This window comes from Oryctolagus cuniculus, chromosome 11 (genome assembly GCF_051225735.1).
Source record: "Oryctolagus cuniculus isolate XC-2025 breed Fujian yellow rabbit chromosome 11, ASM5122573v1, whole genome shotgun sequence".
In the NCBI taxonomy this organism is placed as follows: Eukaryota; Metazoa; Chordata; class Mammalia; order Lagomorpha; family Leporidae; genus Oryctolagus; species Oryctolagus cuniculus.
In genome coordinates, this window is record NC_142877.1 from 118,500,299 (window position 1) to 118,608,185 (window position 107,887).

Sequence of the window (107,887 nt, forward strand, 5' to 3'; positions counted from 1 at the left end):
GCATCCCGACATGAGCCAGGGCCCGTATGGGATGCCGGTGCCACAGGCGGAGGCTCAGCCCACGTCACAGCAGCGCTGGCCTCAACACTTTTTTTCCTTTTAGATTTATTTTGAGGCAGAGTTAGAGAGGAAGAGGGAGACACACACACACACACACAATCCGTGGTTTACTCCTCAAAAGCTACAATGGCCACGGCTGGGCCAGGCCAAAGCCGAGAGCCTGGAACTCCTCCCACTTGGTGCAGAGGCCCGAGACCTCGTGCCGTCTTCTGCTGCTTCTCCAGGCACATCAGCAGGAAGCTGGATCAGAAGTGAAGCAGGCCGGCGCCGCGGCTCACTAGGCTAATCCTCCGCCTAGCGGCGCCGGCACACCGGGTTCTAGTCCCGGTCGGGGCGCCGGATTCTGTCCCGGTTGCCCCTCTTCCAGGCCAGCCCTCTGCTGTGGCCAGGGAGTGCAGTGGAGGATGGCCCAGGTGCTTGGGCCCTGCACCCCATGGGAGACCAGGAAAAGCACCTGGCTCCTGGCTCCTGCCATCGGATCAGCGCGGTGCGCCGGCCGCAGCGCGCCGGCCGCGGCGGCCATTGGAGGGTGAACCAACGGCAAAGGAAGACCTTTCTCTCTGTCTCTCTCTCTCACTGTCCACTCTGCCTGTCAAAAAAAAAAAAAAAAAAAAAGAAGTGAAGCAGCTGAGACCCCAATGGTACCCGTATGGGATGCCAGCTTAGCCCCGTGTGCCAGCACCAGCCTCCCAGTCCACTTTCAATACCGTAATGAAATCAACCACAACCAACCAGTTTCTTCTTTCCTGAAGTGCACCACACCCGTGAATGCAACTTCCAGCGAGGCGCTGGGCACGGTGCGCCCAGGAGCGCCGCGTCACCGCCACACGCCTCGCAGACATCAGCGCTCACATCCCTGAGTGGCCGCGGCCGTGGCGCCGCGAGCCCCGCGAGCCAGTGTGCAAGCCTGGGGCTGACAAGCAGAGACGCCGAGGCAGATGCCCGCTTCCCGGCATCAAACCCCACAAAGGCCACTTCACACGTTTCAAGAAGCACCTGCTCCAAGATAGGAATAACAAACATTTATTCAGAAATGGGTCGTACAGTCATCCCCTTCCCTCCTGCTGGACAAGAGACGGACAGCTCACGAGGGCGGAGGCTGGAGGGCGACGCTCGGCCCTGTTCCCCAAGATGACAACCTGTGAGCAGGGGAGGCAGCAGCCCCTCCTGCCTCAACGTACCGTACGGTCACCCAGGGCCAGCCGTGTCAGCCGAGCTCAGGGGAACTGCGCTAACCAGAGCCGCACGGCCTGGGAGTCTCAGGCAAGGCCCTGGCACGTTTCCACCGGCACCCTCGGCAGAGTCCACGCAGAAATCGGACTGCTGCCAGTGCCAGAGAAACCCAGGCCTGCTGCTTCCGGGTGCTCTCGTGGGCAGGAAGGGTCGGGTGGGAGGAATGTCTTCCAGTGGCTGACAAGAATTAGGTCTGTACCCACTGACGGGGGCAGGGGAAAGAGCAGCCATCTTTGAAGAACCAGGAAGTGGAGCGCGGCCAGGAAGCCTTCCTGGACCTCCCTGGCCTGGGCACCTCAGAGCTGGACTGAGCAGGGGTCAGACGCTGGCTCCGTGCTGCCTGCCGGATTTCTAGCTGTGGGAACCCCGACCTCCCCAGTGCGCCGCGCCGGGCCAGCACCAGGCGAGTCCTGAGAGGCTCTGAGTGCCGTGCCTGCTCCCCGCACTGCTCGCCAGCTCCCCCAGCTCTGCCTGCTGGAGCCCCTCTCTGATCCCCACAAACCAGCAGGGTGCTGCCGAGTGACAGCAGGGGCTTTACACTGTTCTAGAAACAACTGAGGCAAGAGACAGAAGCAAGCTAACAACTCTCATTTAAATAATCCCCCAAAGCCATGACGTTGAAAAGGAGGCGGAGCTCTGGACAGGCCCAGCTTTTGCACCCAAACCGGGGTGTGCGGGGCTACACTGGATGAGGACTGTGAGGCCAACACGTGTTGCAAGGTCCCCAGCAGGCCAAGCGGACACAGGGAGGACACAGGACGGTGCAGGATCTCACTCTGGGCTGCTCCAGATAGCCCTGGCCTCCACTCCCGGAGCCCGGTGCAGTCTTCCTGGCAGGGCCTGGAGCCCCTCGTGCCAGGACAGGGGGCCCGTGCCCGGATCCCCACCCATCAGTAGTGGTGGGCTCATGGCTCCCACCAGGATGGCGGGGTTCCCATGCACAGCTCTGCAATGCTAAGTAATGAAGGGAAGACACTGTCCCTCACTCCTGCCGCAAGCCAGCGGGGCTCGCAGCAGCGGGGTGAGAAATCTGCCTGGGGCTGAAGGGAGGGCAGGAACACCCAGAGAAACTCAAGCCTACCTTAGTGATGGTGTGGAAGGGAGGAAACGCACTACAGGACATGTTAACATACAGGAGGGCGCAGTGAACACAGCGTGGAACGCCGGCCCCGTCCAGTGAGGAAGCTCCACCCCTGGCGGCCTGCCCCGCTCAGGAGGCTGCAGTCCAGCGGCCCCTTGGTCACGAGCTTTGCCTGGGGAGACAGGGCCACCCTCCTCTGCCTCACCCCCCTGCTCAGAGTTTGATTTTGAACTCTGTGGGCTGTGTGGTGGCTGAGGCCCCGGAGGACTTGAAGAGCGCCTTCAGGATGGTGTCAGGGTCCACTTCCGCTGCAGGGCTGGAGGAGGCAGCGTTCACCCTGCGGGGCAGCTCAGGGTCCCTTTTCACTGCGGGGCTGTCACTCAGTCGCCTGTGGGGAGCACAGAGTTAGGGCCTTCGTCAGCTTCTCCTGCGATGGGGAGGGCCCGTCACTGAGCGTCTGGCCGAGCAGGTTCCCGGCACAGATGGCCCCGTCTCCTCCGTCTCACAGCCAGCCTGTCACTTTCCTTATTTACTGCTGAGAAAACTGAGGCGGCTGCCGGGGTCTGCGTGCCCCTCCATGCTGTAACACACTCTAGCCTATCGCACAAGACGCCCGAAGGGAAGAAACCCATTTACTCAGGTTAGCCCAGTGATTCCCAAACTCACTAGGTCACGAAACCCTAAGGCACGTTTTCAGAACGTAACTTTACACTTGGAACACGGTATAGGAAACTTGTCCAAACCACGTAATCCACTGCCTAGGGTTCAGAGTCAAGCCTTTTCTATCTCAAAGTCTGTTTCAGGGCTGCCCACACGATCCCACCCACCCTGGCGGTGCAGCCTGCTCTTTGGAAACGCCGTCCTGCCATGGACAGTACGTGCATCTCAAGCTCCGGAACAGTCCCCGGCGTGGGACAGGCGTGTGTGCTCAGGTGGCCAACAAAGTGACAGACCGCACCGGGCACTGTCCCGTCAGCGCCGTCATCTAGAGGATGCACACGCGTGCAAAGCAGGACGCGAGGGACCTGCTCTCCACTTCCCTCCTAGAGTCTCAGCTACAAGGGTGGGACCAAGGTCAGAATGCCACCCCTGCAGCGCCCACCGGGGAACTGGAGACAAAACCATCCTGACTCAAAGCTGCACCTAGACAGGAGAGGAATGGAACGGAAGATGGAGGCAGGTGTCTGTCCCCCATCAGGAGGCGGCGGCGAGCAGTGTGTGGGCAGAGCAGCTCTGCACCCCAGCCCCCTCTGGGACTTACAGCAGGATGGGCTGGTCCGACGTGATGACGTTCCCGTTCATGTGAAGGTTGCACTTCATTGGCTGCCCTGCAAAACCCAAGAAAGAAAAGGCTGTGCTCTGGGTCTCAGCTCCCCACACCAAGGACAGGGCTGCCAGACACGAAGGAGCTCCCAGGAGACACCCTCAGCAAGGACGGCGCCAGGAAGCAGAGTGGCAACACATCCTGCTTCTCAGCCAGTGGGAGACGGCAGCGGTGCCCTGCTCGCCTGTGAAGCCAGCAGTAAGAGAGCAGGTACAGGCGGAGCTGAGTGAGGACAGGCTGCCACGTTCAGACTTCTCTCCGTGAGGGGGGCCTGCTCAGGGCCTCACCCCCGGGATGAGAGATGTGATACACGTCACAGGAACAGCATAAGAGGGGAGCGGAGGAGCAGAGTCGGGGCCCTGTTGTGGCACAGCGAGCGAAGGCCGCTCCCTCATCGTACCGTCCAGACACCGGTTGTTGTACTTCTTATATGCGGTGATAGCATCGTCCTTCTTCACAAAGACCACCTCTGCGACCCCAGGATGGACCAGCCGAGCCCGCTTGAGGGCTCCACACACACAGAAAAGCTCCTGTAAGCAACAAGAGGGGATGGGGTCGGGAGGTCATTCCTGACGGCCTGTCACTCGCACCCTCAACACAGGACTGGCTGAGGGGCAAGTCGCACTAGCAGGGGAGGGCGGTCCGGGTGTCCGTGTCACCACCTCCTCCAGAGCGTCACAGTCACAGCCTTTCTCCCAGAGCTGTCACGGGAGAGGGCAGGCAGGCTCACACAACAGTCAGTGCGTCACCTGAGTCTGGGGTTCTACCCAGCACGACCACAGTCTTGTGCGGCCAGAGATCTCCCAGGACAAGGAAGCTGACGCAGGGATGAATGAGGCCGACCAGCACTCAGGTCACCTCTTCACCTGCGACTGCCTACTCCAGGCTGTCATCAGGACCAGCGCGGCTCCCGCAGGTCCTTGAACAACTTGTTTTTAACCAAAGGAAACACGTTTATATCAAGACTGAAATGTCAGGTGTGAGCCGTTTTCCTGCTGTTACCTCACCGACGCCTGACTGGGTAGAGCAGGAGGCAGAGCGAGTGCTCCTGGCACGTTCCCGAGTGGGGGTGCTTCCAGGCGCTCAGTTTCTCGCCACGAAGCATTTTCCAAGACCCTGTACGCCACGTGCCTGGCTAGTACTTCTGCAATCGGGAACGTGTTTAATTTTCTATCATTTGTCGAGCATCAGGCAAGCAGGCGAGCTTTCCCTTCCCGCACGGACTGTTCACCGCACCGCCAGAGCAGGGGAGCCCAGGCAGCTCGGCGCCAACTTCACGGTGAAGACCACTGACCACCGTGGTGCGCAGCAGGGCCCGTTCCAGAGCCAGCCAGCCAGCTGCATGGCCAGCTGCAGTCCTTTCGTGATCTCATAGTTCAAAGCGCGCCTGGATGGCTCAACGAGTGGTTTTGGGGGTGTCTGCATGCGAACGAGCTTTCAAAGGAAGCTTTCATTCACCAGGCACCTGCCAGGTTCTGCCGTGACTGCAACAACAGGACAGGCAAGACAGAAGGGCAATTCAAAGGGGTCAATCGGCAGGTCCTACCCAACCCTCTTACTCCTTTTACATGATGGTGTCATCAAGGAAACCCCCGAAGAGGCAGGAAGTTCGAGTCTCAAGAGAGGCATCAAGCACTAGGTGCTGCCCAGCAGAACTGAAGGGCCCACTGAGGACCCACCAGACAGACGTCCCCTGTCCCGGACACCCCGCCAGGAAACCGGCCCGGGCGTGGACACTGCACAGGAGTGACCAGAGCCAGCCTGCCTGCTTCCAAGAACTGGGTCAACAGTCCAGCTTCTGGCGAACACCTGCCTTCCTTCTGGGAGGCGGGACTGTCACAGGCTGGCTGCTGGGGGAGCAGCTACGCCGAGGACTCGGGGGCTTGCGCCTGGTCTCCCCCAGCAACACCCACAGCCTTCCTCGTGCTGAGTGGTAAGTCTCAGCTGTGACACAACTACGTGCCGAGTCCTGGGAGACCCAGCAAACCCTGAAACCTGGGCTGGCCCCGGGACCTCTGTCCTAGAACTGATGGGAGCCTAGACACTGGCAGGCCGTGGTACTTACGACGATGTCCTCCTCGGTGACTCGGGGGTGCAGGTTGTTGACCGTCATCTTGGTGCCTTCCAAAGGGCTAAGCACAGGCTGCCACACAGACGACAGGGTCAGCAGAAGCCAGAGCAGGCGGCCTCTCACACAGCAGCACTCGGACTGCGCCCTGAGACCCCGGCACCCCTCACACGCCCACCACCCTGGGCCCTGGCCTCTGGCAGGAATGCTCCTCTGGCCTCCAGACCCTGCACTCACACTGGCTTCCCCCTCCCCCTCCCCCTGCCCCTCCCCAGGCGCTGCGGCGGGAGGAAGCGCTCTCTCCTGGGAACCCCTGTGCTAACAGAGCCGGCGGCTCCTCCCTGCTGGCCCCGCTAGCCCGCAAGCTCTTTTAGGGCAGGGCCCAGGTCTTGAGAATGCGAGGAGCCTGGGCTCACACGGCACACTGACCCAGCACAGGCTCTCGGGTGGGGTGGCCACCTTCAGCTCACCTCAGCAGGCGGCAGCTCTTTGGGGGGCTCCTCCTTGTTCACCAGCGTGCGGGACACGCTGGTCAAGGCTTTGGTTCGCACAGAGGAGGGGAGAGCGGGGGCGGTATATGCGTCATTCTGCACCACTTTGGTGAGAGGGAGGGCCTTGGACACCGAGAACTTGGAACTGCTCAGCCCAGCCTAGACAAACGGGCAGAAAGGAACGTCAGAAGTAGGAGATCCCAACTCCTGGGAAGCAGCCCAGGGCTACCAACCAGCTGAATGCGTGGCCCTCGCTCGGGGCCTCCCGGCTCCCCATGTCCATCAGAGTCTGTCCACTGCCTGTGACCTCCCACGGGCAGGCGCGCCGGAAGTGCTGAAGCCCTGGCCGCTCCTACACAGCCCCAACAGCGAAACGCGCCAGGAGCCACAGACTCACCCGCGCCACTTAGTTCTAAAAGCCCTGAAGTTCGGGACCGGTCAGAAAGACCACGAACCGGGGGCCCAGTTCACTCTGAAGAGAAGACGCCCGACTGCGGCAGGGCAGAGCTGGAAGGCACTGACGCAGGCAGACGCAACTGGAATCCTGGTCAGCTCACCCAGCTTCTCCCCATGCTGCAGTCCACGCCCCTCGCGCCCTCTGAGCCTCAAGAACCAGGACGGGGGTGGGTGCACACGGGACCCAGCACCAGACTGCTCAGGCTCAACTCCCGTGTCCACCACTTAGAGCCCAGGATTTATCTATTTATTTGAAAGGCAGAGTTACACAGGAGTAGGCAGGAAAAGAGGGAGGGAGGAAGGGAGGGAGGGAGAGGGAGGGAGGGAGAGGGAGAGAGAGAGAGGGAGGGAGAGAGAGGGAGGGAGAGAGGGAGGGAGAGAGAGAGAGGGAGGGAGGGAGAGAGGGAGGGAGGGAGGTCTTCCATCCACCTGTCCACTCCCCAAATGGCTGAAGCAGGGTCAATTCAAAGCCAGGAGCCTGGAGCTTATTCTGGGTCTCCCACACAGGCACAGGGGTCCAAGGACTTGGGCCATTTTCTGCTGCTTTCCCAGGAGCATTAGCAAGGAACTGGACCGGAAGTGGAACAGCTGGGACTTCAACCAGCGCCCATATGGGATGCTGGCGCTACAGGCCAGGGCTTTAACCTGCTGCACCACAGTGCCAGCCCCCTACCCACAACCCTTTAAGAGCCAAATCAGGCTGGCGCCGTGGCTCACTAGGCTAATCCTCCGCCTAGCGGCGCCGGCACACCGGGTTCTAGTCCTGGTCGGGGCGCCGGATTCTGTCCCGGTTGCCCCTCTTCCAGGCCAGCTCTCTGCTGTGGCCCGGGAGTGCAGTGGAGGATGGCCCAAGTCCTTGGGCCCTGCACCTGCGTGGGAGACCAGAAGGAGGCGCCTGGCTCCTGCCATCGGATCAGCGCGGTGCACCGGCTACAGCGCACCGGCCGCGGCGGCCATTGGAGGGTGAACCAACGGCAAAAGGAAGACCTTTCTCTCTGTCTCTCTCTCTCACTGTCCACGCTGCCTGTCAAAAAAAAAAAAAAAAAGAGCCAAATCAGTAACCAGGAGACTGGTCGCCACACACAGGGCGGTCTACTCCTGAAGGCAAACAGTGGAGACACCCATCTCGAGAAGCTGGCCGGGCAGCCTGGTGGTCTCCCGGAGCCCCCATGCTGTGCTTCTTCACTGCGGAATGGACGACCAGCACCCAGCCTGGCCAGCTGGCCCTGCATGCAGGTGCCCCTGCTCAAGCCACAGGTCAGGGGACACTGATTCTCGCTAACAAAAGCCAAGGGGATCCAAGGAAGGTCAGGGAGCAGGCAGCACACCCGCCACAGAGAAAGGAACGGAGGTTGCTTCTCGTGGGAAGACTCCCTGCTCCGGCTTGAGTGTGCCCTCCCAAACTCCCGCTGCAATTCAACTGCTGCCGGGACAGGATTAAGTGGGACCTTGGGGCTGGCGCTGTGGTGTAGTAAGCTAAGCCTCTGTCCGCGGTGCCGGCATCCAATATGGGTGCCAGATTGAGTCCTGGCTGCTCCATTTCCGATCCAGCTCTCTGTTATGGCCTGGGAAAGTGGCAGAAGAGGCCCAAGTGCTTGGGCCCTTGCACCCACGTGGGAGACCAGGAAGTGGCCCTGCTCCGGCTGTTGTGGCTGTTCGGGGAGTAAGCCAGCAGACAGAAGACCTTTCTGTCTCTCTATAACTCTGCCTCTGAAGCAAATACCAACACACACACACACACACGACCTGTCAGAGGTGACTGCCCGCACGAATGGACTCGGGTGTCACCGTGGAGTGGGCCTGTTATCTGGGGGTGAGTTCATAACGAGTGTGAGTTTGACACTACTTCCCTGCTGCACGTGTGCCTGCCTGCCGCCCACCGTGGGGATTCGCCAAGAAGGTCCCCGCCACACACCACCCTCAACCTTGCACTTCCTTGTCTCCAGAAGCCCAGGCCCGGGCCGCTCCTTGTGTATCACTCACTGCCTCTGGTGTTCCGGTACGGCAGCAGGAAACAGACTAAGACGCTCATTTTCTTTGAGGCGTAACACAGCAACTGGGAGCTGCAGCCCCAGGGCCCTGAGCAAACCACCCACATCAGCCTTGGCACTTCCTGCCTCTGAGATCTACGGCCCCAGTGAAGAGATGTTTCTTCACCCAAGGTCCTTCTCTCGGCTGTTTCAAATTAATAAAAATAAAATGGAAAAGAGGGAGAAGGCCACTTGGCAGAGCAGCTAAGGCTGCACCCCATCCATGGCAGAGTGTCTGTGTTCCACTCCAGTTTCCCACTGATGTGCACCCTGGGAGGCTGCAGGTGACGGGGTCCCATAGCTGGGTCCCTGCCACCCACGTGGAGACCCAGGAGTGAATTTCGGGCTCCCAGCACTGGCCTGGTCTAGCCTGGGCTGTTGCAGGCATTTGGGGACTAATCCAGTGAATGGGAGATCTCAGTCTCTCAAATAATAAAAGTGAATACATTTTTAAAAAGAAAGGCCCTACTCCCCACAACCTCTCCTACCCACTGACCAGAGGCACACAAGGGGAAGAAAAGGTGAAAGCCGTACCGCGTGGTGCAGAAAGCCGCCCGAGGCTGCAAACTTCATCTGCTTGGCAGGAAGTGGAGCCAGAGCATCCTCATCTTCGTCCAGGTCATACAAGTTCTACGAACAAAGACACAGACGCTAGTGCGGCGCGCAAGCCCTCCAGAGACCTCCGGAGCAAGCACAGCAGGGAGGTGACTGCTGGAGTGAGCAAGGGCTCAAGGGAGAAGCAGACACAGGGACAGAGGTGCCTGGAGAGCCAGGTTCTGAGGCTCGGGCGCAGGTCCTGACCCCCCAAGCCCAAGGGCCAGCGAACAGCACCAACGCCCAGGTCCATCAGAAGCACAGGGAGCAGCACCCACCAGATTCCTGACGTCTGCTTGCCGTCACACGTCCCTTCACAGTGAGGAAAACATTTCAAGAAAAGTGTAGTTAAGTAATTCTGTCACTGGGTGAGCACCACAAACCGAGCCCGCTCTACAGCAAGGCTGTAGGCAAAGCTATCGTCAGTGCGGGCTGTCTCTGACCGGAATGCTATTATGCACCACGTGCCTGTCTGTGCTCTGGCGTGCGGAGCTCATCTCAGGTAATCTGGTCTACAGAAGTAAATCCAAACTCTATAAAGAACTTAATCCACAGACATTCACAGCAGGACTTCTAATAGTGAAACAGCAGCAGTGTGTCTTAAATGAACTGAATGTCAACTCAATAACTCAGTTATTAAAAATGTTTAACAATAGATGTGGAAACGTCACAGAAACATGGCTGAGTTACAGAGTGAAAACAAAGACATAAAAGTGGCTAAGAATGTAACTACAACTTAAAAAACGACGCGATACAGCAGCCTGAAGTGCCAATTGTGATGCCAGCATCCAGGACTCAAGCCAGCTCCATCGCTTCCAGTCTTGTTTCCTGCTGTTGCCCCCAGGAGAGTGATGGTGGCCCAAGCTCTTTGGATCTTGCCACCATGTGGGAGACTTGGATGGGGCTCCTGGCTCCTGGCTCTGGCCTGGCCCCATCTTGGCTGCTGCAGCCATTTGGGGAGTGAACCAGCAGATGGAAGACTGCTTGATTGATTGATCTCTGCCCCCCCCCCCTTTATTTAAGATTTATTTATTTTGCCAGTGCCGTGGCTCACTAGGCTAATCCTCTGCCTTGTGGCGCCCGCACACCGGGTTCTAGTCCCGGTTGCCCCTCTTCTAGGCCAGCTCTCTGCTGTGGCCCCAGAAGGCAGTGGAGGATGGCCCAAAGTCCTTGGGCCCTGCACCAAGGAGACCAGGATAAGCACCTGGCTCCTGCATTCGGATCAGCGCAGTGCGCCAGCCGCGGCGGCCATTGGAGGGTGAACCAACGGCAAAGGAAGACCTTTCTCTCTGTCTCTCTCTCTCACTGTCCACTCTGCCTGTCAAAAAAAAAAAAAAAAATTATTTATTTTACTTGAAAGTCAGTTACAGAGAGGGAAGGAGAGACAGAGAGAGGTCTTCCATCTGCTGGTTCACTCCCCATTTGGTGGCCATGGCTGGAGCTCTGGCGATCCAAAGCCAGGAGCCAGGAGCTTCTTCTGGGTCTCCCATGCAGGTGCAGGGGCCCAAGCACTTAGGCCATCTTCTACTGCTTTCCCAGGCCATAGCAGAGAGCTGGATTGGAAGTGGAGCAGTCAGGACTTGAACCGGTGCCCATACGAGATGCTGCACCGCAGGCGGCAGTGTAACCTGCTACGACACAGCACAGGCCCCTCTGTAACTCTTTCAAACTAAATAAATCTTTATATTAAAAAAAGTCTTCTTGGGGCCAGTGTTGTGGCACAGCATGCTTAGCCTCACCTACAGTGCTGACGTCCCACATGAACGCCAGCTCTAGCTCCAGCTGCCCCACCTCCACTCCAGCTACCCACCATGGGCCCAGGAGAGTGGACAGCGGCGTAAGTCCTCGGGGCCCTCCCAGGAGAGTGGACAGCGGCTTAAGTCCTCGGGGCCCTCCCAGGAGAGTGGACAGCGGCTTAAGTCCTCGGGGCCCTCCCAGCCACCTGGAGACCCGGATGCAGTTCCAGGCTCCCGGCTTCCGCCTGGCCCAGCCCCAGCCACTGCGGCCAGTTAGAGGAGTGAAGCACCAGACAGAAAATTTCTGTTAAGCCCTCTCTTTCTGTAACTCTACCTTTCAAATAAATAAAAATAAACTTTAATTTAAAGAGTTTCTTCTTAAAACTCACAGAGTACGAAGTCAAATGTGCTCTCCTCTGGCTTGGACAGAATGTCCCCCAAAGTCTTATGGCAATGGAACAGAGGGTGGAGACGTAATCCAATCGCGGTGCCTGCAGTGGGGCTCCGGGCAGGGCCTGGATTGGATCATTTGCAGAAGGACAGACAGGCAGGCTCCCTCTTGCTAGGTGACGCTGTGAGCTGCCCCAGTATTCTGGCAGCAGGAAAGCCCACCAGAGGCCAAACAGAAGGCTCTCGCCTGATCCTGGACTGTGACCCTCCACAGCCAGAAGCCAGAGAGCTCCTCCCTTCACATGTAACTTGCTTCAGGTACCAGTTCCAGTGACAAAGAGCTGTCTACACATGCCTTCTCCAACACTTGCAACTGGAAACCACAGGCCAGGCCTCATCAAAACACACACACACATATACATACACACTCTAAGTACACATCCACGCGTGCAGGCACATGCACGCACTCCGCACTCTCTCTCATCCAAGTAGGTATCCACGCGTGCAGGCACGTGCACACACGCACACACACAGACACTCACTCACTCTACCTGTTTGGCCTGGTGGTTATTGACAACGTTGATTCTCATTCCAGCAGGATGAGCGTGAAGTGGCACCATGGCCTTCTGCTGTGGAACCTAGAAACACCCAGTGGTCACAATTCATCCCTTGCGGTCCACATGTGTTCTCTGAGGAGGGATCCTGGACGTCCACGCGGCAGGCCTCAGGTGACCCGCACTGGAGTGCCCCAGCCCTCAGAGCAGGACACCGTCCCAGACCACACGGCGATGCACGTCGGGCTTAGGGAACCTGGCTCAGTCAATGCCTGCTGCCACTGCTGCTGTCCCCACGATCAAAGCAACCGTGCACATTAAACTACAGTTTCTCCTCTGTGCGGGGTGATGGCTGGAGGGCAGCAGATGCAGCTGGATCCCTACCCTGGTCCTCCCACGGACCAGCTGGGCAGCGCTGGATACGAATTTCCCGTCTCCGAGACTCAGATTCTTTATAAAACCGCGGTGAGGACTAAGATGGATGTTAAGTGCCTGCCACGTGGCACATTCACCAGAGGTGCCCCCGCTCGCTTAGGAAAACCACTGCGTTTCCCCGGCGCGCCCCTTTCTCTACACAGACTGAGAGGACGCCTCGTGCTCCTCAGTGACCCCGCGAGAACGCACAGAGCGCCTTCGAGAGCAGCAACAGCTGCAGCACCTGGAGAAGGGCACGTCGCCCGAGCACGCCTGCCCCAATCCACCTCCGCTGCTGGCCTCGGGAACTGTGCATGACCACAGCCTACCTGGATGGTTTTGGTGAGCTTCAGGGCAGGGGTCACCGTCCCGACGGGCGGGCTCATGAAGGCTGCAGGGGAACCCCTCTTCAGGCTGATCTTCTCCCGGGCGTCGGCCACCGGCCGGGGCTTCTGGGCCACGGAGCTCTGCTGCTTGCGGGAGTTGAGCATCTCTCTGGCGTCCTGCACCTTCCCTTTGATGCGAAACCTGGCATCTTTCTGCAGGAGCTTCTCCCGGGCGTCCTTGACTCCCAGCTTGAGCCGAGCGTCCGCGAGCCCGATCTTCTGCCGGGCATCAAACCTCTGCTGGAAGCTGGCTGTGCGCGTCGCCGGGCTGACGAGGCTCTGCTGGACCCCGACTCGCGACCGCACACCTCCAGCTCCCGGCCTGGCGCTGAGCCTGCAAACAGATTGCCATTCTGAGTGGGTCTGGACAGCGACAGTAGCCCGTGCGAGGAGGACGGTGGCGACACTGGGAAAAGAAGGTCCTGGAGAAACCAGAAAGCAACCCCGCGCCTGTGTCCCACGGAACGATTAAGCCTACATAAAGGCCTCTTTCCTGGTCTCGTGGCTGTTACCTTTGCATCCGGCTTCCTGCCAATGCACCCCGGAGTCAGCACAGAATGGCTCAAGGGCTTGAAGACGGGGATGGAGTTACAGGGTCCTGCCCTCAGCCTGGCTACCAGCAGCAGTGATTCTCCCTGGACTGGGCCACCTTAATCTTTGTGGTCCTCGGCCAGCAAAACCATTGGTGGTAGTGGGGTTATGCTTTGTGGTGACTCCAGAAACCTGACGTTACATTTAGGGACCCTGGATGGGAACAGAGGGAACACGACCTCCTTAATAAAGGACCCCTCCTGCCCCAGGACCAACTGGCAGGTAAAGTGTCCCCGGTGGCTTTTTAAGAATGCTAGAAATTCTCTTCTATTTGCCAATGAAGCCCATCAGAGAAAAGAAACAGGCTACTGGTTGGTTCAGACCAGGAGCTGCCAGGGAGCGCCCAGATGCAACTGCTCACTCAGCACGACTCACACCACAGATCTGGGGCCGGGCAGTCAAGTGACCACCAGGAACACAGTAGGCTATAGGACTCCAGGCACCCCAAATTCAGGGGTACAGATAGCCAAGTCACCCCACACCCCTCCTCCAGGAGAGAGAGGCATAGCCCCTGCAATCCGTGAGCAAGTGGACTCCCAGAGGGCCACGGGAAGGCTTCCAGTGGCCCCGAGTGTCCACCAGCGCTCCAGGAGGACCGAGTGCAGGTAAGCCCAGCACAGCCCAGAGAGGGCAGTTTGTCTGTTCACGCAGCTGGAGGCAGCTGAGGCAGCACCAGCTTCCCCAGAGCTGCCCTCGGACACGTCCCTTTACTGCTCCCCTCGGCCGGCCGGCCGGCCTCCCGCTGCCTGGTTCCTGGTCGCGGGCCCCTCCCCAGATGGAGCAGCCGAAGCACTCGCCGGGCTGCACCACACCCATCTGCTGTAGGCCGACGTCTCCCACAGGACACGAGATTCTTGGGGGTGCGCCCTGCCCCCCTCGCCTGTGTCACACCTCCATCACAGGATGGTAAGGGTTCCACAAGCTTCTGCAGCCCTGAGCTCCCTCAGGCTCCCATCTCGGAGGCCAGCTGCCAGCCATCTCCACCTCCCCCGGAAACAGGCCCAGCACTGAGCCCGGGGGAGGGGAAGGACCGAGAAACACAGGGCCACCCAGCAGTCAGTCCTCCCTGACTGATCCGTGCCCTGCCAGGGGCCTGGCCTCCACGCACCCCTCTGCCGAGAGGGAGCCGGCCTGGCTGTGGCACTCGAAGGATTCACAAGGTCTCACCGGCTCCCAGCCTCCGCCTCCTGCAGGAGCTTCCAGGAAGGCCCCCAGGAGGGGAGCGGTTCTCTGACGGACAGAGCCTCACAAGTGGAGCCCAGCTATATCTACAACAAAACTGGAAGACGCCCACCACACACAAGAGTCAGACGCATCCCAATCCAAGCCCAGTCTCTTCCCAAAGATTTCCTATCTTCTTTTATCTTCTTCAACTGTTACCTTCTCCCATCAATCGCCAGGGCACCTCTCACTACCAGATGGCTCCTGATAATTATAACCAAAGGCACAGGGACCATGTTATCATCATAGCACCATAAACTGGGAAAATCAAGGCCCCGTAGCATCAATTTTACTTTGAAGAAGTTATCCAACTTTTTTTATTTATTTATTTTTATTTTTTGACAGTCAGAGTGGACAGTGAGAGAGAGACAGAGAGAAAGGTCTTCCTTTGCTGTTGGTTCACCCTCCAATGGCCGCGGCACTGCGGTCGGCACACCACACTGATCTGAAGCCAGGAGCCAGGTGCTTATCCTGGTCTCCCATGGGGTGCAGGGCCCAAGCACTTGGGCCATCCTCCACTGCACTCCCTGGCCACAGCAGAGAGCTGGCCTGGAAGAGGGGCAACCGGGACAGAATCCGGCGCCCCGACCGGAACTAGAACCCGGTGTGCTGGTGCCACAAGGCGGAGGATTAGCCTAGTGAGCCACGGCGCCGGCCTATCCAACTTTTTTAAAAAAGATTTATTTAGGGGCCAGCGCTGTGGCATAATGAGTAAAGCCGGCACCTGAAGCATCAGCATCCCATATGGATGCCGGTGAGATTCCCAGCTGCTCCACTTCCAATCCAGCTCCCTGCTGGTGTGCCTGGCAAGACAATGGAAGAAGGCGCAAGTGCTTGGCCCCTGCACCCAGGTAGAAGACCCAGAAGAAGCTCCTGGCACCTGACCTCGGATTGGACCAGCTCTGGCCATTGCAGCCATTTGGGAAGTGAACCAGTGGACAGAACATCTCTAGATCTCTCTTTGTAACTCTCTTTCAGATGGATAAATAAGAGAGTGAGAGGCAGAGAGAGATATCTTCCATCCACTAGTTCACTCTCCAAATGGCCACAATAGCCAGGGCTGGGCCAGGCTGAGCTAGGAGCCAGGAACTTCATCCTGGTCTCCCACATCACTGGCAGGGCCCAAGCACTTGAGCCATCGGCTGCTGCTTTCCGGGAGCATTAGCAGGGAGCTGGATCAAAAGTGGAGCACCCTGGGGCTGGCGCTGTGGCGTAGTGGGTAAAGCTGCCTCCTGCAGTGCCAGCATCCCATATGGGCACTGGTCCGAATCCTGGCTGCTCTACTTCTGATCCAGCTCTCTGCTATGGCCTGGGAAAGCAGTATGAGATGGCCCCAGTCCTTGGGCCCCTGCACCTGCGTGGGAGACCCAGGAGAAGCTCTTGGCTTCTGGCTTCAGATTGGTGCAGCTCCAGCCGTTGCGGCCAATTGGGGAGTGAACCAGCCGATGGAAGACCTCTTTCTCTGCCTCTCCTTCTATCTCTGTGTAACTCTGCCAGATACATAAATAAATCTTTAAAAAAAAAATGTGGCGCACCCGAGACACAAACTGGCACCCATATGGGATGCCAGCACTGCAGGCATGCCACAACACCGGCCTGAAGTTACCCAATATCACCAATCACGCAAGCAACAAAACATTACTGGCAAGAAAGAAAAGCAGAAAAAAGGGAAAATTAATGGAAAACAATTATTTCAAACAAGGAAATCAACACTGAGATTCTCGAAAACAAACGCCATAATCCTGAGCAGGGAATGAGTGGAGAAGAGGACAGATGAAGCTCCGTGGTGCTCTCTTTCTGCAGGGAAACGCCCTTCATGCGGGAGTGGGCGCTCAGCGCGGTGGTACGATGCCTGCAGCCCGTATCAAGTCCTGGGTGCACTTCCTGGCCCTGATCTCACGCTGGCTTCCAGCTAATGCCGACTCTGGGAAGCAGAGTGCAGGGGGAGGGGACCAGGCGGCGGCAGCCTCACTCACTCAGTACTCCTCAACAGCTTTCCCTCTGCGACAGCCAGCACGTGCTGTGTTCTGAGACTCCCCAGGAACAACACCCCAGGGCCCCGTAACAGACAGAGGCCGTGCGGGTGATGAAAGGCTCTGTGGTGAGTGTGGATCCAGGGAAACCTCACCACAGCACGGCAGACTTTGACACACGCCCCTAAATCTCACAACCCTGAGAACAAGGTCACTTTCCACATTTTATAAATGAGGAGAGACTTAAGGAGATTAACTATCTCAAGATCACAGAGTTAATAATGGTGAAAACGGGGTTTAAAGTTCACTGTATCTGGTGAAGGTACCAACAAATTAAGCATGAGTCAAAAGACCAGGGGCAGGTGGCACGGCACAGCAGGTTGAGCTAACGCTTGCCACACAGGAGTCCCATATGGGAGTGCTATCCCACCAAGATCGCTTCCTGCTCACGCAGTCAAAACGGCCCAAGTGCCCGGGACCCTGCCACTCCTGTGGGAGATCAGGACGGAGTTCCTGTGTCCTGGCTCAGCCTGGCCCAGACCCAGCTGCTGCGGCCCTCTGGGCTGTGAACCACAGGATGGAGATCCTCCAGCTCTTCCTCCACTCCTCTGTTGATCTGCCTCTCGAATCATCTTTACGAGGCAGTAAAGACCAGAGTGGGTGTTGCGCTGCAACGGGCTGAGCGCCTGCCTGAGTGCCTGGATCCCACGAAGGTCTGGGATCAAGTCCCCCTCAGCCCCCATCCAGTGCCCTGCGAAGTGCTTGGGAGGCAGTGGATGACGCCACCCAAGGGAGACCCAGATGGCATTGCTGGCTCCTGGCTTTGGCCCTGCACAGTCCTGGCCATGCAGGCATCTGGGGAGTGAAGCAGCAGACAGACGGTCCATCTCCCCCGCCCCTTCCTCCCTCTGCTGCTCTGCTTCAAAGAAAGTAGTGACTTGAAGGGGAAAGGGAAGACTGAGAAGCAAAAAAGGAACACTTGAACATGACAAACGTCAGTGCTCTCTCACGATGAAGACCAGGACGAGCAGTGAGTCCAGAGCTACGACACCGCACACCAGAGCGCCCGGTGTCAGCCCAGCCCCCGACTTAGCTTCCTGCGAACGCAGACGCTGGGAGGCAGCAGTGACCCTCCAAGGGAGAGGATCTCGCCACCCACGTGAGAGATCCGCTTTGTTTCCTGCAGGCACAGAAGTCAACAGCAAACTGGAGCATTCACTGTCTAATGACTGGAACTCGGAAGAATTAAGGAAGGGAAAACAAAAACAAAAGAAATCATCTCTATTACGAAGGTCTGGTATTTTGGTTCCAGTACATGACTAAACCCTTCAAAAAACAAAAACAAAAAAAAGCCCACTGTGACTGTGGGTGAGCCCTGTCCTCACAAGACTGCAGCCACCCAGGATGCACTCACGACAGAGGGCAAGCACACGTGAGGACAGCAGGCGCGTCACACGGGGCCACCGTCACGGCCCTGAGTGGTGGGAACGTCACGCACTGCTCAACGAGAGATCCGCTGAGACTTGCGAGCTATGCTGTCAGCGGACTGCAGCCTTGCGCAAGTATCACAGCCTGTATGGCCGCAGAAAGAAGCCGGGCCTCGTCAGGCCGTGTGGCACTAAGGGACCACTGTGCACTGTGGCACACGCAGTCGACTGTTGACGGGAATGTCCTCCGTCAGCAAACAGCAGCATTGAAAGCAGGCGGGGAGAGGGACCAGCCTCGCGGCAGCAGGAGCCAGCAGGAGTGGCTCGGGTGGGAGCGGCCCTTTAATGGGATGCATCCCATCTCCCTGCCCACACCAGCTCTCTCAATTCCTTTCCAGAACAGCTTAGGGGCCTTCAGTGTTGAGACTTTTATTTATTTATTTTTATTTTTCTGACAGGCAGAGTTGGACAGAGAAAGAGAGACAGAGACAGAGAGAAAGGTCTTCCTTTCTGTTGGTTCATCCACCAAATGGCTGCTACAGCCGGCGCGCTGCGCTGATCTGAAGTCAGGAGCCAGGTGCTTTCCCCTGGTCTCCCATGCAGGTGCAGGGCCCAAGCACCCGGGCCATCCTCCACTGCCTTCCTGGGCCACAGCAGAGAGCTGGCCTGGAAGAGGGGCAACCGGGACAGAATCCGGCGCCCCGACCGGGACTAGAACCCGGTGTGCCGGCGCCGCAGGCGGAGGATGAGCCTAGTGGGCCCGGCGAGGCTTTTTTATAATCAGGGCTCCCTCCCGCTTTTCCTCCCAGCAGGCAGCAGTGCAGCTTACAGGCACTTTTCCAAACACACACTCCTGCTGGGGTGGGTCTCTAAACAGAGTCAGCCCCAAGAACTGCTGAGGGCGCCCCAGTTCAACCCGGGGGAGCCTGTGACCCAACCCCAACTTCTGCCTGCAGCCTCGCCGCCCACCAACGTTCCAGATCACATCCTGTGCCTTTGTCTTCCGTATGTGTTTGGGAGGGGGCTGGATTGTGAGTAAGTCTCTGTTTTTAAAAATGTATTTAGGGGCTGGCGTTGGGGCGCAGTGAATGAAGCCACTGCCTGTGGCTCCGGCATCCCGTACAAGCACCAGTTTGAGTCCCGGCTGCTCCACTTCCCAGCCATTAGCTCCCTGCTAATGTGCCTGGGACAGCAGTGGAAGATGCCCAAGCGCTTGAACTCTGCATCTACATGGGAGACTCAGATGAGGCTCCTGGCTCCTGGCTTTGGGCTGGCCCAGCCCTGGCCGCTGTGGCCATTTAAGGAGTCAGTCAATGAATGGAAACTCATTCTCTAACTCTGCTTTTCAAACAAATAAAGCTTTTTTAAAAAGTATCTATGGGAGTGCCGGTTCAAGTACCAGCTGCTCCACTTCTGATCCAGCTCTCTGCTAAGGCCTAGGAAAGCAGCAGAAGATGGCCCAAGTCCTTGGGCCCCTGCACCCACATGGGAGACCCAGAAGAAGCTCCTGACTCCGGATCAGCGCAGTTCCAAACACTGCAGCCAATTGGGGAATGAACTAATGGATGGAAGACCTGTCTCTCTCTGCCTTGCCTTCTCTCTGTGTATAACTCTTTCAAATAAATAAATAAACCTTAAAAAAAAAAAGTATCTATGGGACCAGCACTGTACTGTAGCAGGTAAGGCTACTGCCTGGGCGCCGGCTCCAGTCACAGCTGCCCCACTTCCAATCCGGTTCTCTGCTGTGGCCTGGGAAAGCAGAAGATGGACCAAGTCTTTGGGCCCCTGCACCCACATGGGAGACCTGGAGGAAGCTCCTGGCTCCTGGCTTTGGATCAGCACAGCTCTGGCCATTGTGGCCATCTGGGGAGTGAACCAGCAGATGGAAGACCTCACTCTGTCTCTCAAAAAAAATTTTTTTTAAGTATCTGAAAAGTAGAGAGACACAAACAAAAATGAATCTTCAACTCACTGGTTCACTCCCCAAATGCCCATCACAGCTGGGGCTGAGCCAGGCCAAAGGCAGAGCTCCGTGCAGGTCTCCAGGGGGTGACGGGAACACAACCACGCGTGCAGCGCACTAGTGGGAAGCTGGATCAGGGGAGGCACAGGAAGCAGGCAACCCCGAGCGGCAGGAATGCTGTGGGACAAGCCCGCCCCCGCTCAGCCCACGATGTCACAGTGCAACTCTGCTTCCAGCTGCTCTCAGGCAGACCCCGAGTCCCCGCACCCTGGCTGGAACCTGGCTGTCCGCGTGACCAGGGGTCAGGGAGGGCGTGTAAGATCTAAGATCTGGCTCGGTGGACGGCAAGGTCGCCCGGCTCAGGGCAGATGCCTGTCCAAAGGACTCAGACCCAGGAAGGGGGCCTGGGCCACTCTGAAGCAGACCGTAACCCACGCGGTTCTGCGGGTCAGCGTGCGCCTGTTACGGTCACTTTACGGGGAGACCACGTGCCTCAGACTGCGACGGGGGTCTCTGAACTAGGTGCTCTGGACACGACCCCTGACCCGAGTTTCACTTCAAAACCCAATTCTTCTCCAAGTTACATAACAGCTCATTTCCTCCTTTCGGTATGTAGGCCTGCATCTCCGCAGAGGAAAACAAGCACTGCACACTGGAGCCGAGCCCCAGCCTGGCCCACCCCCGTGGCTGCGGGCACTCCCGGACGGGCGCCTGGCCCGGAGCCGCTCACAGCAGCACCCTCCTCCCTGCGTGGCAGCAGCCAGCCGGCCACACTGGGGGTCACCTCATCACACCACGGAGGGTCCGCCTGGCTGAGGTGATCGCAACACTTGAACTCTGAAGGCAGAAACCAACAGGGGCGGCCGGTGCTCAGAGCTGGGCTGCCTCGGGTCTCCTGCCAGGCGGGGGCAGACAAACCACCCGCCCGTTCGCTTGCCACTCGTCACCGAATCCTGACAAGGGAGGGCCAGGCCTTTCCCGCCTGGTGAGGTGTGAGGAACAGAAACACTTGGCGCACTGCCGCGTGCAGCCTCGGGCCCCAGGCAGAGGGACCAGACAGGGCGAGAGGCTACTCGCTGCACCGCCCGCCGTTCCAGCGCTCGCCCAGATACCACGTTAAAACCAAAGTTCCGGGGCCGGTGCTGTGCTCAGCGGGTTAACGCCCCAGCATCCCATCTGGGCGCCGGTTCAAGTCCTGGCTGCTCCCCTTGGATCCAGCTCCCGGCTTAATGGGCCTGGGAAAGCAGAGACGGCCCAGTGCCTGAGCCCCTGCACCCATGATGAGACCCCGAGGAAGCTCCTGGCTTCAGATCAGCCCCGCTCTGCGGCTGCGGCCATCTGGGAGTGAACCAGCGGATGGAAGACCTCTCTGCCTACCTCTCTCTGTAACTCTTTCAAATAAATAAATCTAAAAAAAGTGACATTCTCATTAAAAAAAAAAAAAAAAAAAAAAAAAGTTCCCAGTGAGTTCCTCAATGTAAGACATGCTAGACACAAGGATTTCCTCCTACGCTGAAGTCTCATCAGCCTCCCCCTTCTGGCTGGAAATACTCTATTTATTTGAGATGCAGTCATCTGAAAGGCAGAGTGACAGGCAGATACAGACAGACTGACTGACGGGGCGTGAAGAGAGATCCCCCATCTGTGGTTCACTCCCGACGGCCGCAGGCCAGAGCCTCCTCCAGGTCTCCCATGGGGTGCAGGGCCCAAGCACCTGGGCCATCCTCACTGCTTCCCAGGCCACGGCAGGGAGCGGGATCGGAAGAGGCGCAGCCGGGACTTAGCCGCCGCCCCCCTTACCCGGATACAAGGCCTGGAGCTAGCTTCTGGCTGTGCCGACTGTGCAGTCAAACAGCAGTGGTGCCCGGAGGGCTTGTCTTCGCTGGGTGTCCTCCCTCCACACCTGCCCCAACCCAGTGCTCGCGGAAGCTGACCGCTGCAGGCCCCTCAGCCGCCAGGGGGTCTCTGGTCGTCCCACCCCACAGGGCTCAAACGGCGGCCTGCCACGCACCCCCACCCCACCCCGCACCAGAGCGGGGTCGCAGGGCGGCTCCCATCCTGGGCCAGCTCCTTGCTGGTGACCTGGGAAAGCAGCATGCTGGCCGGCGCTGCGGCGCAGTGGGTTAGCGCCCGTCCTGAAGCGCGGCAGCCCACGTGGGCGCCGGTTCGAGTCCCGGCTGCTCCTCTTCCCATCCAGCTCTGCTGGGGCCTGGGTAAAACAGCGGAAGACGACCCAAGCGCTTGGGCCCCCGGAGGAGGCTCCAGGCTCCGGCCCGGCGCAGCTGCGGCCGCTGCGGCCATCTGGGGAGAGAACCAGCGGATGGAAGACCTCGCTCTCTCTCTCTCTCTGTAACTCTGTCTTTCAGATAGAGGAAATAAATCTTTAAAAATAAAACATTAGGAAAAGCTAAGTCCGCCGAGCACCAGCTATCTGTGCGGCTCCTCTCCAATCAGCTCGCCCAGAAAGCCGAGGCCTAAGCAGGCCAAGGGCCGGGGGCGGCTGGTCAGCGCCGGCCGACACGCGAGCCCGCGCCCCGCCGGTGGGGCCCCAGGAGCCGCGGCACGCGACAGGCGACCCTGCGAACAGACAGCAGCGACGGCAGACACACCCCTCCGCTTCCGATGCCCCAGCCTGCCCGGGGCGCCCGGCGCTGGGCACAGACCCGACCCGGGCCCGGCGGGGCTCGCTCCGGAGAGGCCACGGCCGGGAACCGCGAGCCCGGTCCAGCTGCGCCGCCGCCCGCCCGGCCTCGCCCTCCTCCCCCACGATGGGGGCCGCAGCGTGGCCGGGGGGCGCCCGGCGAAGTTCCCACGCTCGCGGCGCGCTTCCCCGCGCAACTTCACTCGGCTCGACGCTGGGCGCAGCCTCGGCTGCCCGGAGCCCCCGACCCGCGCCGGCGCCCCCGGGCCCCCGACCCCGCCGCGGCCCGCCCGAGCGCGGCGCCCCCAGCAGTGGGCGGGCGGGCCCGGACCGCGGCGGCGACGCCGGCCTGGCCAATGAGGAGCGCGGCAGCCGCAGGGGGCGGGCACGGGCCCTCGGCGTCGCGCCCGGCCGCTCCCTCCGTCGCCCCAAGTGCCGCCAGGCCGCGGCCCCGAGCCCCGAAGGGAGGAAAGGCCGCTCACCGCCCCTTGGTCGCCGTTCCGCGCTTCCGGATGAGCTCGTCCAGCGAAATGTCCGCCATCTTGCGCCGTCAAGAAAGCCGACAGCAGCCCGGACTCGCTCAGCCCCGGAGCCCGCCCCTCCGGCCGCGACGGACTCCAGCGCCGCTTCCGGCGTCCGGCCGACCAAGTCTCGCGACAGCTCAAGCCAGGCAGGGGCCGGAAGGGGCGTGGCGCCCCCGTGAGCCTTCGCGACGCCCGCTGCTCATCTGCATACGGGGGCGTCGGGGCACTAATGATCTATTTTTTCGCCCTGGCGAGCAAATATCAAGGAAGCCGGCATGGAGAATTAACTAATAAGTAGGACTAACTCCGGGGGAACGGAGCTGGCCGTTTAGCGATCAATGTAGGAACTCACCGTAGCGTTAATGAGAATAGACTTTATTACCTAGGAAGTAATGACTGCGTATCTTTATGCCTTAAACTTATGAGTAAGGAAAATAACGATTCGGGGTGACGCCCGAATCCTCACTGCTAATGTGAGACGAATTTTTGAGCGGGTAAAGGTCGCCCCTAAGGTGACCCGCCTACTTTGCGGGATGCCTGGGTGCCGCGATCTGCCCGTCCCCCTTAGCGCCCCAAAAGCAGACGAGGTGGGGGGTTGGAGTGGGGTTTCACGGCGTGGGTTTTCCGCGGCGGCGGCGGCCGGGGTCACGCCCACTGCGTCCCGTCTCCCGCCCGCGGACGTGCGCTGCGCGCGTGCTCGGTGCAGGGTCCGCGGCCGCTCGCCCTGCTGCCGGGAGCCGGGACGAGGTCCGCTTCGGGGGTTTCTAGGTTGTTGACTTGCAGAGGGGCCGGCGATGCGCCCGGGAAAGCGGCAGCAGCCGCCCGGCGCGTGGGCCCCGCGCACGCAGGCGACTCCGAGGAGGCTCCCAGTCCAGCCTGACCCAGCCCCGGCCAGCGATGGAAGGCCTCTCCCCCGCCGTCTCTGCCCTTCAAGTGCGTAAAGGGACAGGAATCCTCGGGCGTGCGCTTTTGCACACCTCCCAGTTATCACGCGGAAAAGGCTCTGAGTGCCGGAGGGAGAGCAGCCCCGGGATGGCGGGCACTCGGGCGGGGACTCAGGGCGCTCCAGCAGCGTCCCAGACATTCCTGGGCGGAGCCCGGGTGGACACAGGACGTTTCTCCCGGGTGTGAGCAGTGGGAACTTCCAGCAGGGCCTCTGCGTCTGCACGTAGCCGCAGTGGCCCAGGAGCTGCGGCCTGGAGGCTCCTGACCCCAGTGGCGCCTGGGGGGCCTGGCCTCGCCTAGACCCATCCCCGCCCCCGCCGCCACGGCCGAGGCCTGCGATCCCAGGCTGAGTGCTGGGCACTGAGGAGCCCTGCGCTGCCCTGGAACGTGGCGACCCCCCCCCTCCCCCGTTGCAGGCACCAGGCCCGCCTTCCTAGGAACTCCCGTGCCCCTGGGGGCCCTGGGCCTCCCCCATAGCCATCTGCACTGGCTTCTTGGAGCTGCTCCTAGCGTATTCCACAAGCCTGTTCCAACCCCAAGGCCTGGGCACTCCCGTTTGCCACCCACCCCAGCAAGGCCAGAGCCTGCCCGCCATGTCCCCACCCTGGGATTTCCTGCTGCCCAGTTCCAGGAGCAGACCTGATGCTCACCCCTCACCCGATTCACCACCTTACAGACGAGGACCCGCTGGAGTCCCGGGGCACGGGTGTGTGTGGGGGGGTGGGGGTGGGGCGATGGCTGCACCTGCTGTGCCCGCAGCCCCCACAGCCCCGCCTCCAGCACGCGGGGCGCTCCCTCCCCGGGGAGCAGCCCAGGGCCTTGGTGTGTCCTGTGTGGAGGAGGGAAGAACCCATCCTTGGGGGCCACAGTCTGTGTGGGAGTGGGGCAGGGGTCGCAGCGGAACACCGGGGCTTTCCGACTCCAGCGCGGATCCTGGGGTGGGGGTGAGGACGGCCACAGCCACTCAAAGCGCGGTCAGAAACAGCCAGGGCCGGGGTCTCCAACAAGCCCGGCCCGCCCCACCCCGGCCCAGCACCCAGAGAGTCTCACGTTTCGTTTCTGCTTGTTTATAAATGACTGGAAAAGGCGACGCGAGAGGCTAACAGCTGTTGTCTAAAGGCGAGGCCGAGGCGTGGGTCCCTGGGCCCAGAGGCACTGCTCGGACTGGCCCAGGCTGGGCGGGCGCCGGAGGCCAGCGACACAGGGGCTGCGGTGCTGCCGCCAAGGTGGCGGGGCCCCCAACCCACGCGGGGCCGCCGCGCGCTCCCCTCCCCCGCCCAGCACCCGCCTGTCACCCCAGCCTCCTCCCTAGTGTAGGGGCAGGTGCTGCGGCGGGCAGGGGCGGCGGGCCAGGGTCCAGGGCAGCCCGGGCCCGCGTGTGCTGCTTCTGCAGGTGTGCGCGGGCCGGCGGGGCTCGGTGCTGCGTGGCGAGGGGTCACGTGCGGGTGTGTCCTCGCTGACAACCAGTGGGGGCCGGGAGGACTCCTTCCTGGAGTGGCCGGCGGCGGCCCAGCCCACACGCGGCGCCCCTCCCGGGGGCTGCCTCGGCTGCTGACCACCGGGACACGGGCAGACCAGGCTGAACCCGAGGCCCAGCGAGAGGCGCGGCCGAGGGGGACGGCAGGGCGGGCGGCGCGTGGTGGGCGCGCGCGGCCTCAGAAGGCGAAGCAGCGCTCCTTGGCGTGGCCCACGCGCTCCAGGTTGGGCAGGCAGGCGAACTGGATCATGGGCGGGGGCCCGCACATCAGCACCAGCGGCTCGTCCTCGGGGGGCGGCAGGTGGTCCCGGATCATCTCCTGGTTCACGAAGCCCTGGCTGTAGTCCCAGGCTGCGGGGAGAGATGGGGTGAGGCACTGCCCACGACCCTGCACGGAGGCCACGCACACGCCCTTCCCCTGCCCAGCCCGCCTCTGTGTGGCCTCTCACGTGGCCCTCGGGCAGTGGTTCCTGAGCCCATTTAACAGATGTGCACACCGAGGCCAAGACTCCACCATCTGGGCCCAGCCCCGGCTGGCCGGGGCGACGTCATGTCCCGCTGCGGGCCCACTGACTCCGCCCACACCCAGTGCGGGGGGGCACTGACTCCGCCCACACCCAGTGCGGGGGGGCACTGACTCCGCCCACACCCAGTGGTGGGGGTTGGGGGGCACTGACTCCGCCCACACCCAGGGCGCGCAGCGTCCGCTGCAGGGTATACGCGAGATGAACAGTGAACTGGAGACGCGTGCCCCAGCACACGGTCCGCGAGCCCGGAAAGGCAGGTCCAGGACCCCCGCCATGGCCCAGCCCCCCGCCGGACCCGCCTGCCTCCCTCCCGCACACACAGTGCCGCTGTCTCCAGGCTGGCCACCTTCTACCTCCTCAGGCTACAGTGCCCCAAGGCTGGAAGGGCTGCGGGTTCACCAGGGACCCTCAGGGACCGGCCGGCTAGGAGACCCCCAGCCAGCGAGCGGTGGGTCAGCAGGACTGGAACGCAGGAGAACGGGGGCCCGGCGGCAGCAGAGCGAGGGAGGGCCGGCGGAGACCCACCCGGCCCCCCTGCACCTCGGTTCCGCGTGTGCACCTGCAGCCCGAGCCCCGCCCACCCTAGGGCAGGGAGGCCCCCGCTGTCAAGGGCGCCTCGCGACCACCGGCTGAGCCGCGGGACGTAGGCTTAGGTTTGCCAGCCCTCCCGGAGGTTCCCCGTGCTCGGGGTCTGACACGTGCTGGTGCCTCCCCAGGGACCCCTGCACCCGGGAACAGGCAGGCCAGCCGCACGCCACCACCTCCATGCCTCCTGGCCAGGGAGCCCCCGGCCGCCTCCTGACCCCACGAGGACCCCAGCCCTGCCAGCGGGAGATGACGGCAGCGCAGACCCTGCGGCACGGCCTCAGCCGGGAGCCGCGCTGGTCAGAGGTAGCAGGGGTTCGGGGGGGGGGGGGGCAGGGAGCAGGGCTACAGAGGGGCGGGGCTGGGGCTCCCTCCAGTCCTGAACGCCAGGCTCTCCGTCTGACCTCTCTCTTCTCTGTTACCTGAAAGAGCCCTCGGCACCGACAGACGCTGCCACGGAGCCCCAGGTGCGGAGGGCTGGCCCAGGCCACGGCACCTTGCCTGACGGATGACACACACACCCCACCACGCCGACCCTACGAGGCCCCAGCTGGCCTCGGGATGATGGAGAGAACTAGGCTGGGCCGGGGGTCCTCTCCATCTCACAGAAACGGTGAGCTAAGTGGCTGACCGCGTTTCCCTTTTCACCCTGGCTGCTAGGAAGCTCAGAGTGGTAGGCAGGGCCTATCCACGGCAAGTGTGCTTCACGGTCCACGTTTTGTAGACACCATTCTTCACTCACACAGGGGGTCTGTAAGCCCCCCAAATCCCTGTGGGAACAAGGGGAGGGATATGGACAGACAGCTACAGCTGGGCAACGGAGCGGAAAGTTCTGTTAAAAACTGCACCGGAGGGCTGGTGCGGTGGTGCAGCAGGCAGCCGCCGCCTGCAGGGCCAGCATCCTGTACAGCGCTGGTTCGAGTCCCGGCTGCTCCACTTCCCATCCAGCTCCCTGCTAAGGCCTGGGAAGCAGCAGGGGGTGGCCTGGGACCCTGAACCCACATGGGAGCCTCTCCTCTGTGACTCTTCCAAGTAATAAAAGCAAGCCCGCGTGGGAGGAGCCGCGCCCGGCCTGCGTGGGAGGAGCCGCGCCGGCCCCGCGTGGGAGGAGCCGCGCCCGGACTTTCAGATCCGGCCCTCTGTCTCAGACGCAGGCTGCGGGGGCTCCCGGCGGCCCCCGTTCCCACACGGACCCCCAAGGGCCGGCTGGCTGGCCTGCTACCGTTTCCTCTTCAGCCTCTACTCCGGCCTCACCTGACGCGGCAGCAGCGCCTCAGCTAGTCCCGAACCGGGTCACGGAGCGGGAAGAAACAGGAAGACGCTAGCAGCCCGCTCGCCCCGCTCTTCTCTCTTGCCGGGGTGGGCTGCGTTACCAAAGGCCACCAGCAGGGGTCACCATCCCCGCCTTGCCGGACAACAGGGAGGGGCTGCTCCCGGGGCAGGGATGGGGCTGGGGGGGACACAGGAGCCGACCCTGGGTGACCTCTCAGAACTCCAGTAGAGACACTGAGCCGATTCCATGCCCCCCTTGAATTTCACGTAGCTGACAGGCAGAGAGCGCTCCCACCTAACCACCGGCTCACCCCTCAAAGGCCTGCAACGGCCCAGGGACCAAAGCCAGGAGCCAGGGCCAGTCTGAGTCCCGCGTGGACGGCAGGCGCCCAGCTCCGTGAGCCATCGCCTGCTGTTTCCCAGGGTGCACCACGGCAGGCAGCTGGGGCTGGGACGGGGCGCGGGTGCTACAACGTGGGTGCAGGCATCCTGATCAGGTCACAGCTGCCAGGCCAACGGCTGCCCCCACCTCCCGCTGCCGCTGAGACGGGGCACAGCACACATCCCTTTCCTGGGGGGCATCTGGCCCGCCATGAGACACTACTGGGGGGTGGCAGCCGGGACGAGTCCAGGGTACCCCCGCGCAGAGCCGGCTCCACGCACGGCCAGGACACGGGGCCCAGGTGTGCCCAGCCTCCAGCGCTTAGAAATTCCCCTGCGGCGCTGCCCCCGGCCACCCCGACAGCCGCTGCCTCGGCTCAGGGGGACACCACGCCCTGTACCTCGATCCCGGGCGCTCCCACGGAAGCCTGCACAGCCGCCGTCTCACGGCACCCACACCACAGGGGCAGGGCCTCAGCTCGGGCGCGAGCCTGTCAGGGCCCGGGGCCGCCCTCCCGCGCTCCTCTACAACTCACTGGCCACGCCGCCATCCCCGAGCACGGGGCACGGGCACCTAGGGTGCAGCCCCGCCTCGGGTCCCACGGCCGCAGGCAAAGCGCCTGGCCGTGCCCCAGCTGGGGCGGAGGGGGGTCCCGGCCCCAGGGCCCCCCAGCTGTGTACCTCAGGGCAGACTTCCCCATTCCCCTGCGGGCGCCCAGGTCACCTGGCGCGAGCCCCCACGGCCGCTCTCACCTTCGGGGGCTTTGTCCACCGTGTACCAGAGCTTGAAGCGCGCGGAGTGCTGGCTCCTCAGCTCCTCCAGCTCGGGCCGCAGCAGGATGTCCTTCTCGGTCTGCAGGGACGGGCGGGGCCGGCGGTCAGGAGGCTCACGTGCCCCCAGCGGGGCTGCCGGGGGAGACGGGCCTGCACCCCGCCACGGGGACGGGAAGAGGTGGGAGAGGGCGGCCAGCACAGGGCTTGGGCCCCTGCCACCCACGCGGGGACCCCGAGGCTGGACTCCCTCTGCCTGAAGGAATGCAGTTTTTTTTATAAAGATTTATCTATGGGAGCCGGCTGTGGCGCAGCGGGTTAGCACCCTGGTCTGAAGCACCGGCATCCCATGTGGGCACCAGTTCGAGTCCCGGCTGCTCCACTTCTGATCCAGCTCTCTGCTGTGGCCTAGGAAAGCAGTAGAAGATGGCCCAGGTTCTTGGGCCCCTGCACCCACGTGGGAGACCAGGAAGAAGCTCCTGGCTCCTGGCTTTGGGTCAGTGCAGCTCGCTCGCTCTCTCTCTCTCTGCCTCTCCTCTGTGTAACTCTTTCAAATAAATAAATAAATCTTTAAAAAAAAGATTTATTTATTTACTTGAAGGTCAGAGTTAGAGAAAAAAGGAACGACAGAGAGAGAGGTCGTCCATCTGCTGGTTCACTCTCCAAATGGTCGCAACAGCCAGGGCGGGGCCAGGAGCCGGGAGCTTCCTCCGGGTCTCCCCACCCCGCAGGAGCAGGTCTCCCGCGGGGCTCCCGAGCCCGCTTTCTCATCCTCTCGTGACCAGGCAGGGCCTGCTGTCTCTGAAGCCCCGTGGTTCGGGCTCCCACTCCTCAGCCCCGTCGAGGCGTCCTTGGCCGTGTGCTCTGTCTCCCGGTTTTGCGTCATGTTCTCCTGTGAACTCCCGCTAGGAATTCCAGCGTCACTTCAGCAAGATCGGACACGCGGACACTCCGGGTCCCCGGGCCGACGACAAGCTGCGACGTGTCACTGCTCTGCAGGCCACTCTCTCGTCCTTCTCAGAGCCCACCCAGCGCCTCGCCTGGCCCGGCCCGGGGGCCCCCGCAGCTCTGGGAGGTGAAGTCCTTCTCTCTGGAGGCCGCAGCTGTGGCGCAGCAGGTTAAGCCACCAGGCCAGCTCCCTGCCAATGCGCCCGGGAAGGCAGTGGAGTGCGTGGGCCCCTGCACCCGTGTGGGAGACCCCGATGGAGCTCAGGCTGCTGGCTTCCGCCTGCCCAGTCCCAGTCGTTTTGGCCTCGCAGCGTGTGAAGCAGCGGTGGACGGCCGGTCCCTCTCCCCGTCGCCCTCTCTGACACGCTGCCTTCCTCTTCAGTCTCCTCCGCCGGGCCACGGTGGGTCTCGGCCTCAGCGCTCATCTCGTGCCGTGAAGTGGCGGCCGCTGGCTCCCCCGTGACGCGGGAGGAAGAGGGGGGGCTGTGACCCCCAGGACGGGGCCCCGTCTGAGAGCCAGTGCAGCGGTCACTGAGGAAGGCTGGGGGCAGTGGCTGGAGGGAGTGGCTCCCAGCGTGACCAGGGGACCCTCCAGGGTGCCCGCGAGGCAGAGCTGCCATCTGCACTTTTCACTCTGGGTCCCCTATAGCTTCGGGCTCTCTCTCCCCACCCCAGGGCCTGGTCAAGGCCAGCCTGGGTGGCCCTGGGGAAGCCCCTGCGGCTGTGCGGGGTCCAAGGCCCCACTGCGCTCAGCTCTACCACAGGTGGTCGGTACAAAGCTTGGGCCAAAACCCGGGACAAGCGGAACTGAACCCCACCGCGGAGGGCATCCCCTGTACCACAGGCACAGCCAACCAGCTCCTTCCAGGAGAGGAGCGGAGCCCAGGGAGGGGCAGCGATTTGCCCAAGGCCACAGAGCAGGCCAGGGCAGGCAGGCGGAGGGCCAGGAGTCATGCAGGGCTCGAAGCCCACCCCAGCGCCCTGCGGCCCAGGGCTCTCAGCACCGCACGTGCAACTCGGGCCCCTCCAGCTCCAGGCCAAGCCCGGGCCTGTGTCTTCCCAGGCTCGGTGGCTTCCAAGCTCTGCCCCGGTGAAGGGAGCCCTCGGGCCTGGAGGAAGCAGCTCCGGGTGGGGGTGCTCGGGCACGCCAAGTTCTGGGTTCCGAGCCCTGGTCCCCGCCTGGCTGCGGGCACACTTACGGCATCTCCAGGGGACCCACTGACCTGGTTGGCAAAGAGCAGGTGGCACACGGTGTGGTCATCGGGGTCCTTCATGATGGCGCGGATCACCTGCAGCATTGGGGTGATGCCTGGAAAACAGCCAGGGACCCCCGTGCGCTGAGCACCTGCCGCGTGTGCGCAGGCGGGCGCCAGGGGCCCGGGGGCGGAGGTGCCGGGCCAGCTGAGCCTAGGCCCTGACCCCGAGCGTCAGCCCTCACGACCTGTGCCTCACCCCACCCAGCCCTGGCCTCAAGCTCCACCTACAACACCCCCGTGAGAGGCTGCGGGCCCACCTACCGGTCCCTCCTGCGATCATGCCGACGGACTTCACCGTCCTGACGACAGGGCTGGACTTCTTGTCGGGACGGATGGCGAACTTGCCTGGGGGAAGAAGAAGGGTGAGGCCTGGGGTCCCACGGGCGGGAGGACGGGCTCCCACTGGACGTAGGGGCAGCCGTTGGACAGACCCCACCAGCCAGGGAGACAGGGTGGAGGGGACGCTGGGGCCCAGAGAGGCCCCGACACGGGCCCCACTGCGGACGGGCACTCCCGCCCGGGCCTTGCTTGTTTGTCCTCAGACTCTGGGCAAGCCAGGGCTGGTCCCAACCGGACACGGAGCCCGCACGGCCAAGCGCCCCTGTGCAGGGGCAGCCGCAGTTCTGGAGAGACAGAGCACACTCACCCCCACCCCCACAACGCAGCTCCCCGGCGATGGGGCCCCCCGTCACCTTTGCCCTGGTAGACCAGCAGCCCGTTGGGGCCCCTGAACTCAATGGTGTCTCCAATCTGCATGTTTTCCAGGTACTGGGACATCTTCCCTCCAGCGGGAAACTTGGGATGTGTGTCCTTGAAGTAAACCTGCAAGACGCAGCCACGCTCAGCCCCCAGTGCCAGGGGCTGCGGCTGCAGGGGAGGTGCCCTCGGGGTGCCCCCACTCCCCGACCAAAACTTCCTGCCCCCCAGGAGTCTGCTCCACCCGGCACAAGGGAGCCCTGAGACCGGGCCGTGGGAGCCTCCACCTGCCACGCCGGCCCCCACGTCAGAGCGCTGGTTCAAGTCCAGGGGCGGCCCCCACGTCAGAGCGCTGGTTCAAGTCCAGGGGCTCTGTCTCCAATCTGACTCCTGCTAAAACGCCTGGGAAGGCAGCAGTGGAGGGCCTGAATATCTGGGGTCCTGTCACCCGCACGGGGGGCCTGGATGGAATTCTGGGCTCCTGGCCTTGGCCTGGCCCGGCCCCGGCTGTCACGGGCATCTGGAGAATGAACCAGGGGAGGCGAGATTTCTCTCCCCGTAACTCTTTCAAATAAATAAATAGATCTTATAAAAGACAAAATAAATTAAAAAAATTTTAACAACAAAACCAGAAACAGCGACCGGGCAGCGGGGGACGCAGGCCCCATCTGAGGCCTCCCTGTGGCGCCCCAGCCCCGCCGAGCCCTGCAGGGCCCACCTTGACAACGAGGTCCACGAAGCCCTTGTCGTCGTCGCTGGAGACGGGCGTGTAGGGCCGGATGACCAGGCTGCCATCGATTCGAGCCGACAGGTAGATGTGCTGGCCTGCGGGGGGGGGGAAGCATCGCTCTGGGCCAGGGGCTACCTTGCAGGGGACAGCTCCGGCAGCCACCCCACAGCCCCGCCCCACGCCCCGCCTCTCCTCCCCCATGGGGATTCCCTTCCCATCCCAGCCAGCAGTGTCCACACCCCTGCCCCTGCACCCCCCCCCCAGGCCCAGGACAGCTATCACCTCCTCCCTGAAGCCTTCCTGCCAGGCCCCCTGCAGGGGTGGGCAGGACTTACCGATGGGGAGGCCCAGGATGTGCTGGGGCGAGGGCAGTGCGAAGCGGAAGCGCCGGGTGTCGTGGTTGATCACCTGCAGGGAGGCCGGAGCTGCTGCATGGCACCCCAGCGGCACCCCCCACACGGAGCCCACCATCTCTGCCCAGCGATGCAGACCCCACACATGGACGTCCACACTGGGTCAAGCCCACGGAAAATCCCAGGCGCTGGAGGGAGCAATCCCCCGACCATCAGCTGGGACAGCAGGAGGAACCCGGGGACTGGCCAGGCAACGGAGAGGCTGCACGTGCCCGGGCCAGGCCAGGATGGATGGGGGGTCCAGGAGCCCCTGTACTTACAAGGCCGAGGCTGGGCTGTGACGGGGCAGCCCCCAGTGCCCGGGAAGTACTGAGCCCAAAGCCAAGCCTTCACCCTGCATGGGGTGGGCACCTGGGCGGGGCCAAGGACAAAGCAGGCCTTCAGCCACAGCCAGGAAGTACCATGCAGCGAGAGCTAGCCAGAGCTGACACCAGACCCCAGTGCCCTGCCTGCCAACCAGGGCTCCAGGAGGCCCCTTGGGGTCGCCCGTGCACTCAGAGTGGCCGGGAGTGAGGCAGGCGGCAGCTGAGCCCGTTGTGCCCACGTGCACTGGTGGCAACAGAAGGCCACGGCCACAGCCACGTTGGCAAGAAACCTCTCAACTCAGCCCAGGAAGAGCTCCCCAACCCCCAGAAGTACCCAGCACAGGGCGGGGGTCCCAGGACAGATCCCGTGGCTGCAGCATGGGGCGCGAGGCTGATGCCCGGCACCACCCAGGAAGCAGGCTGTGTAGCCAGCTGGCCGCTGCGCCCCAGAAGCCTTTGCGCTCAGGGAAGAGGGGGTCCCACAGGTCAAGGGCCACGCCCACAAGCTGGCCCACTTCTGGAGGAGGAACGGAAATGTGGGCGACACAATAAGGACCGCTCGGGGCAGCCTCGGGCAGGGCAGCCTACAGGGCACAGCGGAAAGAACCAAGCCCACGGCCGGGCACGGACGCAGGACGTCTGTCACGCGTCCAGCTGAAGGGCACCTCCCTGTGATGGAATGCTAGGCAGTCGGCAAAAACACGAAGCAGCCCTGCGTTAAACACGCATTGTGTGGCTAAACTGAAAAAACAAATCAACAAAAATAAAAAAGGAAAAAGAAAGAACCAAAGTGCGCACACAGCTGCCCCTCCCCCCAGGGCGCGTGCACGAGACACTCAGACAGACGCTCGGACAGATGCTCGGACAGATGCTCGGACAGGCTGCGCGGGACACTCCCCACCCAGGACCTGCGAGGCGGCACTGGCAAGCCCACTGCACTTCAGGGATTAAAACAAGAGAAACGGGCCGGCGCTGTAACACAGCAGGTTAACGCCCTGGCCTGAAGCACCGGCATCCCACATGGGTGCTGGTTCGAGTCCCGGCTGCTCCACTTTCCATCCAGCTCTCTGCTGTGGCCCGGGAAAGCAGCAGAAGATGGCCCCAGTCCTTGGGCCCTGCACCTGTGTGGGAGGAAGCTCCTGGCTCCTGATCGGGGCAGCTCTGGCCATTGCAGCCATCTGGGGAGTGAACCAGCAGCTGGAAGATCTCTCTTTCTCTCTGCCTCTCCTCTCTCTGTGTAACTCTTTCAAATAAATAAATAAATCTTAAAAAAAAAAAAAAAAAGAAACGAATGTTGAAACAAGGTTTTCAGGCCTCCTGTGCAGCAGGTTAAGCCACCCCCGAGTGGGAGCGCCTGGGGCGGGGGCCCCTGGGACGGGGGGGGGGCGCCTGGGGTGGGGGCGCCTGGGGTGGGGGCGCCTGGGGTGGGGGCGCCTGGGGTGGGGGCGCCTGGGGTGGGGGCCTCGCCCTCCTCTTCAGACCAGCTTCCTGCAAGTGCACCTGGAGGCAGCAAGTGACGGCCTAAACACCTGGGTCCCTGACGCCCCCGCGGGCCACCCGGAGGCAGTTCCTGGGCCCACGTGGGAGACCGGAGGCGGTTCCTGGGCCCACGTGGGCAACCCGGAGGCAGTCCCTGGGCCCACGTGGGAGACCCAGAGGCAGTCCCTGGGCCCACGTGGGCAACCCGGAGGCAGTCCCTGGGCCCACGTGGGAGACCCAGAGGCAGTCCCTGGGCCCACGTGGGCAACCTGGGTGGAGTCCCTGGGCCCACGCGGGCGACCCGGAGGCAGTCCCTGGGCCCACGCGGGAGACCCGGAGACAGTCCCTGGGCCCACGCGGGAGACCCGGAGGCAGTCCCTGGGCCCACGCGGGAGACCCGGAGGCAGTCCCTGGGCCCACGTGGGCGACCCGGAGGCAGTCCCTGGGCCCACGCGGGCGACCCGGAGGCAGTCCCTGGGCCCACGCGGGAGACCCGGAGGCAGTCCCTGGGCCCACGTGGGCAACCTGGGTGGAGTTCCTGGGCCCACGCGGGAGACCCGGAGGCAGTCCCTGGGCCCACGCGGGAGACCCGGAGACAGTCCCTGGGCCCACGCGGGAGACCCGGAGGCAGTCCCTGGGCCCACGTGGGCAACCTGGGTGGAGTTCCTGGGCCCACGCGGGAGACCCGGAGGCAGTCCCTGGGCCCACGCGGGAGACCCGGAGGCAGTCCCTGGGCCCACGCGGGAGACCCGGAGGCAGTCCCTGGGCCCACGTGGGCAACCTGGGTGGAGTTCCTGGGCCCACGCGGGAGACCCGGAGGCAGTTCCTGGGCCCACGCGGGAGACCCGGAGGCAGTCCCTGGGCCCACGTGGGAGACCCGGAGGCAGTCCCTGGGCCCACGTGGGAGACCCGGAGGCAGTCCCTGGGCCCACGCGGGAGACCTGGAGGCAGTCCCTGGGCCCACGTGGGCGACCCGGAGGCAGTCCCTGGGCCCACGTGGGAGACCCAGAGGCAGTTCCTGGGTCTTGGTTTAGCCGTTGGAGGAGTGAACTAGCTGATGGACGGTAGGTATCTTTCTCTTCTCTATTTGTACGTGGGTGACAGGGAAGCAGGAAGCTGGACTAGGGAGCCGGAGCCAGGACTCGACCCAGGCGGCTAGACACGGGACATGGGCATCCTGGTGGTGTCCTCACTGCCCCGGGCGTGTGTCACTTCTCTTGGGTTTCCGGCTCATCCATGAACCCCAGGACAACTCCACACATGTGCCCCATCAGCCATGGGGAGCCACGGGCCCTGCCGCCAAGACCAGAAACGCGCGGGACACGGGCCAGACCTGCCGCCACAGGCCAGGGGTGAGGCCAGGCCCCGGGGCAGCAGACTTTCTCTGCTCCGTGACTCAGTGCTCCCTGCCACACCCCGCTGGAGGAAGCCGGGGTGGCCAGGAATAGAACGGGGGGGGGGGGCGGCTTCGTGGAGGGAGAGCGCCCAAGTGAGGGCGCAGCGAGGGAGCCCGGGGCCAGTTCTGACTCAGGGGCTCTGACTCAGGGCTGGAGCCTGGGAAAGCAAACTGCCAAGTGGGAGGAACCACACCGGGGGAGCAGGGCGCACACACACACACAGGCAGAGGCTGGCCAGCCCGAGCAGAGAAGCCCCTGGCCTCAAGGACCTGGGCCCCCAGCCTCTCCCCACTTCCCGGGGGCCCGTCTACTCTGCCGTCCCTGGGACAGTCAGCGCAGTTCAGAGAATGTTGTGTGGTCAGACAGCCCTGGGTCCGGGTGCCTCGGCCACGGCCCGGTGGGGTGCTGACAGGGCGGGGGCACCCACCTCCTTGTCCACGAGCCGCAGCGGGTACTTGACGTCCGGGCTCTCGAGGGTGATGGCCGGTTTGGAGCGCTGGAAGAGCTTCATGAGCAGGCCGTAGAGGAACCAGACTGGGGACAGCGCCACTTGGCCCAGCTGGAAGGATGGGGTAGGCCCGGCGGTCAGCTCCAGAGCCCCCCCCCCAGGCACCTCCCGGCACAGCCCCCCCCCCACTCCCGGCACAGCCCCCCCCCCCCATCCAAAGAACCTCAGTATCCCTTCTAGCGCTTGCCGGCAGGAGCCACAAAAGCCAAACCCCTGCCACCGTGAGAATAAGTTCTTGGAAAAGCTCCACTTCCCCGAGGCACAGGTGCAAACGCAAGCATGCACCGGGCACGTGGCCCCTGTCGCTCGGCTGCCAGGACGCCCAGGGTAAAACCATCCTGAGGACTCTGCATCCGCGCCCTTTCTCCTCTTCCTCCCGAGAGTCCACTTCCCGGTCCTAAGTGACGTCCAGTTCTAGAAGTTCCATTTAGACAAAGCACGAACAACCCAGCTCAGGATCTGAGAGGCCTGACAAATGGCTCTGCTCTGAACTCAGTCCCTTGGGGCTGCAGGGGGGAGGCTCCGTCCCCCACCCCACCCCATCCCCCTGCATGCCAGGGAACACACCAGTGAGGTGAGGGTGGACCGTGCCAGTTCTCCCGCATGAGGGTCACGGGGGTTCTGCACTTGGGTCTGGGGGCATCCGGCGCTCTGCCCCTCACCGCCTGTGTGACTGGGCAGGTCACTTCCTCTCGGGACGGGAGCACTAGCATTCCACGCTCTGCCCCCCAAGGCCAGTTTTGCCCAGGCACCAGCACCCACGGCATGCCAACCTCAGGGGCTCCACCCGGCGACGGCCCTGTGAGCCCACTTCTCCCACGAGGGCAGCAGCTCACTCCCGGCCGTGTCAACCGCTCACTGCCCACACCCTGTCCCCGCAGCTCAGCCTCACACACACCCCAAGAGGTGGCCTGGGTGGTTTTAGACGTGGAAAACGCAGGTCCCACAGCCAGAGCCCCTGCTCAGGGTTAGCAGACAGGCCCGGGCCGCCCCTGCGGCTCCTCCCCAGGCTGTGTGTGCACGGCAGAGGGGTGGTGAGGACCGGGAAGGAGCCAGGAGAGCTTGCCAAGGGCCGGCCCCGCACCCGCAGCAGCCCCTGGCCAGTCCAGCTTCTCTGGACAACGGGGACCTGGCAGCCAGCGAGAAGGCCTCAAGATGCCCCCATGCCCGGGGGTGACCAGGGGGAGGCAGCAGCCACCGAGCACCTAACGCCCTGTGAGGGCCCACAGCTGTCCCGGTGGTCATGTGACCGTGACCCCTACCCCCCAGGACACACGGAGGGACGTTCTCCAGGAACACTGGCCAGGACTCGCCCGCCAGAGAACTGCCGCGGTGGGGGCTGGCGCTGTGGCTCAGCAGCTTAGCACTGGCTTCCCACCGGGTGCTGGGTCCAGTCCCGCTGCTCCACTTCCGATCCAGCTCCCTGGGAAAGCGCCTGGGAAAGCAGCTGAGGGTGGACCAAGCGCTTGGGCCCCTGCACCCACGCGGGAGTCTCGGAGGAAGCCCCTGGTTTCAGCCTGGCCCAGCCCAGCTGGCCATCGGGGGAGTAAGCTAGCAGACGGAAGCTCTGGGGCTGCCTCAGAAAAAGAAAGAAACACACACAGAGAGAAAGCAACATCTGCCCAGAACCTGTGTGCCTGCCTTATTTGGAAAAAGTATCTTTTTTTTTTTTTTTTTAAGATTTGTTTATTTATTGAAAGGCAGAGATACAGAGAGAAAGAGGCAGAGGCAGAGAGAGGGTCTTCCATCCACTGGTTCACTCCCTAAAACAGCCGCAACAGCCACAGCTGGGCCAGGCTGAAGCCAGGAGCCAGGAGCTTCTTCCGGGTCTCCCACACGGGTGCAGGGGCCCAAGCACCTGGGCCATCTTCCGCTGCTTTCCTAGGCCACAGCAGAGAGCTGGATCGGGAGTGGAGCAGCCGGGACCAGAACCAGTGCCCAGACGGGATGCCGGTGGTGCAGGCGGCAGCCTAACCTACACCACAGCGCCGGCCCCAAGGGAAGAGCGTCTTTGCAGACATCACTTTACGTGGATCCTGAGATCAGCCGCGCGGGCTCTAAACCCCTCAGAGAGGCGGCCACGGGCAGACGGGGCAGAGGGGGCGATGCAGCCAGGGCCCCCCAGCTCCCAGGGAGGACGGCGCTGTGGGCGCCGGTGTCAGCGCGGTGAAGGCACAGGGCTGCTGCGTCCAGCTGCCGGGAAACCAACACGGAGGCCGAGGACCCAGGGCCGAGTGTCCCCTGCGGCTGAGGCCAGATCGCTGTCGGCACAGTGCCGGGCGGCAGCGCAGCCCCGCTCCCCCCACCTGACAGCTCTCCATGGCCTGCGAAAGGACGTCCTTGTTCTCGGGAGCGAGACGGTAGTCGGGGCGGGCAGACACACACACACACACACACACACACGTCTAGAGAGAGAAATACCGCAGACGCTGGCCCCCGGGACGCACGGTGCAGGGCAAGGGCTCTTGCACATCGTCCCGGCCCACCGCACCTCTGCCGTTATCCAGAATTAGAAGGCGGAGCCTGCATTCGGGGTTCAGGGCCGCTGAGCACAGCAGGGCACGCGTGCACTTGCTCTCCAGCCGGCCTGCTCACTGGCCCTCCCAGTGCACCTCCCTGATGTCAGTCCTCCCAGCACAAGACCGTGTGTCCCCCTCCCGTGACCTGCAGGCTCCCCTTTGCACCATGGCTGCCAGGAAGCTCAGAACCTCGCTTAGAGGCCTGGCTACTTCCTCCGTGGGGTCTCCCGTGGGCAGCACGGATCTCTCTCTATTGAGGGCCAGCTGAGACGCCTCTCACCTCACAGGGCCCAACCCCAACACCCCTCCCCTTCCTGGAGGCCCTGCCAGGGCTCCCACCACTTGGGGAGGGTGCCCCAGGTGAGCCTCTAGGCCCAGCCCGCCCCGGCAGGGAGATGAGAAGGAGGGTCTGTAACCTGAGACGTGGAGGCTTCTCCCGCCCCCTTCCTGGGGCCACAGCAACACAGCTGGCATCCCCCAGGGAAGGAGGGGCAGAGGCCCAGGCTCCCAAACCGGCCGGGCGGCTTCAGGTGGCCTGGCTGCAGTGGGGCCCAGGGCGAAATGCAGCTCTCCCAGGCGAGGCCTCGCCAGAGCCTTAGGAGGGTGCAGGTGCCTGGCCCACGCCTGCCCCGCCCGCACTGAGACGTGCCTCCCACGCCAGGGCTCATCGGTCCTGGCGAGCCGCTGTGGACACTGGGGTCAGAGGCTGGGTTTGCGTCCCCGCTCAGGACCTCAGGCAGTCATGTTGGGCCGGCGAGGAGGGCAGCTGAGGCTGTGAAAGTGACCTTGCACGGGCACTGCTCCCAGGCGGTGGGTGCAGGAGACAGGCCCAGAGAGGGTGAGCAACTTGCCCCAGGTCACCAAAGCCAGGCTCCCAGTGTCACCAAGGATCCGGTCAGCCCTGTTCTCGGACAGTTAAGTGGCCTGGCAGCCATACAACCAACGGAGGCGGGGCTGGGGGGGCCGTCCAGTCCCAGGCCCCCTCTTCCCGAGCTGTGTCCCGGGACAGGCCCCCTCTCTGTGCCTAGTCACAGCCCCTGCAGCCTGCCCCTTGCCCCAGCTGCCCACAGGCGGCCCCCCTCCTCAGACACCCACCGTGGCTCCCCACTGCCTGCCTTCAGCCTCATCTCCCAGTCCTTTGCTCCCCCACACTGAGTCCATCTGGCTTCGGGCCCTGCAAACACTCATTTCTACCTGAAATGGCCGTACGCATCCAATCGGCAAACTCCTACTCGCCCTTCAGAGCCCAGCCCTGAGGGCCCCTCACCCCTGGGAACTCCTGGGAGGGGGAGGACGTAAAAGAAGCCATGAGCACGGAACCAGCTCAGGGAGAGGCTGCGTGAAGTCACACTCAGGAAATCCGCACCGCTGGGACCTTGGGAACAAACTCAGGACACCCAGGGGCGGCTGTGCTGGGTGCTCCCTGCAGCTGTGTAAGTGCTGAGCCAAATTTAGTAACGCAGGACCTCCTTCCCCCACTTCCTCCCCGGGAGGGCCCTGCGGGGGGGCGGGTTCTGCACTGTTTCCCACCTGGTGTCGCTCACCAGAACCAGCGCCTGGGAAAGACGCGTGAGCAGTGGTCCCTGGGCCTGGCCCCTGCCCCGTACAGCCCTTGTACCCCTGCCAGGCACTGGCCCCGGGGCTGGGAAGGGTGACGCCAGCTGACCCCGGCGTGGAAGGCCAGGGCCTGTGTGTCTCCTCGCTGCCCTATCCCAAGTACTCAGCACAGGGAGTGGCCAACGAGCGCTTGTGGAATGCATTAGTGAAGGGACAACAAGGAGTCCCACTTCCCAGCCTCTCCCTGGCTCTTTGTCTGGAAGTTTCCAGAACCAGGGCGCGAGCCCAGACTCCACCCAGGCAACGGCAGGCACAGCCCATCCTGTTTGCCTCAGGAGACCACTGCCCGCGGGGCTCGGCCCTGCAGGAGCGCCCCCCAGCACTGCCTCCCCACCTGTTAACCCCGCACAGGACACGCCTGCCTCTGGCCCCAGCCAAGGATCCTGCCACCAGTGTCCGAGGTCTGCCCCGGCCGCAGGGGCCACGTGAGCAAACCCGCACTGCCCGCGGGCCCACGGCCGGGCAGGCGCTGTCACCCTCCCTCGTGAGGTGCACACCTGAGCTGGGAGGAACAGGTGGGCATTTCAGCCGCAGAAACTCCTGCCTGGGGAAGCAGCTGCGGGCAGATCATCACTGTCCATCAGCCGGGCAGTCCGCACACCTCGGTGGGCACTCCGGTGTCCGCTGCAGAGGACACGGGCCAGGAGACCCCCACCCTGCGGAGCGCGAGCCCGTAGGGGAGGCAGACGCAGCAGAGAAGAGGGGGTGCCGGCCAGGGGCAGTGCAGGGCCAGGGCTTTGTCGCCACGGGGGTGGGGGCACGCTCTGTTCCCACGGACGTGAGAAGGGGGCGGTGGGGGTGCGCTCTGTTCCCACTGACGTGAGAAGGGGGCGGGGGCGCGCTCTGTTCCCACCAACGCGAGGTGGACCCGGGTCTGCTTCCCAGCCCCCACTCCGTCCACGGCACCAGCCCCACCCCTACAGCAGCGGGTCAAGTAAACAGGAGGCAGATGGCTGAGGCCAGACCCTGCCCAGCTTCTCCTCGGCTGTGCCGCACACACACACAGCTGCCTCCCAGTCCCCGACCTGACGCCCACAGCCTCGCTTTGCCTCTAACACAGCCGGGGGGAGGCACACAGGTGCCACTGTCCCAAGACGCCCAACTCACCCACCATGGCCGAGAGAGCCTGGCCTTACCGCCCACCCACACCACACCCCGCCCAGCTGCTCAGCCCTGGAACTCCCCCCTGGGAATAGGGCACCCGACGTGCCGGGGCCGGGTCTGGGGTAGGCAGAGAGCCCAGTCCTGCCCGCACGCCAGCTCCCTCACCTCAGGCTCTGCTCACCTGCCGGCCACCCGCCCACTGCTGTCCCTCCAGGATCTGAGCGACCACTTCCCTCCTGCTCCCCACTCCAAGTGGCAGGAAGTGGGAGGGAGTGGAGGAAGTTCTGCAGCGGGGTGGGGGTGGGGGGTCCCAGCTGGTCTAGGAACAATGGGGGGGCCAGGAGGGGGGCAGGTGGGCAGCCCAAGTGCTCTCTCCACTCACCACAGGGAGGCTGGGTCCTGCTTCTCGGGGGCAGGGGTCCCCCCAGGGGACAGTGGGAACACCTCGCGGACGTCACCTGCGGCACTGGTCTGTCAGGGCTGGGAGGCAGGGGAGCCACAGTCCGGAATGGAGGCCAAACCCCAACGCTCTCCCCAGGCGACTGGCAGACTCCGGGCCTGCGCCCCAAAGTGTGGGCAGAGCCTCCTGCAGGGCCTGCACAGCCCAGATAAGATCCCTGGTGCCCAGGTCCCCGGCGAGCCCCCGTGCCGGGAGCCCCGCTCAGGGCGTGTCGCGGGCATGTGGCACCAAGCCCGGATTCCCCGGAGGATTTGGGAGGAAGAGGCAGTTCCTGCCCAGGTCTCTTGACGGGCCTGTCTTTTTAAAGGTTTATTTATTTGAAAGTCAGAGGCACACACACACAGAACACACATACACACACATCTTCCACCTGCTGGTTCACTCCCCAGATGGCCACACAACCAGGGCTGAGCCAGGCCAAAGCCAGGAGCCAGGAGCTTCATCCGGGTCTCCCGCGTGGTGGCAGAAGCCCAAGCACCTGGGCCATCTTCCACCGCCTTCCCAGGAGCATTAGCAAGGAGCCAGATTGGAAGCAGGGCAGCTGGGACTTTAAAAAGCCAGGGCTCAGGGCTGGCGCTGCCGCACAGTGGGCTAACACCCTGGCCTGGAGCACTGGATTCTGTCCTGGTTGCTCCTCTTCCAGGCCAGCTCTCTGCTGTGGCCCGGGAGTGCAGTGGAGGATGGCCCAAGTGCTTGGGCCCTGCACCCGCATGGGAGACCAGGAGAAGCACCTGGCTCCTGGCTTCAGATCAGCGCAGCGCCAGCCATGGCGGCCATTTGCGGAGCGAACCAACGGAAGGAAGACCTTTCTCTCTGTCTCTCTCACTGTCTATAACTCTACCAAATAAATTAAAAAGAAAAAAAAGAAAAACAACCAGGGCTCTACCCCTCACAGGAGACTACGAGCGGGTTCAGCCAGGGGACAGGTGACAATGCAGCCAACACCAGCCACAGGTGGAAGCAGCGCTGGGTGGGGGGACTGTAAACAGTGGAGGAGGAAGGCGGATTCTGGGGAAGCGGCCGCTGGGAAAGGCTGCCCTTTATCTGAACGCTCCCCAGAGTCCCGGGCTCACCACATTTTAGGAACAAACGCCCTTTTGCTTGGCTCCCCAAGGAGAAGGCTCCTGGCGCAGGAGTGGAGGGGGAGGGCACCAGGCCAGTACCGCCCACGCATGGCTCAGGTGGGGGCGGGGCATGCCCTCTGCAGCCACAGCCTCAGGAGTCCATCTGAGGCACAGCCCTTACCCCCCCACCCCCCACCCCGCCCCCTCCGCACAGCCTTTGTTTTTAAGAACTCAGAGGGAGCTGGCGCTGTGGTGTAGTGGGTAGGGCAGCTGCCTGCAGTGCCAGCATCCCTTATGGGCACCGGATCAAGTCCTGGCTGCTCCACTTCCGATCCAGTTTTCTGCTGTGGCCTGGGAAAGCCGTGGAGGATGGGCCAGGTGCTTGGGCACCTGCACCCACATGGGAGACCCAGGGGAGGCTCCTGGCTTTGGATCACCTCTCTCTCTCTCTCTCTCTCTCTCTCTCTGCCTCTCCTCTTTCTGTGTAACTCTGACTTTCAAATAAGTAAATAAATCTTAAAGAAAGTGAGAGAGAAAGAAAGAGAGAGAGAAATCCGAGAGGAAGTGGCCTGGGAAGGGCATGAAGCCCTGGGCCAACCGGGGAGACGGCAGCCGGCGGTGGACTTTGGAGCCCAGGGCCCAGGCTCCCTTGGAGCTGTGGGCCAGCGGCCATGTCTGAGCGGCACTTTTCATCCGACAGCCTGGCCTCCCACCTGCTGAGGTCAACAGCACGGCTTCCCTGGGACAAGGGCATGGCCGGAGCTGGTGCCTGACCCGTTGCGGCCACGAGGGATCACACTGCTGCTCAAAGTCAGACCCTCCGATGGGGCGGGCGGGCGGGCGGCCTGGGGTTAAGACACCTTCGTCCCACCACGGAGCTGAGGGTCCAGGCCCCAGCCCCTGACTAACGCAGACCCTGGGAGGCAGCGGTGCCTGCTCGAATGACTGGGTCCCCTCTGCCCAGGCAGGGCTCTGGACTGAGCTGCCCGCTGCTGGTGTTGGCCACAGCCCAGCCCCAGACCCGGCAAGCGGGCAGGCAGGCATGTGGCGCGGGAACCGGCAGACGAGAGCGAGAGTCTGTCTTCTCTCTGCCTCTCAAATAAACACTTAAAAAGATTATTTATTTATTTGTGTGAGAGGTAGAGCTACAGGCAGAGGCAGAGAGAGAGAAGTCTCCCATCCGCCGGTTCACTCCCCAGATGGCCGCAATGGCCAGAGCACTGCGCCGGTCCGAAGCCAGGAGCCAGGAGCTTCCTCCTGGTCTCCCCTGGGGTGCAGGGCCCAAGCACTTGGGCCATCCTCCACTGCCTTCCCGGGCCACAGCAGAGAGCTGGATCAGAAGTGGAGCAACCAGGACTCGAACCAGCACCTGTATGGGATGCCGGCACTGCAGAGGGGCTTAGCCCACTACACCAGAGCCCTGGCCCCTAAATACGGTGTTTGTAACAAACCTGTGATCCAGTGCCACACACATTCACAGAACGTACACTCTGACACACATGCTCCTAGTCACTCACACGGACACACGTATGTGCACACATGCGTTCACACACACACACACACCCAGGTGACTCTAGAACGCTCCGGAAGTGTGTGGATTCTGAGCCTGAGACCTCTATCACCTCGTCTCTCGGTGCCCTCTGGCAGGACCTTCTGCGCGTGCCCTCCGATGGTCACTGTACACCACACCTGCTCTGTCACGCCCACACGCACACACACGCACCTGCTCCGTCACACCCACCCGCACACACACTGCACACGCACACCTGCTGTCACACCCACCCGCACACACTGCACACACACACCTGCTCCGTCACGCCCACCCGCACACACACTGCACATGCACACCTGCTCCGTCACGCCCACACGCACACACACTGCACACACACACCTGATCCGTCACGCCCACCCGCGCACACACTGCACAGACACACCTGCTCTGTCACGCCCACCCGCACACACACTGCACACGCACACCTGCTGTCACACCCACCCACACACACACTGCACAGACACACCTGCTCTGTCACGCCCACCCGCACGCACACTGCACACGCACACCTGCTGTCACCCACCTGCACACACGCACACACACACTGCACACGCACACCTGCTCCGTCACACCCACCCGCACACACACACGCACACTGCACACGCACACCTGCTCCGTCACGCCCACCCGCACTCACACCCCCGGACACCCGCAGCCACGCGCCACGCTCACCCTCACACCCGGGCGGTGCCAGGGAGGCCCCGCGGGCGCCGGAACCACAACCACAGCCTGGCCGCGCCCCTCGAGGCCGGAGGCCGGTGCCGGCCACAGCCAGCCGGTGAGTCACCGCCCCTCCGTCGCGCCAGGGCGGGTCGGGGCGCGGCCGGGGCAGGGGTCCCGCGCCTGGGCCCCGGCCCGGCGGTCGCGCAAGGCCGAGGGTCAGGGCCGCGCAGCCCCCCGCGCCGCCCCGCACGCCCGGCCCTGCGCCGGCGGCCCCGGCCCGCCTACCGTGCTGAGCTGGGCCCCCATGGTGCCGACGCGTTCGCTCCTCCGCCGCCTCCGCCGCCACTGCCGGCCGCCGCCCCGGGCCACGCCCCACGCCGCGTCACCTCGGAGGAGGGGCGGGGCCGGGGCGGGGCCGGGGCGGGGCGGAGCGACGGGCGCGACCTCCGGCGCACGTGGCGGCGCGCGCGGCGGCGGGGCTGCTTTGCGGCCGCGGCGTGTCCTGGGGCCGCGCGCGGGGCGGAAGCAAGATGGCGCCCTCGCGGCGGTCCCCGGAGCCAGACCCCGAGGTCCCGGCCTCGGAGCGCGGCGGGCCCCAGCTCGCAGCCCCGAGCGCGGTGCCGGCCTCCCGGGCCTCCCGGGCCTGCCTGTGCCCCGCGTGCAGGGCTCCGAACGCGTGGCCCCTGCCGCCTCGGGGCCCGCTCTGGCTCACCGTAGGGGTGCCAGGTCAAGGGGCCCCTCCACTCGGGCCGCCCATTGCCTCGTAGGTGGAGTGGCCCCTGCGTTCCCACTGGGCTCCCTGAGGGCACCCCGCAGACTGGCGGGACCTCTCCCGCGTGCCTGGACCCGAGCACCGAGGACGCAAGCGCTGAGACGTGGACACCCGCTCTGCCCTCCTGGAAGGTCCGAGCTGCCGCCGTGGGCTGCGGGTGCTCCGAGCGCGGACAGAGGAGACACGGGTGCTCTACCGACAGTCTGTGGTACTGTGCACGCGGGCTGCTACTGACAGTCTGTGGTACTGTGCATGCGGGCTCTACCGACAGTCTGTGGTACTGTGCACACGGCCTCTACTGACAGTCTGTGGTACTGTGCACACGGCCTCTACTGACAGTCTGCGGTACTGTGCACACGGCCTCTACTGACAGTCTGTGGTACTGTGCACATGGCCTCTACTGACAGTCTGCGGTACTGTGCACGCGGCCTCTACTGACAGTCTGTGGTACTGTGCACGCGGGCTCTGCCGACAGTCTGCGGTACTGTGCACACGGGCTCTACCGACAGTCTGTGGTACTGTGCACGCGGGCTCTGCTGACAGTCTGCGGTACTGTGCACACGGCCTCTACTGACAGTCTGCGGTACTGTGCACGCGGGCTCTGCCGACAGTCTGTGGTACTGTGCACGCGGGCTCTGCCGACAGTCTGTGGTACTGTGCACGCGGGCTCTGCTGACAGTCTGTGGTACTGTGCACGCGGCCTCTACTGACAGTCTGTGGTACTGTGCACGCGGGCTCTGCTGACTGTCTGCGGTACTGTGCACACGGGCTCTACTGACAGTCTGCGGTACTGTGCACACGGGCTCTACTGACAGTCTGTGGTACTGTGCACGCGGGCTCTGCTGACCGTCTGTGGTACTGTGCACGCGGGCGCTACTGACAGTCTGTGGTACTGTGCACACGGGCTCAGCTGACAGTCTGTGGTACTGTGCGTGCGGGCTCTACCGACAGTCTGTGGTACTGTGCACACAGGGCTCTGCTGACAGTCTGTGGTACTGTGCACACGGGACTCTGCTGACAGTCTGTAGTACTGTGCACATGGGCTCTGCCGACAGTCTGTGGTACTGTGCACGCGGGCTCTGCCGACAGTCTGTGGTACTGTGCACACAGGGCTCTGCTGACAGTCTGTGGTACTGTGCACACGGGACTCTGCTGACAGTCTGTAGTACTGTGCACATGGGCTCTGCCGACAGTCTGCGGTACTGTGCACGCGGGCTCTGCCGACAGTCTGTGGTACTGTGCACGTGGGCTCTGCTGACAGTCTGTGGTACTGTGCACACGGGCTCTGCCGACAGTCTGTGGTACTGTGCACACGGGGCTCTGCCGACAGTCTGTGGTACTGTTGGACTAACAGCCCTCAGCTCCTCACTGCCTCCCTAGCTACATCAAAGGCCCCGATCACAAATACTGGCCATCTCTCTCCCTACTAACCTGGCCGAGCCATTTCCTAATTGTTTCCAGACGTAAAGCTAACACTGTTCACAATCAACGTGCTTTTTTAAAAAAAGATTTATTTATTTACTTCAAATGCAGACTTGAGAGAGAGAGATCTTCCATTCCCTGGTTCATTCCCCAAATGGCTGCAATGGCCTGGGCTGGGCCAGGCTCAAGCCAGGAGCCTGGAGTCCATCCAGGTCTCCCACGTGGGCGCAGGGGCCCAAGGTCTAGGCCATCCTCTGCTGCTTCCCAGGAGCAGGGAGCAGGGTGGGAGGTGAAGCAGCTGGGACTTGAACCAGCGCCCATGCGGGATGCCGGCCTCGTGGGGTGGCCACACCACAACAGGGGCCCCTCGGCTGCGTTACGGAGCACTTGCTTGCTGCTTGCATTTAGCCCCTGCCCACCGAGGCGATTTCCCTGTGAAAAGCAGAAAGGGCCTTGAGGAGCCAGGCCGGGGTGAGCGGGCAGTCTGTGAGCTGGAGTGTCCACCAGCCCTGCACTGGCACTTGATCGCCTTACCTTACCAGTTTAACACGCCCATTTTCCAGCGATGCACCCGTGTCTCACCTGGGAGCGGGAGGAAGAGGGACATGAGGGCCAGGTGGAAGGTAAAACTCCACTGGCCAGCGCCGCGGCTCACTAGGCTAATCCTCCACCTAGCGGCGCCGGCATACCGGGTTCTAGTCCCGGTCGGGGCGCCGGATTCTGTCCCGGTTGCTCCTCTTCCAGGCCAGCTCTCTGCTGTGGCCCGGGAGTGCAGTGGAGGATGGCCCAAGTGCTTGGGCCCTGCACCCCATGGGAGACCAGGAGAAGCACCTGGCTCCTGGCTTCGGATCAGCACTGGGCGCCGGCCGTAGTGGCCATTTGGGGGGTGAACCATCGGAAGGAAGACCTTTCTCTGTCTCTCTCACTGTCTAATTCTGCCTGTCAAAAATAAAAAAATAAAACTCCTCCATGTGGGGTGCCCTGTCAATCCCGGAAAGCCCCTGCACACTAACCCCGAACTCCACCACGTTGGGTGGTTAATCCAGGCACCACCACTTCCTCATCAAGAGGCCGATCACGTGGGAGGGGCCCTTCCTCCGTGTCTCCCCCCAGGCAGCGCTTCGTGTAGGGAGCCCACGCTCGTCCGTGGATGTTTCTGTCACTCTCCTAAATAAATCCTGCTCTCACTGGGGCACGATGTGTGTCCGTCTGTTTTGAGTTCTTGTGGCTGGGGCAGGGAGCTGGAAGAAAGGTTAAGGTGCTGCGGCCGTAATGGTGACAATCTGGACACCGACCGCACACTAGGGCTGGCCTTGCGCTGACCGGCATGGATTCCTGCTTAGCTGAGTGACCCCCAGGCCTGTGGCCACGCGTGGACTTAGGAGGTTGGCTCTAAGCCAGTACTGAGGGCAGATTGGGTCCGCTTGGGCACACCATGTGGTCAGAACAGTGGCCATGGCCTCCAGGCCTGTCCTCCGGCTGTCCACGTGACCTGGTGAGACACTGACCCAGTGGTGTTTGTTTTGCCTGATCGTTGATCTGGGCCTCGGCTCCCAACAGACTCCCTTGCAGTCACCGAGTGAGGCCAGGACTTGGTGCTTTTCAGGGGCTGCGACAGTTCCTGTCCCCTGTCCTCTGAGCCCTCCTCTCCCCTCTGAGCTGTCTCCATCCTGCCTGTGACACAGGCAGAATTCGGCTCAGGCTGCTCAAGGCTGGACAGCCAACGTAACCAGGAAGACTGATGCAAGGAGATAGGTTTATTCCGGAGGGCAGCAACCTTGGGGGAGGGCAGGACGCTGTCCCAGCGCTTTTCTCCCCGTGCTCATTAGCAAGAGCTCGTCCAGGGTGGGCGGGGCTGGGGTGCTGGAGGTGGAGCAGGCCTCCAGGGTCAGGCTGGACACCTGCTGGACAGCCGTCCCTTTGATCCAAGGCCTGACTGTTCACAGCCGGTGACCAAGTCTCGTGGTTCCAAACATTGCCCTGGAACCAGTGCCTGGAATTCTCAAACAAGCGTGATGTGTGTTCAAGCAAATCCTGATTAGTCACAGAATCAGCAGTAGCTTTTGTCCATCTGAATATGGAAAGGTCAAGGAAGATGTCTTTTTTTTTAAAAAAAGATTTATTTATTTGAAAGGCAGAGATCTTTATGCTTTTAGATGCCCACACAGCCAGGGCTGGACCAGGCTGAAGCCAGGATCCAGGAACTCCATCCGGGTTTTCATCATGGGTGGCACGAACCCAAATGTCCGGCCCATCATGTGCTGCCTCCTGGCTGTGAGCAGGAAGCTGGATCAGAGGCAGAGGTGGGCAGGCTGATGCAGGTGCTTCGAGAACGTGCGTTAGCAGGGAGCTGGGTGGGAAATGGAACAGCCAGGACTTGAACCAGCACTCATGGAATGCCTGCCCCACAGGCAACAGCTTAACCTGCTGCTCTGACCGGCCCGCCTTCTCCCCTTCCCCATGTTTGCCTGATTTGGACATGTTTTGGCAGTTTTAGCCTCTGATTGGCAGAACACAGCTGTGATTAGCCAAGACTCAGCTACTTACAAGAATATGGTCTCAGGTAGCAGGTTAATAGTAACTTAGATTACAGTTCACTAAGCATGGAGACAGCTTTTTTTAATTTTGTTTTTTTTTGCTAGTTCTTTTTTAAAAATTTTATTTATTTACTTGAAAGGCAGAGTTACAGAGAGAGAGAGAGAGCAAGCTTCCATCTGCTGGTTCAGGATGGCCAGGGCTGAGCCAAGCCAAAGCCATGAGCCAGGAACTCCATTCAGGTCTCCCACGTGGGTGCAGGGTCCCAAGGGCTTGGGTCATCTTCCGCTGCTCTCCCAGGAGCATTAGCAGGGAGCTGGTTCTGAAGTGGGGCTGGGGTGGCAGGCGGTGGCTTAGCCCACTGCGCTCCAGTGACGGGCCGCTTCTTCTGATACTCCGCTCTGCAGTCTGTTTACCCAGACGTTTTGTTTGGAAAAATAATAGAAGTACAGAGAAGTTGGGAGAGCGACACAGTGGGGGCCAGCATTGCGGTCCAGTGGGTTCGGCTGCCACTTGAGACACCCACGTCCCACCTCCACTTTGGAGCTAGCCTCCTGCCGGTGTGACAGTTAAATGGCTAATAGGCAGTTAGCTGGGGGCCGTGGCTGAATGAGAAAAGGGGGAGTCCCTCTAAGAGTGGACAAGAGGGGCCAGCGCTGTGCACAGTAGGTTAAGCCTACACCTGTGGCGCTGGCATCCTATATCTTAAAAAAAGAAAAAGAGTGGACAAGGTGCATGCTTCTCCCCAGAAGCTGCCTTCAGCAGGCCCAGAGTGCTGACCCCACGCTTCTCAGTTTCTAGTTTATCGTGAGAACAGAAGGAGGGTGCCTGCCCACCGCGATGGCTTTGTGTTGGCGTGAGCAGGCTAGAGATGGCGGTCCCCGCCCTCTGACTCTTCCCTGGATCCTGCTGAGAAGGCTGCTCCACCAGTTTCTGGGGTCTCCCCTTCTTGGAGCCCCCTCCCCCCGGCTGCCGAGGCAGGAGGTTTCTGACTTAAATCTCGCTTTGCTCACAGCCTTGTCTGCGTGGAAAGTCTTCCACGTGAGACAAGAACCAAGGTCACCTCTTTTCTCCGCCATTTTCCCCATAACACTGGGACGGTGCACACCCTGGAGGGCCACAGCCTAAGATGCCTCCGGTAACTGGGTCCTTGTCACCCACGTGGGAGACCTGGGTGGAGCTCCGGGCTCCTGGCTTCAGCCCTGGCTGTTACGGGCAATGAACTGGTGGGCGGAAGATGTCTCTCTCTGACTTCATCTCTCTCTGTCACTCTGCCTTTCGGATGAATATGGTTTTAAAAGTAAAATTGCTTACTTACAAAGAATAGTACAGTGGACAACTAGATTCACCAGTTGTCATCTCACACACACCCCAGTCTCCCTGTTTCCTTATCTGCTGTTGCGGGACCCTTGAGGGTTCGCTGTGGGTAGGTGACCCTTTACAGCCAAACCACAGCCGCAGGGGAGCAGGGCGGCACAGCTCCGCGTCTGAGGAGCAGGCCTGCCTTAGGAGGAGGGGTTTCCCATCCCTGGGTGGACCACAGGGACTCACCCAAGTGCCCCGGGGCAACCCCTCCCACACGCACCCCAGAACCTACTAAGGAAAAGCTACTGTGCTGCCCTGTGCAAGGATCGAGTTCGGAACAAGCACTGTTGTCTGCCCCTCAGCCCATGCTCCGGTTGTCCAGCTGCCCCCGGTGTCCTGGCCAGCGCCTCTCCCGGCCCAGCTCCCACCCCAGGTGCGGTGTTGCACGTCCTGGGGCAGCTCTGGGGCTGCTTTTCGTCGGGACTGCAGAAGGGGTCTGGCGCTGTGTGACGTCAGCTCGCCCCGCGCTTGGCTCGAGCCGGCCAGGAGCTCCCCCGCCGGGGAAGCAGCCTTGGGATGTCCTCGCCCACCACACTTCCCCCACGGCCACCAGCTCTGTGGGTGATTCCGATTGGAATCTGTCACCACTGGAGTGGCTTCAGTGGCTTGGAAACTGCTTTGTAGGCCGAAGTGGGGAAAGCCCCTTGTCCGGGTCCCTCAGGGTGCTGCCGCGAGCCGAGGTGCCCACGGTGCCAGGAACCTGGAGCATCCCTGACTCAGCCCCGATGTTGCATCCCTGCGGGTGGGGGTGGGGGCAGAAAAACTGTCAGTTCCCCGCAGAGGAGGAAGCCGGGGCCCACAGAGCAGACAGCAGGGCCGGTGGAGGGGCCCCCCAGGTCCTGGCCCTGCCATGCCCACACGGGGGCAGGGGTTCGGGCCTGGAGCGGGGCTGTCCTTGCACTCGCAGCCCCCTCACCCCAGTTCCTGTTAGCGGTGCAGGAACCGGGTTGTCAGATGTAGATAAAAACATAAAACCTGAATGTCCGACAAAGAACTATGTTTTAGTACAAGTGGGTCCCAGATGTCGCTGGAAATAACTTCTTGCAGATGTTGTGGCGCAGCAGGTAAGGCTTGGGACACCCGCACCCCACATCGGAGCGCCGGTTCCAGTCCCCGCTGCTCTCCTGCCCCAGCTTCCTGCTGATGCGTCCTGGGAAAGCAGTGCAAGATGGCCCAAGGGCCTGGGCTCCTGTCACTCCTGTGGGAGACCAGGATGGAGGCCTGGGCTCCTGTCACTCCTGTGGGAGACCAGGATGGAGGCCTGGGCTCTGTCACTCCTGTGGGAGACCAGGATGGAGGCCTGGGCTCTGTCACTCCTGTGGGCGACCAGGATGGAGGCCTGGGCTCCTGTCACTCCTGTGGGAGACCAGGATGGAGGCCTGGGCTCCTGTCACTCCTGTGGGAGACCAGGATGGAGGCCTGGGCTCTGTCACTCCTGTGGGAGACCAGGATGGAGTTCTGGGCTCTTGGCTTGACCTGGTTCATCTGCACATTTTAACTAACAAGAGCCGATTGCTGGTCTTGCGACTCACTCACCTGAGGTTAACCTGTGACCCCCTGTCTGGCCTCAGGGCCTCCCCCCGCCCATTACCCTTTTTCCTTTCAGTCTTCCTGCATATTCGGGGCTACAGAGTCCACCTTTCTCCCGGTGGCCACTCCAGTAAACACCAATGTTGCTGAGCCCCCAGACTAGCTGGAGGAGTTGCCTTAGAGCCCCCAAAACCGGGTCCGCTCGCCCGACGCACGGAAAGCCAGGCAGGAAGTGCCTGTTGCGCCACGCAGAGCCAGGAGCCAGGCGGCCATTGCTTGATTCCCGGGCTCCCGAGGAGTTGGGGGTGACGGTTCATACAGATTGAAGCTGGGGCTGAGGGGTGCGTGTTCAGCTCATGTCCGAGTTCCTGGTTGGTCAGTGATGCTGTGCCCTTTAGGGGATGTACAATGGCCGGGTGGGCTCCAGCGGGTCTGGGGGCTACATGTAAGTGGCAGTCCCCTTCTGCCCCAGGCCTGGAGCTTCCCGGCCTGGACTACAACTTGCCTTAAACACCCTCTGGACAGGACCGGCCGACAGCGGGTTATCTACTGGGGAAGCCAATGCCGTCTTGAGTCACGGGATCAGAACCTTGCAGGGCCAGTGGTGCCAGTCCCTCAAGCCAGTGAACTTTCGGTGAAGGACAGGCGAGGACACCATGGGCTGCGGGAGACGGACAAGAGGCCGGGTCTCACATTGCAGGGGCTTGGTCTCACCGACTCTTGCCCCGGTGTCCAGCCTCATCTGGTCCAGTGACGATGACTGTTGTGGGCATTTGGGAAGAAGCCTCGGGATGGAAGCCTCGCGCTCTCTCTCTCTCTCTTTCTGCCCTTCAAGCCAAAGTAAGCTTTTTTAATCTTTTTATAAAATACTATTTTTTAGAGATTTATATATTTATTTGAAAGTCAGAGTTACACAGAGAGAAGGAGAGGCACAGAGAGAGAGAGAGAGGTCTTCCATCCACTGGTTCACTCCCCAGCTGGCCACAACAGCTGAAGCTGCACCAATCCGAAGCCAGGAGCTTCTTCCAGGTCTCTGCAGGGGCCCAAGCACTTGGGCCATCTTATACTGCTTTCCCAGGCCACAGCAGAGAGCTGGATCGGAAGTGGAGCAGCCGGGACTCGAACCGGCACCCATATGGGATGCCCACACTACAGGCAGTGGCTTTACCAGCTATGCCACAGCGCCGGCCCCAAGTAAGCTTTTTTAAAAAAAGTTCTACTCAGACTTCACCATGTCTGGGTTGTTTGGGCTGGGACTGGAGGCACCAGGTAAAATGACACGCAGGTCACTTTGTGAGCAAACAGTGCAGCACTTACCCACCGGAAGTGATGCGTGGAGACTGGTTGTGGTGTGGTCGTCAGGTGTGGGAAGCAGGGCCGGTGTTGCCGAGATGAGGCAGGTGAAGTCTTGAGGCTGAGCTGGGGGAGTGTGAGGAGAGACAGGCGAGCCTGGGAGGCAGCGGGGTCCAGTTCTGGAATCCTGAAGGGCTGGACGGATGCTGACAGAGAGGCAGAGGTGGGCCAGTGTGGGCTGTGCAGTGACCTCTGGAGGGGCCGCGTTTCTGCCTGGATTATCACACGCACACCCCTGCCTGGGCTGGGAGTGCAGGGTCCCCACTTCCCTGGAAGAAGGAGAACCAGCCAGACCACCTGCCTCACCCGAACCCACCCTGGGCTGGGCCTGGGGGCGCCTGTGAGCTGATCTCTGGGGAGCGGGTTTCAAACATGGAGAGGAGCTGGGATGGCTTGTCAGTGCTGGAGGCGGGAGCACCGATGCTGGGAGCACAGGGTCTGCTGAGCCGCTCTGCGCTGGGGAGGGGCCGGGACAGTTCCCCAAGGCCGCCACACAGTCACCGAGCAGGGAGAACTGGGGCCTGTGCACACCTTAGGGGAGAGAAGTCCCCGCCCTCTTTAGCTGCATCTCAGAACCAAGGAACACAAAAGCTGAGCAAGAGAAAGGCACGCAAGTCTGAGGAAGTGTACAGGGGCCTTCACGAGACCATGACAGAGCGTGACGGCCCGCCGCCCTAGATCAGCGCGTCTTGAAGGCTTCACAGGACAGGTGGGCTCTGGCCTGGGCACTCTGCTCTCGGGGGCCACTAAGAGCTGGGGGGGGGGGTAAGAGGCACTTCGCGGAGCTTGTTTATTCGGATTCACGCTGCCCCGTTTCTAGCCCGCCCACAGGAATCCACAGCTGCAGACGGTTCCAGGGACCTCAGCTGGACATAATCAATATGACATAATCAATATGACATAATCAATACGGCTGCTCGAGCTGGCAGGGCCCTAACTCCGTCAGCGCCGTGTGGTGGCCACACTGGTGTTGGCCGCAGCGGGCAAGATGCCACTGGGGACGCCTGCGTGCCACACGAGTGCCTGGACCCAACCCAGCTCCACTTCCCATCCAGCTGCCTGCGGATGCGCTGCCTGAGAGCAGCAGACGGAGTGGAGGTGGCCGGTGAGCCGCACGCACGCGCACGTGCACGCGCACACACACGTGGGTAGTCTGGGTGTGGGTTTGGTTCCCTGCTGTGAAGGTAAACACACCCTGTCTGGCCAGGCTCAGCCCAGGTTCGGAGCCCAGAGCCCAGGCTGACCCGGAGCTGCCGTACGCTCACTGCTGATGACACCCACAGTGCCAGCACGGCCACGGTGGCCACGGCGGCAGGGAAGGGGCAGTGGCTGGAGGACTGGAGCGGGGGGACATCACCTACCTCCCAGAGGATCCACGACTGTTCCTGCCTCTTACCACGGGGCCCTCCTCTCTCTTTAAGGCCCCACATACGGCAGACGGGGGCCTCTCGCCCCCCGGGAGCCTCTCGCCCCCCGGGAGCCCTGCTCTGCAAGTCCACGCCTCTGCTTCCTCAGTAAGACACTCGCCGCTCACCATTTCCTATTCCCCCACCGGCCCCCGAGTTTTCTCATGAAGCAAAGTCAAGGACGTGGGTACTGGGCACCACTTAGGCCCCTGCCGTCCACGCTGCAGACCTGGGTTGAGTTCCTGGCTGAGGCCTGGCCTAGCCCCAGCTGTGGACATTTGGGGAGTGAGTCAGCCGATGGAAGACCACTGTCTGTCTCTTCTTCTTTCAAATAAATAATAACAATAAACTATATTCTAAGGTTTTTTTTGTTTGTTTGTTTTGACAGGCAGAGTGGACAGTGAGAGAGAGAGAGAAAGGTCTTCCTTTTGCCATTGGTTCACCCTCCAATGGCTGCCATGGCCCGCACACTGCGGCCAGTGTACCACGCTGATCCGAAGGCAGGAGCCAGGTGCTTTTCCTGGTCTCCCATGGGGTGCAGAGCCCAAGCACCTGGGCCATCCTCCACTGCACTCCCTGGCCATAGCAGAGAGCTGGCCTGGAAGAGGGGCAACCGGGACAGAATCCGGCGCCCCAACCGGGACTAGAACCTGGTGTGCCGGTACCGCAGGTGGAGGATTAGCCTAGTGAGCCGCAGCGCCGGCCTATTCTAAGGTTTTTAAAATTTATTTTAAAGGCACACACAGAGAGAGATCGCCTATCCAGTGGTTCACCTCTCAAACACCTGCAACAGACAGGGCTGGTCCAGTCTAACTCCAAGAGCCAGGAGCTCCATGCGGGTTCCCGCGTGGGCAGCAGGCCCAGCTTCCACTGCCCTCCCAGGCACATTGGCAGGAAGTGGGGCTCAAACCCGCAGTCTGCTCTGGGAGGCCGGCACCCCAAGCCGTGGCCCACTTGCTGTGCCATGACACCCACTCCCAGCGAACATTCTCTAAAAGGGACACTCTGGGGGCCCGGCACTGTGGCGTAGCAGGTACAGCCACCGCCTGTGACGCCAGCATCCCGTGTGGGCGCTGACTCCAGACCCGGCTGCTCCGCTTCTGATCCAGTTCACTGCTAGTGCGCCTGGGAGAGCTGTGGAGGACGGCCCGAGTGCCTGGACTCCTGCACCCACATCAGAGAAAGCTCTTCGCTCCTGGTTCAGCCCTGCCCTGCCCCGCCATTTTGGACATTTAGGGTGTGAACCAGCGGAGGGTAGATTTCTCTTAAGTGACACTCTGGGGACGGGAGCTGTGGTGCAGCTGCCCCAGGGTAGGGCATGGCTGGGCAGACGGCCGAGTGCGGCCTGGAGTGGGTGTGGAGAAGATGCCCCAGCCAGGGCAGACGCCAAGGAGCAAAGGGCCCAGGGCGGGCAGGTGGGACAGGCTGAGAACTGGCGGTCCTGGAACCAGGGGTGGGCAGCCCCAGCTCCACTAACAGCCTGTGTGCAACTAGAGAAAGGGACACCTGAGGCTGCCCGCTGCGCCCAGGCCTTGACAACCACTCCCCACCTCTGGGGGTTCTTGCCCAGTGGGACAGCCCTGGCCCAACCATCTTTAAAAAGTAACCTTTCAGGGGCTGGCACCATGGCACAGGTTAATCCTCCGCCTGTGGCGCTGGCATCCCATATGGGTGCCGGTTCGAGTCCCGGCTGCTCCTCTTCTGATACAGCTCTCTGCTGTGGCCTGGGAAAGCAGTAGAAGATGGCCCAAGTGCTTGGGTCCCTGCACCCACGTGGGAGACCAGGAAGAAGCTCCTGGCTCCTGGCTTCAGATGGGCGCAGCTCCGGCCATTGCAGCCATTTGGGGAGTGACCCAGCGGAGGGAAGACCGTTCTCTCTCTCTCACTGTCTGTAACTCTACCTGTCAAATAAATAAAATCTTAAAAAAATAAATAAAAAATAATCTTGTGGGGGCCAGTGTTGTGCCGCCACCTGCAATGCTGGAGTCCCAGATGGCTCCTTGCAATGACCTGGGAAGGCAGTGGAGGATGGCCCCAGCGCCTGGGCCCTGCACCCACATGGGAGACCCGGAAGAAGCTCCTCCTGGCTTCGGATTGGCCCAACCCCGGCTGTTGTGGCCATATGGGGAGTGAACCAGAGGATGGAAGACCTCTCTCTCTGTCTCTCTCTAACTCTGCCCTTCAAATAAATAAAATGAATCTTTAAGAAATAATCTGTTTTGATACTTTGAGAGGCAGAGAGTGAGCGAGCGCCCATGATCCCAAACGCAGTGAAATGGGGCTGGAGCAGGCCGATTCCATCAGGTCTCCCCGTGGGTGGCAGGGACCCACGTCCCGGAGCCGTCTGCCGCCTCCTGGGGCAGGCACGGGCAGAAGCCACCTAGGACGCAGAGGGGGGACTCGAACCCAGGCATGCCTGCCCGGACGCAGAGGTCCTAGGCCGAGTCTGCCTGCGACCGCGGTCGCCCGGCAGATGGGAAGTGACCCCTCCCCGAGGCTCTCGTGCACGGTTGCCGGGTGCTCGCTGATGCCGAGGTCTCTTCCTGTGCTGTCGGCCCCGCGTGCGTCTCTGGAGAAACGCCTCCTCCAATCAGCCGCCCGCTGGAACTGGGGTCAGTTACCTGGACTCCTGATCTCCAGTGCCTGCTTTAGCTTTGTACCTGGCGTGCCTCTCACTTCCTCCTGGCCCAAGAACGAAGGCACCGGGGCATCAGGCCCCGTTAGTCCTTGGTGACCACGTGTGGGGTGAGGCCTTGGCACCCAGGGTAGGGGCCCTACGTGCCACGGTGCAGCCTCAGGTGAGCTGCGGGGGCCGCGAGCTGAAAACGCTGGGCGGAGGCAGTCGCTGTAAGTGTCCCCGGGAGCGAGACGCCTGCTGACTTCTGCGCCCACGTGCCCTTTCCAGAAGGTTCGAGCCAAGCCTGGAAGCGTGGAGCTGCCCTGCGGGGGTGGGGTGGGCAAGCAGGACACCCTGGACCGCTCTCAGGAAAGCCGTCCTCGACCGAAGCAACAACTGAGCAACACCCAAGGCTCCGGACTCGGCAGGAGCGGACGGTTCCGAGTCCTGACGTGGGGAGACGGGAGGGAGACAGGCTGCCTCCCCAGAGCTGGGCACGGGGAGACGGGGAGGGAGACAGGCTGCCTCCCCAGAGCTGGGCACGGGGAGACGGGGAGGGAGACAGGCTGCCTCCCCAGAGCTGGGCACGGGGAGACGGGAGGGAGACAGGCTGCCTCCCCAGAGCTGGGCACGGGGAGACGGGAGGGAGACAGGCTGCCTCCCCAGAGCTGGGCACGGGGAGACGGGAGGGAGACAGGCTGCCTCCCCAGAGCTGGGCACGGGGAGACGGGAGGGAGACAGGCTGCCTCCCCAGAGCTGGGCACGGGGAGACGGGAGGGAGACAGGCTGCGGGGAGGAGGGAAGCCGCGGGTGGGCCGGGCCCGAGGCTTCAGCGCTTGGCTGCCGCCAGCTGCCACCCACACAGCAGCCCCGTGCGGGGCGGGTGCAGGGCTGGGGGTCCCAGAGAAGGACAGGAGCAGCCCCCTTGGCGTCCTGGCTGTGGCCCCAAGAGGCAGCCCCCCAGGAATACACAGGCCAGGAGTTCAGGGAGCCAGCCTGGAGGATTCGGGGGGCAAAGGCAAGATGGCAGGTTCTGGTCTCCGACCACGCAGCCCTCTGGCCCCCACATGGCCGCAGCCCTTTTTCCAGGATGACACCCAGGTCGCTGGCCCCGGCCCCATGGAGGGGGCTGGGCAGGGCTGCTGGGTCCGCCCCAGGTGGCACACAACTGTCAAAGCAGCCTTGAGATAAGCCCGATGGGGAGAGGTTAGTGGCACCCAGCCCGGGCCAGCCCTCCCCTGCATGAGACGGGTGAGCAGCCGGTGGCACAGAGGCCGGCTCCTCCCAGACCTGATGGGTGGCTGGGAGGGGACTGGAAGCCCGCCCACCTGGCTGCACCCAGCTCCGGGGGAGAGGGTGCCCAGAAGTCACTCCTGCACAGGTTCCTGGGCGCAGGCCAGCCCACGGGGGTGCCCATCTGAGTAAGTTAGGACGCTGCCACGCCAAGTTCTCGGTCTGTTTCGTGGCATCTGGCAAGCAGAAAGCCCAGCTCATGCGGGGGGACGGGGGGGGGAGCCAGGGGCCGGGGACAGGCCCCGCCCCCCAGGGCCCTGTCTGTCGGCACCCAGTGCCTTTCCGTCCTCCCCTGGGAGCTGCCCAGAGGCAGGCCTCTGCAAAGGGGGATGGGGGCCCAGGGTAGGGGAGGGATGACCCCACACACTGGGCATCAGTCCAGGCAGGATCTTGCTTCCACCCCCAGGCCCTCTTCTTCCCTGTCCAGGGGCTAGCGAGCCAGAGATGGCACCTGGGGGCTGCCCAGCTCCGGGGTGTGGCTGGGGGGGAGGTGGGGGTGGCAGCGAGTCTGGCCCTGGCATCCAGCTGTCATCTGGCCAAGGCCCTGGTGCAGCCTGGTTATCCACGCTGGCCCTGATCTCCTTCTGGGAGAGCAGCCCCAGGCCACCAGCGCCCCCCAGGTGGACAGTTTGAGAATGACAGCACTGAAAAGGCAGTGGGGGGCGCCCCCTGCTGCCCAGGTTGGGAGGAAGTGTGGAGCAACCCCGTTTGAGCTCTGTCCCCACCACTTACTTGCTCTGGGACCTAGGCTGGGCAGCCTGACTTCTCAGCTTTGGCTTAAATACAATGGCATTCAGTCACAGAAGGCACTCAGGTAGCTGGGGACCGTCCCCACCCCCACACTGGAGTGGCCGACAGGTGACAGGATGGCGAAGCCATCAGTGTCCTCAGAGGTCTCCGAAAATCTCAGGAAGGGTAAATACCAACATCACAGGTGCAGCAGGGGGCCCCGTGCTGGTGACAGCCCTGCCTCCAACCCACGTGGCGGCCCTGGGAGGCCACATCCCCGGCTCGGCCTCAGTCTTCTCATCTGTAAATGGGGTTGATGAAGTGCAGTGGAAACACTCCACACTGAGAAGGCGGGCCTTCTTCCAGCTGGGATTACTCTGAAAAAGAGTTTAAAGACTCATATTTGTTTGAAAGACAGTGATGGGGGAGGGGAGGGAGGAAGAGAGAGAGAAAGAGAGAGAGAGGTCTTCTACCTGCTGGTTCACTCCCCAGATGGCTGCAGCGGCCAGGGCTGCGCCAAGCGGAAGCCAGGAGCCCAGCGAGTGGGGCAGCTCGCACTCGAGCCAGCGTCCATATGGCAATCCGGTGTCACAGGCAGCCACAACGCCAGCCCCACATTTTCTTTAGGAAAAAAAAAAGAGGGGAGCAGCTATACAAGAGGTCTTCAGAAAGTTTTTGGAAAATGAGCACATTGCACATGGAGTTTTGTAGCGAAGTGGACTTCTTTTAAACGCATTCATTATTTTATCTGAAAGGTGGGGAGAGACAGAGATGGCCCACCTGCCTCTCACACCCCCACAGGCCTGCAGCAGCGGGGGGAGGTCTCCCCGTGGCCTTTAAATAGCTTCTCCTTGTCCCTGCACCCTCCCCGCCCCAGGCGCCTGGGGCAACCCCCGCCTGGGCTCTCTGCAAACACGTGGTCTTGCTTCGCCCTGCTGACACATCCCCTGCCAGGCCCGTGTGCGGGCAGCGTCACTCCTGGGACAGGACGCTCCGGCCACAGGCGCGGGGCCTGCACCTAAGCCCGAGGGAGCGCCGGGCAAACCCACGGAGGCCGCGGGCACCGGACAGCCACAGAGCAGGTGAGCTGGGCCGTGCCCCAGCAGGACCGCACCCCCCCAGCCCACAGAGGGGGCGGTCCAGACACAACGTCCCAGCAGAGCCGCTGGGTCACTCCCCAGACGCCTACAGCAGCCAGGGCACGGCCAGGAGCCGGACACTCGGTCTGGGTCTCCCACGTGGACGACAGGGGCCCGAGCATTTGCGCCATCATCGCCGGGTGCCGCCCAGGGCGTGTGTCAGCAGGGGTGGCGCAGGACGGGAACCCAGGCGCTCCCGTGGGTGTCCCACGCCGCGTCTCACCCACCGCGCCACGCTGCCGCCTGTCTACCTGGCTTCCTTAGGGACTCGGGAGTTGAGTGGCGTCTCGTTCGGCAGATGGAAAAGGTGCAGCCGAGCCGCGGGCTGGCTCTGCGGGCTGAAGAAGGCGGGGACGGGGGAGGGTAGGCGGACGCTGCAGGGCGGTAGCAACAGGGCCTCTCGTCCCCGGCCGGCTCAGGCTGACCGGGCCCTGCCGCTGGGCTGCTGCCAGGCTCTGGGCTTTGGGAAACTGGCTTACGTCGAAGTTCAGCTCTACCGCGGGGCACGCGGCGTGCGCCCCGGGCTGGGCTGGGCTGGGCTGGTGGGGCCGGACAGCTAATGAACTTCCCTGCCGGCCCCGGCTTCCGTGGGACGCGCCCCGCCCCGCAATGCAGGTGGAAACGTCTGGCGGCGAAGCAGCCTGGGGTGAGTGGAAGCTCGCGGGCCCCACAGGAGAAAGGTGCTCTGTCACTTGGGGTGGGCAGGGAAGGGTGCACCTCCCCAGATCCGCCACCGGGGGCGCATGCGCACACCCTGCACCTGGCCCAGGCCGGCTGCGCACTCGCGCACCTGGGCCGCTCCCCAGCCGGAACTTGTTTAACTGCGTCTAGTGGGTCTGACCACACGACGCTGGCCCCTGACCGGTCGTCTTCACGAGGGCGCAGCCAGCTGGACTCCAGGCCTCTCTCTCTGTAACTCTCTTTCAAATAAATTTTTAAAAATCCTAAAAAAATGTAATTATTTATTTGAGAGGTAGAGACAAAGCTGCCACCTGCTGCCCCCCCACACACCCCAAATGCTCACAACAGCGGGGTCTGAGACAGGGAGCCTGGAGTGCATCCGGGTCTCCCACCGCGTGGCCGGGACCCAACTGCTGGCGCTGTCACCTGCTGCCTCCGGGCGCAGATGAGCCGGAGGCCGGAACTCGGAGGGAGCCAGGACTCGCACTCAGACCCTCCTGTAGCACCGACGCGGGCCTTGGGCTGGGCTTCCAACCGCTCCCCCTGGCGTCTCCTTGGGGTGGCGTGGCTGGCCACGTGGTGTCTCCAACCCAAAGGAAGCGCTGCTGTCAGGCACGGCGCCGACCCCTCTAACGCAGCCGGGGAGCTGGGGTCTGCGCCGGGAGCTGCCACGTGAGGGGGGCGCTGGGCATCCACAGGTGCTGACCTGGGGGGAAGGGGCCCAGCAGGGGGGAGGCCCGAGCAGCCGGATGGGAGGAGCTCCCGCTCCTGCAGGCCTGTGCCGCCCCGGGCAGTCCGAGCCCCTGGTCAGCAGTGGCCGGGGCCTTCCGTGCCCTTGGGGAGATCCCGCCCCATTAGTGCAGGATTCTAAAGAGGGAGCCGTGGGGCCCATGTGGTGGTGCAGCGGGAGCAGGTGCCGCCTGCGGTGCCGGCACCCAATATAGGCACCGGTTCAAGTCCCAGCTGCTCCTCTTCTGATTCAGCTCCCTGCTATGGCCTGGGAAAGCAGTGGAGGATGGCCCAAGTGCTTGGGCCCATGTGGGAGACCCAGAAGAAGCTCCTGGCTCCTGGCTTTGGATCGGCACAGCTCCGGCCATTGTGGCCATTTGGGGAGTGAACCAGCGAATGGAAGACCTCTCTCTCTCTCTCTCTCTCTCTCTGCCTTCAAATAAATAAATAAATAAATATTTTTTAAAGAATGGAGTTACTCATAGCCTTTCCTGTGTTCCTCCAGTTCTACCTCAAGCCCATTCACCAGATAATAGCCGTACGGCAATGAGCGTGCCGGCCGTGGGCCTGGCGCTGTGGCGCGCCCTGACTCCCTCCGGGGCGTGAAGTCTGTGCTGCTGCCATTCCACAGACGGGAAGACCGAGGCCAGTTTGCAGAGCGTCGCCCACCAGCCTGGGCAGCCTGAATCACGCCGCCTCTCAGACCCGGTGCCAGGGCCTGGCTCGGGGAGGAAGAACTGCCCTGGGGGTGCCCTGCGGATTTGGGGTCCAGGCAGCCGCTCGGCGCCCCCCCTCCCTCCCTGGAGCGGGCGGGCGTTGGAGGCGTCTGTGTCTTCATCTGCACACGACCCCTGCATTTTCGTGCCTGCCCAACATCCGGGCCTTTGTGGGTCTTCCGAGGGGTGACAGGGCAGGGGCGCGGGGACAAGCCTGGGGCCCCCGCCCAGTCGGGAACTTGCGCTCTGTCCGCAGCCAGCCCGAGCCCTCGTTTTGGCTGGGTGACCAGCTGGCCGGGCCTCGCTGGCCTCACCTCTGCCCTGGGAATGCTGACGGGGCGGGGCGCTGGGCAGCCTGGGCTCGCCGGCCCCCGGGCACCCAAGAAGACCCGGCGGCCAGCCCCCAGCCCTCAGCCTCCCCGGCTCACTCCCCAGGAAGACCCGGCGGCCAGCCCCCAGCCCTCAGCCTCCCCGGCTCACCCCCAGGCCCTGGCCTCCGGGGCCGGCCCCCAGCCCTCAGCCTCCCCGGCTCACCCCCAGGCCCTGGCCTCCGGGGCCGGCCCCCAGCCCTCAGCCTCCCCGGCTCACCCCCAGGCCCTGGCCTCCGGGGCCGGCCCCCAGCCCTCAGCCTCCCCGGCTCACCCCCAGGCCCTGGCCTCCGGGGCCGGCCCCCAGCCCTCAGCCTCCCCGGCTCACCCCCAGGCCCTGGCCTCCGGGGCCGGCCCCCAGCCCTCAGCCTCCCCGGCTCACCCCCAGGCCCTGGCCTCCGGGGCCGGCCCCCAGCCCTCAGCCTCCCCGGCTCACCCCCAGGCCCTGGCCTCCGGGGCCGGCCCCCAGCCCTCAGCCTCCCCGGCTCACCCCCAGGCCCTGGCCTCCGGCGCCACACGTGGCCGTCCTGCTGCTGCCGAAGCTAGCCTTGGCTGGAAAGGTCCAGAACCCTCGGGGCGGCGTGGGTTTGGGAGTGGCCTGCGCTCATTCTCCCGAGTCCAGTGGCCGAGGGGCCCCGGAGACTGCGCTGCCGACCGTGGGGTGGTGCAAAGTCCACCCGGGTTCAGTCCAGGGCTTGTTTTGTCCCCCCTGAGAGCTTTCGCCCCGCGGCCGGGGGATGTGGGGTCGAAGGCTGGCCGTGCCTTCCTGGTGCCCCGCTGGGCCCCGGGTCACTTGCTCTGTGTCTCGTGGAAACCCAGGCTGTGTGTGCGCCGGAGGAAGTGGCCCCAGCAGGGGCGGGGGCTCGGCCACAGGCCTCTGTCCAGATCTGCCGCTGACAGCACCGCACCAGGCTCCGGCTCCGGCTCCGGCTCCGGCTCCGGCTCCGGGATGGCAACGGTCTTACCAAACTTTCACTGGGAGACTGATTTTATCGCAAAGGGAACCAACTCATTGTTCAAAAGTGAAATCAGCAAATCCTGACTCCTTTATATGTCGTCTTTTTTTTATACAAACATTTATTTATTTGAAACTCAGAGTGACAGAGAGAGGGAAGGAGAGAGAGGGAGAGGGAGAGGGAGAAGAAGAGGGAGAGGGAGAGAGGTCCTCTATCTGCTGGTTCACTCCCCAGAGGGCCTCGGCGGCTGTGGCTGGGCCAGTTGGAAGCCAGGAGCCAGGAGCTTCCTCTGGGTGCCCCACGTGGGAGCAGGCCCAGGACCTGGACGTCTGCCTCAGCCTCGCAGGTGCCCAGCAGGGAGCGGCCAGGGTCAAAGCAGCGCCCAGAGTAGGGACTGGCGGCTGCGGGGCAGATGGGTCGCAGGCCCACGCCGGTGCCTCCACGGGCAGCCTGACGACCTGCCAGGTGGGGATGGTTACTGTCCCCACGTTACAGATGAGGCGCACGCAGGTAGGTGACTCGCCCACGGAAAGAGCGAGCCTGGAGCCCGCCCTCTGAACCAGCCACTCCACTTCTGCCCTGGGACGCAGCTGCGGCATCAACAACAAAGTGGACTCGTGCCCCAGAGGCGAGCAGTTCCCAACAAAACAAACGCGACCTGCGTGGTGTGCCAGCACAGTGCATTCTGGGAAATCATGCCAAACAATGGCCGCCATTTCCCGACAGGAGGCCTCTGGGCAGACGCGGCTGATTCTCCCACACCTCTGTCTTACACGGCAATGGCGCTTCAGCTCAGCACCCGGTTCTCTGCCCAGCAACTGCTCTTCCCAGCTCCCCTTGCAACTAAGGGAAGTAAGACAGACATGACAGCTGCAAGGTTGATCTCTAGGTCAGATTTGCTAGCCGAGTGTGGGTGCAGTGGAGGGAGCTGGAGCAGCCACGTTGGGCCACGAGACGAAAGTTGAATGCTAAGGAGCAAAGCAGTGTCAGGAACTGGGGTGTTAGTTTGTGGGAGCAGCTCAGTCCTCGAGCCCTGACTCTGCCCACCTCGGACCGCCTACCTCAGGAAGAGAGAAAATCCCACCATTAAAAGCCACTTTATTGGAGAGACAAAGGGACAGGAGGGAAAGCGAGAGCATCCGCTCATTTGCCCCCAGATGCCCACACAGCTGGGCAGGGCAGGAGCTGGGAGCCCAGGTCCCCGCGCGGCCGTCGGGAAGCCCACCTACCTGAGCCGTCACCGCCGCCCAGGTCCTCACCAGGGGAGACTGACATCGGCCCGAGCCAGGCGTTGCCCCCAAGGACTCCCGCGTGGGACCAGCGACCTGCACCAACGGGCTGCAGACTCTGCTGCCGCATGTGGGGTGTGGGTGGCTCAGAGACCACCCTGGCGGGGACAGCTGGGCTCCTCCCGCCCTGAGGCTGTGGTCGGGGCAGGCCGGGCAGGGTCCGGGCTCCGAGTCGGATCCGGACCCCTCTCTCTCGCCCTTTTCCCCGTGGGCACAGCTCTCCCTGCACCTCCGTTCTGATCTGTGTGACCCCACCGGGGCCGGGGGGCGTCCGAGCGGGCGTGGACGGGAGGCGCGGGGGCTGAATGTCCCCACAGCCTCTCCAGGACGTCGGGAGAGCTCACGGCGGTTTTGCAGCGGCCATTTGTCCCCTCCGTGGGACGTCAGCGCCATTTCAGAGGGTTTATTGACTTTTTTTTAGAAGCCTTATTTATTCTCCCAGCAGGCCTGGGCTGTAGCGTTTCCTGGTAAAGCAATGTTTCGATGTACTTGCTTTCCCAGGCCAGGGGGGGCCTCCGCGGGACAGGGTAGGGTGGGGAGGCTCGGGCTGGGGACAGAACAGGAGCAGGTGGAGGGCGGGCGCAGGAAGCTGAGGCGGGCAGGGGAGCCGTGCCGGGGTGGGAGCCCAGGCCCTGGGGGCTCAGGCGAAAGGCAGGGACGGAGAATGCACTGACCAGGTGGCCGGGGCCGAGGACAGAGGTCTGGGCATGGAGAAGCCAGGGGCTGGGTCCCCGGGGCCGAGGGCCTGTCCTGGATGGGGTGCCCTGGCCAGGGGTTCCAGCCTCCTTACAAGAGGGAAAAGCCTGGCCCAACCTGGAATAAATGGAAATGGTCAAAACGTCAGGGACTTGCAAGGTGTCTGGGCGGCTGGGTAAGCCGCAAGCCGCCTGCCACGCCCGCAGCCCGCGTGGGCGCCGGTGCGCTGAGACTCGGCTGCGCCACTGCCGGTCCCGGTCCCTGCCTGGGAAAGCAGCAGAGGACGGCCAAGTGCTTGGGCACCTGCACTCCTCAAGTTCTGGGCGCACTTTTTTCCTTTTTAAGTTATTCAAATAAATCTTTTATTTATTTGAAATGCAGAGAGAGAGAGAGAGAGAGAGAGAGAGAGAGAGAGAGACCCATCCGCTGGTTCACTCCCTAAATGGCTACAACAGCCGGGGCTGGGCCAGGCTGAAGCCAGGAGCTCCATCCGGATCGCGCACGTGGGTGGCGGGGCCCAAGCACTCGCGCCAGCCTCTGCTTGCTCGCGGGAAGCTGGGCTAGAGTGGGAGAGCCAGGACTGGGCCCGGCTCTCGGATGCAGGACGCGGGCGTCCCCGCCGGCTCTCCTGGGGCACCGCATCGGCCACTCCGCCTATCACCCCGCAGGCTCATGCAAACGGGGCTCCGTGGTTCCTGGCTGAGCCCACCTGCCATCAGCCCCTGCAGCTTTCTCTCGGTGTAATGAAGCCCACCCCCAGTACTGGGGGTCCCACCTGTGGGCCCCAGCCCACCCCAGCCCCTGCCTCAACCGCAGCACAGCGGCGGACCCGGCCAGGGCTCCAAGGGCACCGGGGGTCCACTAGGCTCTCAGATGCCCCCCGGAGACAGCAAGGCCACCAACAGACCAACGGGAAGCTGGTGACCACTGAAAGCCGTTGTGACCCCAGCGGCGGACGCACAGCCAGGGACCGGGCTACACCCGTCACCGCCCACCGGGCCGTTGCTTCCTTTTCCAGAAACTTGGCGCTGTGCTGGCTCTGCAGGGTGGCGGCCCGTGGGGCGGGTGTGCCAAGGACAGGTCCCCAGCCTGCCGCCTGCTGGCGCGGGTTCCTTGTCCACTAAGTAAAGAAAGCAAAAGGGCAAACTGTCTTTGTTCCTTTGCTTCCTTTTGTGTATGTATGTACACACAAATTTACATACATCTTAAAGACTTCATTTATTTACTTGAGGGGTAGAATTACAGACAGAGAGGGAGAGGCAGAAAGGTCTTCCATTTCTGGTTCACTCCCAAGACGACTGCCATGGCCAGAGCTGCGCTCATCCGAAGGCAGGAGCCAGGAGCTTCTTTCAGGTCTCCCAAGCGGGTGCAGGGGCCCAAGGACTTGGGTCATCTTCTGCCGCTTTCCCAAGCCTTAGCAGAGAGCTGGATTGGAAGAGGAGCAGCCGGGACTCGAACCGGCACCCATAAGGAATGCCGGTGCCACAGGCGGAGGACTAACCAACTGCGTCACAGCGCCGGCCCCAATTTTATATTTTGAAATGACAATATTTAAAAATATATATTTAAGAGGCAGAGAGCTAGCGAGTGAACTCATATGTTGGTTCGTTCCCTAAAGGCCCAGAACAGCCAGGGCTGGGCCAGGGCCAAATCTGGGAGCCAGGAGCTCCATCCGGGTTTCCCTGTGGGCGCAGCAGGTGCACGGGGCCCTGAGCTGCACCAGAAGCTCCATCCGGGTCTCCCTGTGGGTGCACGGGGCCCTGAGCTGCACCAGGAGCTCCATCCGGTCTCCCTGTGGGTGCACGGGGCCCTGACCTGCACCAGGAGCTCCATCCGGTCTCCCTGTGGGTGCATGGGGCCCTGACCTGCACCAGGAGCTCCATCCGGGTCTCCCTGTGGGCGCAGCAGGTGCACGGGGCCCTGAGCTGCACTAGGAGCTCCATCCAGGTCTCCCTGTGGGCGCAGCAGGTGCACGGGGCCCTGACCTGTGCCAGGAGCTCCATCCGGTCTCCCTGTGGGTGCACGGGGCCCTGACCTGCGCCAGGAGCTCCATCCAGGTCTCCCTGTGGGTGCAGCAGGTGCACGGGGCCCTGAGCTGCACCAGGAGCTCCATCCGGGTCTCCCTGTGGGTGCACGGGGCCCTGAGCTGCGCCAGGAGCTCCATCCGGGTCTCCCTGTGGGTGCAGCAGGTGCACGGAGCCCTGACCTGCGCCAGGAGCTCCATCCGGGTCTCCCTGTGGGTGCACGGGGCCCTGACCTGCGCCAGGAGCTCCATCCGGGTCTCCCTGTGGGTGCAGCAGGTGCACGGGGCCCTGAGCTGCACCAGGAGCTCCATCCGGTCTCCCTGTGGGTGCACGGGGCCCTGAGCTGCACCAGGAGCTCCATCCGGGTCTCCCTGTGGGTGCACGGGGCCCTGACCTGCGCCAGGAGCTCCATCTGGGTCTCCCTGTGGGTGCAGCAGGTGCACGGGGCCCTGACCTGCGCCAGGAGCTCCATCCGGTCTCCCTGTGGGTGCACGGGGCCCTGACCTGCACCAGGAGCTCCATCCGCATCTCCCACATGGGTGCACGGGGCCCTGAGCTGCACCAGGAGCTGCATCCGGCTCTCCCTGTGGGCGCAGCAGGTGCACGGGGCCCTGAGCTGCGCCAGGAGCTCCATCCGGGTCTCCCTGTGGGTGCACGGGGCCCTGACCTGCGCCAGGAGCTCCATCCGGGTCTCCCTGTGGGTGCAGCAGGTGCATGGGGCCCTGAGCTGCACCAGGAGCTCCATCCGGTCTCCCTGTGGGTGCACGGGGCCCTGACCTGCGCCAGGAGCTCCATCCGGGTCTCCCACATGGGTGGCAGGGTCCAAGTATTTGGGGGATCCCTGCTCCCTCTCAGAGGCCTCACTGGCAGCAGGCTGGAGTCAGGAAGTGGAGCCAGGAGTCGCACCCAGGTGCTGGGATGCAGGATGCGGCTCCCTGGCCAGCGTCTTAACAGAATCACATGCCGTCAAATCTGTCCGGGGCTAAGCTGCCCCTGCAGAGCCGGCAGTCCCACATGAGCGCCACCTGGAGTCCGGCTGCTCCACTGCTGCGGCTCCCTGCTAACGTGCAGGGGAAGGCGGCAGAAGACGGCCCAGGTGCTTGGGTCCCTGCCACCCACATGGGCACTCAGATGGAGCTCCAGGCTCCTGGCCTCACCCAGCCCAGCCCCTGTCATGGCCATCTGGGGAGTGAACCAGCAGACGGAAGCTTGCTCTCGCTCTCGCTCGCTCTCTCTCTGTAACTCTGCCTTCTGGATACAGAAAATAAATCTTTAAAACATTTTTTCCCAGTGGTTCTTAGCGTATTCACTAGTTGCACAACTGTCTCCACTAAAAAAAATAGCTTTTAATTCTGATGGAATTCAGTTTAGCTTTTCTTTTGTCAGTTGTGCTGGGGGTGTCCCGTTAAAGAGACCATTGCCTAATCCAAAATCACGAACCCGAAGCCTAATCCAGTTCCCACCCCCGCCTCACCGCAGAATTCCCAGCATGCTCTGCAGCAGTGCGGTCCCAAGTCCTGCACCGGGTCTGCGGGGCACTCGGCTGCAGAAGCTGGAGACAGACGCACCAACGAAGGCAATCGCTCCCCTACCCCAGGGCTGCTGGGAACACGACTCCCCCCCGCCTCGCCCCGGGCCCCTGCCAGGCCGCTCGGACCCCCTCCCCCTCAGCCTCCAGGTCTGGTTTCAGGTCTCCAGGGCAGGCTTCGGCCCGGGCCATGGCCTCTTTCCCAGAAGTCACTGTCCAGCGGGTGTTCCAGTTCCCACTCCCCAGGAGGCAGCTGGGGCACTGGACAACAGGCGCTCGCAAGTTTGGGATGGGCTGGGGTAAGCACAGGGCCTCTCTGGAACCAGGCCCTGGCAGAGGGTGGGGTCGATCCCTCAGGCCTCCGAGAAGGAGACGAGGTCAACCAGGGGCCCCCGCCAGGGCTGGCACCCTCCCCTCTTCCTTCCTGCCTGGAGCTCGGGACAGCCAGGGCCTGGGTCCCCCCAGGAGGACAGGGGGCGTGCAGCAGGAACACGACCACCATGCATCACACACACACGTGGCCGGCTCGTCGGGTCATCACCGCCTCCCAGCTCCTCCTGTCCACGAGCCAGGGCCTGCAGGACACAACACAGGAACCCCGCTCCGGCTGTGCGGGGAGGGTGCAGCAAAGGCGGCCGTGGCCTCTCCACCTCCCAGCCTGGAGGTGACCCCGCCGTTCCCCTTCCACTCCCTCGTCACTCCCCAGGATGCTGCTGTCACTTCTGGCCGGCTGATTTCGGCCGTTCATAGTGGGTTAAGAAGCCCTGCATAGTGTGGGTGCTGCAAGGTAGGGCGCCCCCTGCTGTCCAGGCCGGCAGACCAGGGGCCGCGGGGGACAAGCCAGGGCCCAGCTTCTGAGACAAGGGTGCCTCCAATTGCCCCTCATCCTGACAGGGCCCCAGGGTTTGACCCCACACCCTACAGGGGGCACAGGCATCCCAGGTGTCGGCTTAACCTGTAGCAGAGCGACGCCTGCCCCGAGGTGACTCATTTTATTTATAGCATTAAAGTATAACCTGCTCATTTTAAAGCATGTTAAGAGTGAATGAGGTGGGGGGGACAATTACAATCTGTGGCTTTCACCTGTCTTACTCGACTGTCGTTTTAATGATCTGTGACCACTTTAAAATTTACCGTATATGGGTGAAATGCTCAATTTTTGTCATTCAATTATTTATAGCTGTTGTCTATGTTCCCATTAAACTGGGTCCTTTTGCTTTTTTAAAAACTTAATGCATACATAAATAAATTAAAGTCCACTGAAGTAAAAAAAACCTCAACAAACGAACAGGCAGTTCCTGCTCCAGCTGCAGGGAGTCCAGGCTGCCCTCGAGCTGCGGGCAGGACCAGGCCGCTCAGGGCTCGCCCTCGGCTGCCAAGGAGCAGCGGCCGAGCCCAGAGCCCCTGGCAGCCCCCAGTCCCGCCAGGGAGGGGCTTCTCCAGGCTGGCAGGCGCACCCGGCCCCAACAGGAACGGGCTGGGCCCCGCCCTGCCAAGGTCAGCTGTCTCTCTGGCACAGCCCTGGGCCATCCTGGCCTCGCCCAGCGCCTTGGCTGGGCTCCCACCCTCTCTGGCTGGCTCTCCCAGGCCAGAAGCCCTGCTGTGCAGGTGGACTTTCCCTGACTCTCAAACAGCTTCGTGTAGGACAAAACAGATGTGGCTTATTGTGGGGCGCAGGGAGGAGTGCTGGTGGGACCCCAGGCTCCTCCCCTCCCCCCACCGCAGGGGCTCCTATCACCCAGGGGATGTAGGGGGCTGGGAGCCAGCCCTGCTGTGGGCAGCCTGCAGATCCCCAGCTGTAGCCATTCCCCACCTGCAGAGCCAGGCTAATGCAGCTGCGTGCGTGAATCTGCTTCACCAACCGCCCAGCAGGGGCGCCAGTGAGTCGCCTTTTATCGCGATCCTGTGTCAGAGGGCCTGTCCCTCTCAATGCTGCCACTGGCCTCCTCCCTACATCCCAGCTCAGGGAGGAGAAAGCAGGTGTGGACACAGCTGCACCCCTCCTCCAAGCTCCGTACCAGCCCTGGGCTCGGGCGCCAGTGCTGCTCTCCTGTCTCCCTCCCACTTTCTGCCTCAGCCCGCCTGGCCCCCCACCGCCCTGGAGGGCACTGTCACCTTCCCTGGCAGGTCCAGAAGGCCCAGGGTCTCACCGAGCTCCTTCCGCTCAGCCCCAGGGCCTCTCCCTGGAGGCTCTGGCCTGGGGCGTGGGTGCCAGGGCCCGTAGCAGTGGCTCAGATCCCAGCCTGGGCCCTCCCAGCCTGCCTCCCTGGGAAAGACGGCCAAGCCCCCGTCTCCATCACGGGTGGGAGGCCGCCCGGCCGGGCCGTCACAAGTACATCTTCATGGCCTTGTGCGTGGTGGGGCAGTAGCGGGCGTGGAGCTGGGCCAGCAGCGCCCTGGACGTGGCCTCGAAGCGCGTGCCCTGGCTCTTCTTATTCCACACGTGCACGGCGTAGGTGGCGTTCAGCATGCGGGCCAGCTCCTCGGGGCTGACGTCCTCAAAGTACTTCTTCCAGTCCTGCCAGGCGATGGGGTAGAAGGCCTCGCGGGGCAGGGCGGTGACGCCGCGGCAGGCGTGGCTGTCCGCCAGCCTGCGGGTGGCGCACCACTTCTTGAAGACCCGCGTGAGCAGCTGGGGGCCCTGGTGGCCCCAGACCCAGCGGTTGTAGTGGGCCACGAAGTCACGCATGCACAGCGCCAGGAACTCGTGCCGGCGCTCGAAGGCCAGGAAGGCGCCGTTGAGGACGTAGCGGGACTGGGTGCCCAGCGCGTTGGTCAGGTTCCTCAGGCTCCTGAGGACGATGAAGTCCGTGTCCAGGTAGATGCCCCCGAACTTCCAGAGCAGCGCGATCCTGGAGGCGTCGGACAGCACCGGCAGCAGGTAGGGCTCCCAGCGCCGCTGCGCCGCGGCGTACCAGGCCGCCAGCGGCGTGCCCCGGAACAGCTCCTCCAGGTCCAGCGGGAGCATCTGCACGTTGGGGAAGCAGCCCAGGAGCGAGATGCCCAGGTGCCGGGGCAGGGAGGCGTTGCCCGCCGGCAGCCCCTTCATCAGGACCACCACGCGGGCCTCGGGGTGGGTCCTGGCGGCCGACTCCACGGAGCACATGAACAGGAAGTTGGGGTTCGTGCGCTCCGAGGTCTCCAGGAAGAAGATGCTGCCCAGCGTGGGGGGGCGGGGCTCCAGGGTGGGGCAGGGCACCTGCGCAGGCAGGCTCTGGAGCCGCCCCGGGTCCCCCGGCGCTCCCGCCACGTGCCAGTAGATCACGACGGAGATGAGAAACGTGAACTTGAAGCTGATGACGAACAGGGTGCAGACCCGCTGCCTCGGGGCGCTGGGGAGCAGACGCAGCAGCCAGTCGGGGGGCCTGGACATGGTCTCCCCGGATCACAGCAGGAGCCTGTGGCGGCGGGAACCGGCCGGTCTGCAAGAGACAAGCACCATTCTCACACAGGTGCCGGGCATCCCAGGCCCACGGCAAGAAACGTTTCCCCAGACCCAGAGCCAGCTTCCGGGGTCGGCTGGAGCCCTGAGCTGCCCACGGAGGGCAGAGCAGGGCCCCGATCACGGGCCCAGGCAACCAGGGGTGCTGGCCCTGCCACGTGGACGCAGGCCTCTCTGCCTGGCCAGACCTGCGCCCCTCCTCCCACCGTGGCCTGCTGGGGCTGGCGGCCTGTGACTCGAGGCCCAGCTCCCGCACCCCTGGGCTCCGGGACTCGTCTCAGAATAGACCCTAAGTAGCCTTGAGAATTTTTGCCATGGACAGGACGGGGCTCGGGACGGCCTGCAGAACAAAACCGGAGTGGTCCCTGCACCTGGGGTGTGGCTGCATGCACACCTGGGCCCCCAGCTCTGCCCCGACCCAGCTGCCGCTGAGTTCTGTGGCCTCCGTCTTCCCACCTGCTGACCGCCCAGCCTCTCGCGCCTCCTAAGCCCCACGTCCACCCTAGGGCGTGGCGATCATCCTCTCCAGCTTACAGACAGGGAGGTGGAGGCGCTGGGCACCATCGAGCCCCACGGCCAGCGTGAGGCAGGGCCAGGGGAGAGAGCCCAGCCGCGTGGCCGGAGTCTGCGCTCCCAGCCCCGCCTGCAGCAGCCTGCCCGGGAGGGCACGCGGCGAATGAACAGCAACCCCGGGCCCGATTGCACCCCACTCTGCCCTCGGCAACCCGAGGCACAGTGGCCTCCTCTCTGCTCTGAGGACAAAGCCCCCCCGCCCCCCAGGGCACAAACAGGTCGAGGGACTTGGGCGCAGCCTAGGAGTAGCTCCCCTCCCCAGGACAGACGGAGACAGCCAGGGGACTTCATCAGTAGGGCCAGCGCCCCTCCCCCAGCGTGGAGGACACGGAGTCTCCATTATGTCCCGGCTGCAAATTGTCCGGCCCGGGGCGGGGGGGGGGGGGGCAGAGCGCGGGGCAGGGAGCCCGGCGGGCGGCGGTTCTCCTGGAGTTTGTCCCGGCCCGGCAGATGAGCTCCTCTGCCCCTCCACACGCTCTCTGCGCCTGCCAAAGATGGCTGAGTGTCAGAGCGAGGCGCTCCCTGGCTCGCGGGGCCGCCACACCTGCCGTGGGGACCGCGCTAGGGGTCAGGCCCCGCACAGTGGCCCAGAGAAGGGAAGAATCAGACACAGCTCTGCCGGGCTGCTCTCAGCTTGCGGGGGATGTTTTGGAAACAGACGAGGACACCATCGTTGGTGATGATTCCCGGGGGGCTTCCTGGAGGAAGTGACTGCCTGGACCCAGCACTGGGGGTGCAAAGGGAGAATGAGTGAGAGACAGGAGGCAGTGGGGGCAGGAATGGAGTGCATTTCTCCTGCAGAGAGAAGAGTTGCACTGATCCCCAGCGTTGTTAACCCACCACGAGCCACACTAGTGGGTGCACAGACAGCCGGACAGACGGCGCGGGGGACAGCGGGAGGTGGGGTGTGCCGCCTGCACCCGTGCCAGACCACAGCTGGGGGTGCCAGGCTCGGGCTGAGCTATATTTGGTGTCAGAGCCCAAGACCCAGGAATGGAAACTATACTGGGCCAAGTCTGTGTGACCTCAGGCCCAAAGCATGCTCCTGTCCCCCTCCCCCCACCACGGGCCTCACCCCCGCAGCCCATACCCTGGCCTTTGTCTGCCGAGGCTGGCACACAGCTGCCGCCTCCTGCCCTGTAGCCAGGGTGACCTGGCACGTGCTGCTGGCGTGGTTGCCATGATCCCTGCCTTGCCAGGCCCTCCAGCCATCACCGGGAGAGGCTGGAAGGACCTGGTGGGCACAGTGACCCGGCCCACACCTTGATCCTGCATAACTGTAAGAAAACACGCATCTGTGGCTGTCTAGGGGCAGCCGCGGGAGCTGGGCTGAGGTCAGGCCCCTCCCTACCAGCCCTATTCTGGGGTGTCGGCATCCTGGGCTGGCACAGGGCAGCCCCGGGAGCTGGGCTGAGGTCGGGCCCCTCCCTGCCAGCCTGTTCTGGGGTGTCGGCGCCCTGGGCCGGCACAGGGCAGCCCTGGGAGCTGGGCTGAGGTCAGGCCCCTCCCTGCCAGCCCTGTTCTAGGGTGTTGGCATCCTGGGCCGGCACAGGGCAGCCCTGGGAGCTGGGCTGAGGTCAGGCCCCTCCCTGCCAGCCTGTTCTGGGGTGTTGGCATCCTAGGCTGGCACAGGGCAGCCCCGGGAGCTGGGCTGAGGTCGGGCCCCTCCCTGCCAGCCCCGTTCTGGGGTGTCGGCGCCCTGGGCCGGCACAGGGCTGATTTCTGTGTCCCCACCAGAACAGCAGATTCTCTCAGCTAGAGAAGGGGTCCGGGGTCCAGATCTGATGAACCCCACCATTGTCCTCTTGGGTCACAGTCAGCCAGCGCTTGACAGCTGGGCGGGACGAGGAGCCGGCGAGGGCCGGGGGCCGCTCCTCTACTGGGGGGTGGGGGTGGGAGATGGGGGTGACGCCTCCAAAGGCTGCCAAGCACTGGGTTGAGAGTCGGCACTGGGGTCCGGCCTGCAGCTGCGGGTACTCTCTCACGGAGCCTGCAGAGCCGGGCTGAGGGCCCAGGCAGCAGGGGTCTGCCGAGGCCCCCAGACCCCTGTCTTCTCACCCCTCACCACTGGTCAGCACCCCTTCGACTGTCTATGCAAACGTACAGAAAACAAGGGGAGGGGTCTGCACCCAACTGGAAGTAGCAGCGGCCACTGGGGACAAGGTCAGGGTCGTGGATGGAGGCTGAGGGCCTTTTAGCTTGCTCCATAATGTAAGGCTCATTCCTACCAAGAAAATGCAGTCACTTATTTGTGGCACAGAAAAACAATCAAAAAGTTTATTTTTCATATTTATTTGAAAGGTAGGCACAGAGAGAGAGCTCCCATCTGTTCACGCCTCAAACACCAACAACGGCCACGGCTGGACCCGGGCAAAGCCAGGAGCCGGGAGCTCCACCCTGGCCCCCTGCATGGCTGCCGTCACCCGCTGCTTCCCGGGTGTGCATCAGCACCGGGTGTGCATCAGCACCGGGTGTGCATCAGCAGGGAGCTGGGCCGGAAGCGGAGTGGCCAGGCTCAAACCAGGCACCCAGACGTGGCACGCGGGTGTCCAAACTCTGGGCCACAACGCCACCCCAAGAACAGGCGCTGTTCGGCTGGCAGCTTTGGTCTGGCATTTGGATCCCGGCTCCACCAGCAGCTGCCAGGCGGCCCTCAGCTTCCCCTGCTGTGAAATGGGCATAACCGCAGCGTTGCCGGGGCCCTAACCGTGTCCCAAGCTGCTGGCGGGCAGTGTAGCCCGCAGCGGCATCAGGCCCAGCTCTCACAGGGCTTCTACAGAGCCGCCCTCGCTGGCGGATGTACCTGCCTGGAGGGGAAGGGGACAGGCAAACCCAGGGCTGGCGCCACTGACTGTCCCCAGCCAGATGACTGGGTCCAACCCCTCTCTGGGGGTTGGGGAAGTAGGACTCAGGGGGCAGAGGGACACCTCAGACCACAGAACCAGCCCAGCGCCAGCACGGCGGGACTCGAACTCACCACCCATCTGGGCAGCCGCTTGAGGCTTGAGAACCTTGTAGCTGGGGAAGTAGGGCATGGGGCCAGGAGACAGCACGGAGCGCAGAATTCAAACCCAGAGCCCCGAAGCATCTGGGCCTCCCCAAACACAGTCACCTCTGGCACGGAGATGCTCTTCCACAAGCGGGAGGGGGTGGACGCTTTGGTTCCAGAACTGAGACCCCCCCAGTTGGGTGTGAGAAGTCACCACCCACAACTCCCACCCTGCTGTCCCCTCCCCACCTCCCCCAGTCACTCAGGAAGTCAGAGTGGCCGTCAGAGGAAGTGATCGTTGCAAGAGCGGCTGTTCCAGGGCTGGGGTCACCAAATGTTCACCAGAGTCTGAAACCAAGCAAGCCGCGGCCGGCTCCGGGCGGCTCCCAGGTCGGCGAGAAGGCAGAGCTGTTCCCTACAGGAGCGAGGCGGCAGCTCCAGTCAGAATCCCCGCTGACCCGCTGGGTGCCACGGAGAACGAGGGCAAAGAAAGATCAACTGCAGGCAGCCAGCGGGCGCGCGAGACCTGAATTCCCAGCTGCAGGTGCATGTGACCGGAAGCACCTGTGACCTGCAGAGAGGGCGTGGAGGTGGGGAGAACGGGGGCGCAGAGGGTGCCCAGCGGCAGAAGATTCTGGAAGGCACTCCTTTCAAAACCGAGACGGGAGAGGGAGGTGCTGGGGCCGGAGCGAAGCCGGAGTGGACCAGGAGGGCTCACGCTGGATGCACTGACCCCTTGATCCAAGGCGGTTCTGAGAGGCCAAGGGAGGGACAGGAGCAGAGCTGTATTTGCGAGGAAGAGCCCATCACCATGGCAACAGAGGGGGCAGCCTGGCCTGGCTTCTCTCCCGATTTCCACCAACACCTCCCGCGGGTGGCCGGTCCAGGAAAATCTAACTAATTCAAATATGGAAAAAAGTGACGGGAACCAAACGCAGGGGAAGGGAGGAACCCGGACGCTCCCTTAAACATAAAGAAATCTCTCTATAAAAATATTGCCATGGAACAAATCAAAACTCTAATCCGAAACTACAGCATGAATCCAAAAATACAGAGGCTGGAGACATAATCCCAGCCCTGAAGTTGAGCCAGAGGCAGACACCGAAGGCCCCGGGGGAGAAACGGACAGCCACAGTGAGCGCAAGCTGGGGGCCTCGGGAGCCAGGCTCAGGGAGAGCCCAGCCCTTCCACCAGCAGAGCCGACTGCCAGCGATACAGACCAGGGCAGATTCCACTTACTGGTGGTCAGAGGTGGAGATGTTCAAAAGGGGGCAGGGAACATATCGAGTGGCAGTAATCAGAGAGATAAAAGGATACAATAAGGAAAAAAAAAAAAGACTGATGGAGAAGATACATAGGGGTGGGACTTGGCCCAGCATTTACGACATCATTGATTGGGTCCTGCCCTGCGGTATGGGAGACCTGGATTGCCTTCTCGGCTCTCGGCTCTCGTCCCTGGGCGGGCGATAGCAAGTACTTGGAAGTGAACCCTAGGATGGGCGTTCTCTCTGCATCCTCCCCGCCCCACTCCACCTCACCCACCCACCCTGCCTGTCTGCCTGCCTTTCTTCTCCTTTTTCCTCCCTCTTCCTTTTTTTTTTTTTTTTAATTTAATTACTGAAAGGCAGATTGACAGAAAGAGAAAAGAGAATGAACTTCCATCTGCTATTCAAGCTCCAATTACGGTTGCAACAGTCAGGCCTGAGCCAAAGCCGAAGCCAGGAGCCAGGAACTCCTTCCAGGTCTCCCAGGTGGGTGGCAGGGACCAGGTACTTGAGCCATCACCTGCTGCCTCCCCGGCACATTAGTCGGGAGTTGGATCAGAAGCGGAGCAGCCAGGACTTGAACCTGCTCCAAGATGGAGTGGCGGCAGCTCAAACCACTCTCTGCCTTCGTCTCCCCGTACAGCTTTCTGCCTCAAATAAATTAAAAGTTTCTTAAAAGAGGGTCTTGCAGGAGGTCCAATATCCAGCACAGGTGTAACTGGTCCCTAACGCCGCTGGGCAGTCATTGTTCGATTACAGCTCAGGAAATCTGCCTTGAAGTAAAGAGAAGACCTGGTTCTGCGGATTGAAGTGGCACGCGCACGCCGAGAGTGGTGACCTGGAGCGGCAGATCCCAAGATGGAGTCGAGTAAAATGCTGGGCTCTCAAGACACCAACATCAGTCTCTAGACTCACGGACGCAGAGATCAAGCCTCGGCGAGGGCCGGAGAATCGGATCCCACTTTTCTCCAACAGTCACAGAAGACAGCAGACCACGGAGAACTTCGGGCCACGCCCTTCCTGCAATCAAAGGCTGGGCAGCCCTGGGCGGGAAGCAGAAGGCAATCTTGCCCCTTTGAGCCTTTCTGGAAGAAAACTAAGGACCAGGCTCGGTGAAGCAAGTGGAGACCGGAACAGCCGGAGCAAACGCACCAGACTGGTTCACTGCAGACCACGCCAGCAGGCTAAGCAGGATGAAGCCGGACACTGCAGACATGACATGAGTGACACCGGAGAGAAGGGTGCTTCCCAGTGGGAGGGGCTCGCCGATCCCAACACCCAACCCCCAGGGGTCGGAGCCCAGAACACTGAGGGTCAAAGTTTAAGCACAAAGGTAAACAGTCCAGGCCAAGCCTGCCTCCTGGAGAGCAAGGGTTTATGATACATTGTTACATTCTGTGCCCTGGAAGACAGACTGAAGCCTGATACTTTGTTTTTGTTTTTTTTTGTTTTTTTTTTTTTTTTCATGTAGTTTACATTTGGAAAGAAATGTTTATTCTTCCTAATACAGCTGTTCATCCCGCAACACTGCCAGCGCACCCCAGAAGGAAAGTAAGAGCGAGGATCAGGGCCCGGCGCTCCACGGCGCTCCACGGTGCTCCCGGGACCACTGCGTTCCCACGCCATCAGGAGCTCGGGGAGGCAGGATGTCTCTTCTGTCTTTTTTACAAATCATTTATTTGGGGCTGGCGCTGTGGCGTAGCAGGTAAACCGCCGCCTTCAGTGTCGGCATCCCATGTGGGTGCTAGTTCTAGTCCTGGCTGCTCCACTTCCTATCCAGCTCTCTGCTATGGCCTGGGAAAGCAGTGGAAGATGGCCCAAGTCCTTGGGCCCCTGCACTGCATGGGAGACCCAGAAGAAGCTTCGGATTGGCGCAGCTCCAGCCATTGTGGCCATCTGGGGAGTGAACCAGCGGATGGAAGACCACCCCCTCTCTCTGCTTCTCCTCTCTCTCTCTCTCTCTATTTATGTAAAAGGCAGAGTTATAAAGAGAGAGAGGGAGAGAGAGAGATCTTCCATCTGCTCACTCATTCCTCAGATGGCCACAGCAGCTGGGGCTGGGCCAGGATGAAGCCGGGAGCCAGGAGCTTCTTCCAGGTCTCCCACGATGGTGCAGGGGCCCAAGCACTTGGACCATCTTCTGCTGCTTTCTCAGGTGCATTAGCAGGGAGCTGGATCGGAAGTGGAGCAGCTGGGACTCATGCTGGCGCCCATATGGGATGAGGGCCCTGCACACGGTGGCTTTACCTGCTACACCACAACACCAGCCCCTGATGCGGTATGTCTTAAGATTACTGCTATAGGGGCTGGTGCCGTGGCTCACTTGGCTAATCCTCCACCTGTGGCACCAGCATCCCGTATGGGCACCGGATCTAGTCCCGGTTGCTCCTCTTCCAGGCCAGCTCTCTGCTGTGGCCCAGGAGGGCAGTGGAGGATGGCCCAGGTGCTTGGGTGCCTGCATCCCATGGGAGACCAGGAGGAAGCACCCGGCCCCTGGCTTCAGGTCGCTGCAGCGACGGCTATGGCGACCATTTGAGGAGTGAGCCAATGGAAGGAAGACCTTTCTCTCTGTCTCTCTTTCTCTGTCTAACTGTATTTGTCAAATAAATAAAAAAGATATATATTTTTTTAAAAAAGTCACTGCTATCTCCAGAATTCTGTCCGAGCAGCTCACATCGCTTGGTTTGCACAGCTGCACAGGACACAACAGCGGTGGGTGTGAACACCACCACAGCCTCCGAGGCCCTAGGCATGGAAAACCAATCGGGCCGGCACTGTGGCGTAGCAGGTAAAGCCGCCGCCTGCAGTGCCAGACCCCAAATGAGCACCACGAGTACCGACTGCTCCACTTCCGATCCAGCTCTCTGCTGTGGCCTGGGAAAGCAGCAGAAGATGGCCCAAGTGCTTGGGCCCCTGCACCCACGTGGGAGACCAGGAAGAAGCTCCTGACTCCTGGCTTCAGATCAGCGCAGCTCCGGCCATTGCAGCCAATTGGGGAGTGAACCAGAGGATGGAAGACTCTTCCCTCTCTGCCTGCCTCTCCTCTCTCTGTGTAACTCTGACTTTCAAATAAACAAATACATCTTTAAAAAAAAAAGGACAGAAAGCCATTTGCCCTGGGGGTGCTCAACATAGAGGCGGCTGGCAGGGAAGAGGAAACAAGTTAACTGTGTCACTGCTTAGGAAGAGGAACGAGGCAGTGGCCAAGAGCGGCGGGCACCAGGAGAACAAACACAGGCTTCTCACAGAGCAGCACAGACTGTGGCATTGAAACAGACCACGGGGCAGTCGCCACGACACAGGGACCCAACACAACGCAGACCAAAGCCAGCTCCACGTCCACCAATACGAAAAGTTGTGACCCATTTCTCTCCCCCATCCCACTTAATTTGAGAGACGGACGGAGCAGGAAAGAGCTCCCACTGTGGGTTCACTCCCCAAGGCTTGCAATGGCCTGGGCGGGGGCCTGGCTGAAGCTGCCAGCTGGATTGCGATCCAGGTCTCCAAAGCAGACGGCAGGGGCCCAGTCACCTGAGCTGTCACGGCTGTGTCGCAGGGTCTGCCTTAGCAGGAAGCCAGAGTCGCAGCCAGGAATAGAAGGGACCCAGCATTCCAACGTGGGCTGGGAACGTCTTACAAAGAAGGCTAAATGCCCACTCCCAACTCACTGGTCTTTAAGGAGAGAGATTTTTTTAGATCCCAAGAAAAGCCCAACTCTAGGCTGTATTCGAGACGTATCTCAAAGTGATTTAAAAAGTGAAAAGTAAAAGAAGGAGGAGCTAGCGTTGTGGCACAATGGGTTAAGTCAGTGCTTGGGACAAAGCCAGTGTCCCGTACCTTAGCGCCGGTTCAAATCCCGGCTGCTCCGCTTTCCATCCTGCTTCCTGTGACGTGCTTGGGAAGGCAGCTGAAGGCAGCCCCAGGGCTTGGGCCCCTGACGCTGGTGTGGGAGACTCAGATGGAGTTCTGGGCTCCTGGCTGCAGCCCGGCCCAGCCTAGACAGTGCAGCCATTTGGGGCGTGAACCAACGGGGGAGGATCTCTTTCCTTCTCGCTGTCCCTCTGCCTTTCAAATTAAATGAATAAATACAACGCATCCATACTTACATATATTTGTTACAAACCATGGTCACCCGACTGTGCCATGGACACTAGAGCTGAGCCCTCCCATCCGGGTGTCAGTTACCGGGCTCCCTCTGCCCCCACCCCCTCTCCTGCCCAGCCTGCAGCGACCGACCGGGAGTCCACTCTCTGCTTCCACACACAAGCAAGAACACATGCTGTTTGTCGTTCTGGGCCTGGCTTGTTTCACGGGACATCAAGTCCCCTCCGTCCCATGCATGCTATGCGGGTGCCAGCAGCACACTCCGTGTGCCTGGGTCACATGACACGCGGCTATTGGAGAGATGGCTGCGGGCCTGTGAAAACACCTCCCGCCTGTCTTCTCTCCCCTGTCCACGTTTGCACAACATCCTGTTTGGAGCTGACTTGCAGACACTGCTGAGGGCACGAGGGAGGCAGATTCCTGTGTGCGGGCCGGTGCTACGGGGCAGTGAGTGAGGCCGCCACCCACAATACTGGCATCCCACCCACGTGGCCATCACCCACATGGGAGACCCTGAGGGAGGCCCAGACTCCGGACTTCCACCTGGCCCAGCCCCAGCCACTGTAGTTTTTGGGGAGTGAACCAGCAGATGGAAGATACTCTCTCACTCTCTCCCCCTCTCTCTATCTCTCTCTCTCTTTCTGCCTTTCAAATAAACAACTCTTTAAAAATAAATAAAAGAGCCACCATTACAAAAATTATGGCAAACCTTAGTTATTTATTTTTACATTTTTATGTATTTATTTGAAAGAGAGAGAAAAAAATTCACTCCCCAAATGACCATGCCAGCCAAGACTGGGCTGAGGAGACCAGGAGCCGGGAGCTCCACCCTGATCTCCCACGTGGGCGGCAGGAACCCAGCCACTCGAGCCATCATGGCTGCCCCCCGGGTCTGCTTCAGAAGAAGCCGGGGTCAGGAGCTGAGGTGGGCACGGAATCCAGGCACTCTGATACGGGAGCAGGTGTCTTGCCCACCAGGTCAAAAGCCCACCTCAGCAAGATATTATGAGAGCAAATTCTAACCAACTCTTTAAAAATGGACAGTTTTAAAACTGTTCAACAGCAAAATATAGGAAGAAAAAAATTTTAAGTTTCAAGTATAACATAGAAATCAAAACCTTAACAAAGATTGCACAAGGTGTCCTAATTTTCACTTATGAGTATTTTTGCAAAAATCCTGAATAAAATAAGCAAAGAGAATTCTGTAGCCCATTACAAGAGTAAAACATCCAAACCTGGCTGGGCTTATTCCAGAAACGCAAGGATGGTTCAATAACAGGGAATCCTTGCCATAGTCCATCAGATGCAAAGATCTAAGGAAAAGACCACATGGACCGTCGTCACCTGACCACTCATCTCTGGCGACTTGGGAAGCGATGGACACTTCCTTAACAAGATGACATGAAAGCCAGGAGCCAGCCTGTCCTCGGGGCCTGTGAGTCCCCAGGACCATGCATGGGAGCTGCTGTTGGGTCACAGGGAAGCAGAACTGCCCCTCCCATCACTGCCCGACCCCTCCAAAGCCTGCATTCCTGAGGGCAGTTTGATAAGAGCGGGAAGCCAGAGGTGTGGAAAGGGAGTAGAAATAGCAAAAACCATTGCTGTCACAAACCTCAAAAAGTCAGGAGAAAATACGCAACCCTGCAGGTAACACGGGAGGGGCTGCACGCTGGCACGGCCAGACACCAGAGCGCTGGTCCTGCCTGCGGCTCCTCCCCCTCTGATCCAGCTCGCTGTAATGCGACGGGGCAAGCAGCAGAAGATGGCCCACTTACTGGGGGGAGCAGGATGGGATTTTGGCTCCCAGCCCAGCCCTAACCATTGGGGAGTGAACCAGGGGAGGGGAGATCTGTCTCTGTGTCTCTCCCTCTCTCTCTCTCTGTCACTCTGCCTTTCAAATAAATACGGAAATAATAATGAAAGAACACTAGAAGGTGACAAACACACACAGATACAAATGGCAAGCAGTTGCAGGAGCTGGGAGACAGAACAGCAGCACGGCCACGGCACTTAGGGTCCAGCTCAGAATCCACGGAGCGAAGGAAGCTGTGAGGTTCCCAAAGGACACAAGAGCACCTTGCACAAGCGGGAAAGAGCCACGTGTGCGGGAGATGTCTCCTGACAACGTCCGCCCCCTGACGCCAGCTCAGGGTCCTCAGCGACTGTGGAATCAGACACGCGATTCTAAAGCGGATGTGGAAAAATAAACAGCCCGGGACGTACGGGACTCTGAGAAGGGAGAACAAATGACCAAGGACTAGCAGCGCCTTTAGATAGTAACATCCTTTACCAAGTCATTTAAAAAAGATTTATTTATTTATTTGAAAGGTAGAGAGAGAGAGAGAGAGAGAGAGAGATCTTCCATCTGCTGGGTCATCTGGAGACCGGTGTCTCCATCTGGTGTCGAGGCCGAAGCCAGGAGCCAGGAGCTCCCTCTGGGTCTCCCCCACGGCGCAGGGGCCCAGGTGCTGGGGCGTCTTCTGCTGCTTTCCCAGGCCACAGCAGGGAGTTGATGGGAAGCACAGCTCCTGGGACAGGACTGGCGCCACACGGGATGCCGGTGTTGCAGGTGGCAGCTTTACCGGCTACTCCCCAGCGCCGGCCCCTGAAGTTTGGACCATAGTTAGGTGTAGCCCTAGCATACGAACAGACAGACAGGAGAAGCAAGAGACGTCACAGAGATGTTGGGAACTTGAACACACAATGAAGGCAGCATCTAAAACCAACAGGGCGGGGCTGGTGCTGGCATCCCTTATGGGCACCGGTTCGAGTCCCGGCAGCTTCTCTTCTGATCCAGCTCTCTGCTGTGGCCTGGGAGAGCAGTAGAAGATGGCCCAAGTCCTTGGGCCCCTGCACCCACGTGGGAGACGGGAAGAAGCTCCTGGCTCCTGGCTCCTGGCTTCAGATTGGCACAGTTCCGGGCATTGCAACCATTTGGCAAGTGAACCAGCAGATTGAAGACCTCTCTCTGTCCCTCCCTCTCTCTGTAAGTCTGCCTCTCAAATAAAAAAATCTTAAAAAAAAGATAGAGTGCTCAGGGCAAAACGGGCCTTTTGGCACAGGCACTAGGCGACTGCGGTTTCCAGGGGAACAAGAACAAGCTGGGTCCCTTCAGCTCGTGCGCCACGACCAACCCCAAAGTCAACGGCTGGAACCCACACAAGCACAGAAGAAACTGTGGGGAGCTCACTTGCCATTCTGGGGCTGGCGAAGTTTCCCGAATTCTGTCTGAAAGCCAGGGCCAGAAAAGGTGAGGTGCAGAAGCCAGACTACCCGAAACAAACAGGCAAGCAAGCATACTTCCCCCGGTCGGCCTCCGAAACACCATTCAGAAAGTCAGACAGAAGTGACTGCCTGGACACCTCAGGGACACCTGTTGTCACGCAAGGAGTCCGAGAAAGACATGGACACCCGGAGGAAGGTGGCAGCAGGGGTACTGGGACCCCAGCCCCTGCCTCTGCCTCGGACCCAGCTTCCTGCTAACGCACCTGGCAGGCAGGTGATGGCCCAAGTATTTGCATTTCTGCCACCTGCACAGGAGACCTGGATGGAGACCCAGGCTCCTGGCCTTGGCCTGGCTTGGCCCTGGTTTTTGGAGGCATTTGGGGAATGCAGCAGCAAATGGATAATCTTTGTCTCTGTCTTTCTCTGTCTCTGTCCTCTCTCTCTCGCTCTCTCTCCCTTAAATAAATAGACTTTTTATTAAAAGAAGGAAGTGGGCAAATGACTGTTCACACAAACACACAAAATACAACTCAAACCAGAAAGCAAGATCAAGAATCTTTGTGTAAGTAGAGAAAAGCACACCAGACACTCAGATAGCATCCCTCACCTATCAGATCGGCACAGATCCATGCGCTCACTAGCACATTCTTCTGGCCAGGATGTGGGCAGCCGGCGCTCCCAACTGGTGAGCAGGCCTACGGTGCCACTCGCCACGAAGCGCAACGTCACGGCAGCTGTCGGAGCAGAGACAGCCACCCTTTCCACACCCAGTCCCGTCGAGGGGAATGAGCCAACCCACAGATTTGTTTGAAAGTGCGGAAGATTAGAAAACAAAGTCTGATTAAATCAGCAACTGCGCATTGATGCCACGGAGAAAAGTCACCTCCCAGGGGAGCCACAGACCACTTCCTGTACATGGCAGGTTCTCAGTGCACATTGTTGAAGAAGATTGATTTGTTTGAAAGGCAGACTTACAGAGAGACAGGGAGACACAGAGGAGAGAGAGAGGGCTCTTCCATCTGCCGGTTTACTCCCCAAATATTTTGCCTGCAACTGCCTGGGCTGGGCCAGGCCAAAGCCAGAAGCGAGGAGCCAGGAATTCCACCCAGTTCTCCCACGTGGGTGCAGGGGCCCAAGCACTTGGACCATCTTCTGCTGCTTTCCCAGGCGCATTAGCAGGGAGCTGGATGGGAAGTGGAGCAGCCGGGACTCGAAGCTGTGCTCACATGGGATGCCAGTGTCAGAGGGGGCAGCTTAGCTCGCTGCACCACAGTGCCGGCCTCCACAACCCAGGTCTTGAGTGGGATGACTTTGATCAGGGCAGTGCTACTGTGCGACTTCAAAATCTGGCCGCTTTTGGGTTTCTAAGGCGGCCCTGCAGCCAACCTGGCCCAGGTCTGTTGGCCTCCGTCTCTGGAAATCCACAGCCTCACCTCTTCCCCGGCCTGGTGCCAGCCCTACACCGTGCGCATGTCCCCTTCAGCCCCTGCCCTGCTGCTGGCCACCAGGCATTCCGCTCCAGCCAAGCCCAGCCGACCTCCTGCTGACGCGCCAGCCACCACCACCCCTGCCCCCAGCAGTGCTGAGAAAGTCAAGTTTCTGCAGGTGCCCGTTCCTCCCCAGCAGACCATGACACTCACCCAGAATGCACTGCGGGAGCTCCCCTCCCAGGGCCACTCCATCCTCTCCTCAATCCTACCCCCCGCCTCCTGTCTGCCCCGTGTCACACAGGTCTGCCTCCAGCCCCAGACCCCCCTTGCACTGATCTGGAAGATTACCGCAGGCCACACTCAGGGCATCGTCGGGGACCCTGGCCTATGCCTGTGCCCGTGGCCACCTTGGAGATGAGTGCGGGTTGAGTGGCCCTCACCCTGAACCCTGGGCCTCACCCACGGTCTGGACCCGTGGCACAGCCCCTGGGCCTGGGCTGCATCCTACACGGATTGACAGGTGCATCTGGTGCAGTGGGGAGGGGGAGCAGAGGCAGACACTGCCCACCCACCCCACACTGCAAATGGCACCCAAACCTGGGTGCACCTGGCACTCAGGGGCACCTCATACGTGTACGAGATTCTCACAGTGGCTTCGAAAATGGCAGGGACAGCGCTCCCTGTCCCCCCGGCCCGCCAGCCCTGGGACCTGGGCCGGCTGCGGTGCTCCCCTCCTTTGTCCAAATGCCCTCCCCGGAACCTCCTCACCGTGTGCCGTGTGCAGGGCCATCAACCAAGAATCCACCTCGATGCCATGGGGGGAGTGAGGGTGAGCCTGGTTCTGTCGTCACGCCCCCGAGGACTGAGCACTGCCACAGCGGGCGCCCCGGCCTGCAGCCGACGGCAGCATCCCCGCCAATCCAGGGGCCTTGAGGGCTGGAAGCGACTCTGTTCCCCGTCCCCACCCCTGGACACGTGGCTGCCCGCCTCCTTCGTTCAGAGACTCGGCCCTGGGGGACGGCCCTTGGGTCTCTGCACTGAGATCTTTGGCTCATCCTTAGTGGCTGCTAAATATAACCTGAGGCGTTAGATGCACACTGCAACGGGCTCAGGCACACCTGCCTCCCGCCCGGGTCCCTGGAGGGACACTAGCTGTCCTCTCTACGACTGTGGTGAGCGACAAAGCCGGTCTCGGTGGTGAATGTGCTCTGTGCTCCGATCAAGAAGCGGCGCCTGGCCCTGCGTCTCAGTCCCCTCTTCTGCAAAGTGGGAGTAACAGCACAGGATGGCCGACAGGCCAGGAGACAGCAGAGTGCCGAGCGCCGGGCTGCGGGGCGGGGGAAGACCCAGTGGGGAGGTGCGGACGAAGGCCACAGATGGGCTGGGCCTCTCTGCTCTTCCCGTAAAGCCCTGCGCCACCCCTCCCTCGCCTGCCAGCTCAGACTGCACAGGTGTCACCCCAGCCAGGAAAAGAAGGGGGCTCCCCTACTCCCCCCAGCTCTTACTACCTCTGGGCTCCACGGGGACCTACCCAGAGGGAGACAAAGGAGACAGCTGGCAGAGAGGACTCTGGTACACTGCTAGTACTCTGCTGCCCGCAGCCGCCCAGGGTGTGGGGAGCAGGGACCTGGTGTCCGCTCCTCTCCCCGCCCCCGCTGTCTGTTCCTGGGAGTGGCCACACCTGCCACCTTCCAGGTCACCAGGCTGAGAACAGCCCAGACCAGTGCTGGCACCTCGGGAGCTGGTCTGCCCTGAGCGCTCCCCCTGACATCTCTCCCAGCCCCGCCTCTCTGTCCTCGAAGTTCAGAAGGTCCCTGGGGAGCAGGACTGGCTCCTGGCCACAGCACCAGCCCCGGGAAGAGATCTTTGTCAGGAGGTGAGGAGACAGGCAAGGCCCTTGCTCACGAATGGGCAGGAACAAACCCCCGAGGTGCAGGGTCCTTGACCCACTGGTGTCCCGGCCAGGGAACCAGATGCGCATGGCCTCTCTGGAAGCTCACTTGCACTCCCTGCCAGGCGAATGCCTTTCCAGGAAAAGTTTAGCGATGCGCACATTTGTGCATAAATTCAATGTATAATGTTTACCAGACACAAACCTAAAAACCCCACCTGGAAAGAGAAATCCACTCAACGAACATGTAACAATGTAACAAGATAAAAAAAAAAAAGTTGGAGAGTGGCGAGGGGTTGCATTGCTCACGAAATCACATTAACTGGACAAGATTCTACAGTAAATATTCAGATGTGTAGAAACGGATTTTTTAAAAGTCGTGCGAAAAGGAAAATTTAGACAACAGTCATCTCGGGCTCCTGTGAACCCGGAATTCCCCCGTCCCCACTGGGTGATTTATGACCAAACTCTCCCCGCTGCGGCTCCCCATCAAGGGAAGTGCAGGGCATGGGGTGACAGCACAGGGGGCAGTGGCGCTGTGGGCACACCTGGGAGGGGTCCAGGGGGTGGGCAGGAAGTGAGGTCCAGAGCCGGCTGCCCAGCTGGAGATGGAGCTGTCCACCTGCTGCCACCTGTGGGGACCTGTACCGCCCCCCCACTGCCCTGAGACCCCGAGGTCTGCAGGAGGCTCCCGGTGAGGACCCCCCCCCGCTGAGCTCCCACACGAGCCTCCTCTGCCACAGGCCAGGGCCCTGGAGCCCTACACCCACCCCAGCAACTCGGGTGCTACAGGGCTTCAGTGGCTACAAAGAAGCAAGCGTCCCCACCTCCCATCTGTCCTGTGCACCCGGAGCCCACCTAGCGGAGAGGCACACAAGGTCCCACCTCCCTCTCCCTTTCCTTCCCCTGCTGTTTAGGCCTTTGTCTCGGGGCTCCCTTTTAGGGGACTTCAGGGTCTGGAATACAAAATTGGAGCCAGGTCTAGGGGCCTGGGAGGGCTGGGGGGCAGGGCTGGAGGCGGCAGTCTTGGCCCAGCCTGGACCCTGCAGGGAGACCCAGGCCGCTCCCCACACCCCGCCAGGCCTGGGCCGCGCTTTGGGAGGTGATAAGGCAGCCCTTGGCAGTGGCTGCACCAAGTATTCTGGGAAGAATGGCGATAACACGGGTCCCAGGGAGCACCCGGGCGAGGCAGGACGCTTCCCGGTGGGGTAGGGTGGGGTGGGCCCGGGAGGTGGCTCTTTAACCCCCTCCGAGCCGGAGCCTTGGCTGCCAGTGCCCTGGAGGGGGACTCCAGGGACGGATGCGGAAACAGAGGCAGAGAGGCCGCAGCAGCGATGCAGGGGGGAACCCGGGCCCGGACCCCTCCCCCACAGCCGGGCCTGTTCCGACCCCGCAGACCCCAGTCTTCCCCGTCCGGGCTCCGCGTGCCCACGACCTCAGCATCCCTCGCAGCCCAGCGCCCGCGCCTCCAGCCCGCAGCCCCCTCGGCGGCCGCGCCCCCGGACGGGGCGGCGCGACTCGCCCGAGAGGACACTCAGCGCCGAGCAGCCGCGCTCGGACCCGGGCCTCGCCTGCCACGTCCCGGCCGGAGCTGCTCGCGGGGCTCCCGGGCGGGGCGCGCGCTTCCTCGCGGGCCGGGTTTTGGGGGCAGCCACCGACTTCGGGGCGCAGTCGGGGCTGGCGCGCGCACCGAGGTCGCCTCCGGAACAGGTGGCGCGGGCCAGGGCGGTGGCCGATCCCGGAACCCCTCCCTCCTGGGGCGCCCCCTCCCCACTTGGCCGCTCGGCCCCTAGTACCTTCGGCTCCCGCGGCGGCGCACCGTGGACACCCGCGCCGGGCGGGCGGGCGGCTGCCGGAGCGGAGCGCTGGGAGCCGGCAGGCAGGGCGGGCCCGGGGCGGGGTCTGCGCGGCCCCGCCCGCCCTTGCGTCCTCGCTGCCACCCCGGTACCCGCCCGCAGGCCCACAGGGCTGGGCACTCCGGGTGCTGCCCGGCCGCCGGCTCCGGGAGCCGGGATCCCATTCCACAGACGAGAGCCCTGAGGCTAGGAGCGGTCACTTTCAATGCTCCAGGGCTGGGAAGGGCGTATTGGCTGCCTCCCCGTGCTGCGGCCTGGCCAGCAGCTTGGCCTCCATTGGCCCAGTGTCCGACCAAGTTTCAGGAGTTCGCTGGAAGCCTGCTTTCCCCGCTGGCTCCTGCCTGGTCAGCTGCACTTCCCAGCCATACGCACAGCCTGCTGGCCCCCAGGACAGTGAGAACAGAGCGGGGCCGTCGGGCATCGTGGGTGTCCGCTGCCTCCACTGGGCAGGTGGCGGGTGGCAGCACTGCCACTCCCTGCTGGTTCCCTCCCCTTCACCCGCAGGTGTGTGGCCCATCTTAAAGTTCAAATGAGGAGGCCCGCGCCGGGGCACACAAGGTTAACTCTCTGCCTGTGGTGCCAGCATCCCACATGGGTGCTGGTTCCAGTCCGGTTGCTCCTCTTCCAGTCCAGCTCTCTGCTGTGGCCCAAGTGTTTGGGCACCTGCACCCACATGGGAGACCCAGAGGAAGCACCTGGCTCCTGGCTTCGTATCGGCACAGCTCCGGCCATTGCAGCCATTTGGAGAATGAACCAACAGAAGGAAGACCTTTCTCTCGGTCTCTCTCTCACTGTCTGTAACTCTACCTGTCAAATAAATAAATAAAATCTTTTTTTAAAAAAAAAAGTTCAAATGAGGGGGGCAGGCCTGGTGGTGCCCACCCCCACCAGGGCTTGGTTCCTCCGCTCTGACCCAGCTTCCCGCTCGCGTGCCTGGGAGGGCAATGGCTGAGGCGGGCGGGCCCTGCCACCTCGTGGGAGACCCAGAGGGAGTTCCCTGCGACCCAGGGAGTGAAGTGGCAGATGGAAGATGGGTCTCTGTGTGTCTCTGTCTGAAGACAAGACCCCTTTGTCTGTCCGGCTCCTCCTTTTGTGCCTGGATCCCCGCTGTCCCCGCCTTGCTCCTCCCAGAAGCCCCAGAGCCCCTCCAAGCCGGCTCTCAACCCTCCCCATCCGCAACGCCCTTCCTGCCCCACCCCACCCAGGGGGGTGTGTCCATGCTTCTACACCTCCTGCCTGGGCCTCCCTCCCCGGCTCCCCCAGGCCTGCCCGCAGCGTTTCTCAGTCCCTGTCTGCAGCACCCCCACCACTGCCCCCCCGGGGGCCCCTCCTGAGCTCTGCCCGTGCCACGTGCTGCGCCCTGATGCTGCACCAGCCCCTGATTCCGTGGGGGGGACCTAACCCCCAGGGTGTTGGTGCCAGGAGGCGGGGCCTTTGGGAGGGAGTTGCAGCGGGGTGGGGGTGGTCCTCAGGGGTGGGGTTAGTGCCTTTATGGAGGAGGCCTGGGAGGGGCCCCTCGCCCCTCCCACCACGTGAGGGTCCCTGGCCACAAGGCGCTGTCTGTGAGCAAGCCGGCCCTCAGCAGACACGGAACCAGCTGGCCACTTGACCTTGGATTTGCCGCCTCCAGAATTGTGAGCAGTAAATTTCTGTTGTTTACAAGTCACCCGGTTCATGGTATTTTGTTTTGTTTTGTTTTGTTTTTAAATATTTATTTGAAAGGCAGAGCATCAGAGAGAGTGGGAGACACACACACACACACACACACACAGAAGTGGAGAGAGAGACAGAGATCTTCCATCCACTGATTTGCTCCCTAAATGGCCACAATCGCCAGGGCTGGGCCTGGCCGAAGCCAGGAGCTAGGAACTCCATCCTGGTCTCTCGCATGGGTGCAGGGGCCCAAGCACTTGGACCGTCTTCTGCTGCCTTCCCAGGTGCGTCAGCAGGGAGCTGGATCAGAAGCAGAGCGGCAGGGACTTGAACCAGAGCCCACATGGGGTCCTCACCTGCTACGCCTCAGTGGCAGCCCTGGAGCATCGTCTGTCCAGCGTCAGGGCAGGTGCACCGAGACGCCTGCAGGTGTCCCTGGGCCTGGGCCACCTTCTCCTCCGCCTTCCTCCCATGTGATCACTGCTCCCGCTGTGTCCCAGTGCCATGCTTTCCTGGCACCCGATGTGTGCTCCTAGGGCACACCTCTCTGAGGCGCTGCTCACAGCGTGTCCTCCTGGACGTGGCTGGGTTGACCTGCGCCAGCTCTGGCTCGGGCCTGTGAGCCAGTTGGAGCACATGAACTGACCTTCTCCTGCGGTCAGTTACCGGCTCAGAGAAGAACCTGCGGCCGGCGTGGCCCTGTGAGCGTGAGTGCTGGGTCTTCTGCAGAGGTCCGGGGCGCAGGTGCCTCCGACTTCCGGGTGTGCTGCCTTCCTTCAGCACAGACGCTGGGACTGTGTGGATCGGGGATCAGCAGGTCCACCCAGGCTGGAGCCCATCCCTGGAAGGTGCTATGGTGCCTGGAGCCGTGCGCACCCAGGCCTGACCTGAAGGTCTCCCTCTCCCTCCCTGACCTGGATTCTCTCATTCCAGATGCTGCTCACCTCGCCACGGCTTCTGTCCCTAGAAGCTCATTTCGGAAGTTGAAGACAGCACGCATTGAGAACGCCTTGAACAGCGCGCCCCGGCTCACCAGCACCGGGCACTGCGGAGCCTTGGGCGTCTCCTCCTCTTGGCGGTGAGGCTGCCCAGCATCACGGAGATGGAACCCACAGCTCCAGCCTGCAGAAAGGACCAAATCGAAAAGTCAAGGTGGGGGGCGGTGCCGTGGCGCAGTAGGTTAATCCTCTGCCTGCAGCATTGGCATCCCATATGGGCACTGGTCTGAGTCCTGGCTGCTCCACTTCCGATCCAGCTCTCTGCTATGCCCTGGGAAAGCAGTGGAAGATGCCCAAGTCCTTGGGCCCCTGCACCCACATGGGAGATTGGGAAAAAGAATCTGGCTCCTCCTGGCTGTGGATCGGCGCAGCTCCGGCCGTGGCGGCCATTTGGGGAGTGAACCAACGGAAGGAAGACCTTTCTCTCTGTCTCTCCCTCTCAAATAAATAAATAAAATCTTAAAAAAAAAGTCAAGGTGTGGTTTCTACTGAATGCCAACCTCTTTTGCAGCCGTGAGACACTGATAAAGCGGAACCCGAGCCATCTTGAGGTGTGAGTCACGGACCATCTGTAGACAGTCTGGTTTCACCAGGTGAGCTGAGGTCTTCGTGCATCGGCTGTGGCTGGCCCGGAGCCAGGAGCCTGGAACTCCATTTTGAGCTGTCTTCCTGGGTGCGTTGGCAGGGAGCTGGATCAGAAGTGGAACAGCCAGGACTCCCACAGGATGCTGGCATCCCAGGCGGTGGCACGTCTCCACCAAAGGGAACTAGGATCCTTGGGCCCATAAAAACCAAGTTAGAATGTTCCAGAATGTCCTGTGGCAGCCAGGAAGGAAGGTCACTCTCAACAACATTAAGGGAGCATGGGAAAGACAACAGAGCAGGCCAGAACCACCCCCCACCCAACACTAGCAGAGCTGAGATAGCAGCATAAACATGATTAATTGTAATTATATTTCAATTCAATAAATCAGCGGATTAGTCATGGCTGTCATGATCCTCAAAAGGAGGAAGTAGTTCGTATAAAACATTTTGCAAAGTTGCGACATAAGGAAGATGACGATGGGATTTTTACGGATATAAAGTGTTGAAACTGGTAGTCTGTGCTTTTTTTCTTCCTATTCTTGTTGACAAATTGGAGAGATGTTTGCTTTATCTGTGTAATCAGAAAAGAATCAGCCCAGCTCTGGCTGGCTGCAGCCCCGGCAGGCAGGAATCCACAGGAGGAGGGGCCCCGGGCGGGCGTCAAGTGTAGGACCTCAGCCTGGTCACCTACTGTCGTCCAGGCCAAGGCACAGCCTGCAGGGGGCGCCCCCAGGACTTAACCAGTCAAGCTGAGGCGCCAGGTTTCCTGCCACGAACCACAGGTCAAGCGCCCGGATCCAGAGACCTCCGTTGACCTTGGAAGCTTCTGGGCCGCTGAGGCCCAGCCAGTTAAGCCACCGCGTAGGATGCCCATGGCCCATATCTGAGCGCCTGTTCGTGTCCCGGCTGCTCCACTTCCAAACCGGCTCCCTGCCAATGTGCCTGGGAAAGCAGCAGAAGATGGGCCAAGTGCTTGGGCCCCTGCACCCACGTGGGAGACCCGGATGGAGTTCCAGGCTCCTGAGTTCAACCCGGCCCTAGCTGGCTGTTGTAGGCATTTGGGGAGTGAACCAGTGGAAGCTCGCGCTCGCTCTCTCTCTCTCTCTTGCTCTGCCTTTCAAGCAGATGAAAATATATGAATAAATAAACATTTAAATTTTAAAAAAGATTATTGCAGACATGGCAAGATTTCAAACTCCCATTACAGGAGCCCCAGGGAGAAACCCAATCCCGCGGCACAAACCGCGAAGACAGTGCCAGGAGGGGGCGTGGGGAGAGGAGGCTCCACGCTTTCCCGTGGGACAAGGCCACTCGGTCGTTTTCGGGAATCGCCTTGTCAGGCCTGCCCGCAAGCGCTGCCAAGCTCTGCTGCGGAGACGTTGGAGCCCAGGGAGCTCCCGCAGGAGCCCGCCTGCTGTCCCTACCCAGCCCGGCCGGCCGCAGGCACGGGCGCCTTCCGCCCTCCCTCCCACACTGGAGCCCGGCCCCCCTCTGCCGACCCCGACCCCGCTCTCGCCCCCAGGGTCTCCCAAGCTGGGCCTCATCCTTCTATGGCCCCCTCCCAAGGCTGAGCCCTCCAGCCAGGCCCCAGAGGAGCTGCAGGGATCGGTGCTCAGCCTCTCAACACTCAGCGTCCACCCTGCCCACTCAGGCCGTCTCCTCCCGCTCCTCCCCCCACCCCCCTGCTCCTCTCCCACCCACCCCTCCACTCTCCTGCTCCTCCCCCACCCCTCCCTTGCTCCTCTCCCCCACCTACCCCTCCACCCACAGTGCTGTCCATGCTTCACTAACTCACTTCTTATCCCTCGGTCCCTTTCCAGGACTCTCTGAGTTTGTGATCCTAGAAACAGGAGCCAGACGGGGGCCTGCCCAGGGCTCAGGCCCCACGCACCCACGTGGCCCGGGCTGCCGGCTCCGTGCAAATTCCCTGGGGCCTGGGACTGCGAGTCGCTCGTTTGCTTTCTTTCTTTCTTTCTTTCTTTCTTTCTTTCTTTCTTTCTTTTTCTTTTCTTTTCTTTTTTTGACAGGCAGAGTGGACAGTGAGAGAGACAGAGAGAAAGGTCTTCCTTTACCGTTGGTTCACCCCCCATGGCCGCTGCGGCCGGCACACCGCGCTGATCCAATGGCAGGAGCCAGGTGCTTCTCCTGGTCTCCCATGGGGTGCAGGGCCCAAGCACTTGGGCCATCCTCCACTGCACTCCCTGGCCACAGCAGAGAGCTGGCCTGGAAGAGGGGCAACCGGGACAGAATCCGGTGCCCCGACCGGGACTAGAACCCGGTGTGCCGGCGCCGCAAGGCGGAGGATTAGCCTAGTGAGCCGTGGCACCGGCCTTTTTCTTTCTTTTTTTTTTTAAGATGCATTTACTTACTATTTTGGAAGAGCAACAGAGGAGGAGGGGGAGAGAGAGAGAGAGACGGAGAGAGAGAGGTCTTACACTCACTGGTTCACTCCCTAAATGGCCGCAACAATCAGGTCTGGGCCGGGTATAATGCAGGAGCCAGGAGCTTCATCCGGGTCTCCCACGTGGGTGGCCGGGACCCAAGGGCTAGGTCCATCTTCTGCTGCTTCCCGGGCCCATTAACTGGATTGGAAACAGAGCAGTCGGGACTTGAACCAGTGCTCTGATGTGGGCTGGTGGCAGCCGGGGCGGAGGCTTCACCCTCGGCGCCACAGTGCGTAGCATTTTGACAAATCTGACAAAAAAAAAAAAGGTGACAAATCTGAGGCTCTGGTCACAGGGGCCGAAAGGCATGGGCGGGGGGAGCTCCAGCCTGGAGCTGGGAGGTGGCTGGAGGGTCTCCCATGACTTGCAGGTGGGAACGAACCCAGGGCAGAAGAGGCTGCTGTCCTGTGCGGGTGGCGCGAATCGGCCGCGGCGGGAGCGCTTCTGCCCAGGCCGGCAGAGGCCCTGCGCCAGGGCTTCCCCCCGGGAGGGCGAGCAGGGAAGAGTTTGCCAGCTCTGGCGCTGGGAGGCCAGGCTGGGAGCTGTGCCTGGCGGGCAGGTGCGCTGTGGGCGGAGGGGGGGGCATGTGGCTGATTCTAGACAGGAAGGGAGCCTGGGGCGGGGTGGGCAAGGGTCAGCCAGATTCCAGTTGGAGGAGAGAGCAGGTCCAAAGGCTGTGACCCAGGTCACCCTGCACACACCTGGGGGCAGGCGGAGGCTCCTCCAGGCAGCGGGAGGGGCTTTGCCTGGCAGAGGGGAAGGTTGACAGGCGCGGAGGACGTCGCACACGCAGGGGCTGCTCCGGGTGGGGACGCCTGGGACTTCCGGGCGGGGAGAGGCTGCAGAGGCAGCCCGGGGCCAGGACACAGGACAGGCAGGGGGAGGGGCGGCTGGGTGTGGGGGAGGGGAGGAGTTCCAGCTGAGGCTCCCTGGAGGCCAGAGGCAGAGGACAAGGCGGTGACCCAGCTGGGCTGGCCACGTGCAGGTGGGTGGCAGCGGCTGATACGGTGACGGACACCGGGCAGAGCCCCGAGGGCCCCAGCGCGTCGCGGGCAGAGCCCCGAGGGCCCCAGCGCGTCGCCAGGAGCCGGCGCATGGGGGCTGGGGAGGGGTATTTCTCTGAAGAAAAGCCAAAAACAAAAAGCGAAAGCTGGAAAGTTCCGGTCTGTGGCCTGGCACAGGAAAGAGAGCTGAGAGCCGCTAGGTCCTGGGGCACAGCCCCGCCCCCGGAGCAGGGTGAGAGCAGCGAGCGGTGCCCGGCCTCCACGGCCACGCCGGGGCCCGAGCAGACCAGCTGGGGGCCCAGTCTCCAGGGGCCCCACGTGCCGTGACCTCCGCCCCCCACCCCACGGAGCAGCCCCTCCTTGCTCTGGGCAGGGTTGGGGGCCTCTTGAGGGGCTTCCTGGGCCCCCACTCATTCCCTGGGACAGAGGACAGGACCGCCCAACCTTGTCTGGCTGGGAAAGGCTCGCTGCCCTGCCAAGCCCGGGCGCCTCGGCCGCAGGAAACCCTGGGAGCTGCAGCCAGAGGCCCCAGAGCAATGCCGGGGAAGGACCTCCTGTCCCCCGCGGGCGCTTCCGGGAAGCAGGAGCACAGGGAACCCGTCTCACTTGTGTCGTGAGGCTGGCACAGCCCCAACACCCACACCCGAGAAAGACGTCGGCGGAAGGTAAATGAGGGCTCCTTCCCCCTCGGAGACACGGGCACGACACTCAACAAGACATCAGCAAACCGGATCACAGGAAGAAGCCCACCCTCGGCCCCGTGGGGCTTCTCCCCGGCCCACACGCCGGGCTAGGTCAGCATTTGGAAGTCAGCTCCTGCGATCCCGGGCGCCAACGGGCTCCTAGCAATAGACGCCGAGAAAACACGTGAGAAAGTCGACACTCGAGACAAAAATCTCTCGGCCAAGTAGCTGGGTCCACCCAAAACCCAGCTTAGAAGCCCTAACCCCCGGGAGCTGGCGATAAAGCGGCCTGGGGGTAGTCAAGGTTAAATGGTTGCAGGAAGTGGGTGGACTGGAGATTCTGACTTCCTGTAAGTTAGGAATCCCGAGGTGAGAGAGAGGGTAGCGGTGAGCCAGGCGGCCCGGGGTAACGGGTTAGGGCATGGGTCAGGACGCAGTCTGAGCGAGGGCGCCCAGCCCTCAGTCCAGGGGAAGCAGGGCCGTGTGGTTTCCTGGGGAGGATACGCCCGAGGGCCAGGCTGGCGGCTCAGCAGGGAGCTGAGCGCTGAACTCGTAAAGGCATGGGATCCGGGTCTCCCACCTCTCTCCCACCCTGCTCCACCTCCACCTTTTCCTGGACAAAGGGTCTCCTGGGTGTGAAACAGGGGCACTTTCTCCCGAGGTTTTACTGCCCAGTGTTAGAGGCGGAGCGGGGAGGCTCTCCTGTTGGCGGGACTGTGCGGGGTGAGATACGGGACCCGGCGGCCGCCCAGGCTGCTGGAGGCGGCGGATGCCTCCCGCACCTGCTTTGCCGCGGGGGCCCCTCTGACACACAAAGGCTGACTTCCATCTTCCGACCTGACAAGACGAGGTGCCTTTGCGGGTGTGGCAGGTGCACGTGTGTACACGGGTGTGAACCCCCTCTCTCTAATGACAAAACCAAGCAATGCGTTCGGCGGTTTCCGGGGCGAGTGGTGTGTGCATCTGTGTGTTGGTACAAAGTTCGGGAAGAGCAGGGGGGAAATGTTAGCTCGTTTCACCCCAGCTTCCTTCTCGCCAACTTTCCCTCTCTCGGCAGTCTTTGAAAGTCAGAGTTAGAGAGAGAGAGAGAGAGAGAGAAGGAGAGAGAGACCTTCCATTGCTGGCTCACTCCCTAAATGGCTACCACCGCTGGAGCTGGGTCAGGCCAAAGCTGGGAGCCTGGGACTCCCTCCGGGTCTCCCTCTTGGGCACAGGGGCTCAAGCACTGGGGCGTCTTCTGCTGCTTTCCCAGGTGCATTAGCAGGGAGCCGGATCAGAAGTGGAGCAGCCGGGACTCGAACTGGTGCTCCTGTGGGATGCCGAGCCACAGGTGGTGGCTTAATCCACTGCACCACAATGCAGTCTGGGCGCTGGCCTCTTCTCCCTGCTAATATGCGTTGGCGATTCATCCAGAGCCGGCTTCTCTGAGGAACAAGGTCTCTAGGAGACGCAGGAGAGGACTATTTCCTCCGTTTCCGCTGGCGGTGGGATACGGCCGACGCCTTCCTGGGAGAGAAGTCGGCCCACGGCCTCAGCTGTCCTGCACTGGGCCGCTCCGGCTGTGTGGTCCCCGCCACGTGCCCCTCACGCTCTCCAGGGTTATTTAAACGATGCCCTCTCTGGACACCTCGTCCTCCTTGCCGGTTTGTGGGGTGCGTGTGTCCACGGACAGAGCTGCAAGGAAAATGTGTTTCAGATTAAGCCAGACGGGCTGTCCTAGCTCCGCTGCCGGCCCGCCGCGGGGCCTTTGGCGGGTACGGCTCCTCCCGGTGCCCCCCCGTCGAGCCGCTTCCTCCTCCCGTGCACCGCGCTGGGTGGCTTCTGTGCCCACCGTATGCCTCGTCTCGAGCCGCGGGCGCGGAGCGCTGCCCGCCACGGCCTTCTCTAAATGGCTGTGGTTTCTGTTTTGGTTTCCTGTCGCTCTCCTAGCACAGGAGTTCCCCCTTTATCCCTGGTTTCACTTCGCAAGCTTTCAGCCACCCCAGGCAACTGCTGTCTGGAAATATTAAGTGGAAAGTTCTAGAAACAAACTGTTCGTTGGGGCCGGCACTGTGGCATAGCAGGTAAAGCCACCACCTGCAGTGCCAACATCCCATATAGATGATGGCTCGTGTCCCGGCTGCTCCTCTTCCGATCCTGCTCTCTCCTGTGGCCTGGGAAGGCAGTAGAAGACGGCCCAAGTGGTGAGCCCCGGCCCCTGCACCCATGTGGGAGACTCAGGAGAAGCTCCTGGCTCCAGGCTTCAGATCGGCGCAGTTCCAGCCGTTGTGGCCAATTGGGGAGCGAACCAGCGGATGGAAGACCTCTCTCTCTCCTCTCTCTCTCCTCTCTCTCCTCTCTCTCTCTCTCTCTCTCCTCTCTCTCTCCTCTCTCTCTCCTCTCTCTCTCTCTGCCTCTCCTTCTCTCTCTGTGTAACTCTTTCAAGTAAACAAATAAGTCTTTTTTTTTTTTAAAGCAGTTCACAAGCTTCACATAACTTTTGTCATGATACCTTATTCTAACTGCTCTATTTGACAACCAGTTGTTTTTTTTTTTTTTTAAGATTATTTATTTATTTATTTGAAAGCCAGAGTTACACTTAGAGAGGAGAGGCAGAGAGAGAGGTCTTCCATCTATTGGTTCACTCCCCAGTTGGCCACAACAGCTAGAGCTGCGCCGATCCGAAGCCAGGAGCCAGGAGCTTATTCCAGGTCTCCCACGTGGGTGCAGGGGCCCAGGGACTTGGGTCATCTTCTACTGCCTTCCCAGGCCATAGCAGAGAGCTGGATGGGAAGTGGAGCAGCTGGGACATAGTTTTTTAAAACATAGTTCTTTGTCTGACATTCAGGTTTTGTGTTTTTACATCTGACAACCCAGTTTCTGCCACGCTAACAGGAACCAGTTCTTACTGGCCATCCTTTCCTGGGGTTAATTCACATACTTAAGTCACAAATGACAGCTTCATTCCAGGTGTGTCCGTGTGTACAGGAAGATCTGCTCATTCCACCTTCCCGTGAACTTTGTAAAGCAGCCTCACATGGGCTCCGTGTCACCCCCAGTGTCAGGTGTCCGTGGACGTGTTGGGATGGGCCCCAGGGATCACGCGGTGGAGGGGGCATGACTGCATCATTGAAAAACATTTTAAATGTTCCTGGTGACGGACTCCAGGAGCGGTTGCTCGCTTTCCTGTCTCGTTGTGCCCCTCCCCAAATTGCTACGTAGAAGTCCCAATTCCTAGAACCTCAGGATGAGACTAGATTTGGAGGTTTTTTTTTTTTTTTTTAAGATTTATTTATTTGAAAGGCAGAGTTTACAGAGAGAGAGAGAGAGAGAGAGAGAGAGAGAGAGAGTCTTCTATCCGTTGGTTCTCTCTTCAAATGGCCACAACAGTCAGGGCTGGGCCAGGCCAAAGCCAGGAGCCAGGAGCTCCATCCGGGGCCCCGGTACTTGGACCATCTTCTGCTGCCTTCCCAGGTGCATTAGCGGGGAGCTGGATGGGAAGCGGGGCAGCCGGGACTCGAACTGGTGCCCATACGGGATGCTGGCATTGTAGGCAGTGGTTTAACCCAGGCCCCCGGAGGTGAGGTTTGTAAAAAGGCAATTAAAGTAAAAATGAGGTCATAGAGGTGGGCCCTGACCCCCTGTGAGGGGGCCTTACAAGAGGCACTCAGGACACAGAGACGCACAGAGGGGCGACCGATGAGGACACAGGGGACAGCAGCCCTCGGGTCGGTGCTGTGGCGTAGAGGGTACAGCCACCGCCCGCGATGCCAGCATCCCGCAGGGGCACTGATTTGAGTCCCGGCTGCTCCACTTCCCATCCAGCTCCCTACTAATGCACCTGGGAAAGCAGTGCATCCACGTGGGAGACCCGGATGAAGCTCCTGGCTCCTGAATTCAGCCTGGTCCAACCCCAGCCATGGCAGCCATTTGGGGAGTGACCCAGTGGATAGGAGACTGTCTCTTCCTCTCTCATGTAACTCTGACTGTTGAATAAATAAACAACAAAGAAGCTGCAGCCCTGCCCACACCTTGATCTTGGACTTGAGTTCTGGGACGGTGAGAAGAGGGATTTCGTCCTCTCAGCTCCTCAGCTAGCGTGTCTAGAAGATGCTTACGAGGCTCTCACGGTTCCCGGGAGGAGGGCCCTGTTCTGTGCTCGGAGCGCACGGAGAATCCCGGCATCAGCCGCCTTCCACAGCCTGGCCATCTCCTCACCTGCTCTCCAGGGTGGCACCCTCCAGCTGCCACTGCTGCTTCTGAGTTCTGCTGTGCGTTGCTGGGGCCTGGGGTCGCGTTCGGCTTTTCCAGTTTGCTCTCCGGCTGCAGTGCACCCCGGCGGGCTCCGGGTAGGACTCAGCGGCTGACCAGCCCCCGAAACCAAGGGTGGCCCTGCCTTGCTGAGCCTGCCAGAGCCGTGCCAGCAGGTTCGAGGTGGCCTCCCCAGCCTGCTCAGGGCTGTGTGCAGGTCGGTTAAAGCCCAGTCTCGGGTCGTGGTGACCTGGGTCTGAATGCTGACCCGGCACAGCCCTGGCCGGGCGGGGCTCGAGAGCCTGCGCTTCCCACAGCCCAGCTGGTGCTGCCGCTGCTGCTCTGGGGACCCCTCCTGCAGGCCACTGGCCATGACCCTCAGGTTCGCCGGGGCTGGCAGCCCGGCACTGGGCACCGTGGGCTCTGGCCTCGTCACCACCACCCTCCCCCCCCGAGCACACGCACTGGGGTCTGGGCTCCATTCCATGCCCCCAGGTGCAGTGGGCAGCCTCCAAGTGCATTTGGGAACCCAGCTCTGCCTCGCCCCGCCCCCCCATCCCACGGGGCAGTCTCCTCTGGGTACCGCTGGGCCCAGCTTCAGTTTGAGCCCAGGGCCTGGAAGAGTGCAGATACTCAGACAACCAGGAAGGGAGGAGAGCAGGCAGGCTCTCTCTCTGAATGGCCAACGCCTGCCTGGTCACTCAGAAGCTGACAAACCTCCGTGCGCCAGGTGCACAGCCCTGGGGGTGACGTGACCACAGCCGGGTCTGCCTGCTTCCAGCAGTGGCCCTGCCCCTCCCTGCCCCGTCAGCCTGGACAGGGGCGTTGCCTGGCGTGGCTGAGACCTGCTCCACGGAGAGGAGTGGGTGACGGGGTGACGGGGCCGCTGTGGAGCTGAGCCTTAAAGCAGGAAAGGTGTCTGGTGCCCAGCAGGTGCAGGGCAGGGGGCACACCTGGCGGAGCGCACAGGGAACAAAGGCGCGGAGGGCGGAGCTGGGGGGGAGGGGCGGCACCTGGGGACCTGGAGCTCCCTGGGAGGGGGCGGGGTGAGAAGAGGTGATTGGCCAGCACATCCCCGGGGACAGCTGGGGGGGGGCACCCTAGGGTGATGCACGCATGCGTGGCAGAGAAGGGTGTTGGGGCTGGGGGACCTGGCAGCATGGGCCCTGCAAAGGCCTGGGAGGGCAAGGGCTCTTGCGTGCAGGTTGCTCCAAGCCCCGCGAGCCCTGGACTCACAGAGTCAGTCACAGGCGTGGAAATCCCGTGCCCAGCCCGTAGGCCTTGCTCTGTGGATCCCGCCTGGGGAGAGTTTTCCAGTTGGTCTCAGCGGAACCGGGAGTGCGCCCCTCACTCAGCCAGACACGGAGGGGGAGCCAGGAGTGTGGGGTGGGGCAGGAGAGGGAGAGAGGCAGAGCCGGGGAGAGGATGGCACAGCGACAGAGACGGGGAGGACCCGGGGGAGGAGGCGGCAGAGAGGGGGGAGGCAGGAGCAGGGACAGAGGCCTGGCCCGGCGGGAGGGGGAGGAAGGCCTGGGAGGGAGCCCCGGGGTCCGCCCCCCGCTCCCCGCGGCAGCTGGGGCAGGTTGGCAGCTTTGCTGCGGGGGCTCTGGGAAGGGAGTGGCACCCAGCTCCTGGCTGGGCTCCATCTGGGCGCTGGGGCCCCGGGGGGCGCTTGAGCGGGACGGAGCCAGGCACAGGAGCCGTCTCCACACCAAGCTTGGGCAGTGGCTCCTGGCCCTGGGGCCCTCAGTGGGGCCAGACACGCAAAGCTGCCAAGGGCAGGGCGGTGGCTGTGGCACCCCAGGCCCTCACTGACCTCTGAGCCGCTGCCCAGGGGCTCACAGGCCACTGAGGTGAGAGGGACCACTGGGAGCAGAGGGAGGAGGGCGCCCGGCCTCCTGGTGCAGAGAGGAGGAGTGGGGGGGTGGGACATGATAGGAGTCGGCGTGTGTGTGTGGGGGTGGGGTGCAGCAAGTGAGGGAGAGCGCAGGCCAGAACCAGGGCCCAGGGCAGGGCACGATCGCAGCCGGCGAGTCTGCAGGGCCAGGCAGAGCCCGTCCCAGCCTCCCTGGAGCTGCCACCCTGCTCACCTCTGCCCCCCAAGCTGCCTGTGACCGTGACCGCTATCTGGAGTGCAATAAAATAAAGCCAGCAGGGAAGGCAGCGTCCCTAACCCACCTGAGATGGTCACCCAGCGAGGCAGGACAGGTCCCTGCTGCCCAGGGTGGGGTCAGCCTTCGGGGAACTGAGAAGACCACGAATGAACCTTGATCACGGACACAGGGCACAGGTGGCCTCCGTAGCTCTCTGGCAGCACGGAAGGGCCGGCCACCTGGATGGCGCCTGCTCCTGTGTCCCCCTGGGGAGGGACAGAGGCCAGGGCCGACTCCCGACTGCCCGCCGTGGGCCTCCCTGCCGGTCCACCTCCCCTGCTGGCTCTCTGTGAGCTACAGCGCTAGACGCCTTCCAAGGAGGCCCAGACAGGAGCAGGGGCTGGCTCTAGGGAGGAAGCTCCCGGCACTGCCCAGGACCCCAGAGGGCAGCCAGCACCTGCCCAGCTGCCCCCTTCAACGGCAGCACTGGCCAGGCACCACCCCAGAGGGGCGGGGTGAGGGCTGGACTCGGTCATGCCTGGTTTGGTGTCTCCAGACCCTCAGGCTCCTCATCTGCAAACCAGGAAGGAAGTGCCACGCTGGTTACCAGGCGCCCGTGCAGGGAGACCCACCCCTAGGTCCCCGTCAGGGCAGCGCCTTGCGGTGCCGGGCACCCGCGGGGCTCCTTCCAGGATGCGCTCGGGCTGCCCGTGTCTGCTCAGCCTCAGCCCTAACCCAATTATCCGGGCGTCTGGCAGATTCCCTGGCAGCTCCCTCCTCCCCAAAGAGACGGGCCAGCAGGTTAAGGACCAATTATGTCCTTGTGACGCATGGACGGGCTCCCTGGGCTGACGTGGGATTTTTCAAAGTGAGAGGAAGTGGAAGCAGCACACCCTGCGTCTCCTCTGCGCCATCCGTGTTCCGGGGGAGCCCCGGGCAGCAGCCTGACCCCGAGCCCTGGGGGCCGCCTGCCCCAGGGAGGCCCCGCAGTACCCCTGCTCCCACCACCCTGCATATGCTGCCGAGACCCCCGCCCCTGCGTGGATCTGTCTCCCTCACTGAGCTCGGAGCTCCGGTTCTCTGGACTAGAGCAGAGCTCCATGTCTGACCCAGCTCTCTGCTGTGGCCCGGGAAGGCAGTGGGAGATGACCCAAGTCCTTGGGCCCTGCACCTGTGCGTGAGGCCCGGAAGAAGCTCCTGGCTCCTGGTTTCGGATTGGCACAGCTCTGGCCATTGTGGCCAACTGGGGAGTGAACCAGCAGATGGAAGACACCTCTCTCTCTCTGTCTCTGCCTCTCTGTAACTCTGCCTTTCAAATAAATAAATAAATCTTTAAAAAAAAAAAAAGAAAAGAAAAAAGGTGGTGCCACCGGCACCGCCAGCACCAGCGGCCTGGACACCAACAACGTCTGCCCGGCCCCCTCCGCGATGTCCAAGGCCGAGGAAGCCAAGAAACTGGCGGGTCGCGCCGCGGTGGAGAACCACGTGAGGAATAACCAAGTGCTGGGAATTGGAAGTGGTTCTACAATTGTCCATGCTGTGCAGTGAATAGCTGAAAGAGTAAACAGGAGAATCTGAACCTTGTCTGCATTCCCACTTCCTTCCAGGCCCGGCAGCTCATCCTGCAGTATGGCTTAACCCTCAGTGACCTGGATCGACACCCAGAGATTGACCTCGCCATCGATGGTGCTGATGAAGTAGATGCTGATCTCAATCTCATCAAGGGTGGTGGAGGCTGTTTGACCCAGGAGAAGATTGTGGCAGGGTATGCCAGTCACTTCATTGTGATCGCTGACTTCAGGAAAGACTCAAAGAATCTCGGAGATCAATGGCATAAGGGAATCCCCATCGAGGTCATCCCAATGGCTTACGTCCCAGCGAGCCGAGCAGTGACCCGGAAGTTTGGGGGCGAGGTTCAGCTTCGAATGGCTGTGCACAAGGCGGGTCCTGTGGTGACAGATAATGGGAATTTTATCCTGGACTGGAAGTTTGACCGTGCACACAAATGGGGTGAAGTGAACATCGCTATCAAGATGATCCCAGGCATGGTGGACACAGGCCTGTTCATCAACATGGCGGAGAGAGTCTACTTCGGGATGCAGGACGGCTCCGTGACCATGCGGGAGAAGCCCTTCTGTTGACCCCACGAGGAGCAGATGTGTTCACCTTGGTCTCCAGCCCACAGCCAGGTGGCCGTGCCTGTCCAGGAGCCTTTGCCTTAATGTATGGGGGTGGGGTGGGGTGGGGTGGGGCCTAAGCCCAGTCGTCTGCAGTATTGTTACTATGTGTCTTTTTAAACAGAGAAATTTAAAGATATATATATTTTTTTACTATGAAAAATATTCAGTTTTTTTATAAAGTAGAACTTGATTTCATGTTTTATATGAAATATTTACCAAAAAATAAATAAATAAAAAAGAATAGGGCAAGAAGGGGGAGACTGCCTTT

The 107,887-nt window shown here is 62.0% G+C and overlaps 4 protein-coding genes, 3 long non-coding RNA genes and 1 other non-coding gene across 16 annotated transcripts; 4 read left to right on the forward strand and 4 right to left on the reverse strand.

Annotated features, from left to right (window-relative positions):
* Window positions 1-1,067: 1,067 nt before the first annotated feature.
* POLDIP3 (DNA polymerase delta interacting protein 3) lies at window positions 1,068-23,322 on the reverse strand. Of its 2 annotated transcripts, XM_008275136.5 has the most exons (9): window positions 23,116-23,322; window positions 12,761-13,151; window positions 12,015-12,101; window positions 9,278-9,373; window positions 6,237-6,416; window positions 5,764-5,841; window positions 4,099-4,228; window positions 3,636-3,702; window positions 1,068-2,762 (listed from the first exon to the last, which is right to left on the reverse strand). In XM_008275136.5, exons 1-9 carry the CDS (start codon window positions 23,172-23,174, stop codon window positions 2,588-2,590), a joined length of 1,263 nt encoding a protein of 420 aa, XP_008273358.2. In that variant the 5' UTR covers window positions 23,175-23,322; the 3' UTR covers window positions 1,068-2,587. The 2 variants fall into 2 exon arrangements, with proteins under 2 accessions (XP_008273358.2, XP_008273359.2); XM_008275137.5 differs by lacking the exon at window positions 12,015-12,101.
* Window positions 23,323-23,565: 243 nt separating this feature from the next.
* On the forward strand, window positions 23,566-23,715 carry LOC127487694 (U12 minor spliceosomal RNA). The gene has a single exon (XR_007914748.1). It is a non-coding gene; the product is annotated as a U12 minor spliceosomal RNA (small nuclear RNA).
* Window positions 23,578-31,280, forward strand: LOC127487687 (uncharacterized). 2 transcript variants are annotated; one of them, XR_016216359.1, is made up of 3 exons: window positions 23,578-24,090; window positions 26,823-27,304; window positions 30,025-31,280. It is a non-coding gene; the product is annotated as an uncharacterized LOC127487687 (long non-coding RNA). The 2 variants fall into 2 exon arrangements; XR_011380313.2 differs by lacking the exon at window positions 30,025-31,280 and having other exon boundaries at window positions 26,823-26,997; window positions 27,121-29,090.
* CYB5R3 (cytochrome b5 reductase 3) lies at window positions 25,154-46,173 on the reverse strand. Of its 4 annotated transcripts, none has more exons than XM_051834062.3 (9): window positions 46,112-46,173; window positions 36,767-36,898; window positions 33,081-33,153; window positions 32,734-32,840; window positions 32,012-32,141; window positions 31,581-31,664; window positions 31,287-31,372; window positions 29,098-29,197; window positions 25,154-25,930 (listed from the first exon to the last, which is right to left on the reverse strand). In XM_051834062.3, exons 1-9 carry the CDS (start codon window positions 46,130-46,132, stop codon window positions 25,758-25,760), a joined length of 906 nt encoding a protein of 301 aa, XP_051690022.3. In that variant the 5' UTR covers window positions 46,133-46,173; the 3' UTR covers window positions 25,154-25,757. The 4 variants fall into 4 exon arrangements, with proteins under 4 accessions (XP_051690022.3, XP_051690023.1, XP_051690024.1 ...); XM_051834063.3 differs by lacking the exon at window positions 46,112-46,173 and adding an exon at window positions 42,470-42,713; XM_051834064.3 differs by lacking the exon at window positions 46,112-46,173 and adding an exon at window positions 42,269-42,365.
* Window positions 46,174-48,045: 1,872 nt separating this feature from the next.
* Window positions 48,046-65,447, reverse strand: LOC149123647 (uncharacterized). 4 transcript variants are annotated; one of them, XR_016216357.1, is made up of 4 exons: window positions 64,972-65,447; window positions 61,322-61,469; window positions 61,043-61,225; window positions 48,046-54,949 (listed from the first exon to the last, which is right to left on the reverse strand). It is a non-coding gene; the product is annotated as an uncharacterized LOC149123647 (long non-coding RNA). The 4 variants fall into 4 exon arrangements; XR_016216356.1 differs by lacking the exon at window positions 64,972-65,447 and adding an exon at window positions 62,239-63,641; XR_016216355.1 differs by lacking the exon at window positions 64,972-65,447 and having other exon boundaries at window positions 61,322-63,641.
* Window positions 65,448-65,608: 161 nt separating this feature from the next.
* On the forward strand, window positions 65,609-71,067 carry LOC149123648 (uncharacterized). The gene is made up of 2 exons (XR_016216360.1): window positions 65,609-69,933; window positions 70,046-71,067. It is a non-coding gene; the product is annotated as an uncharacterized LOC149123648 (long non-coding RNA).
* Window positions 68,625-91,807, reverse strand: A4GALT (alpha 1,4-galactosyltransferase (P1PK blood group)). Its single transcript, XM_070052996.2, has 2 exons — window positions 91,690-91,807; window positions 68,625-74,396 (listed from the first exon to the last, which is right to left on the reverse strand). The coding sequence occupies exon 2, from the start codon at window positions 74,345-74,347 to the stop codon at window positions 73,301-73,303; it is 1,047 nt and encodes a 348-aa protein (XP_069909097.1). The 5' UTR covers window positions 74,348-74,396; window positions 91,690-91,807; the 3' UTR covers window positions 68,625-73,300.
* LOC100354897 (ribose-5-phosphate isomerase-like) lies at window positions 78,115-107,665 on the forward strand. The gene is given in 6 exon segments (XM_089309080.1): window positions 78,115-78,180; window positions 86,434-86,597; window positions 88,000-88,177; window positions 91,346-91,587; window positions 106,783-106,997; window positions 107,000-107,665. Coding segments are annotated over 6 exon segments (1,446 nt in total). The 3' UTR covers window positions 107,581-107,665.
* Window positions 107,666-107,887: the final 222 nt, after the last annotated feature.

Excerpts from the sequence above, each read along its gene's own strand:
- A4GALT (XM_070052996.2), bottom strand. The coding sequence starts at position 74,347 with ATGTCCAGGCCCCCCGACTGGCTGCTGCGTCTGCTCCCCAGCGCCCCG.
- CYB5R3 (XM_051834062.3), bottom strand. The coding sequence starts at position 46,132 with ATGGGGGCCCAGCTCAGCACG. Across the intron at positions 33,154-36,766 it reads TGCGGCTCGTGGACAAGGAG|GTGATCAACCACGACACCCG; the intron begins GTGGGTGCCCCC and ends GCCTCCCTGCAG. Across the intron at positions 32,142-32,733 it reads TCGTGGACCTCGTTGTCAAG|GTTTACTTCAAGGACACACA; the intron begins GTGGGCCCTGCA and ends TGCGTCTTGCAG.
- POLDIP3 (XM_008275136.5), bottom strand. The coding sequence starts at position 23,174 with ATGGCGGACATTTCGCTGGACGAGCTCATCCGGAAGCGCGGAACGGCG. Across the intron at positions 12,102-12,760 it reads AGCTCACCAAAACCATCCAG|GTTCCACAGCAGAAGGCCAT; the intron begins GTAGGCTGTGGT and ends GGGTGTTTCTAG. Across the intron at positions 2,763-3,635 it reads TCGGACCAGCCCATCCTGCT|GCGACTGAGTGACAGCCCCG; the intron begins GTAAGTCCCAGA and ends TGCTCCCCACAG.